Source organism: Apis florea, unplaced genomic scaffold (assembly GCF_048593485.1).
Source record: "Apis florea isolate Af1SG1 unplaced genomic scaffold, ASM4859348v1 contig_3797_pilon, whole genome shotgun sequence".
NCBI classification, from domain to species: Eukaryota; Metazoa; Arthropoda; class Insecta; order Hymenoptera; family Apidae; genus Apis; species Apis florea.
This window is the reverse complement of record NW_028256859.1, coordinates 9614-153792: the sequence shown is the minus strand read 5'-3', so window position 1 is coordinate 153792 and position 144179 is coordinate 9614. Positions and strand designations below refer to the sequence as shown.

The window sequence follows — 144179 nt, the reverse complement described above, 5'->3', positions numbered from 1 at the left end:
AATTTATAAATTAGTAAGCTATTGTCGTATCGATGATAAATAATACAAGAATCAAAATATTTGAGAATTTTTTAAATTGTTATATAAAAATTAGTGTATTTTATAATTATTCAAAAAAAGTCAAGTATCAAAGAATTAAAAAAAAATAAAATAAAATAAAATAATGATTGAAAACATATTAAAAATACAGAATAGAAATTCGAATAATTAATAATCATCGTTCAACATTAAATCCCAAAAATCCTATTTTCCTCTTTCGAAAAGAGAGCATAAAAGTTTGATCAAACGGATATCAAAGACTTAATCCTTTTCATCAATCATAAACGATTGCACGCAACGTCAAGTTTATCGATCTGAAACACGATTACTCTATCTTCCTACTCGTTTTGTGTTAATTACAAAGTAACTTCCACCTAGGTTGGTGGATAGACGGGTGTCGTAAATGGCACGAAGGTTTCTTTGCCCGAGACAATTTGTCACGGACGAGAGATCGGAACAAAGACACGTATCGAACGACTCTTCACCTCCATTCGTTCGAGAATACTCGACAGTTCCTTTATCTACCTCGCCATTGACATCGACCCTCTTTTGCTGACGATGCAAGACGTAGCCCAAATCTGGCGATCAAAATGAGATACATGCCCATGTTGAGAGCTTCGTATATTACGATTCAAGACTCTCTATTCTCCTCTTTTATCGTCTTTCGACTCTTTCCTTTCTTTTTCTTCCTACATTGTGAACACGAGGGATTGGACGAGTCTTTGTGCATTTCTTCGACGAAGCAGCTTTTTAAATTTTGCCCATTGAATTTCGTCTATTTATATGTATATCAATAACGAGTGTAATATGCTGTAATAGAGGCAAAAGGAATAATGAGAAATATGAAGTGATATCATTCGAAATATGGACAAAAAAAGGAGAGTAGAGATACAATAGAATAAAATATATTAATAATGCGATAATAACAATGGTCGGTAACGATAAATTTTAATGGACATTATTTCAAAGGTAACGAAGTATGTATTGATGTCGTATAAGCTCAATTGCGGAACATAGAACCACTTAGAATATAGACAATCGATTTAAAGTGCTTTAAGATGGCATGGAAATTTGTTGTATGAGAGATAATGAAGTTCATGTTATTGAAGTTAATTTTTTTTAAGATTATTGAGAGGAAAAAGAGGATATCCGGTTATTCCCATTCTTTAAAAAGACAAATTGTACAATTTATTACAAAGAAACTAAGATATGCCGTGTAATATGATTATTTTTATAATTAATGAATTGATAAAAATTTCTTTTATTACTGATGATATAATTTTTTTTAAGATAATAGTATTGAATTTTTTCCACATTTTTATTTTGTAATAATTGTATCAATGTTTAAGATTATCTTTAATACTTTTCATCTAACAAAAAAAATTAATTAACAAGTTGTTTGACAATGATTACGTAGTTGTTTTTAATGTACTAGAAACAAAAAAAAAGAAAAATGAAATGGCATTGCAAATTTATGCTGTTTGACTGTACGATATCGAGTAGTCACGTCGAATTAAGGCCAGTGAACATTATAGTGCGACAGAATGCGATCAACGGTGAATCGAAATCTCCGATACTGGCATCACATCGCTATAAAATATTCGAAAGTATAAAAAATTTCGTAATTTTGTCGTAAAGGAAAGTTTGTCTATTATTTATGTCATATACGTGTCAACTTTTTGCATTTATAATTTTTTTCTAAAGAATTCTAGAGAAAAATAGTATTAACATATCAAAATGAAAAAGATTAAAGATATATTTAATAATCATCTATCCTATTAAAATTAAAATGTTACCTTTATATCAACGAGAATATCTTGAAGAAGCACAGAGTTTCATTTTACACAGTGAGAATGTTATCATTACTTTGAAGTCTGTCTCATAGACTTGTGAAATTCACGAGGATGAGCTCAGTCAGTGCAGTTAATTCAGACAGGGAGGAACTCGTTTCAAGCATTAAGTGCACAGCTCCACAATGGATTTGCTACGTGCTAGAGGCTAGTTCGGTGTAACATATTTCTGTCGTACTTGAAATTCAAATTTTATTATATATTATTATCACATATGAAATTCATCAAAATCTGGATTTTATTAATTTTTTTTTTTATTGAATTTTCTCTTTTGAGATATCCAATTTTAAAATTCAAATTCATAATAATAAAATAGAAATTCGCATAGGAGATATTCAAATAAGATATTTTCAAAATAAAAATAATAATTTATTTGAATCGATACATTATAATTCTTTTTATTATTTTATTTTAAAATAACATTGACAAAATTTCTTCTTGATATTTCTTCAGAAAATTTCACTCATTCAATACAAGTGCAGCGGAAAATTTTCGAGATAAGCGGAAATCGAATCATACACCCTTCGTTCACTGCGAATCAAAATCAGTGCACATTTCACGAATGAATTCGTGTCTTTACGCAGATATCGTAAGAGAAATTCGTTTCAGATTGTATAGATCACCGTGTAACGAGCACGTGACAAGCGCAGACGAAATAATAACAGCTCTGCACTCGTCCTACAGACACCGGATCTGTGTCAATCGATCCTTTCTTTTCTCTGTCCATTGCGAATTCCATTCCCCTTATTTCTAACTTATGATTTTTTTTTATCGCAACAAATTTTTTTTAAATGTAAAATAATATAGAGATAACGCGTGTGATTATACAAGGAAAAGGATTTTTAAGATTTTGTTCAAATAAAATTGCGGAAAAAGACATTCGATGCGAGGTTTTTCCGGGGTTTATAGCACGGTAAATCGAGGCTGAAGTTTGTGGGTCGAGGTCATTCGATTTATGGTGTTCTCGCTGGATAAAACTGTAACGCCCTTTTGTTTATTCTCTATTACAGGGTGAAATGGGAGCGCAGTGAATGTAAATAATAGGCGGATAATTTATTCCATAGATGTTTTGAGATATCGATTCCGTAAAAGTTACTATGTTAATAAGTAAAGGAAAACGACGATTGACTAAATACATCTCAAGAATTGCTCTCGAAAATATTTTTCACAAATAAAAATTGCATTTAGAATAACTTTTACTCTTAACACATTATTCATTTGAGAAAAATAACTTCAAAAAATTTAATTCTCTTCACATCTTTAAAGTGAAAGTATTATCATCATTTACAAGCAATTCAAAAACTTATCAAACAATCTAATATTAATAATACAATCTCCCAAACAAGAATAAAATATTTACCCCTCTAAGAACCCCACAAGATTCTTTTCCCTAATTAAATTGAAATATCAATCGGGATATATTGTAGGATAGACTCTAGTCTACTTACTTAGCAGTCGTAAAATAATTAAAACGATATCAAACGTCGTTGAAATAGAGACGTAGATGCATTCTTATCCTCGAGATATTCTCTTTCATTTCCACCCTTATCTTCATCCGTTCCGCCTCTATTCTTATCCTAAGCCTTTTATCCATCGTTCTTTTTCCATTTTCCACATTGTTACGTTATCATTGAATCGTATCCGAATGGGAACATCGCACCGTTTTTCCCTCCCCGTTAATTAACTTTCCACGCTGGTAAACCGAGAGATCGTTCCGCGTGTGATTAATATCCCTATCTATGGAGTAAATGGACAGGCACGTATCATTTCTACGGTTATGCACAACATTTGTGGCAAATCTGGATCAATTATGTCATGATTTTTAAAAATCCTTCTACGTGGGGATTACGCAGATATCGTTTATTTATTATTTCATGTTGAAGATTGTATCTTCTGTTGGAAAGTAGATTAATTTTTTAATCATACACGTAGATTGTAAAGGATTTTGGATAAATATTGGACATTCGTGTATTGAGGTTTTAATGAAAGTTTAATATCGGAACGGATATTAGATTGTTATTAGCAGAGAAAATTCCTGGAGAGTTTTGTTAACTTTTATGCATATTTCTGAGACTTTGATTGAAATGATATAATAATTTAAAATCGTTTGGATAATTAATAATTTGTGCTTGTTACCAATATATTGGATCGACTTATTTTACTTGAAATAATCCTCTGATTATTTTTCTATCTATTTTCTTATTTATTTTTAATCAATTTATAATTAAAAGTTTTTATCCAATATTTCAACATCTGAATGAAAATTAAAATACATTTCATTAAAATATTTTCCAAAAATTGTAATTTTAAATTATTATATAAAATTAACTACAAAATTTGCAATAGATAATTTTAAATTACTTCAAAGACCAATTGATCCTCTTTGCTATTTCCAAAATACTAAATACAAGAAGACGTTTCTTCGAGAAAATCTTTATCTCTCTTCAATACTCTCCTCAATCTATCAAATCATCCATCCTAATTCCACTAACCTCCCTCATTTAAGACGATTCAATTGTAGTCCGATTACTCCGAGACGACTCACCCTCGACGTTTAACGAAGAAGCAAGAGTTCGACTCAGTCCGGCTAATTGGAGCCGATCTCACGGTGCTAACTAGTTAGAAACTAAAGGTGTAACGGAGGCTCGTTTCCATCCCCTTTCGTCGACCCTACGAGTTTCGAACACGCACCCTAAGCGGAGGAAGAGCTCGTTATACGAGGCGTGCGCTGTCAGAAATCGTGTCTGTGGAAAATACGACGAGACGTCGTCGTGTTTGAGCTTCCAACGATCGTTATCCGGAAACTGTGACACGGTTCGACGTCGTCTAGAAATCCCTTGATCGCGATACATCTCGAGAAACTTTGTATAACTATTTATAAACATGAACTATGAATAATTTTTTAATATATAACTTTTTTTTTTGTAATTAATTATCAATGAGAAAAGTAGGGAAAGAGAAATTATTATATTAAAATTTAAAATTTGTTTCATCGGAATGATCTATTCGTTTGTATATTTTCTTATTTAATAATTAATTTCTTATTTAATATTTAATAATGAATTTTTGAATGAAGTAGTATCACTGAAACGATTCGTAATAAACATCAACAAAAATTATGCAATTTTTTTTGGAAAACATCAAGTTTAATACATATAATTATCTAATTAATTTATAAAAATATATACTAAATAATAAATAATAATAAATAATTAGTAATATATCTAAAAAGAAACGATTCACAAAATTAATTTTTCTGGACCCTTAATTTAGTAAAAAAATCTAGCTATTCACTTCATTTATTTAAGATATTCCCAATCATAATTTAATCCCATCAAATTTTTCTTCAATTCGTAAATAAATTTTTTCCTAAACTCTTAAAAAAATCTCCAATTTTTTAATCGTCCTATAATAAATAAAATTTTTCTCTTTATCACTCTAATCACGATTTCTCTTCAAATTAAAAATATTTAATACAGATTCCTATAGATATATCCGAGCAAGGCTTTATCCCGTTTAAATACTCGAAAATTCATTCACTCGTTTAATAACCGCAAATGATCGAATTTGCATTGCAAATGGAACAAAACGAGATAGGCGATGTTTTGCTCCGAGGTCTTGTTTCGCTTAAAAACGTTGGCTGCCTCGTTATGCTGACCTTTATATCATTAAGCTTACGTAACTTTCTTTTATTATTTCGGGCCAGTTGCGTTTCGTTACGGTCTGCATATTCGCGAGAAATCACGTGCCAACTGCAAGCTCTAGTTAGAAACGTTAGAATAGATTCTCCAGGGGATGGAAACAGAAGAAAATAAAATTAAAATTCGGGAAGGATTATACACGAATATTTTTACGCAAGATTTATTACCACCTGTATTTTAAATGAAAAAAAAAAAAGCATTGTTTTATCGCATCGATCAACACGAGAATTGATGTTGTGTTTCAGCTCGTGTGAAGATCGAGATTGATTTATGATCAGATTGTCGCTTTTGTCTAACTTAATTTAACTTTGTTTGATACGTTATTGTTCATACGCTGTTTGTATTTTATTTATTTTAATTTTACGAAAAATTTGTAGGGATATATTGGAAACGAATGAATTGATGGTGAAGGGATCGAAGAAATATCGTTCAATAATTTTTTTTAAAGATCTTAAATATTTATCGCAATTTATTACAAGTTTTGTTATCGTTTGAGAAATAAATATTTTTTTAATTATCAGTTCAATAGATAATTTTTCGGTATTAATTATTGTATGTGCAAATGTTATGCAGATTCTTTGTTATTTCAGCTGTGTCTAATTAAATATTTTTCATTTCATGAAAATGAATTTGTTCATTAGCGTGGAATAATTGTGTACTTCTCTTTGGGTGAGAAATATCTTTGATGTTGTAATCCTAAAAATTTCTCTCCGATGATGAGATTTTCAATGACAAACGAAGTTCTCATTAAGCATTGATCAATATTTTTCATGTTACCTTTCAATTATTCCTTCCTTCTCTGCTTCTATTTGACAATTTAATTTATGTTATGATCTAAACGAGCACGATAATTAATTTTGCACGACGAGCCGCGTGTGAAGTGTAAAATTTAAATTTTGAAATATAAAATTTAAAATTAAAATGCATAACTTGCTTTTAATTAAGCGAATTAATTTCTTTTATTCAATTTATATTATTTATAATGTATTTCAATATTTATGATAATATATAATATTTATGTCAAGTATTATCTTTTTCCTTTTTTCTTAGGAAATTATACAACAAATTATCATTAAATCATCCAAATTGCAAAATTTGAAATTTTTACTTATCTACATTTTTCCGAATTTTTCGGAATCTAGATAAAAGTTTTCTCGAATTTCGACAATTAATTCTTATTTCTCATTAATTTTCAACTTGATAATGATAGTAATTACAAGTTTATAATTATTTCGTTGAAATTCCTATGATCTTGAAATACGTCCATCTTAAGCGCAATTTATACAGAAACTTTTTAATTTGTACTCGACGTAAGAACAGATAGAAGGATCCATTAAAAGAATCAACTTTCGAACTAATTTCCCATAAAGCGTCCTTACAAAATTAGTTGACATTTTTTCTTCGAGTAGCGAGAGTAGCCTCAAATACTGCTAATTGCATCGTAATTAACTTTTATTTGTTGGTTTTTATAACTTGTTTTCAAGTTATTCAAATCTAACGCTAGAAATATTTAAAGAATCATTAATACATTAATTTCACGTGTTATCAATATCTTCTAATTCTCAATAAAAACATTTAAAAATATTAATTAAAAAATAATTACATTATATCTCATGTATAAAGATAATATTACATATAAAAAAATTAGAATTCTTGCTACTATTCGAATATTTACAGATATTCAAATTTTGAATAGCTTTACATATTCGAGTATCCTTAATTTAAAATACAAATACATTTGAGAATAAAACCTTCGAGAGTATTTTTCACATTGCGATAAAGCTATCGATAATAACTTTCAACATAATGTCTAATATCGAAAAATAACAACAACTTTCGAGAATTTTACTCTTAAATCTACGTTTCAGAGATTTTATTATCCAATCCATCCAAACACTCGAAGTACCAAATTCACAATTCAAACTTTAATCAACGCATTCAATCGATATAATCATAAAAACACGTATATAAAAATTTACGAGAAATTTACGCGAAAGAGTTACAGCAAGCTGTAAACTTGCTGTTCCATCATTTAACCGCGACTTTCGTGGAAGCGGGATTAGCGAGATTCACGAATCATAGCGATCGGATATCGAATACCAAATCGCGATTACAATTGTCAAGACATTCAGCCAGTGACCAAGCTTCCTCCAGATGTCGGTTGTCCTCTCGTGAACGCAATTAAATTGATTTGCATTCGGCCATCAATTTGCCCGAGTTCGATGCCCGTCGTGGTCTGAATCGATTGGTAATTATGCAATATGCAGCCGACGCGCCATTGCGGATATCGGCCTCGTTAATTTAACTTGGCGAAATGTTTATACACGGACCATCGATATATAATGCTCCACGTTTTCGCCTCTCAACTATTTGCAGATTGGAAAAATCTCATCAATGTTTGCCGGAAGGTTTGTAAATCGATTTCCATACGGGCGATGCGAAGCTCGATAAATTTTACGTTGTTCGCGCGGTTTATGGATCGTGACTTTTGACGGTTTTAGGAATGAAAACGATCAGTATCTGATCGTGGTGGAAAATAACGATTTGTTTTTGAGGATGGTACGGATATATAGGATGAATTATAAAAATTATGGAATTGATTCTAAACACTGAAACGAATATAAAAATTGATAAAATAATAATATGCAAACACTTCGCTTTTACATTTATTCCATGATAATTTTGATACAATGCAGTATATTTATTTGCTGTTATATTGCATTGTATCAAGTAATATAAACAATAATATAAAATATATCAAAGTAATCTCTATAATTATATAATTATATATTATCAAACTTTTATTTTATAAAAGATGGAACTATTATTTGAAAAAGAGATATCTTTACTATTCTCAAATGCTACATACATATATTGAAATAATACAATTCTTGAGAATTGTAGAGATTCTTTAAACATTATGACGTTTATATCATAGCTATTTGGAAACGATTCAACAATAGAGAATATCGAAGAAAATGGTGATATGGTCTTTTTAATCGTCAGATTTCTATCATCCATTGAATTTCTTTGAAAGGAAAGATAGTTTAAAAAGAAAAAAAGCATCGTGATATTTATTTAATATTTCAGATTCACCAGAGGGACGATAAGATGTTGGAAGAAATTTTAGAAGATTTGTTGGTTTCTTAAATGAGCAAAATATGCGCTGCGATAATCGAATCGCGAAATGGATGCAATGAATAGCGATTATCTGAAATGCAATGTCATAAAATGAATGTTTAATCGTGAATTTTTAGCGCACACGTATTTTATTTTATAACACGATGTTATAAATAATGTTACAGCGAATCTGGACAAGTTTTGCCATAAATTTAATACATACGATCGTTTATTATGCTTATATTTTTATAGGATTATTGTTATTTTTTACTGTCATTAATATTATTATAAATTTTTCAAATTTTTCACAATTTGAATTGTTGTTTTTATCTTTACGAATAGTGGAACAGAAGTTTCATATAATTTATGAAACTAATTTTACGTAATAATTGAGTTAGGTTTTTTTTTCTTAAAATAAAATGGCATTTTAGAATTCTTGGCTCATACATAACTTCATAAAGATTAATTCCAGTTTGATCGACTGCTGAGATACGAAGAAGCTTCATATCTCAGACAAGATCTTATTGGCAACATCTAACACCTTTAAATGTTCTATAAATCATTATACTTTGCCGCTTGATAAGGCCAGTACGTGTCGAAAATTTCCAATAGCATTTTTCGTGAAGTCAACCATATTACAGTTATAAAAGTGGCTTATATATATATATATATATTGGAAATCACAGAGGACAAACAGTTATATGAACTTTCATCACTATTGTTCCATGAATATAAATTCGTTTCAATGTATTTGTTGAAATCTATCTATATCTATATATATGTTTATCTATAGAACATGCCTCTGCAACTAAATTGGAGATCACTATTAATCTTCAGCCAAGCGCATTAAATTATCATGCATATAATAAAACTAAAATTTAAATAGGGTATTATAAACAATTTTAAAATTACTTAAACAATCCAAAATCTGTCTTATATAATTATATAAGATATAATTTAATAATTTTCGCTTATAATATAATATAAAATCCAAAATACAGTTCTAAATAAATCTGAAATAAATATATTTACAATACAGTTATACATAATAAGAAATTAATTTTTAAAAAATAAAAACACTAACATATCGAATATTATTCCATGTTATATCGTTTAACAAACAATCGAATTCGTCAATAATTTATAACGCGTAATTCATAAAATCGACCATCTAAATCTCGTGAATTTTCAGTATCATGAAACGGTGACCTAGGTTGATGATTTTCGCATTTTCTGCCAACTTCTATCTCATAATCCTATTGGCGCAATGGCCCACGAGTAAACAGCTAAAGCTCGGAACCAGAGAGAACGAACGGTGTGCGAAAAACCAGATTATATCCTCCTTTCAGCGACACGCTCTATTTGATCATCCTCCTATGCAAATCTCTGTTCGAGCGCGTGGTCGTTTCACGTATTCGCGTGAGTGCATGTAGAATACACGCAGTTATATAGGATGTCTCATATAAATTAATCCATGAAAGAAAATTCCGAGAAATTTTTTAGATCTTAGTTAAATAATTTTAACTATAATAATCTGACATATAAATCAAAATGTGATATGTGGAATTTAATTTTGGAAATTTTTCTGCGAAGTGTAAATATAATAATTAAACAAAGATTTAAGTATTTTTTTTTTTTTTGAACTTTTAACAGAAAAATTAACAGATTAAGCTTTTATGCTTCGTGAAATTATTTAAACGATACGTGAAACATCTTCTTTTGGAACTTAGTCTAGTTTTATAGATATTTGCATAAAACGATTTGAACATCCTATATATGTGCATACATAGGGATTAGAATTGAATCCATTCACCGTTATTTGTGCTTGATATCCTATGAAAATTCACTTTAATGGAAATGTTATTAGAATTGTTAGTAAATATGAATATACTTAATAAAGATTTTCATTTAAGTATCATTAAAGATACTTTACGTATAATGTGAAATAAGATAGTTATAACATAGATATAAAACAATAACATAACATAGATAAATCGATATAGTCAGATAAATTAAATAATTTAATTAAATATCAAGTAATATTCGTTCAAATTATTTTTATAATAGTTATTAAATATTTCATCTTTCAATTTCAATTATATTGTTTATAAACTCGAATAATTATGTTTTATGTTTATTAAACATTTTATGTTTATCTTTCATAATTAATACTTTAACAACTGAAACAAACGACACAAACATTAATTCTACATATTCTCTTGAAAATATCACATTCCGACTTTGACATTTATACTTTGCTGCTTCCACATGAAACAATCATTATGTCAGTCACGTTTCACAAAATTTAATTACCATTATTCGTCCGAGAAATTAAATTATATTCTGTCATATACACTGGCATCTGGATACACAACTCAAAGATACTTAATATATAAAATATGTAATATATAAAAAATTAAAAATTTTGCAATAATGAATAATAAGAAATGAAAATCTATATCATAAATCTTTTGATCTTATGTCTATATAAATCTTACAAATTCACCCTCTCCTCTGCTGTTAACACCCTATCTGATTTTTTAATTTTGATTGATTTCGATTCATCGTTCATTTTTCCACAGAATAATCATGTCAGATCGATGAAAACTAGGTGAGAAAATAGGAAATTCCGGATTACATCCAGCGTCCATCCTTATGTACTTGCACGATTGCGACCGCAGATCACCAAACTGTGAATTCTATTATACTTGCACTTGTTTATATATAGTGTTGTGCAAGTGTGGTGTTCTGTTAATTGTCGGGAGTTATATACAAGTTTCTCTCGACTTGCAATCCATTTCTCACATAGTGAGCATGGAGAGTCGAGGACGAGGTATGTATGTTGAGGGATGAATATGAAAATGGAGCTTAGTTGAGATAAAATGAGCAAAAGATGTAGAGTTTGTGGATTAAGCTAATTTGATATTACTATTTCAAGATGCTTTTGATATATTATTTGAATTTAAATATTTTGTTTTTATAATGATTACATCACTATTATAATGATTTGTTAGAGGATTTTGGATTAATGAATTTAATTTTTGAATATTATAATTATTAAATTGTAGAGTATAATAGAGTATAATAATTGTGTAGAAATGTAGATGAAGGATTGTAGAAATAGAAGAATAAATTTTTAGAATAAAATATTTAATTTTTCAAATATTATGAGCTTATACATAAATTTCGATCTAGCATAATATAAATTTAATAAATAGATATTGAAAAAGATTGTAGGTGAAAAGAAAAAGTTTTTATATTTAAAAATAGAAAAGAAAAAAAAATGAAAAAAGAAAATATGCACGAAAATAAAATACAATTACATAGGAAAATGTAATTTTCCGTAACATGTAATATCGTGTCAGGACATCAACATTGCGCGATCCTGTACAAGGGAAGTTATATAGAAATGTAGTTGACCAGATGCAATGTAACCACGAACGAGGGTGTCGGGAAATTGATACGGGACAGCTGGGACTTGGTATTATCACGGAGGCGTAAATTATGTAGAATTATATGCACAGAAGTGTACATGCCATCGCAATCGAATGAGCGTGTTTGAAAAATGTTGCACGAAAGGGGTGTTACGATAAATTGTTCATGGAAAAGCCAATTTTTCGTCGTAAAAATTCTTTTTATCGAAATTCTCCTTTATAAAAATTGTAAGATAACCAGCAAAATTTATTTTAAAATCTTTTAAAGTGAGGAACGAAGTATGAAGAACATTTATTCGATCAGGAATATTTTTCTATCTTTTTCTCTTTTCTTTCTTTAACAGAAAATATATTAAATTTTAGTTTTTTTTTTATTTATTTTGCGATTTATAATCATTTCCAAATCTTGTTCGTAGTTTGAAATTATTTTTATACTTTTATATTCGTATACTCTTGTTAATTTTAATAATCTCTTAACGTAAAAGAATTCTCTCTGGTAAAATTTTATGGAATCTCTTATAGAAAAATTTAGATTTGAGATAAATATTCAAGATTGACCAATTCAAATTCTTTTTCACAAAATTACAAGAAATATATCATTATGTAACTTATTATGCAAGGAATATTAAGGGAAATTCATAAAATTTTAACTTTGTAATTAAAAAATGTTTTTGATAAGAGATGAAATGTTATAGGAATTATAAAGTAGAAATGAAAATTATATAATTCAATAGAAAATGTAATACATAATCAGAAAATGTTTTAAAAGAGATTGTATTACGAATAATATTTGAGAAAAAATTAATTACAAAATTTCATTCGAGTAATCAAAAATATTTTATACATATTGATATGAAAAATAATTTCATTCATAATAATTTAATAATTAATTTCAAATTAATTATGAATCTATTATTGGATCATTATTATTTAAATTTTCCAATTATCCTCCTTCTTACCTTATCTTTCATCGCAAAATTGATGAACCTTCTTGAACAATCGTCTTTTCACGTTAAAATTTCATTCCCTGGCAGATCAATTTCTGGAAAATCGTACTTCTGAATCTATAGATTCTGCTCGAAGACGCACACCAATTCATGCAGAAAACTACTTCCGAAAGGAATGATTCCTTTGTAGAATTTGATCGAATTTCATTTAAATAGGACTTGAGCAGGATTTGACTCAGCACATCCTTTCAAATTTGCAATAGGTATTAATATTATAAAAATTAATTAGGCGAAAATTAATTATGCAATTACGTACATCTTTAATTATTTCGATCAGCGTATTCATTTAATTAATAGCAAATCATTCCATGAAAGTGATATGAACTACCTTCGTAATTTAAAAATAATTAAAAATAAAAGTTTCTCCTGTGATATTTTTATCAAATTTATTTATTGAATTTTTCAAAAGATCCTTATAAGATAAGAAATTTTATTAACGGAAAATACAACTATCTAATTAAACATTCTCAAAGCAAGCACTTTAACAAACATCAATATATTATAAAATCCAATATAAAATTCTATAGAGATACGATAAAAATTACACACGAGGATTATTAAGCTATGAAGAAATTTCCGGCGAAACATCCAAGAACGTTATACGAATTCAAATCGATATTTCGGCACACTCTCGAAGCACATCTTTGGAATATCAAATTTCCGCTTATGAAACATGAATGTAAATTATATTTCCACATAAAAAAAAGAAAAAGAAAAAGAAGATAAAAACGAAATCTTGTTACTCTCAATCATAAAGCATCCTTCTGTCACGTTATGAACGTACATCTTTAAATCATTGTTTGTCGAACGTGTCTAATATTTGCTAAGAAATTTCTTTAGGCGTATGATAACTAACATCGTGCAGTTTTGCACACATGAACGTTCATGCGAGATCCAGACATGGATGTTGGACGATGAATGGGGTGGAAATTGACAGAATAGTCCGTAGAACCGTGCCTCAGGGTGGTATATCGACCCATTATGTACATAACTTCGCATGTGCCATCTATCTTTCATTGATATACATATTGAAAGAAAAGAGAAAGGAGAAAGGAGAAGGACAAGGCGTTAAAGAGACTAGCCAGTTCACCTCTGTAGCTCGTTATTATGCTATGGAAACTCGTTAATCGATAATTTTATAATGTTCAAACATTTAACGAAGATTAGTCTATCTTAATAAATCGTAATTATTAAATATCGATAAACGAATGACACGTCAACTCGCATAGTTATTATTTGATAAAAATTATTAATTGGGAATGAAGTGAAATATATTCCTCCAAATATATTTAAAATTCAAGAGAGAATGATCTGGAGAATATATAGAAAATCTATTTCTACGAATATCTCAATTACCTACAATTTCTCAATTGAATTCATTTATATAAATGAATAGTTGAAACAATCGATGATTAATTAATTCTAATGAATTTAAGTTAAAATGAAATTATATATAATATTTAATAAAAAAAACTCTATCGTTATATGTTTATATAATTAAATTAACTATTGTTTAAAGATAAAAAGAAATTTAAAATCTCACGTATTAATATTAGAATTCATAAAGTTATTAAATTCATTATCAAAATACTATAAATATTTGTTCAAACAAGAAGAAAGCGGGGGAAGAGAAACGATGAAAGAAAAATCGCATTTTCCACGAGTATGAAATACCTCAGGTATTTTACGAAGGTAACGCACAATCTCGCGAAGAATTGCTTCGAAATTACATTTACTGGAGGGAGAAAGAAGTGTATCTTGCAGAGTATATATATTTAAGAGGGCAAGTGAGTTTACATATGTGAGCATAAACTCGAAGCACGTGCAAAACTCAAATTCACCGTCTTGTATCTTTATCAAATCATCCAACTGCTTCCAACTTCTTAGATCAACAATGGTTCTTATCCTGCATTCTGATGCAATTTCATGCAAATACCGTACTCAGCTACACTTTATATCTTTAGCCTGTTCATCGCCTGCTTGTTGTTCCACTCAATCGAGAACTCTATCGTCCAATTGGTGAACACACTTGCGGATATTTGCATGGCTTCTCCATTTAGACTCTTGCCAATGGCTTTTGATGATATATCTTAAACCGATTATCGATCAAATTATCTTGTCGATCGAATCGAGAGTCAGCCAATTCGATTTGCGATGAATCAAGAGATGAAGTCAAGAATGTGTTTGGATGTAGGTGAGATGAGCAGATAAATGGAAATTTCTAAACATATCGAATTGGGTTGTTTCATTTTCTAGATTTTTCTTGTTTACTTTTATTGCATTCCATTTGGATTTGGAGATTTCGTATTACTTATCATTTTTAAGTTGAAGAATTATTAACATAAAAGAATAGCTTGATAATCAAATATAAGGATAAAATAAATTTCGAATTTGAAGATTTTTAAAGACACGAGTTCATTATGTAGTAATGATGGCAAGACAACGAAGAGAAAATAATAAAAAAGAAGTATGAAATAGTGACGATAAATCGTATAAGATGTGAACAACTGTCTAAATTAACAGCAGAGATTAATGAATGTGAATGATCGCGTACTTGCATGGAAGAAACTGTTGCTTTCATGAATGTATGCGTTCGTTCACAGCATTATGTACACGTGACTTCACCCTTTCAAGATTTATACCACCACTCGGTTGATTTATCTTACGATTATTTCAATTTATGATTCAATATGTACAATTTACTTTTTGTATACAATCTTTTCCATTATTTTTTTTATTAAAAAATGAAATATCAAAAGTTGAAAAGCTACGAAAAATTACGTAATAATTCTTTTATATTTATAAATTGATGCAAATTAGGTATTTAAAGATTTGTATAATTTGTATAATTGTTATGTCATCCGATGTTTGCTTCTTATAAATATTTTCAAGAAATTCAATCAGAGGTACTTTTAAAAAATTAATTAACTTCATTAATCTATCATTTTGTATTGAAAGAAAAACATCAATTATAGATTTTAATTTATAAAGGAGGATAATTTTTTATTAGAAAGAACGTTTAATGTTCATGTTCAAAAAGGGAATTCGAGGAAAATGCATTGGGCGCCACTTTGAAACATTTAAATATTTATTTTTCACTTATGGGTCAGAGAGGAGAAGCGTTTGCAAGAAAGTAGGACAAGTAGATGCAAAAATATAGAAATGTTTTCTCGTTCCTAAATTGCAATCACTGTTCGAACAACTTTGCGTGATGCTATTATACCGTACGTTACTCGAAACTTGTTCTTCACTTTTTACCACTAATTCGTAACATTTATCGAGCTTTGAATGTTACAATATGCAATTCTTGCAAAACGTAGCTAATTATGCGTCAATTGAACCATTCTGATTACAATCCACAAAGAAAATTCAGTAATTCAGTCATTTCTTGAATATTCAAGTTTCTTGTAACGTAAGTAAATTCTATACTGCGGGACAATTCTTGAAAATTCCCTATGAAATTTATTCACGTAACTTCGTACCACGTCCACGACGTTAGCTCTATCTCTATTAAGCTCGCTTCGATCCGTTCTGACCCCTTTCGATTCGCTCTGATCAGTTTTGCTCAACCCTACTCCGATTCACTTCACCTCAATCCGATTTACTCTACTCTGATCTGCTCCATTTCGATTCGTTCTATTCCACTTCACTTCGCTCTTCGTTCGTTCCATTTTAATCCGATTTACTTTTTTACTCTAATCCACTTTTGATTCGATTCCTTCCGACTCGCTTTCGATTCGCTTCGACTTTGGTTCGTTTCGAACCATTTCAGTTTGCTCCTCTCCAATCTGGTCGGATTTTCTCTATTCTGTTTCACTTCGACTACTCGAGAGTCGAGTCGAGTCGAGTCGAGTCGAACTAAGAGCGAAACTTGCTTGTAACGGCATTGTCTTTTTCGAAGAAGGATAGATAGATAGGTGGAGGAAAATAGGTCGTGGCAGGTGAGCGCCATGGCATGCAAATCATACTTCATCCTTTGGTGACCTTATTTCGCGCCTCACAGATTCGCCTCGAGAAAGAGACTTCTGATACGTACTTCTAGCAATTCGCTCTTATTCTACGTTTCTTCTATATTTCTTGATCTACTTTGCTTCGTAATATTAGCTGATCGTGAAAAGACGATCTTTTTCATGATGTGCTTGTATATGTCTCATTTATCTCTAAAACGAGAAAGATTCAGAGTTACGGATTTAAGCAAGATGCGATCTTCATCTCTCATATCTTTCCTTAGACGTATCGACTCGTTTCGAGATTAATTTCCAGTCGCTGACGAACTCTTTGAAACTAGACTCTTTTCACGAATGAAGGATAAATTCTCGAGATGAAAATCCTTATTTCATTACAAAATCATCTTTTTTTCGATCAAACTTTCTATCAAAATTGATTATATCGTATTAATTAAATATAATATTCAGAAAAATAACAAAATCCACATGCAAATCAATAAAATCCTTCCGTTTATATTTATCACAAAAATATCTGTTACAAACAATATTGTTTAATAGCAAGAAAAAGATGTTAAAGGTTGTAAAAGAATATTATATATCAGTAATTTTGTAACGAACTATCGATTTAAAGAATAAATTTGATATCTAATTAAAATGCAATTTAACTTTACGCTATTAACTTCAATAAATCTAGAAAAAGATTGCAAAAGAATATCACTGAAAATAAATATATATTTTGCAATGACTGTCAATTCAAAGGATTAACACGATATCTAATTAAAATAAACAATTAATCTCGATGAATCCAGAAGGTTAAATTAAGGATCGTAAAAGAAGAAGGTCAAGGGTTATAAAAGGGCATCAGTAATTCAGTCTGCAATTTTGTAATCGATTCAAGGGACAAACGTGACACTTCGACATAATCGAACGACTGTAAATTACATTGGCGCACGAAAGTTCCTGATTAACAAAACTTATTTGATTGTTAGCGGTGATAGCGCATGGCAAGTTAATGGGACACAAAATAAGAAGTAAAAACAACAGGCTAGAGCAACCTAGCAAGGGATGAAAGTTGAGAAACAGGAAAACTATTGTGAAATTAATTATTATCTGTCATTCTCTTTCAAACTCAAACTGAGAATAAGTTCCATTCGTTTTATATAGGAGATAGGAAGCTAGTGGTTAATTAATTAAATAGATTGACTATTATAAAGTTTGACGAATAATTTGTTATATCGAATTTATGATTTTAATAAGATATTTGAAAAATGTTTTATTTTAATATTTTTGATTTGGTTTTTGGTTTGGTTTGGGTTTAATAGATGGCTTATCCCGTTGAATGTTCTAATTTAGTTTTGGAAATGGAAATGATTGATTTATGTATTTGTGGTTTAGTTTGGGTTAAACGAGAATTGAATTTCCACAGAAGTTTCTGGATTTTGATTATATATTTTTAATGATATTAGGATGTAATATTTCATTAATTATTTCTTCAAAAAATCTAGATTTCTAATATAAATATGAAAAATTTCTGATAATATTATTCATACTGATATTATATTTTCTTTTTCAATAATTGATGGCATGAAAAATGATATACTTCGTGTTAAAAAGACAAATTAATTCTATCATTCGTTGTTTTATAATTACATTCCTTTCTAAATTGATTTATGAACCTTTTGGTTGATTTATGGTTGATTTACTACAGTTCATTAAATCTAATTAATTTATGTAATCCTTGCTACTTCGTTACGTGATATCTAACTATTTATCATGTAGCTGGAATTGAGTTTGTTTCAAGTAAGAGAAGAAGAAAAAAATATTAAAATTTACAAAAAATATTATTGAATATAAATATCAACATTTCAGGAAACAATATACATTTATGCCTTGAAATATTATCTTTCATCTATACGAATGAAAACGAAAACATTGAAAAGTTCTGCAAAACTCTTGCAAGCAGAATAACCGATTCTTATCTGCATTTTTATTTCGTTTCGGGCGCCTGCTGGAAGAACGTGAACTTGAGAAAGATGCAAAGTACACTTATTTATTGCATGCCGTTCCACAATTTTGCATATGAACGAGCATGTAAGCACGAGAAGAAAGTGAAAGAATGTGAAAGAAAATCACGTTGCGCATCCAACAACTATGACCGACTTTCTTTGCATCTCTTTTCGCAAAGTAAAAAAATCATGTGCAAAAATGCATACAATATATCGGATTCTTTTTAAAAAATTTTTGTATTCTGCATCATACACGATGATAGAAAAAAGAAATAAAATGTTGAAATAAATAAATTTTATGTGCGTAATGATTATTTGGTTTTTTTTTGGAAAAAAAAAAGGATTCTTAATTTTAAGAATGACTTATTGATATTTTATTTATTATTTCATATTTTAATTGATAATAATACACATTCTACGTATATCCACTGTGTAGGAATGTGACTTACTCTTGTCAGAAACAGGAAGATCAACTAAACTGACAACTAGAATATTGATTAAACAGAGAGTTTCCGGAAACTGAACTGGATAAACGTGTTCATACTAATTTATATATATAGTAGAATAGTTATTAGAATAGTTATTGTTTAGTTGTTTGTAAATGTATTTCATTTTATATAATTTTCATTATTTCAATGAAATATAAAAAAAAATTAATTTTCATATGAAAGTAATTTTGAAGAAATTTAATTATTTAATTAATGTAAGATTTTCCATATTTTTCACGATTTTTTCTAGCATTATTAATTTTATTTAAAATATTGAGATGACTAAAATTTATCAATTTATCTCACCACGAACTTTATATTATTATTATTAATATAATTTGAATTTCGTGGTTTCGAGTATCTCTAAAGAGCTATTAAATGTTGAAGTTGAAGCATAATTGTAATGTTAAATTATAGAGCTGTCATAATTCAGAAAGTTTAACAACCAATAATTGTGTTTGCGTATTAATTTATTATAACATTACAATATTTTTTATCTTATATATTCTATTAACAAATTTTTATTGGTAGAATTTAATTAAAATAGAATTTATTCCATAAAATTAGTATAAATAATCTGAAAATTGTTAATTAAAATGAAATTTATCATATTTTTCTTCGTATAAAAATACAAAAAAAAAAAGAAATAAATAACTATCATAAAGCTTATTAACCTCTTCTAACAAGGTCTCTACTAACAAGCAGTTTTCCGCTCACTTTTTTCAAGTCCACGTTTATACTTACGTCATCCTACATTTTTTTTTTTTTTTTCACCTACATATATAATATAACACGCTGTATCTATATTTTATCGTGTCCTAGAAAATATTACAATATTTTAATATCTTACATTCTTAAAACAAAATGATTAATATGAAAAATTTATTATACAATAGATATAATCAATAACAATATAATCAATATAAAGTTTCAATGTAATAATATAAAATTTCTATAAATACTTTTTCAAAAAGAATGGATAATATTTTCCAGGACATTTTAATAGTTAAAATACACGGTTTGAATGGCCCAACAGTTTCCACTCTCCAATTTCTCGAAACATTGGTATAGAAATTTACAATGAAGCTACAATTTGTTATATGACTAATGAATTAATTGAAAATACGTGTGAAATTCAATTTCAGATCACGATTTTTTAAATGAAATAAGTGATATAATATTAGAATTATTGAAATATGAGAATTAAATGTAGTGGCATTCGCTTAATTTCATTCTTAAGCTTAAAATTTGCAAAAAAAGAAATCGTTAAAAAATCATTACAAATGTCATTTTTAATCAATTGTAATTATTAGTTAACTATCTAAATAATTGAATAATTCCATAATAAATCCAATATTTATTTAGATTTTAGCATTCAATTTTATTCAAAATTTCACACGTAAAAGCTTATCCATAATCTAATATTTCTATATCAATGACTCTAAATGCCATGATGCAGGTTCGATCCGCAACAGATCATTACAGTAGCTTCTATATACTTGTCCAATGTGTTCAATGGGCCATCACGCAGAGGTAATGATTTAAGCGTGGCATGCATGGCTGAATTTTCCGACTGATTCTGAAATCAACGTGACCGATAATGTACCGCGTACTACGAAACACGCGTTGCACCTTCGATCCAAGTTATCTCGACGATAAAGGAATTCGTATACAATTTTGAATCATAATGTGTTGCGAAATGAAACAAATTGCCGTGATAAAGTTTGTCGAATGGATTTCTTTTCGTGGAATAAATTTGATAATAAATTTGTTGATATTTGAAATAATTGATTAAAGATAAATAAGAATTTATTTCTCTTTTTTTATTTTTTTAAACGTAACAAGTGAAACGTGTTTATTATTAGTGTTTAATTTATATCCTGTTTAATTTATTATTTATCGCGTGTCACGAGGAATGGATTATATTGGATTTAATGAATTCACCGAGACTAGTCGTGATCGATGGCAATATTGACAATAATGACGATAATATGTGCATATTAGTCATTGTCAATTATTTACTATTTTATCGTGTATTATTGTCATTAATTGTTGATGAATTTTACATGGGTGATTTAATGAAAATTGAAAATAGTTCATTTCATTCAATCATTCATTTCACTTCCATTTGGAAAGAATTATAAAATTTTAATAAATATAATCTCTCGAAATAAAGAGATAATCTCGATATTTCAATAACAATATTTCAAAACTAAATGAATAACTAATAATATATTTTTTAGTAGAGAAAAAAAAATAATTTTTCATTTTCCATTTGATAAAAACAATAATAAATGTAAATTCGATAAACTCATTGCGAACAAGCCAATTCGTGTAAAATAAAATCATTCTAAAATCAGATTATCGCTTTAAATTAGACTATTCAAATAATGAATTTGTTGCTGTCGAACGAAACGAGGAATCGTTATGTTCACAATGGTTAATCGTGACAGTTGTTCCCTCGTTAGTTATTATATTCGTGGTCATTGTACGATCAAACAGATACGATGTCTCGTTTTGCATTTCAAACTGCAAACGATCAATAATTCACTTGTCACACTGTGTACACATACATGCAAACGGAAACGAAGCACTAGTCAATAGTTAAACAGAATTTTTATTTCGTTCCACGACTTACTAACTGTAATTTTTCTAAATATTTTCTCGTGGATCATTAATCATTTACGTCAATTTTTTAACGTCATTCAAGACTCTTATTGTCAATCTAGGATCATAGCAACGAAAAAAGAATCCAATTGTTGTTTACTCGTTATTTTAAAGACAAACAAGTTGTTCTAATTTCTTTGATCGATACATATTTTGCAAAAATAACGGTAAATAAACAAAATTTTTTCCACGAGAAGTTTACCAATCGTTTGATAATAATTTTGGTATATACAATCTTGAAATAAAACATTTTTTTGATTTTAATTTTCTTTAATTTTTAGAAAATTAAAAGGAAAAGATAAATTCGTATAGAAATCTTTATGGATTATTTTATGGATAATTTTTTCCTTTGCTAATAATATAATTTTGAATAATAAATTTTTCATCCCTCTTATCTGATTTTTATCGTTTTGTGCTTTAAAAAATTTTGAGGCATTTATTATAGTTTTTTAATTTAGAAAACAAATAATAATTATTAGTTAAATATTTAAATCTTTTTCAAAAAAGAAAAAAATATAACAAACGAAAAATAAAAAATAAAAATTTTAGATGTATAAGTTTTAAAAATACGATTGAAATAATATAGATAGCGATAATAATCGAAATATATACGAATTCGAACGAATTTTGGAGAGTGGGGATTTAATAACATTGAAGGAAAAGGAGAAATCGACAGACGGTATTTACACTTCGAACCGTGCACACGTGTCGCTTAATCGATGGATTCGAAAATTTTCGAAATTCCTTCCCATGAAATTTTTGTACAGTGAGTTTTTTATTTACATTTCATTTCATTTTTTAAATTAATTAATTATTTAATCAATGAATTTAATATTACAATATTGAAAACAGAAAAATTATTTTAATAATAAATAATATTAAAAATAAAAATATATTTAATAATTTTTTTATTTTTTTTATATTTTTTCTTTTTTTATATTTTTTCTTTTTTTTTATATTTATTAAATTTACAAATGAACGAAAATCGATACGATTTTATTTTGTATAATTTTATCATTTTCTTAATTTTTTAACATTTCAATTTCTTTCAAATTTTATTATTTTAATTTTTATATATTCATTATCTTTTTTTTTTCAAAATTTTTCCAATTTTCCAATATTCCAATTTCAATATTTGGTTTTAAATTTTATTATTTTAATCGTTAACTAAGTTTCGCAATTATTTATCAATTTTTTTTTATATCAATCTGTATTCCAATTACAAAATAATATACAAAGTATCTCATGGTACAAGATATCACATAATTTTATTCTCTATTATTCATTTTGTATTATAATTTATATTTCAATTTTGCTATATTGTATACAGTGTTTAAACGAATCATCATTTTCCATCTCGCTTCAAATTAATCTCTCTCAATGCTTACATAATTTCCTTCATGGAAAACATTCTACTCATTAAGCAATTGCATAAATTATGATTTAATCGGGCTGCGAATTAGAAGTCGAAAACAGTTTCACCTGAAACATACTGAAACATGTTGCACGAGCAATCTTATAGTTCTCCCGGGTATACTTCCGGTATACAATATGCTGGGATCGAAGCTTTTAACCTGTTCGTTGTTTCAACCGCTAATTACTCGTAAATTACTCGTTAATTAGGCTATAATCGCTTACACGCCTGCCAACCGTCGAACCAAACCTCGTTTTGTATTAATTATTTGTAATTATTGTAATTATATGTTGTATCATTATAAATGGCAAAATACCTTGTACATGAAATAATACAATTTGAATGAAATTTATGTAAATATCAATGAAACAATTTGATTTCTTGATTAAATCAAGTTATAAAATTTGCGAGTTCTTCTATTTCAAAGAAAATTTTTATTTTATGTTATTTTTTTAATTTCGTAAACTATATTTTCTTTTTTCCCGATAGATTCGATTGGTTAATATCTTAAATATTACTTTCTTTTATCATAAGTTTATGATTCTATTATGATTTATTCTATCATTTATCATTATCGAACGAATCGTCATATTTTCAAGTAATTATAAAATATTATAAAATAAAAATAAAATAAAAAATTGTTTCGGAACAAAAATCAATTCCAAGGTATTCCAGAGGTATTACAATAAATTGAAATTAAAAATAACTCAAATTAAATGAAAGAAATGTGAATAAATTTTTTTTTGTAATTCATTTATTATAATTGTAAATCATTTAAAGGATAGTTACACAAATTGGAAACGTTAGTCGTACGTTCAATATCCAGACTCGCTCCAAAACGTTAACAGAACGATATATTTTTTCGGACTTCCTCCGCGATGTCGATTGTCGATACATCATGTAATGTATATTAGATATAAACTCTACATTTAAAATCCCTATAAACACCTCACACGTGTCCCTCGATTCATCTCTATGTATATAATTAATAATATCATTCGATAACGCTTCTTAAATACAATTTCACTATTCAATTCATGTTAATTTTTGTTTTTTCTTTTTATTTCTTGTTCTCATTGTTCTCTAGTCGAATCAAATTTTCATACTTTTCATCTTCTCTCTTCTTTTTTTTTTCTATCTCCTGGACTATAGCAAATAATCACATTCTTTCGATATTAACTCTCTTTCCCGTTTCGATTTTCTCAATTCGAGATCGGGGAGGAGTCGAACTCGAAGGGTACACGATTATTTATGGTACAGCGATATTTACAAGGTGCTTACGAACAAGAGATACTTACAATAAAAACTCGTCGACTCTTATACTTTCACACACACATACATACATTTTTTTCTCTTATCATGTTATGTTCGTTTGTTTCACACATTCGATTATCTAAAGTCATTTCTCGCTGCTTGTCATACAAAAGTTTCGATGAATTTCGCGAGAAGCGAGTTCTTATGAAGGGTATACGTTGTTTTGTCACATCTCGAGAAGATTTAGTTTTTTCGATTCTTTGGAAATGAATGATTATTTTGTATTAGACTCGTGATGAATCTTTGATGCTAAACGAGCTGATGAAGACACGAAGAATTTTTTTAATTCTTTATATATATATTTCTTTTTTATTAAAATGCGGTGGAGAAAAATGTATATCCATAGAAATTTTTAGGAAAATTTTTAGTGGTATGGTTATACATTGCATTATACCAAATAGCTTATAAATTGATTTAACTCCTTACGTGACCAAGTCGAAGTTGTAAGGGGATGATATGGCTACTCGTATCACGTTCATGTTCCATAAAAGATAGTAATGGTGAAAAAATTGGAACAAAAAGAAGATTGTAAAATAATTGTGATTAAACTTTAGATAGTTTAGATAGTATTAATTAAATATTTAGTACTTAGATTTGTTTATTTTATAAATTATTAATAAAATATTAATGCAATGAATTGAAACCAACTTTAAAACCAATTCATAATAAGTATAATAATATTAATAATATAATAGTATTGATTAAAAGTCACTAAAAATTAATTATTATCTTAAAATATCACTTATTTCAAAATTTTCCCATGAGTTTCATGTATAGTTTTTACATTCTTAAATTATTATTTTTTTAAAGTTTCTCCCGGCAAAAGTTCATCATAGGTAATTGTAGAAATATAGAAATCGTTTTTCTTTTTGCAATTCAAGTTGTTTTTATTTTCGAACGTTTTAATTGTAACGCAATCGATCGAACCGATTGAACAATTCAAACAATAAATATACACCTCCACAGACAAACGAAACGTTGAAAAGTTTCCCTCGAAACTCGGTTACATCCCTTGCTCCTTCCACAAATACTAAAACTTGTTCGACTACTGTCAAACTTTTTCGCCCTCGCTCACAGTTTTACGTTCGTTTTACGTTAATCAATACGTATGGCGTGAGATTTATACGAAAACAAAGAGAACGAGTCGTGAAAACAAGAGGCTAGAATTACAAAGAATTACAAAGAAATCATTTTATATTTTCAAATTTTTCTCTTTTTTTTCTTTTTTAATATAAATTATTTAAAAGTTGAAATTTTCTAATATTAGTAATGTACATTTCATAAATTAAATCATTCTTTATAAACAAATTTTTATAATAAAACAAATTGTACAATAATAGATATTGTATCGAAGCTGGTTTCTTCTTTCAGAAAACTTAAAAATTTCGTAAAAACAAGGATCTTTATATAAAAATTCATAAATAGAATTATTTACGTAACAATAATTTTTATAAAATTTAAGTATAGAAATCAGTCAACGTACAGTGCATAACATTCTTTGTAAATAGTATTAATCATATCCAGAAGATTTTAAAATTCTTTAAATTCGAATTAATAAAAATTCGATGTAATCATTCCACTAATCATTTCGTTAAAAATCAACGTGACGTAATATCGTTTCAAAATTGTTTCCATCATATTACATTTTAGCTACGATCTATTTCAGAATTCGTAATTTTCCAAGTTCTACCGAATTTCAACAGGTCGTGAACCTTTCCATCACACGTTTCTCATTGCGAAATTCAGTTTCCGACCGTCACGATAAATCACATTGGATTCCATTCTATTCGTGCATTACGCAGGACACGCGTATTTCCCTAACTTCTTCCACGGATCAGTTTAATGGAAATTTACATTTCATTCGCGGAGTTAGTGACGGGCACGTACCCATTTTGGAAATGCTTCTCGCGAAATAATATCAGGCACTCCGCTTCGAACAAGTCACCTCGACAATAGAGTAATTCGGATGTGCTCAGAAAGAAAGTTCTCGAGATGAGAAGAAAGAATTTTTAGAATAATTGATTTTCTTTTTTCTTCTGAATATTTGAAAATATTAGAGATATTGTGAAAAGATTATATTTATAATTTTAACAAATTATATTTTGTAGAGGATTTTATAGAAGGAATAATATTTCGAAAAATCGTATTTTGGATTTTTATAATTTAGAGAAATAACAACGAAGATGAAAACAATTAGAAAATATAGTAGTAATTTTATATTTTTATTTAGAGAATATTTAATAACGATTTTTAAAATTTTTGTATTTTATTTTTTAAATTGCGAAATATATTTTAATTTCTTGAAATTATTATAATTGAATATTAAAAATTCATTTTGTTATTAAGTATTTTGAGTTATTCTATTCTATATATAATTACTAAGTTAATTTTTTTAGATAAAAAATTTTTGAAGCTATTTCAATTAATAAAGTATTTCATTAATAATTCATATGATATATCATATATTCATATATTCATCGATTCGAAAATAAAGGTATGCCAATAATAAAGATAATTCCTGACTTTATTTCTGAGCCTCATAATTACATCCCTATTGATCGATGCATTAATAACTTGTCTTTGGTACAATTTTACATGCTTTCTTAATTGTAAGTATATAATGGTAATAAATAATAATTTGCGCAACGTTCAATACATTAATAGAAACGCAATTTGCCATTATATAAAATATAAAAACGATATTATATTTATTTTTCGCGTTGACTCTTCTTGGTTGTTTATAATAATCTTAGTGAATTTGTAGAGAGATAAAATCTCCTTGAAATTGATATATAATCAATTTCAAATTATTGCATTTCATAATAGAAAAAAGTACAATTAAGAATATTAAATACGAAAATATATATGTAACTTAAACAAGAAAGAAATAAAAATTAATTTCTTTGGTAATGTTAAGTATTATAAAGAAATTAATTAAAATATTAATATTGAATAAAGTAAAGTGAAATTAATAATAAGAAAATTATAAGAGAATATTAATTATTAATTAAGAGAAATTAATTATTGCAGTGACGAGTATAAATAAATAGTATAAGATATCAATATACATTGCCAACGCATCGTACACGTTAATACTTAATATTTATTTATAAAAACAGAATGTTTAATGAATATCTGGTGCTTTACGTGAATCTACAAACGATATTAATCCTTTCACTCTCGACACATCATAACGGTTCATTGAATACCTATTATACACTCTGCTTCATACCTTTCATTCCATTGAGCCAATACCAATGGGGGTATATTACCCTATGGTAAATTATTCGAAATTCTCTGCACTCTCTCTGTGACCTTTCAAACTACTATTTAAAAATGGTAAAAAGTATTAATAAAATTAAAATAAAATATAGAAGTTGAATTATAGAAAAAAGAATTATAAAACTTTTTAAAAAAAGAAAGAAAAAAATTCGCCAAGATGAAAAATGTCAGATGATTGAGCGATGGAAGAAAGAACACGTGGGAACATCTGAGAATAAAAGGACGGAAAACCAGCGTTCTTCCGGCAATTAGAATTTTCCTGAGACCAGTGTGACTCGCTACAAACCCTCACGAGTGGCTTAATTAAGCCAGACCAATTAAAAACACGGCCACAGCGGATTATATACCACCGCGCGATCTAATCAACGGAACAACGCGGATTTTCTTCATTTTTCTTTCACAAATAAGTCGAGTTTAATAATTGATTGGCTCATTGATATACTTATATTGAAAAAAATTTTTTTAAATTTACTATTTATTTTTTCATGCTCTTCAATTTTTTATCATCGATATATACCATTATATTTTGCAAAATTAATCGCATGGCAGATATAATATGTGGGAAGTCTGTTGTTACCTCATAGTCTATTGTTAGATTCAACCATTTATAAAATCGTTTGTTGCACGAAGAACAGTTGTGTTGGACTGTTCTATTGTCGTTGCATTATTATATTCGACCGCTTAGTCGCGTGAGAAAATCGTATTTTTCGAAATACACGGGTAAGTTTGGACGGTGGGGTTAAAATTGAATTTTGCATGCTATGATTCCGGGATCAAAGAGTGTTTATTGTAATCCTGATATTGTTATCGTGTAACAAATATCGTGTTTAATTTGCATATTTAATGGCCATGAGAAAGATTTTCTCGTGTAATTAATTAGAAATTATGGTATATTCGTTGGAAAAGTAAGATGCATTATTAAATTTACAAATCAATATGCAAAAATCTTTTTTTTTTTGTTATTTCGTAATATATTCATAAATATTAATTAAGAATATTCGTTTTAACCCTATTTCAATAAGCCATTCAATTATCATTATTTAATTTTCGATTCAAAAAAATATTAAATAAGAAACTCGTATATTAAATATACTATATCCTCGTTATTTAGGATAATAATGCCTGTGAATACAAAATTACAGTGTAGAAATTAATGTACAAATTAATAATACTTATATTATTATCTATAAACAATTTATAAATCATAAATAAAAAAGGATTGATCATGCGAGAATGGCACTATGAATTTTTACTTAATATTTTTTCAATTATATGCATATTTTATTACAATTGAAATAAATATTATTAATTAATTAAAAAATTTTCATTTCTTCGCATGATCATTCATTAATTATATTGATTAAATTCTTATTTAAAAAATTTATCGTAACTTTTCATTGCAATGTAAAAAATAAAATATAAAAAACAAAGAAAAAGATAGTTTAAGGATTATCTTAAAATTAATATATAAATTTTCTGTTTTGTCAATTGTTTTGTCAATCCAATATTAATCTAATTAATCATCTAAATTAATGTATGTAAAGTTATACAAATCGATTCTGACAGAAACAGAAAAAAATCATTTAAATAGCATAAAATAATAGAATTTTTTAAATGCTTTATAACATAATGTTAAGTGACAATTTCACGAGATCATTTTCGATACAATTTATAAACACCAATATAAATTTGAAAGAAACAAATATCTTATGTATTCCAAATCTTGAAATAGAAGAAAATTTAATCTCATTTATAATTTTATAATTTAACAATGTATTTGAAGATCCTAACTAGATTCTCTTCCATTACCATCAATCACAATCAATCACGTGAACCACCACAGAGGATTTAGATCCTCTATCGTGAAATTCAACTCAATGGCACAGAGAATAATTTTCTCGACTACTTCCTTCGATTACACTCTTGATCTAGATACAACGTTCTCTCGCGTACATACACTTTCTCCCTCTTTAATCGAATTCCCTTAACAATTACAGTAAATTACAATGTTCGTATTTACAGCATGATATACAGATCATTTCTCTATAAAAGTTGTTTCGCGGTGCATTTTTATTTCATTTGTGTTTCTTTCCTATTTCTTTTTTGGTTGCGTGTACTCGAGACACAAAACCGCTGTAATTTCGTTGAGATCGATCGATTTCCTGTTTCTTTAAGGCTAATATGTTAAATCACCATAACGAATACCAATTTCAATTGAAATTAAGCATTCTATCCATTGCTTTTGTTTCTTTTTTGTCTTTTTGTGTTTATTTATTTTTTTTGTTTTTTTTTTTTTTGGTACATTTTTTTTCATAGTTAAAGATTTTTCAGGATAGGAAGATCGATCGATCGTCGATTCGTCTCGTTCGATCGTGTCGTTTTCGTTCGTCCATCGAATGCAATATTGATCCTTTCAATCGGTGACTGTTCGTTTCGGTTCTAACTAACAATGAGCTTCAATCGAGAGAAATTTGAACGATATTATCAATTAATGTTTTGAATGCCTGATTGATAGTATGTGTAGCTCAATTATTTTTAAATTTCAGAATTATATTTAATAGAAAATTCACAATATTATTTTTTCAGTTATTCTATTTTAAAAAATTATTTCATAAAGCGTTATGAAATAATTGTTTTAATTCAAGTTAAAATCGAAGAATATATTCGTATATATGTTTAAATTACATTTATAAAATATTTAAATATAAATTATATTTCGAGCCACACATACTTTTTTTCAATAAGATAAATATTCAAAAATTTATATTAGAAAAATTATTATTAAAGAAACCACATTATTAACATTTGTTTCTACAGTGAGCAAGCATCACAATATCAATAATATAGCTCGATTTGAGAAAAATTTAAGAAAATTTGGTTCGTAACAAAAGACCCGTATGTCTTTTTCTCATCAATTAGGCAGTGATAGATTCTTTTTTTTTTCTTTTTTTTTTTTTTTTTTTTTAGACAGTCTTTTCAATCTTTCGACGAAAAATAATAATTTTTTAAATGGAAAGAATTACGATTATTTATTGCTGTACACAATTTGTTTGTGCAGATATGTATTATTTTCTTTCTCTCTTTTTTTTCTTTTTAAAAAAAATAAGTGTGCGTGATTTTCGTTGGAAAAAAGTGATTTTTCACAATAAATTATTGTATATATAGGATATCGATCCGCTCGTAGATATTTATTGTTGCTACTGTTTGGTAGGCAGTAATACTTTTTTTTCATTTCGTTCAATTTTTATATTTCAATCTCGTTCTTCCAATATATTTTTGAATTCGTATACAAAAGTTAATTGAAAAATGTTATACATTTTTAACAAATCAAATCTTTTTTGCATTAATATTAAATAAATTTTTCATCCAATTAAAATAATAATTATTGCATATATATATATATATATATATATATATATATATATCAGTTTAATTTTCAATTATTAAAATTTCAAATTATCGAAAAATATCATAGAAAAATCAAACACATCAGAATTTAATAACAGAATTAAATAATCAACAAGAATTCTCTTTTTATTTCTAATATCGATTATTATTTTATTCCTTATCGTTCATTTTTCATAACACTTCTCCAATAAATTCTATTTCGTTCAGATATCAAAATCTAATTACAATCAATTAATCATTTACACATTTTCGACGATATCGCAGATATTTATTTTGGGTATTGGTCGCAGGAACGAACACTGCCCCCATAAACTTTCCTATTTTCTTCGTTTACATTCAAATACATTCGTATTTATACTTTCTATTCGATTATCCAGCCTTTTATAATCGCGGTTTCTTATGAAAAAACAATAGTATCTTCAATAACATCATCTTCAACAAACAATAGAAGTTCTCTTAATATCCCTTCGATCGGGGTGTTTTCGAGATATTTCTCAGAATTTCCATAGAAATAGCTCGAAACCCTCGACGATGTATTTACAACGCTCTCGTTAGATTTCCCGCCTCGTTGGCCGAGCTCTCATTCGCTTCCGGTATCGGGTACAGGCACGCGTGAAACGATTTCGCAGCGAGAGATAACAAGTTTGTCCACTTCCAACGCTCAGGATCCAACTAAATTTCCATTCGTTTCGTGCTATTGATTTATAGGGATGAAATACATCGCTTCCTGTAGTGAAAGCATACGACCACGAATATCCCTCTCGAAAATTTCCAATTGAAATAATCTCGGGGAACAAAATCGTAGCACGATTTTCTCTCTCTCTCTCTCTCTCTCTCTCTCTCTCTCTCTCTCTCTCTCTCTCTCTCGTGTGAAATCGAATTTTTCATCGAATTTTTTTGCTCGAGAATTCCAAGAGTTGGAAAAAAAGTAAAAAAAAGAAATAAAGAAAAGAAAAAAAGGATGCGTCACCTCCAAATGCTCGTTTCCGGTACCAGGACGAAGACCTCTTGACTTTCGCTCGAAGAAACAACGATTTCGATCGACAACGAGTATCGCTCGTTGATATCGAACGCCTTGTCTTTTACAGCGGCTTCGTACGCCGTTAGAAAATCGGTCTCTCGATTAAAAGCAGTACTTTCGCGTGCTCACTTCCGGTACCGGGCTCAAGGACGGGGGCCGCCCCTCGCGCGGGACAACCCCCCCTTCCTCCTGTCAGCCGTAGTAATAGCTCTTCGTGCTCAAACTCCGTGGATTTTCTGGGCGTAGAATGGTGTGAAGGCTGTCCGTGCCTACCATATGGTTGCCCAGGTCCACCCTGACACCTGTGTTGCCAGGGTAATGCCCTGGCGCTGGGTGCATCGTGGTGGGCGACATAGGTATCCTTGTTTCCGCGTAGTAACGATCGCCGTGGAGCCTCTCGGCCAGCTGGGTCTCTGGAAGCCTGGAAAAGAAATTCAGAGTAAAATAAAAATAGAACTTTTTGGGATGGTGGGTGTAGAATGTTTGCAAGATTGATTGTATTGAGATTGACGAGGGTTGAATAAAGGTGGGATTGTAATTGATATAATTTAGTGATGCTAGTAAATTTATTACTATTATTATTATTATTATTTGAAAAAAGATATTTTTAAATTGTTAGATCATTTGAAAAAAACGTATTTGAATGGTGTACAAACCTTGTGTCTTGCATCGGAACTGGTACTGGCGTGGTAAGATCAATATCAGCGTCAATTTCCGAAATGTCATCGGTGAATCCATTTGGAAGCGCTTCGTTATTTGCATGGAACTTCGCGTCTCTCTTCGCACGATGACGGCTGACTAAAAGACGTCCAATTACCAAGCCCAGAAAGATTAAAATACCGGCTGTGACCGACACGATGATGTAAAGGTAGAATTTCTCTTGATTTTCTGTGTGAACGAGAAATCCAATAAAATGTAACAATGATCAAATTTTATAAAATTAATTAGACTATATGATTGAATTATAATATGAGATATGAAAATTTGGGAAGGATTCAACTCGCATGCAAAATTACTTGGGAAATCTGTCTACTACTATATAGATGCAATGCCAAACACAAATGCTCAATCTTTTTGATTGCAAATTAATCGCGTTTCGAGCAATAAAGTGCACTATTACTATTTTCAAATATTCGTTTTTCTACGCAACATAAATGCAATACAAGAAAAGTATTTATTAAATATACATACAACTACCTATACTTTCTAAATTTTCTAATCATAAATTTTCATCTTCCAAATACTAATAAGAAAAATTTAATTAATTATTCTTCGACATTTTTTAAAATGTATTACATTATATTATTGACACTTGATAAAAAAGTAATGACATCAACTGTAGGAACAGAGATTTACCAACTAATCTAGATAAGCTAAATTATCGATTGTAACTGGTTACTATCATTTCAAAGATTGGTAAAAGCGGGATTTCTGTTTACCGACATTTCTCTAGGCGATATCTCTAGTTCAACCGATAAAGGAAGAGAACAGCAAGAAAGACCGATAGAAAAAGGCGACTTACCGACTGCTCGAACGGGAAAGTGGAGTACAGAGTGTACTTACTCGATATGAACGAATAGGCATTGATCCATTCATTGATATATCCGACAACGACACGATCCTCTTCGGGAAAGGCGTAGACTACTGTGGTGCAATTAATCGGTGACATCGTACTGCTGGTAATATCGGCCACGTTGTTGTCGAACATAATCATCCCTTGAATAATCGTGGGTGTTAGAGGCGAGTCTTTCGCTCCTACACCGACTGACTTAAACTTGTTCGATCGTGTATCCACTGTGTAGACGCGAGAAATAAATGAATAGAACTGTCTGATCAAGTATAAAAGATCGATAAGAAGGAATAAGAGAATGCAATGCACAAATAGGTGCCGATAAGTTATATTAATCATCCCAGATCCTGTTATTTACAAGAAGCCATAATAATCGTTTTTCTTTGCACGATAACAGAGATGATTTCAAAAAATTTTAAATACAACGCACGTTTCTTTGTAATATATTTGATATAACGATCAATATTTACACATTATTTGTCAGATATACGATTATGTGTGTTAAATACGGAAATTATAAAAGATAATCGGGATACGGTTAATTTATTTTACAGATAGCGTATTCTTGGCAAGGCAATAGTGATTTATTCGTAGCTTCGTATTATATACAAGAGTATTGGGAATAAAATGATGTAGAATATAATCCTCCACCAAATCGTAATTGCTTCGTGTTATTTGTACAAAATTAAAATCAATGCGAGAATACGAGGGTGCTGTGTAAAGTGATAGAGCAGAAAATCTGATATCAGGGAAAATATTAAGATAAAATGAATAATGTGAATTTACAAATTGAAAGTAATACATGGAATGAAGGCTGATTTATAAAATTTAAATAATGTAGGATATAGGAAATTTTGATAGATATTTAAATATCCGATTACATTAATTTTACTACTTAAAATATATACATTTTTTGCCATTTATCGTATATATAATGAATTTAATCATAATTGAGATACTTCATTATATTATATTCGTTAATAAAATGGATGAGAATGATTAAATATAAAATTATTAAATTCAAAGTTGTCTTTTTTTGCTATTTTTAAATTAAAATAATATAAATAAAAACAAAAGATATTTCATTTTAATCCTTTTTTTTTTTTTATCTAAAATAATCTCTCAATCTTTCCTGAACCATTTTCTAACGCTAAATGAATATGAATTAACTTTATTTGTAATGACAAAAACAATGATATCAACTGAATTGTCGATAATTTAAGATAAATTGAATATGCTACGTTACGATATTGTTTTCGACCTAATATCAAACATTATTGATATCTTCTATACATTTCGTTGTCAATCTATAAGCATAAATGACTGCCGATGCTGCATATGCTCTTATCACTAATGGACCCATTTCAATCCATAATCAGAATATGTCAATGCTACTAGACACTCTCACATAATAATGAATTAACATTATAATTATTAAATTCTCGCCTCTCTATCAGTTACAAAATTATTATGCAAGAGGACTCTAGTGTTGATTGTGCGTCATACAATGTTACCGATTTTTAAAATTTCCTAAAATAAAATAATCTATCTAATCTTATTAATCAAAAAGATATTTCAAGTTCCTAAAGTTTATCAACCGTAGAAATCTCTTAAATGAATTTAAACGAAACAAATTTCGTTCAATCTTCTCGTCCAACAATCAAGACTCTTCTACGAAATGCGTTGGAGGTTCCCTCTGACGAGAGATGAATCAAAATAACGTGGGACAAGCGAAGAGGTCCATCGATAACCCGTTCAACGTGTCGTTCACCCCGTGTTTTTCACGGATCGATGATCCGGCAAAGAAGATACCGATACTCCGCGCTTTCGACAGGTTTTCAGAGCTCAGACAGGCCGTGGATATTTTTCAAGAGGAGGGGGAGGAGGAGGAGGAGGAGGAAGAGGTCCGGTGAATGCCAATGGGAATGGAAATTCGAAGTTCATCTTATTATACATCGGCATACGACAGTGGCCTTTGTCATTCGTGCCGCAAAAATACGTGAGCATGGATATCTTGTTTGAAGTTTCACGAAATCAACGTGTTTATATTCATATTGATGAAAATTTCGAGAATTATAATTATAATTGAAAATAATTCGAAAATAAACGAATTTTGGATTTGACTATAATCGAGAGAATTGGATAAGAAATAATGGATTAAAACGAATTTTGAAAGCGACATTGAAGTTATTTTATTATGAATGTAAATTGGATTTAGGTGGAGATTGTAACCATTGAAATTATACTGATGCAATTTGTTTTAATTATAAATATCACACGAAATGAAACACGTGTTTGTCTTATAAATTTAAAAAATAAAACAATGTTATAAAATATAACATGATATAATTAAATCCCTCATATTAGAAAGATTTTTCGTTTGGACTAGCAATTTTAATCATCTGAAATCACCCTTAAAATCGAATCTCTTTGAACATGTATAAATAACGAAACGCAAACTTACGATCTTCACGAACGATGAGTCTGGCGTCCCTGTTTATTTGATTTGGAAAACCGAGCCAGTTTATCGTGGTTCTTAACTAGAACGCTTCGAAGACACTGATTTACATAAACGGAGCCTCTGTGCGACGCAATTCTGCAAACGTGGTGAAATTTACATGGGAATCAGCAAATAACTTACCACGAAATTTTGAATCGTCATCAATACGAAGAAGAAACTAAAACTCAGCATATACGTTTTATGATGTTGACAGAATCAATATTTTTTTTTCTATATCTCTGAATTCAATTGTGTTATGTTATTATTTTTACGTCGGATAATATATTTGTATTGTATTTTAAAATATTTTTAACTTTAATTTAATGATTAAGAATTAAATAATATTTTTCCTTTTATAAAATATTCGAATGGATTATTTCATGAATCTAATTTATATATAAATTATGTTTTCTTTGAATTCTACAAAAAAGAGAAATTATTATTAACTATTTATAACCATAAATTTTGTAAGAAATATTTGTATAAAACTTTAATTGGAGCAAATACGTTTCGAATAATTAAATTGGACGAAATATTATGTAGACTAGAAAGAAGAATTAAGTATTCTAATATCAAGTGATCCAATTCAAACTTATGCAATTATATATGATCTGACGAAATTCGACGAGCAACGATGGTTAAACATGCATAATCAGCCATTTCAAATAGCATTTACATTCATCTTATCATCAATATATGCTAAAAAGAAAAAATAAAAAAATAAAAATTGTAAAAAGAAGAAATAAAAGGACGAATTTGTTAAAAATTTTCATTAATTAATTAAAAACTGTGAAGAGAAAATAATTAATCAATAACAATTGTTGATATCATCTTAGTAAAAGTTACTCGAAATGCTTTTTGGCTTCTTCTACCTTTCTTACGAAAGATTTCCAAGACAAAGTCTAGTAAAGTTAAGAGAATCTTCCATATTATTTACATCTGAATTGAAACAGTCAGATCTAGCAGTTTTATGATCCGTATTTGCGATCAGATCATCACTTGAAGTTTCGAGTTTTCCAATTAAGAACTTTTAAATACTTAGAATCAGTCATATTAGTTTAATGAACCAATTAAAAAATACAAGTGTTCCATGTATTTTCTTAACATCAAAGATATTTTTACTTATATCTACACAATAATTCACAGATCAAGAACAAAATCTCAATAAATTTTACTTACTTTGGGAGTGATAACATTTTATATCATAAGAATAAACTACTAGAAAACAGTTTTCTTCTTTAAACGTTTAAAAATCATTGATTATAATTTCCTTTTAACACTAATTAATTCATTCGACCAACAATAAATAATTAAATCAATATGCACTTGTATCCATCGAAATTTTTCAAATTCACAAACGAAAAATTGTTCTCCAACCGATTAACCGATTTTTCTTCGCCAAAATGAAATCGATACAACGATTTTCTCGCTGGAAGTTCGGCACAACCACGATGCACGTGAAACTATTCAAGTGATATATTGTAGGCAAACATTTAAAACGCTTATCAGCACTCCACGCGATTTGCACAGGCGGTCAGATAATACCAATGTTTCGAACGTATTCTCAAATATTTGTTATATAAGTAAGACTACAATGATAATCAGTATCGAACTAAAACGCTTTGAACATTCACTATTATTATTAAATATTATTTAAATTTTTTTCTTGAATGGGAAAATGGAAGAAGTTCTTATCAATTGATCTTAGAATCAATCAATCAAAATTATTGATGAAGATCTTATCTTAAAATTGTTATACAGAAAATTTTTGCATAGGGAGAATAGACTGATTTAAATAATTTTTATATACAATTTATATTGGCATCAATATTTGTAGGAAATATATTGTTTCAAATAATTATTTGATTTCACAATAATATCTCATATACGTATAATATCGAAATACGAATATTTCTTACTTTTTCTTCAACAAGATAATCTAGTTAAATTTTAAAAAATTGTTGCCTTTCATACAATTTTATTTACCTGTACGAAAATGAAGAAAATGTAGCATTCGTGTAATTTTCATTATACGTGCAATTATTTCCACAAGCAGAATAAACAACATGCCCAGAGACATTATTACCATCGTGATATTTAGCAAAATAAATATATTATTATATATAAACTAAATACAACAGTAGATTCAGATTATGATGTATTTTCCACTTAAGGAGTATGTAATATGTGCATTATGCAGATACATCGTATAGTATTTTGACGGAATATTATACATTATAATGCATCATACTCGGAACCTTGTTATACATAATTCAATGTTATTTTAATGAAATGTTGCTAAATATCCAAAAGGTAAAAGGATTCTTTAAAATGCATGCAATACTACTCTTTTATTTATCCGCACTGACACATATATTTACGTTTGCGTAATATTTATACTAATTATGAATTATCAAACAACGAAAATAGTAATATAATATAATATATATTTATAAAATTGTTAGTTTAGTTTAATTTTAATTTTTTGATAAAATTTTCCCTAGAATTAATCTTCCAGTAAAAATTTAATGATAAAAGAATAAAATAAAGAGGCAAACTAAAGACAAAATTAAAATTCTAAATATTTCACTAAACATATAAATGTTTATATCCACATTCTTCCTTTCTTCGTATAATATATTATATTTTGGAAATTCAAATTGAAATTAAAAATAATTATTATTATTGCGAGATATGCTTTCCATGTTATTGTTGTTTATATAAATTTCATACGTATATTATCATATTTGCAGAACAAAATGGAAATAATAATATTTATGTTACGAGTTATCTGTCTTATATTATTATCGCTATTATACGTTTTATTATAAATAATACAATTTCACTGTTCACTATTCAATTTAAATTTTTATTCCATCATCGTTTAGAAGAATAAATGATAAAATTTTCCCGCGTTTGAAAAGAGACAAGATCTCACTGAAAAATAGCAGTCACTTAACAGACCACAGTTTAACTGCTTCTCGTTAATGGCGTTTGAAACACTCGAATATCGAGAACGGAAACATCTGTATTAGTATGTTGTTGCATTGACGATGGTTCCGTCACAGATTGGTCTATCGGTTGGCGATCCGCTATCAATACAAGAGGAATACTATGAACCCAATCTAATCCTGATTAGATCCATAGGAATTGCTTTGGAAATCCTAGTGTACTTCGACATGCGGATTCTGAACGAGGAAATAATGTAAACGCGCAAGATATCGGATAGTTGTCGGATGAACTATTTTCACGCTCGATGCGATGTCGATCGAATTATTAAATTCCTTTCGATTCCAATTAAGGTGCCGGGAATTATCACAATTGTAATTTCTATTACTCTGAAAATAATATGAAAATAAAATGGTGGTAGTATATAAAGATAGGTATTTCTGAATAAAAAATAAAAGAAAAAAAATATCAAATAGTTTAATTTTAATCAGTATTCAATAACATGATGAATATTATGTATTATGAATTTATTGTATTGAAAATTCACGTTCATGAAATCAATCCTTGTAATATAAAAGATATTAATTTTCATATTTTTCGATATACATTATACGATATTTTATACGTGGATTAAATACTTATCTGTCTTAAATTCTAATCAAATCTAATTAAATCAAGTTGACACAATTCTCTCAGAAAATTATTGAAGCATCCTAGAATTTTGTCGGATTGATAATTAACCATTTTGGCCACGGCAAAACGGATGTTTTACGATCAAACGCAACATTGTTTCATTGGGAATAATGATGCCACAGTTTCGCACGTAGCGCGTCTCATTAAGATATTTAATGGTTCGTCGCTTGTTTTCCACAGCAATTTATAGATCACATTTAATTGTCCATCTATCGGTCGTTTCTTTCCGGAAATTAAACTGTATCAGTACGCGTTAATGCGGTTGTTAATTAATACAGGATCGAGAATTATCGACCTGTAAAGTTGATATCCTTGGCATGACTGATATATATTCGCGATTAATACCTTTATGAGCAATTATCGGTTTAATGACTCCTTCAAAGCGATGAAATGTTCGATAAAAAAAAAGCTCATTTTAGAAAGTATTCGTTTAAATTTTAATGTAGTGAGTACGTTTTATTGAAATAGATAGCTTTAAAATTTTAAAAAAGTTAATAGAAAAAAAAAGAATCATAAATTTTATAATTTATGTATATAATATTACTGAACTTTTGGCTTTTTTTTTTATTATATTATAATCGGAATTGATTCAATGATGTATCAATAATGGTAATCGTATAATTCAAATGGCTATTTATGAAATAATATGAATGCTTCATTATGAATATTAAAAACCATTATTGTAAATTGTTCATTATTGAAATGTCTATACCTAACAAATGAAGACAATCAATAAATCAGATAATTGATTTATGTAAAACACTATTATCTCTACGTGAAATATAATATAACATAATAAATGATATTTAAATTGCTATTTAAATAGCATTAAATTATATTATAATTAACGAAAATCATTTTCACAATTAATTTGTTTCACGATATCAATAATTACGATACCAAAAGTTTCTTTAAGAGTAAGAATCATCGTCCAGAAAATTGTAATTTTCCAGATTAATTCACGAATTTAATGGACTATATCTTTTCATTTAATGAAAGATTTTCAGTAGAAGTTCAGCTCTTCAATTTCATCTGAAAAGTTTATCGCTAAGCTCGTCGAAACAGTGTAAATTTTGCCTCCAGTAAACTTACCAGTTAGGATGCTTTGAGTCATCAGCTTTAGTTAGCTAATAACTTTTTTGTCAAATATCCTCAGCATTATATCTTGGAATATATCTTGCGTCATTATCGAGAACGCTTCACGGACGATTTAAGCTTAAATTTCCGTACAACACGGGTTCGATGATCTTCAATGGGGATGATACAAGGTGAAGCTCAACGAGAGGATTGGTTAAAATGAGGAATTATCTACTTCAACGATTTTGTTGGCGGATGAAATTCGTGAGGAAATTTGTTGAAATTAGATATTTAGTTCAACATATCATTAATACATGCGATAATTTTTCAAAAATAATCTTGAATCTTAAGAAACTGAGATATCAGAATGAATCAAAAAAGTAATTTCAGTGGCATGATTTTATGTTTTGAATAAACTTTGGTGACAAAATTTTTAGTTCTCTCTCATGATTTTTATTTTTATTTAAAAATGGAAGTTTTTTTTTTATAATCTAGCATGTTAAAATAATTAAATTTACGTTTTTCTCAACAATTTGTTTATTAATTCACGCAATAATTTCCTGTCTCTTCGAGCATTTATATATTCCTGTCTATTCATTTGCTGAATTAATCTGTGGAAATTTGACTGATGATGGTTGTCTAATCGAAATTAGATTAGACTTGCTGCATATTAGTTAGTAGAGTCTCATTATCAATGTCAAATTGGTTATCAACAGTTCAATCTTCAATGCTACGCCGATATGAGTCTCAATTATCTGTGGCTTCATTATGGCCGGAGACAATTAACGTTGACCACCGACGGGGATGAAAGATAATCTCAAAGCGCCTCTTCATAAATTTTTACCGATAAACAGATAATTTAATTCCATGTGGATAATTTAAGTTTGACCATTTTATTCGATTTCTCTTTAAATATTAATAAATCATTGATCGACATAAATTATGACAAGCTTGTTTCGTGAAGTAAAAAGAAATTGTAAAAAGGAAAATTAATGGTCTATATTTCAAACTTATTTTCATTGAAACACTTTAATTTTAAACGCAAGAAATGGGATTTTTAATGGAATTTTAATCAAAGCAATCAGGACGATATTTTAACAACAAAAAAATTTTCCATTAACGTTGAATCTTTGTCAGGGATAAAAAATAACGATTTTATATCGAGCTCAATGAAAAAGTTAAAAGATATAACGTTTTTGACATCAAACAAATCTTCTCTAAAAGAAATTCAACCGTTAATTTATCGTAAAAAATATTATAATTGTTCAAATTGAATAAATATTAACAATAAAATTTTCAGTTGCAGGAAAGAATAAACGATGATTACATCAAGTAAATGAAAAATATTATTAATTAAATATTAATTCAATCTTGAAAATATTAAAAGATTAAATATTAAACGTATTTTAAACCGTACGTTTTATCGGTAACACGTATAAATTTCCTTTCTCGTGGCAATTAACAAAGCTCGAGACGAATAAAAGCAACGTGAACACGCGAGAACGAACCTTAAACGTGTACCTGTGAAATAATCCGACGTGACAAACGTAATAAGGAGAACGTGAAAGTATAATAACCAGGGCCAACTTGTTGGTATTCTTTGTGAAAATTCGACCGTGTTTCCTTGCCGTGTCATAAAGTTTGCCGACGATCGCGAGCTCCTGACTGCTGGAATTCTAGCCCGAAGGTCTCGAAAGTTTGCGCAATTGCAATACCTACCACGCCAGACATTGACACTACGATAGGTAATTAATTGTCCCTTCATCGATCTAAGTTTGACTTGCATACGAATAAATACGACAATGTCTGAAGTTATCATTAATTATTTTAATTCTCATTCGATTTTAATTGTGATTAATTCAATACTTTACCGAAATATGATTCTTTTAATCTTCTGATTTTAAGATAATATTGGTTCGATATATTTTATTTTCTTTATATATCGTGAAAGGTGAATTGTTTAAGTATTTAAGATTTTACTTAATAAAATATTGGTATCCGATTAGAGCACGAAACAAGGAAATTCTTCAACAACGCATAAAGTTTCCGTATTAGCATTAAATTATTCACTTAACTGTTGTCTCGAGTTTAAGACTCGCGTTTCCCCTAGACTTTCAGCTAGATTAAACAGTGAAAGTTTCAATGTTAAACTGTGTCATTGTTGAACGTGTGGTTCATAGAAATGATCCACTTAACAAACAGCAAGTTTTAAGTAACTTAAAACTCCATCCTTCCGACGAAGCTCTTCTTATAATTTTGATACCATCACATTTCTTCAAATAAGAGAAAAGTAGATGATGGAAAGTGTGAATGGAATTTTTTTTATTCGATGAAACTCGATGTACTTTTATTATTCGCAAAGAATATCTTCTCTTTTAAAAAGAATGAAGATCGCGCTAAGAATCTTCAACAAGTCCATTTTATCATTTTCTATCCTCTAACTGTTGAAAAAGATGAGAAATTTAATATATTTTAAAATACAATCATTTCAAAATAGAGAAATCCAATTTTAAAACTGTTCTTCAAAGATTAAAAAATATCACTTATCATGTTTCCCTCTTCAAGATTGACAACAACAAACGATTCAAAACCTATTCAATCTATATATTACCAATAAAAATTAAAATTACAATCAAGATCAGAATATCAATTCGACTTCTGAATAAAAAAAAAAAGAAAGGAAGAGAGAGAGAGAGAGAGAGAAATTCAATTTCTGACGTGACACAATTTTTAACCATCGAATCGCGCGAACCTGGCAAATTCATTTCGCGTATCGATCGTCGAAAATTTAATTTCATCGAAAGGACTTCGCTGGTCACTGGCGAGTTTCACTTCGATTTGAAGGCCGGCAGAAAGGAGAGATCAATTATTATTAAGTTCGCTTATCTAATCGGCCATGAGAGATTATGCGAGGTGGCGTTTTCATCGAAAACTTCATCAATATTTTCTTTGTCAATGAAATGGAACGACAAGAGGCGCCGATTTCGATGTCTAATGGAAATGATTGGAAACTCAAAAATTGATTTTCTTTGGTCGTCCAATCGTTAGTTTCAATTAACGATCAGATAAAATCCGATAATGTAATGAAATACGTGATAATTGCATTAATTTCACGAATGAAACATTGTTTTTTGATGTCGATGAATTCGATGTTCTTTTCTTGTTTTCTTCTTGCTTCAAAGTAAAATGAAATATAATACTTCTTCAAATTGCTAAGGGAATTTAATTTATTTTTTGTTTTTTTTTCAGTATATAATTCATTGATATTTATTTCATTTTTTTTATAATTACAATGATGAATTTTTATACCTTTTTAAGTTTGATACAATTTTCATAGCAAAATAAAATATTGATTGATAATATGATTAAAATAAGAATAAACCAATCAACTTTTTTTTATAATCACTTGCATGAATGAATTTGAAATATTCACAATGATTACATAATAAATCAGGAAAAAAGAGAAGAATAGATATCATTCGAGAAGAACAATTCTGCAAAGTTAATTCTATTAGAGGCTACTTAAAATCATAAAATATCGATTAATAAATCATAATATGATTAATATAAAACCAAATTTTCATTTTTTTATAATCGCAATTGAATCAGACAAAGAAGAGGAAGAAGAGGGCAAAATTGGACAACAGAAAGGATATTGCTCTAGATGCGGAATCGAGCCAGATTAAAATAATAATGGTTATGGACAAGGCCTCGAGACTTTTTCCAGTCCATAAACTCGAGGTTTCTTTTGTCAATGAGCCTACGTGATTCAAATAATGAACCTGGATAATGAACAGAAACGTTATAATGATACATTATCACATTGCGTGTGCGTCTTCAGCCATTAATGTACACGATTTGTAACTCTACTGATCGTTGCTAAGTTTGGAATAGATCCACGAAGAGTAAGAATGGTTTTAATTAGAAGGTCGAATTATCTGCGTGGCCGGCAATTGAACGCTTGATAGCCAGTCGTTAAAGCGTGCGGTCGAATGAATCGGTTAGTGAGGCCCCCAATTTTCACAATTTTGCTCGAATGTGGATTCATGGTTGGCGCGGTGACGTACCATGCATGTCATGGATAGAGCCTCTGATGGTAATTGCGTTTCGTTTTGTAGTTATGTGTGGTTTCGTTGGTCTATTTGCGTTAAACAAGCTCGAAGGTGTGGAGAGTATGCAAAACAGGGGAAACCAGAATTAAATAAATGATGATAAGCAGTTGAATGGATTGTTTGACGCTAATTCTATCGAGTTTTAATGCGTTTTGTAAATTATACGGGAACGATTAATATTAATTTGATAGAAATATAGAAATTGTTTGGGTATTGATAAGATATGATTTCAAAGGATTAGAATTTTTGTCTTTCTTTTCAAAACAAGAACAGAAAAGTTATCTGGGGAATTAATGAATTCTTTTTAATCAACAAATCCATTTTCCTTACAAATAATATTATTCTCTTCTAAAAAAACACTCTTTCCTCACGTATTTACCTATAATTTTCTTCAAATTCTACGTATTTCTGTGAAATTATTTTTAACTTCATTTTTACATCTATTTTTACGTATTAGATAATTTTAGTTTATTTCATCGGCTTGCTTTTCCTCTTATATAACATTTGATCCAATGTATATTCGTTTTGCTATGAATGTGAATTGGCACGATTTTCGGTTCACTTTTAAATCAGTTTATAAGAACTTTCCATCTATTTCACTCTTTTCTCTCTTTCTTTTAATTAGTTTACCTTCTCAGTTGCACCCAACATCTTTCTCCCTTTAGATATTTTCCTTTCAACGTATCGCTCTTTGTGTTCCCTCTCTTGTTTCTCGTTTATCGCCACTTTTTTCTACTTGATGTTGATGTAGTACGTTCCGATGCAACGTTCACCACCGGTTTTTTCTGTCTCCTTGGGAAAACTTTCTTTCCTCATTTTTCTTCCCTTATTTCCTTTCTTTGTAACGAATACCTGGCTCTCAAACTTCCGCCCTCTGCAGCATCTTCGAATTTCCATCCAGGTTCTTCTTCCATCCACCTGATAATTAATCTTACCCACTGGATTATTTTCCTTATTCATTCCTCATTCTTTATTCATTGTATTTTCATCGTCGATCCTTTAAGAAAAATTCCTTTCAAGTATTCTCCTGGAAACTTTTTCACCCCATTCATTTGCTAATCTCTTCAACGAATCACAAACGTTCGAGGAAAACAAGTAAAAAATTATTTCTCGTCTTGTAATTATTTTACACACAAAAATTGTAAGATAGAATATATTGTTGCAATTAATCCTCAAACTCGATAATAGCCTTCCAATTGCCCATTTTCAATCCATTTTCTTTTTTACGCTCATTCTTTATGTCCACTTTGAGATTGATTTACAAAAGAAAGGAATTCGAATCGAGAGACGTTGTTTAATCGCTTTATTGCCAAGCTTCTCTTGAATTCACCAAGATCTTTGTTAAATAAAGAATGAAGAAAAGAAAAAAATAGAGATCATAGAAATACGCGGTGTGTCGAGAAAAAGGTACATAGATAATCCTCGTAGTGGGTGCCCTTTCATATTTTAATAAGGTCGAACGCGCGGCAGAATTTTAGCAAGTCGATGTAGGTGGCATTAAAGGGGCTACGCTTGGAGGAAATTGGATTTTGAGCAGGTTTGATTGGATTAAAAAGGATGATAGACACGCGTCGCGAAAGGATAATTTCGTTCATTCGAGTAAAATAAGGTTGACCAGACCTTTTCGTTCTTTTTTCTTTCCAAAGTAGGTTACCCTCTTGGTGTTTGATGGACGAAGTTACAGTTTAGAACGATAAGATTGAAATTAATGCATATAATATGATGAAAAAGATAAGGAAAAATATGGCACTTATAATTGGTGGAACAGATAATAAAGGTGTTGTACAAACCATATGGTTTATATCTTTGGCAGGTGTTCAAAAATATAAGGGATGATTATTCAAGACAAAATAGAATTATTGAATAAATGAATAAAGAAGAATAAATTTCTACTATAATAAACGAATATATTAATGTTTTTTTTTATAATTTAAAATGTATCTTTGAAAGATTAAATTACTAGTAATTTTTGACATGAAACAGATTTCCATTTTTGATTCTTTGATACTTGTGATTTTTCTTCCTCTCTCTCTCTTTTTTTTAATAAAAACTAATGATAAGATAACGCAATCACTGATTATGATATTGATTGGGAAGAATTAAGAGATCCAACATTAAGATAAAACTTTGTGGAAAATTTAAAAGGATGTTTACATGTGTTTCTTACTTATAAATATGTAATGATGTATTTTGAGGAAGTTTTATCGATAAATTCTTTATAATAAAATTTTATTTTTTCAATTTTAATGTAGTTATTTTTTTAGACAAACATGTACTTATCTTTCAATCCGATTTAAAATTATATTTCATTTTATTCTCACGAATATTTCAAATTATAGAATGCAAATCAAATGGAAAATTTATTCATAAATTTATTATAACGTGTGTATTAATTTTCAAACTTTATTATCTTTTTATTAATGAAAAAATTAATACATATTTTATCGTTAAAAATAGACAATTTTATTTTTTTTTAAATGAAATATCAATCATAAATATAAACATAAACAAGAAAGAAGATAATAAATGAACTATATATAATTTAATAATTTCATATAAAAAAACAGTATACAAGAAAAGAAATATCACAGCAACATAATGTAACTATCACGAATATCAAGCTTTAATTAGAGCTAAAACCTAGCAAACCGCAAAGACGAAGCTTAATTAAATTCTAACCACGATGGCATAAAGAGGCCGCTACAAAGTTTCTATTATATATATTGGATCTTAACAATACACAACATGTCGTTTTCTTCGATTAAAATAAATGTATCTTTTTTTCCATCGAAATAGACTTTTATCATCGATATGCAATATTTGTGATAGTATATTTCAAAAACTTCTTGGATTTAGTTTCATAAAGGAAGAAATTCTCGAATTTTATGTGAATTTATTGCACCATTTCAAAGAGAATAATAGAGAACTTTTATGAAAACTGAAATCTGATAATAGTGAATAGAGAAGAGCAACACTGTTTCAAACGAAAGATAAACGAAACAAAAGAACGTAGATCGACATTTATGTGAGTCATACTAGAGGCAAATGTAACAATACGATATTGTTATTCATACTGATAACCTGTAAGTTTGGAAAATCCTATTTTCAAAAAAATATAACTTCGGTAAATATACTTTTTCAGTATTACTTTTGCACAAACATCGTAACCCTCATATGCGTATACCTTCAGTTCGAATTTTTTCCATTTCTAACAATTCTAAAAAAAAATCAGGATTACTTTTGGAAATCTTTCAAAAGTACATAGAAGATATTGAAAAAATTAAAAATTTACTTTCCAAATATCTCTACATTATTATAAAATTATTATTGGAAGATTTCTTCTACAGGAAAGATTATAATAATCAAGATTTTTAAATTTCGTCCAATGCAAATATGACAATAATCATTATTAATTCAATTACGCAATATCTCGAAATCATTGATTTCTACTCTGTAGCTCTTTAACATCTCTGTGCAAACAATTCGTCAGTGGTACATGGCTCCAACGACATTAGGCAAGTGATGTATACGTCAAAGCGAGAACTATCGTACCATGCTAATACGATCAATTGAGGGTCTCGTTTACGTACAATTCCCTAATATTACAACAGATTCGTGAATTATTCGATCTGATCGCACATACGTGCGCATGAATGGTTAATAATGAATCCTAATACGATCTCTCCATATATGAATACTCTAAACTAACCTTCTAAAACTTGAACGATTTTCGAGCTTTTGACCATCCCATAGTTAACCTGTTCAGACTTTGGAGAATGTATTGACTGGAATAGGATACTCTCGAGTTGAAACTACTGGAACTCTCTGTATCAGTTGGTCGATAGTTGTTATTGCCAATAACCGCTATCAATTTCTGATTAATAGTGATCCTAGCGGGATAGAAAATGTTATGTAAGGGACACGTTGATGTGGTTGTATAATTTAGAACATTAAATAATTTAGAAAATTGGAAACGAAATTTCTGGGAAGTTTTCAATTTATTTTATCGCGAATTTTTTAATTTTTTTAGAACATACAGTTTTTTTTAAGCTTGTTTCGCGATTTCACTGTGAAAATACTATCTCGAAATTGTTCCAAATTATACTGGCATTAAAATATTAGACATCGTGACTATTTGCGCGTTAATTAAACTTGTTAATTCGCAGGATGTCTCAGTAAATGTAAAAATGAATGCGAGTTTTGAAAGTTTTATATAATTTTATTATTAATAATGACATTACTAATTTAGATATAAAGTTTATAATCGGATTTATTATTAGAGAAAACTGTTATTTTTAAAAATTTGAATAGCCATTAATTAAAAATCCGATATTAACTTTCAATTTTATATCTTACTGAGTAATATCTGTTTTAAGGATCTCAGTATAAGGGAGGAATTGAATAAAAGAAGCTATTTCTTTTATTTCTTTTGGAGAAAATGAATATGAATATCGTGAAGTTTGTAAAAGAACCACTACTTGTCTTCCCTCGTTTAACATTTCTCAACGTATAAATAACAAACAACAAATATAGAACGAAATTAAAACGCAATAATATATTTATTCGTTTATCCAAATCACAGAAGAATCCATTTTTATTATAAATTTATCATTTTAACTATAAATTTCCTTTTGAACATTTTCATAAATTCATTTAAAAAATTACATAGAAAGAAAGATGTTTATAATCTCTTCGTTCGACCCACTTACAAAGTCAATTATTCGCTCTAATCCCTGTCACAAAGTGCCTTTTTCACTTTGCCCATACGAAATAAAACCGAGAAAAGGATAATCTCCCTCTGATCCCTCGCCAAATACACGAAATCCAATTCGAAGGAAGGAAAAATAGCGTTCGAGACAAACGACTCTATCTTTCATAGTCGGTCATAGAAATTCATTCAGCTCTTGGTTTAAACTCTGCAAAACCAAAACAACAAAAGCTAGTTGCGAAAACCTAAAGAAGGAGCCTATCTTTCCTCGTGGAAAGGAAGAAGAATATCCGTGAGATACTCGATTTGCGCGAAGATAATCAACCAGGGAAAAAGAGACAGAGACAAAGAGAGAGCGGAGGAGAGAAAGAGAGAGAGAGAGAGAGGAACTATGGCTGTTAAAAGCTTCAGCTGTGTCGCATCCAGGTAATTATAGGTGCATACACCTAGGCCGGGAGTGTTTCTTGGACGAAAGCTCTCTAAGTTTCCGCGGTGGCTTTCGAAGCGGTATTCCGAGTTCCGGTTTCGTGGGTTTAATGAGTTGGTCGCTGGGGCGTGTATAATACAACGCACGAAATTAGTTGGCCCCCACTTTTGTCATCGTGATTAAGTTGAACTCGGTCGAATCAGCGTATTCAACGCCTCGCTTCTTCCTTTTTATCCTCCCTCCTCGTTTCGTCGAGATCGTTGGAATTACTTCGACGACAGGTAGATATAATCATGAATTTTTAGTATTTTTTAGATATTTTATTTCTCTCTTTTTTTTATGTAAATTCTTTTATTAGAGAAGGAATTTGGATGTGAAATGGAATTTTCTGAAGCTTTTAACTAGATTTTGAAGTGTGTTACTTTTTATATTCGTTGAAAAAAGAATATATTTGAGTTTATAGATTATGTATGAATAAAAGTTTTGGAGGTAGAAAATATTAGAAATATCAGAATTTGGAATATTGATTTGTCTTTGTTTCTTTTTTTTCTTTTTTTAAATATATTTTAAAAAATTTCTGTATGGCTAGAATTAATTAACATTTAACTATGGTAGTATGAATATGCGATATCTCGTGGATGTAATTTCTTTAACATAACGTGTTTTATATCCTCTCACATTCGTCTAAATCTTTTTTCGTGATATCGATGCAAGAATTAAAAGAAACACTCGTTATTTATGCAAATTTGAAATTAAAAAAATTATGATCGTGCTACATTTCGAAATTTCAATTCTGTCAGTAACACGAATGAAATAATTCAAATTTTGGATTACTAAAAAGATACAAATCCTTTACCAAATAATCATTAATTAAAAATGAATTTCCAAATAAATCTCTCATAAGCAAGGTCTGTTTTTTCCTCGATAAGATCGATTGGATATATATTCAAAAAAAAAAAAAAAAAAAAAAAGAACTTAAATATCAATTCATATCAAGCGGATCGACCGATACTAATTTCTCAGAACGGGTTTCAAATATCGAACGAATAAAAACATCAAAGTTAAACGTGTTAAACGCAACTTGTAATAATGGATAATGCGAAGAGCGGTTCGAGTACGAAGATTGTTTAATATGATATTCCAAAGACTCTCCTCTCTCGGCGTAAATGTATTCAAATGAAATTAAACGAGTTACGAAGAAGTGGCTAAACGCGATAAAAAAGGCAAAACTCTTGGATAAAGGGATCGTTTCTTTCTCCCTTTTTTCTCTCCCTGTCTCTTTTTCTTCAATCCGTTCGAGCATCTGGAAAGAAGAGTACCCGAAGCAAGAGAACTCGCGACTGGAAACGCGTCCGAGTGAATAGAATTCCAATTAAAGCTTCCAAGACTCGTGGAAGAATCTTTGAAATTCAAGTTCCATGATTCAATTTTGTCACACAATTCGTCCTGACTGCTGGCTAATTAGAAATTTTCGGGCTGAAACGTTTCGCGTGTCCTTATTCATTCGTGGACACAATAACGTAGATTAATTTTAATGGTAATTGTTTTTGTATATCTAATTATCTAATATGAATGAATCTATTGGCCTTTCGATAATTAATGATTTCGATCATTTTTTTTGTTTAAATTATATTTGAAGCAATTATATTATATAAATTAATATAAATTTTATATTATCTGATTTTAATTGGAATTGCATTTTATAATATGATAGTTTTCAATAGTTTGGGCTATTTCATAACTTAAAAATTGCAGTTTTTTTCAATTAAATTTAGAAAAAATCGTCTTTTTTTTTTAAATTTTTATTAACAAAATTTTATAAGTGAATTTTCAAATAGTGAATTTCCAATTTTAAATTTAATGTGATATTCTTATGCATTCTTACAAGAATAGAAGTTATTCAAACAAATTTTTCTTAAATTTTTTCTCTATTGTATATCATTATTGCGACAAATGAACATAATCAATAAAAATTTGATCGTACAACAACGAATTGTTACACGATTAATAAAGCCAATATATAAAATTTTCAAAAATTTTAAAAAGTCTCTTCTAATTTACATTTCGAATTGTGTGTATCATTCAATACAATGCAAATCAATTATTAAGAAATAATTATTGACTAATAAGATCTACCGACAAACAAAGATAAAACAAAAGATAGTGGAAAAACTGGCAAACGAGTCCAAACCACCGAATGTTAGCTTCATTTCCGACCAATTAACAAGATCCATTCTCTCGCTTTTTTTACTTCATTTAATAAACTTTCCTCGATTCGAATATCTTCTCCTCGATCCCCATCTTTATCGCCGTCACGCTTCGAAGCGAGGGCGCGTTTAAAGGAATCAGTGGACAGGAAATTAACTCGGGAAAATCGCTTTCGAAGTTTCGAACAACGAGAGGGGCTCGCTTTGTCGGTCGTTCAATCGCCACAGAACGTTTTATCCAACGGGTCGTCACTTCACGACGTATTTGCTCGTTATCACGCGTCGTCGTGAGATCGTCGTCGAATTAATTGCGATAAATATTTGAAATGAAATAGAACGGGATGGAGAGAATATCGTCGACACCTTGACTAAGACTAGGTAAATTTACTTGATGATTAATTAAGGTAGCTCGGTTCGAGCCACGTGGTTAATTGTATTTGTATAGTGTGTACATTTGCTCGTGTACTTATTGTGTTTAAACGTGTATTTCAATTCTTAAGAATTTCTTATCATTTGTTTATTAAGTTGTAATTTTACGTCGAGATATGATTCGACGATATTTATAGGATTAAAATGTCATTTATAATAATCTAATTCAAATATCCATTTTTCACTAAAACATAATTTTAGAATGTAAATAAGTGTATTCTTTTATCATTTATAAATTAAAATTATCAATCATGAACGGAATTAGTTAACACGAAATACGCGAATTGTTTCTCTTTCAACGAAAACATGTTAAAGTGGAAATCGATTAAAGTATGATCGAACAAAAGAGAGAGAATTCACCGTACTATATCACATTACAAAATTCATTTTCATTATGCACTCAGAGCGTCAAAAGCTTCGCGAATTACGCAGTACTAGCTAGTTGCAATGCTGCATACTTTACAAGCGTTTCATTTAAATTCAGAAGATAATTAACCAAAACTTATCTCGTTAATTAATTAAACCTGGAAGATCTTTTGATCCATGAATATATATCATCTGTGGATTCAACTTTAAAATAAAATCTCCAGGAATTTTCTGATAAAAAAAAAAAAAAGAAAAGAAAAAAAATTAGATAGACAAAAGAAGCGATGATTTTGCATTATTACCCTTTTGAATATGTCGCTATATAAATTCTAATATATGCAATATTAAAATACACATTTTTCATAATATTTAGATCTTTAATTTATAATCTAATAATCTTTATATAAAAAATATTGTCAAGAATCAAAATACTTATTTGCAAAGGGTTAAAAGCGCTGTGTTTTTCTTTGTTCAAAATATCTATGTTCGTCATGCAGGCAAAGAGAGAAGAAAGAAGAAAATATCTGGACTGATTTAGGAATGCACAGCGTATTGTTTATTATGAGGATGTACGAGTTTCTTTTTCTATTTATAGAGAAATGGATTCAATATGGAACGGAGAGGTAGGGTGATGCATCGAATCTTAATAACAAGAATATGGACGATGGCATGATTGTCTGAACTAATTTAGGAATGCACAGCCTGTTCTCTTGGTATATTTTGCGTGCTCGTGCACATGGGGATAGTTGTTATATGAGGCGGATGAAGATGGGAATTATTTCTCGAAATATGAAGATAGTGTTGATAATTTAGTATCTAATAATTGATTTCTTTGTTTTGGTATAAAGATAATTTTTAATTTCTTTTTTTTTTCTATTTTTCTTTTATTGAAGAATAATTTTAATTAATAAATCTTTTCTGGATGATTCGAATGAGATGAACAAACAAACAAATGAATAGAATATTACAAACAAGAGCAATCGAGAAAAATTAAAATGTTAATGAAAATGAGAGATAATTGATTAATCGTAGTTGAATAATTTCCAAATTGAAAAGAAGTCTATTTTTAATGCTACATATTCTCGAGTTTTCTGGCACTGATTGAAGTCCAAGTAGTAACGTCCCGTATTGGTCAGTCCTGGCATCGAACTATTTCTGCCTCAAATCTCCACTATTCACGACTGCTATTAGTAATACCAGTGTACCAATGACACGTTTCATGTTTCTAAAGTAGAACCAGCTATGCCATCCTGGACAACAGAGATCGACGTCTGCCAGATATCTAGTTTTCCAGCATCTGTCGTGTTTCAATGATAGCGGATTGCAGGGAATTGATGTCTCTCGTATGTCGTTCCAAGGAAGAATAGAATCAATTAACTTGAATATATTCCACAGAAATATTTATTTTACTCAAAAATCTTCGTCAATTGATTGCAATACATGTTTTCGTTTTTCTGAATGATTAAAATTACTTAGATTTAAAAACACAGATCACACAGCAATAATAATCTTACTTAATCATACAACGATTTTAATGCAAGTAAAATATTTCTCAATCGCGAAATAAAATTCTTAAAATCAAATCTTTATGTTCTGCTGGCAAAATTAATCTTTTTGCAAAGGAAAAAGAAAACAATATCATTCTAAATTTTCCAATATTATTCCAAGATCTATTTCAATTTCGCAATATGTATATCTTATTTCATGTAGATTTGCGAACAATTGATTGGAAATTATCAGAATGCAGGGATGCATGGCGAATACGATCGTTGACCGAATTCCAGAAACCGTATCACGTTTTGAGCAATGACGCTTGGTTGCATCTAGACTTGTATTTTCCGTCCATGCTTCTCCCTAGGTTTACAAATCCAAGGCTATCGATTTCCTATTAGCATCAAAACTGCCAACCATTATCGACCAAGAAAATACTCGTGGATTGGCACGGATCACCAGGTAAGAGTTCTGTATACGTATGCACGTATATATTCAAGGTATATAAATCATAAAGCAACGCGATATCGGCGTTACATTAACCCTAATTACGTTCGAGCGTTAATGTTCGCGTTTGATAACGAGTTTGGTTTCGCTAATGCTCGATGTTTATGCACGCGTGTGCCATGTATCAGTGCGGATCCAACCGGCCGTGTTAAGGTGAGAAATCGTATTAAGCAAACATGCGTGCGTATGTGCGTGCGAATAGATCATGAAAGTGATTCGAAGGAGAGATCATCAAGCAGATTGATTATCGATATGCATAATTGATATTATGAAACGTACGTAAATTTTGGAAAATGTTGATTCATAGAATGTGAAGATACAGATAGTACATATTATTTACAGTAGAATATCGAATTAATTGGGAGATCAATCTTTTCAGATTGCTATGCATATATCGTATAACAACTAGATATTAAATGATTTTCAAATATGAAGATTTATTAGGTAAGAGAACGAATATAGAGAAATTAAAATAATCGTTTTTAGATCGACATTCTATTGTAATTTTGTTTTCTATCTCATTTGTATTTTTTTAAATATTACAATGAGATAATTGCTATGATCTCTCCTTAAAAAATACTTTCTTCAGTGAAACACACCGCTCGAAAAAAATTCACATCGATTCTATTTTTTATTCTTTTCAAAACGATCTTGCAAAATAAAGTAATATTTCATTATTCTTCTAACAAAATCAAATAAATAGAAGAAAATTTGCACCGTTCATTAATTTATATACAAAGTATTCCAATTTTCCACAAATGTAAAAACGCATCAGCCAAGGGAACGAGGATCGTTTCCGCGCGCACTACGAAATTAGTTTCACGTGATACGATCCCTCTGATACAAAGCAGGAAGAGGATTTACGAGGTAGGAAGTTCATCGACGTCGAATCAGTTTGCCATACACAGATGCAACTCGTGAGAGAAGCAATTCGAACGGTGTGTTATGAAGGTTAGCTCTGGGCCTCGAATTCTGCGAGAGGAAATAATTTAACACCCGCCATTACTCACCATCGTTGTTGGTTCTTGCCCTGGGTGGAGATGAGCTGACCGTGGGGAAATTTCGAGACACGTTGTCCCTCGGCTGCGATTGTGGTCCTTCAAGGTTAGGGCTAGGGCTGAACTCAGCTCTGAAGTCAGCCCTGTCGAACCCTTCCTCGAATTGATGCATCAGATCCACCTCGTCCACTTCCACATCCCCTTGGTATTGTTCTTTCAGAACCGCCCTTGGTACTAGAAGCAAACGAGCGGAACGAGTTAACGAGATTCTTTCAAAAGTAAATAGGGAAACTAGCATATATTTTTTTCTTTCTTTCTTTCTTTCTTTCTTTTTTTCAAGTTACATTTAACTGTGGAAAAATCTTCTATTAAAGTTCGCTCATTATACTCGTGTGTATACGAGTATAATGTAATTTTCTGTTTTTTGTTTGATTTTGTTGTATTTCTTTTTCTTTTTTTTTTTTGTTTTTTATAACTAGTGGATTTCTTCCTGAATTGTTCTTTATTCAGTTTTTTTATTCTTTCATGGATATCAATAAGCATTATTTTGGTAAAATATTTTTAAAAAAATATGATTTTTTAAATAAGATTTTTAAATAAGAATAAGCGAAGAGAAATATTAACAATTTTGTGGTAGAGGAAAATGATTTTTTTTCTTTGTGTTTTCTTTCTTACTTTCTAATAATTGATATCTATTAAATATCCATTAAATAATCCATCTTTTTCTCACTCAGTTCTTTAAGTAAGAAAGTAAGTCTAAGTTTTATACGATAAATTTTCACTAATTTTTTTTTTATCGGAGAACAACAAGGGAAACATATGAATGATTTCAAATTTCAAGTGACATAATTCACGAATCATTTTCTTAACGACATAAGCAAAGGAAATGAAATAATCTCAATTTCTGCCAATCGAATAAGATTCTCCATTCCACAATCTGACAGTAGTCGATTTATTTCCGATCGTATAATGTTCGACTTCGATATGTACCTACGCTATCGATATATCGCATCATGTATGCAATTGCATTTTGGACAGACAAGCATGTATGTAGATACCAAATCAGTGTCTTGCATTGACGCGAACGTGTTGTACAACGAGTCTTGAATCACTTTCTTCACGTGAAAATTTCGCGACAAGAATGCTACTTCATCAATGTATTTATAAATCAACTTAAATTTCGAATTAAAAAATCAATATGTAAATAGAAATTGAAGCTCGAAATAATTAATTGAATTCAACGAATTTAATTAAGATTTTTTTCTATAGATACATATACGATGCATTAAAATTTCATAGAATTTCAATTGTTAAATTTTTATCCTGTTAACATTTCTTTTCTACATAAAGAGAGATAGTTCTTGAAAAAATATGATTTTCACAAATGCGTCATAGCGTAACCTTATGAGTCTTTATCTTGAAGTGTAGCATGATGGCGTAATAAAAGCTTAAATGGCTCTCCCGACGAAGTTAGAAGTTATATCTTTAGATGGAGTGCAAAAATTTAGGTGATGCATCTCGCGATGCAACAGCACGAATAAGAAAATTCTTTCTTTATCGGTTAACGAAGTTTGGAAGGAAATGACCGTCAAATTACTTTTACGTGAATTATCTTCATATTCCTAATTAATTGCCAACACTTCTTGTGTTTATTAGCCACATTTCTTGAAAACAAATGTTAAAATTAAAAAAAAGAAAAAAGAAATAAATTCAAGCTATATCAATAGAATTCTTTTCGTCTTCCTCTTCACGAATTTCTTTATTTTAATTTACAAAAAAGAAAAATTAATTATTATTATTAATATTAATTTTATCGTTCGCGTAATTTTTAATAATTTCACAAAGTCTGATGCCAATCAATTTAAACTGATATTCGGTAATTTCAGCGTTAAGAATAATTTTCATTTCGCGAGTATCAGCTGAGTGCATCACCCGTGTAATATTCTAAAAATTTAAGAGTTATTCGCGAAATAAGAACATAATTTCTCAGAGAGACGAGCAATTTACTTGTAAGGATCGCAACGCGTGCTCCACGTAGTTTAGCAGAGCTGTTTCTTTATGCCGGGTCACGAAAGCAAATCTCGTTTGATGTAAAACGCGGTAAAATTATCTCCATGCATTTTCTCTCGCGTATTTCTACACCGTGTTGGGGCCAAGAATGCGGTTGATAAATAGCAAAAGTAGCGACACACAGGAAACGAGAACGTGGCGTAAAATTTAAGGAGGATTCAACGCTTGTTGAAATTGTTGAATTTCTTTTTTTTCCTTTTTTTTTTTTTTTTTTTTTTGCGGAAAATTTCGTCTTTGCTTATTGTGGCGATATATAAAACTATATTTGAAAACAACTGTTCGAGTCGTTGGAGAGTTAAGGAGAAAATACAGGGGGTGAAGTCGTTGCGAAATTGAAATACAACTTCAAAGCTGCTCGAAACTTGCGAAAGTTTGTTATAGTTGGCCGTGTTCAACATTTACGCAGGGATTAGGAAGTTTGTGATGAGAGTTTGGAGCGCAATTAGAGGTTGAAAAAGTTGTTAATTCCAGCCGTTGCGTGTTAATTATGTAATTCGTATTGGTGCATGTTACTTTCAATCAAGTTTAATGAACATTTTTTCGAACGATTTGTAATTTAAATTTCTTAATCTATTCGATTGACTTTGAATAGATTAACTTTGTATTTCCTCGATTAATTTTCAATCGATTATTTTTCAAGTCAATCAACCGTGTACAATGCAAGAAACAAATATTTTTCTTTTTATTTTTCTCGTTCAATTTCTCAGTTTTAAATCAACATCAGGAAATAATCAGAAGGTAGAGACATAATTAAAATGCAGATATGGTAATTTTTCTGTGAAACATAACAGAAGCTATTGGAAAATTACGGTACGAGTAAACCACCAGTCTCGAGGGCTGGAAGTAGCAACCCCTCGTATAGTTTACTTACCGCGATTAATAATTGCAATTTAACACCAATGTTGTGGTACCGGCCAGCACAATGGGTTACGTTAGCCCAGTGCAGCTTCGATGCTTTAACCGAACCGGATACATTATAACACCCTCGTCCATGGATAATGGGAAAATGCAAGTGAAAATGATAGAGAAGGTGTGTCGATAGTAGTGTTAGGAGTGTTTCGTTTTTATCGAGTATTAAATAAAAATTATATTCGATTTTTTTGAATGATGATGATTCCTATAACGTAGCGCATTATATTGGAAAAATAAGACAAATTTTTATTTATAAATTCTATTTCTTCTTTAATCATATTCATAGAAATTTTATTTTGCATAAATATTCGTAGTTTAATGACGGTAGAAAGTCTTTTTTCTTCTTTTTTTAAAATAATTATTAATTCTTTTTAAAGAGAGGTAGTGAAAATGTTTGGATTCATAATAATGATCTAATAAAAATGTAAGTTCAGTTTTGAATTTAATACATAAATTTATTAAGCTTGATTATCCTTCACTGACAGATGTAGCGTTATTATAGAATATTTAAATATATATATATTTTTACGGTAAAATTATTATATTAATTAACAAATCAATTATATAGTTATAATGATTGGAATTCCTTTTAAAATTAAAATTCTGAAATCTTAGATGATATAAACTATTATATCTAAATTATATCAAAAACTTTTTTATAGAAGATTCCTGTATTTGGAAATAATTATATCCCGCAGTTTATTTCCATAAGTTTATTTTTAAGCAGATATAGCAAACATTGATGAACAATAATTGGTTATTCATCTCAAATGTAATTATTTCCACAACCTCATGCTGGCAGGAAGTACGATAATGAGCTTAAATTATTTCGATTCTGTACGCTGACTAGCTGCTAGAAACTATAATCTCCATGGTCGCATTAGAATCGGATGAAGATAATATAACAAAGGAAATACGACAAAGGAAATGAAATGCAACTATATATTGTTCTGACGAAACGTAACTATACTATATATTGTTGTCGATTATCAATACAATTATGAAGGATCGTGTGATATTTACATGTGTTCAATAATAAATTCAATAGGGAAATTAAGGAAAATCAATATTCTCCAAAATGAATTTCAAAAAAATATCTCATATTTTTGTTGTCTCTTATTACAGTTTCTTTTTACATTCCAAATTATTTATTCTTTTTCTTTTTCTATCTTTATTTTATATACATTATATCATGTTATATTCTTTCTAGTTATCTTAATTACATTATAATGTAATGATTCTCATTGTTATACATATAATTAGATTATTTCATCCCACTGTTTCATTATTCCATTACACGTAGTACCTATGATAATATATTTATATTATTATTATACCTATTATTATATTCACTGACTGAATAATCGTGTATTATTAATCGTATCTTTGCCATATATCCAGAATGTAATATTTAATTAAATTCTTGATATTCTTGTTTCAGAGTATAACAAAAATGAATTTCCTCGAAGGATGCCTTTTCGAACTTGCTCTCGATAGTTAAGAACTTTCAGAATTCAAAACTTCCTGAATGGTTATTTAAATGGCTAGATAATGGAGTAAATAACTCGTGGTAATCAATAAAATACACAGACGGGTTTTCAAAATATTTTAAATAGTTGAGGGATTGTAAAGGGATCGATTTAAAATTTAATGAAACTCTTGAAAGTAAATCGAGGCTATTAATTATTAAACGAAAAACAATATTTTATTGATATTTTGAATTAATTTTTAACTAATTATCTTTTTCCAATTATGTTATACACATACATTCATCATATATCATTTACAAATTTATAACACCAAAAGTAAACCACGCTATTTCGAAAACCTCATGCAATAATACATTAAAAAAAAAAAGAAGAAGAAACAAGATAAATAAATAAACTACGCGTATCGATATACTCCCCTTTGTAATGATCGAAAGAGTTAAAAGCATTTGAATGGACAAAGAGCGGGAAAAGGACAATCGTGTAAAACTCGCGTTCGAAACAATGCTGGGACAACACGAGGAACAGGAAGGATAAAAAGAACATTCCGATCAATGGGCCAGCAACGAAATGGCAAATGGCTGATGCGATTTGCAAATAATGGTCGCAGTTACCATTAACTCGAAAACCAAGTTATCGAATATGTATTCGGCTAAGTGATTTTATCGCGTTCTCTATTGTTGTTATCGTAATTCCACATTTCAATCCGAGCCGCATTCAAAAGCCTATTCCGCCGTGTAATTGAATACAATATCGAGAGCTCTTTGCGAGGTTATTGTGTGCGTGGGGAGCACGATAGGCAGACCAGAAAGGGATGATCTTATTTTTTTTTTTTTTTTTCAATGGTGAAAACAAATTTTGATATCGCTTCGATGTCTTTTTCGTTTCGATTATTTGGGGAATGACTTTATTCATTCGTTATTCGAATGGATGGAAAGAGTAAGTCGATTGTAAGTTGGACGTATACGATAGGAATTAAGTTTTAATGGGATATTAGCGCGCGATAATAGCTGAAATAGTACACGCGTTTCAATTTTGGTTACAGTTCAAGTTCTGCATGCTATTATCCGAGAATTCGTATTGTGCACGCTATTCAGAGATTGGACTTTTAATGGACACAAATTATCTCTTTATTTATATTTATAATTTCTTTTGACGATAAAATTCAGGATGGACCGAAATTTCTTATAAAGTTTAAACAATCATCCGTTATTATCTACTGTTTGGTAATTAAAAAGATAATGGAGATTATAATATAAAATTAAAGATGTGAGTTGTAAGATAAATATAAGTAGAAATAAGGTTTATTTAAATTGGAAATATAAGTTATATCTTGCTATATCTCTACTTAGCCTAAAAAATAGAATCAAATTTCTATAATCCTGTTTTATTAATAGTCATTCAAACTTATCTTCTCCAATATTCGTAACAACAATTCACAACGATTCAATAAGTATCTACATCTCATTAAATATAGAATTCGATCAGAATTGAAAAGCGAGAATATCTTGTTAAAATTTCTATCGGACAAAGTTTACAAGGATCGTTTTTTATATGAATTTTTTTAAACAAGATCATAAGTAACAAGTTTATCCTGATGTCAACCAAAGGATCGGTATAACGATGAAGCTTATCAACGTAACGTGGATCGTAATAACCTGGCGCCCCATTGTCCACCCGGGATTCCAGATAGAGGGAGTATACGGGCCACCGCGGACCCGGATAATTATGAGGACATGCAATTTATAGGAAGAGCGTGTGGCTTTCGCCTCTTCGATCTGTGCAAACCTCTTGAAACCTCGTGGTATTAACAGGTCCTCATCGGTCCAAACCTCGCGGCTTATGGCTAAGAGGCATTAAACGTCACTGATGCACTTGTACCTGCATGAGAGGATGGTTTTGTTATCCTATAGCGTGCTAACGATTATGGGGAGCGAAACGTTTGAATGTTCAGCTTTGATTGGGGTCCACACGGTTAATTAGACAAAGTTGCTAAATTTGGGATTAATCGAGCATTTTAGTTCGATCTGTGATCATGAGTAAGGTCTAAGAAGAAAGGGGTAACAAATTTGGAGTAGATTCTTTCGAAAGTTGTATAATATAATTTAATTTGTGCAGAGACGAAAAAAAAAATAATAATAAATTTTGGAAAAGAAAAGGACGTTACACGCATCTAGAGTTATTAAACGGGGAACATAATTCATGCTTAAAGCCAAGCTGAAAACTTCAAAAGCAAATAACTTAAAAACTTTCGAGTATCTGTCTTAATATAGTGATGATTTGTAGACAGGAAGAATTCTGCTACACGTTCTAAAAGTTTCGTTAATATCGACGATCTTGAAACTTTCTTCTTATAAAGTAGAAAATATAGAATCGTCGAGATGGCTTTATTCTACCTATATAAAACTATAACGATTGAAAATCAAAAAGTCTATAGTTATTTTACGAACAACTTGGACCGATCCAATTAGTGATCCAGGTAGTTATTCTCGAAACGAGATCCTCCATCACGCAAACCATAAAACAATCTCGAAATGTTCCGTGTGGCGTGTAATTGCGAGATTTCCAATGGCGGTTCGCATAAAGCAACATTAATTGTCCAATCAAGCGGCCAATCGAGGCATCCTGAAATCACTGGCCGATCTCAGATGCGGATCAACGTCGTCGATTCGTTCCACCGAATCGAGAGTCTGCCAGTGTGTGATGCAATAAAGCTTTCAATGGAATCAGGAAGCGAGGCTGGCCCAGTCAGGCAATTATTGTCCCCCGATGACCCATCAACAAGAGATACAGTCGTGAAAACTGATAGACCAGAAGGCGCCCTAAATTTCGTGCGATCCTTGGCTATCTTCGTGTTAATAAGATTCGTCTAATACCTGCAGGTTCAATTTCGTTCAAGAAAATCTTGATTTTTTCGCACGAAGGACAATTTCGTCGATCGTTCCCCGGTCGATCGTTGGGCCGACGAAATTTGAAAGGTTTCTTTCTGAAATAGCCTCGGCAAACTCGTTGTTCGTGCAATTAGAAGATATTGCGAAGAATAAAAAATAACGAATATCGTTAACAATTGAATATCAATTTTAATAATATGAAACGAGAAAACTGATTGGAAGAATTTCTAATTACAATCGATTATGACAACAAATTGAATGCGAACATGAGTATAAACGAAATCAAGATAATTTTGTTTTTATCTATAAATGCTCTACGTCTTTATGCACGTGTGATTTGTACGATTTTATATTGTACCGATTGATAAGAAAAATTGATAAGAAGATAGAAATAATTGCAGTTAAGAAAATTATTCGATATTCGTTTTGATATTTCATATTCGAGAAACATATTTTAAACAAACACGTTAAAAATTACTTTTCGAGATGAACGAATAAGAGATTGTTTACTTTCACATGGTGTATAGATCGCAAAGAAATCGCTATCGTGATCGTCAAAGGGATAGAAAAGAAAGGAAGGAAAAGGTAGAAAAGCGAAACAATGACCACGGACATCACGACTAAAAATTTCCACAAAATTCCATCGGGACACATCCGACACGTTGGTCAGAGCCTTCCGCCGCTACAGTTTCCGGCTGGTTTTTATCGAGGCCCGTTCGATCAGCCACATTCAACGCGTAAAATCGAAAATCGTTTTACGACAGCGTGCATCGACCACGAAACAATGTCGCTTTCCTATTTTCTCATGGAGTTTCTCTGTCACAGGCAATAAGTGCTGCACGAGCAGAAATAAATGGGCCACTACCGGGAATGGTTATGCCGAATAAAATGTTGCAAGAATAATTGCTATAATGGTTTCCATTTAACATTCGTGCAGTTTCCTCGATATGTTTCATATATTTAAATTTAAATCACAAATTTCGTGGGAAATATTATAATAAAAATAAAAAAGAGTCTCTTTCCTTTTCATCTTGTTATCTTTCAATTATCAATTTATTAAAATAAAGAACGTGCATCTTCGTTAACGCTAATTTAAAGAAAATCAGAAAAAGCTTAAAACAAGATCAAACAACAGTTTTGCCAAAATTAACACGATCAATCGACCAATGTTCGATCTTGGCAAATTGAATGAAAACAATCCTTTCAAACTTTTGCGAACGATTTCGCATATCATTCGATGCTTCGAATTTTTTCACCGATGAAGAATGGAACAAAGAGGGTTAAAGGTATCTCAATCAAGGTATCTATGATCGTGGCGCAAAAATAAATTAACGTTTGCACGAAGGATTTACGTGGAAAAACGACAAGGAGGCAGAATTTCCATCTCGCGGACCGAGCCGGGTAAATAAAGTAGAGCGTTACACGCCGGAATAAAGTAAACTTGTCACCGTGGAGAAATTGATTAATGGAAAGTCGGTGAGTGTGCGAGGGCGAGCGAAAAGGGAGAAAACTTGAACTTTAAAACCAACTATTAATTACGAGGGGGAAAGTTTCGGGCGAAGGAGGCCGATCGACATTGTTCGAAAATAGAGAGGAGCGAGATGTTGAAAAGTGGAGAGAGAGAGAGAGAGAGAGAGAGAGAGAAGAAATTCCACGAGGAAAAGAAACAAGAGTGGAGAATTGCTTTTCTTTTGTTTGCAGACTTGTTTGACTTACAGTGAGACACTAGTTTAAAATCTAATTGTGAGAAATTTGATTTGATAATCCGATGATATTATGTTTATTATTGTAGATTTTTTGCGAGTGGATATTTTTAATTTTACAAGAACAAATACTCTTTCTTTTTATTTCGAACAATGATTGAAGACAATTTTTCCTTAAAAAGGGAAAGAAAATGAATTTCTGCGAAATTTCAAATAATTTCAAAAACATCAATTTTTAAAATAATTTCATCACTTCTAGGATCAATGATAAATCATGAAAACGAGAAATATATGGGAATAACTCGGAAAAGCTTTTTAATGTTTTTATAGAAGTGAAATGCACTTTTTGAAGGCGGTATGAAATATTAGAGTGTACATTCGCATAAAACAGGATAAAAATAAAACAAGAGCACGGCACGGTGAAGTACTTAGATTTGTAACACGCAAGTTGAAACTTTGACAGTGAATAACTCAGATAGTCATAAGCTCTCAGAAGTCATAACCGTACGTCACGTTGGAATATCACGAATCGACTGATTTCCATCTCGATATTGATTCACAATGCTTGTTTAGTAGAGATATTATTTTCCTAAAACAAAATTTCGAATCTAAACTTGGGAACTTTTTAAAAATTTTACTACCGTATCTTCACTTTATCTCATTTATCCAGAGAATTCGAATTTTCTTCGAATTTATTACTTTTTTTAACAACAGCCATTCAAATTACGTACAAATCCCATTAAATAATTAAAAATTTCATCAAATTAAAATAAATTAAAAAATCGTCAAATGCTGTTGATGAAAAAGTTTTCTCATGCAACCAAAAAACTCGATTTCCGAATTAATTCGTTGAAATTCGTCGTCGAATTCGACCGAAAATAGGAGTATCGTTTCCAATGATGCAATTAAGCTTCGAATTGCAATCAATTTATGTGACTTCATTAGCGAATGAAGGAACAACGCGATATTGTGTTTCGTATCGAGTGTAGAAGCCAAAAAAAAAAAAAAATTTCGGGTCTACCGAAAGAAAACCGATTATGAGAGGACCGGTGATTTCATTTAATCCGAGAAATAAGCGGGGGCTACCCTCTCGAGCCTCATTTTTAAGATCTGGCCAAGTGCCAGGCTTATGTGCCCAAGTGGAACAAAAACACTTTTACCCAACCGCAGAATTTCTACGAAGGAGAAGAAGTAGAGTGAAAGATATACAGAGAGAGAGAGAGAGAGAGAGAGAGAGAGAGAGAGAGAGAGAGAGAGAGAGAGAGAGAGAAGGCTGAGGCAAAAAATTGACTGGGAAATAATGTGTTGCGGGATATTAGATTGAAAGCAAATTTTGGAACACTGTGTTGGTGAGATTGAATTGTATTGAAATGTATATTTGAATGACGAGGAGGACCATTTTCACATTTTTAAGTAGCTGATGTATTCATTGTGCATTAAAAAATATCATTTGAATGGTAAAGAAAAATTGTATGAAAGAAAAATTGTTAAAAATTATAAAGATAATTAGCATAGTCTATTGATATTATTTTTAATCTTATCGTTAATTATTTAAATATTTTCTTCTGTTAAAATTCATAACGTGTTCTGTACAACTTTTAGGAATTTTTCTTTAATTGTGGTTTTCATTGACCAATCTCTAGGATATATTTCTTGTGATTTTAATATTTTAATATCATGAATCCGATTAGCTAGAAATTCGAATTGTTTTATTCAATTGGGAACTAAGGTAATTATGCGATATATAGTATTGTCCGTGGAATTTGGTTGTTTCAAATTAGTTGAATAGAATGGAATGGATTCGTGTATGAAAGAAAATGGTTGTTTCATTACTCGAATGGAAAAGAAAATATAGTTTTTATTAATAGAAAGATAAGAAGAAAAGAAATTTTTGTATCATCGTACTATTATTGTATAGATATATCATATATTATATATATATATTAATAAATCACAAATTATTATTTCTAATTTTTCGTTTTCAACATTTATAAAATATACTATTAAAAAACTTGAGATAAAAAATTTTAGTATTTATCGCGTTAATCAAAATTGAATAATATGAATAACATTTATGGTCCATATAACGTCCCATTGCTGCAATTTATTTCATTGAATAATAAAACAAGTTTTATTATATGAATTTTATTCGAAATTTTTCGTCGTGTGATAAATATTCAAAAGCTTTGCGTATGAAATATTTAATTGGAAAGTCGAGCAAAATATATCAATAATTTCAGATTATTTTATGTAATATTTTAAATGAACCGAAATATAACCAAAATGTCATTAAATTGAATTATACAAGCTTTTCATTTTGAAACTTTTAAAAGCAATCAAATAATAATTAAAATTCATGAATTAGTTTCAGAAGAAACAGATTATTCAAATTTTTATAAAATATTTTCTGAGACAAAATTCCTTAAAAAATTCATTAATCTTCTATTTTATTACTTTGTCTGATTTTATCTATTCATCCATTCATTCACACAATGTTTCATTTTAATAATATTACACACGATATCGAAAAACAATATTATCACATAGAAAATTCAACAAAGTTTTTAAAACAATTATTTCCTATGAAAGTATAATAAAAATAAAAACAGAAAAAAATTTAAACATGTACGAAATTATCTTCATATTTAGAATAATAATAAATTTAGATTTTAATCCACATATATTAATATTAACAAACATTTAAAAATATTTAAAATTTATTTACTCTTTAATACTTAAGCAGAAATTAATCCTTATTATCTTGAAAAGAAATTTAAGTTTATCGTTCTGGAAGTGTGCTAATGATCTTAAACGAAAAACTAAACGAAATATAAAATGCGATATTAAATACAAAAAGAGGATTATTTGACACTTTTCGCAGAACAGCTTTTATCCCTAATTAAGCTACACGATTGCATCACAACAAAAGAAATAAAATGAATATTATAATAAGTAAAAACAGATTTTGCTTATATACATTATGACCTCGCGTCTGATAAATTGATTATAACTATTTAATTCTATAGATATATTTGTATACGACTTTTCACAAAAGGTTAATTACTTTTATTTTTTTAAATTTCTTAATTTCATTATAAATGAATATGTTTAATTTTTCAGAAATTAGTGCTCAATAAATCATCAATAAACCAATAATTAGCACGATATATTATTCTCTAAATTGTTACAAGTGTAATGTTAATTAAAAATGATTACATTAATTTATGATAATGATAATCTGATCGTAACTCACTCAAATAGATATATAAATATTTCATACGATTAATTTGCATGTGTCACAATTGCTTATATTATTATTAAATTGTATGGAGGGTAAATTAATAATTATTTTATTATTATTAATCTTACGTATAATTGAATATATCCACTATAAAATTTATTTTCAGTATATTTTTAATAATTTCCTAATTGGCGTAATATTGTATTATTGACCATGCTCGTTTAAAAGTGGAAAAATAGAAAATAAAATTTGACAAAGCGATTAAATGACAACATTTCACAAAAATAACATGTGCACTCTCGTTCAAGTGGTCTATGCAGTAATATTTCGAAAACAAAAAATGAAAACGAGAGCAAACGAAAAACAGAATTACGCGGGCGTTTTATTCGACCAATTTGCATCTCTAATTTACTAGAATACTTTTATGCATTGTTTTTTAAATTACGCGTTTAGATATTTTACAGACTGCGCTTAATAAACAACAATTTTATGGCAAAAATGGTAGTGGAAAATCGATTCTAGTTCCAGAAAAAAGTTTCTAAAAATTGGACGACAGCAACGGAAAGCACGTAAAAAGTTAACGTATAATAAAATAATTATTGTTCCAGTGCCTCAAAGCTCTAAAAAAATAATTTGAAAATTCACCTCTGCCTTTTTAAAATATTTTATTCAGAGGAAAACCTCTGTGGCCAAATGACTACATTATAAAACGTACGTGCAACATTCAAATAAATTAATTATTCTGAAATTTGTTCCACATCAGTAAATGCATTAAATCGATCTATACGTCGTCATAACGCGTTTTAAAAAGTTGAAGCGAGTAGAAAATATTGAACTGAAAATCTACGTCTCGATTTTCCTGTGGAAAAGGCCGCAAAAAGTGGTCTCTCGAGGTCGACGAAACGCATTTGTGATCCTTCACACCCCTTTGCAGAAGCGGTGGTACGTGTTTGAGTTACGTAGAGGCGCGCTGACAAATACCATCTGTCGTGTAACTTTACTGCACACCGGCGTACAAGTGCTCTGAGTATATTTTAAACCCGCCATGGATCATTTTTATAAAACCGACTCCTCTTTTAAATCGAAATTCGACACCGTGGCAAAGACATACGATGAAAACGTGGAAATCGAAAATCGTTGAATATTATCGTTCAATATTATTTGAATTGGATATATAGATAGATATTTATGATACGAATTATTATCGTTATTATTTTTTTATTTATTTATTTATTTATTTTGGAGATTAAGAAATAATAATTGGAATTTCCATAAATTTGGAAACAGTTTTATAAGATTTTTCATAGTTTGTTCATTGCATTTTTTGAATTTTATTATTAAAATCGATCGATAACTTTTATCCCTGGATTTCAAACTTATTATAGCCACTGAAGCGAAGTTAATCATAATCAAAATTAAAATCTTCACTGCAAAATTTCTAATTTGCACACATATTATAACATTGTCATCAATATGTGTCATCATGAAGCAAATCATTTCATTGGCTTCGATTGTTCCTGTTTTTATTGGATTAAAATGTGAACAGAATGCAATATCGAATACGCACTTTATCTGTCTCCATTGTATTCATAAATGCTTTTCAAATTTTATCCCAAACAAAACGATGAATATCACGTTATTTAAAAGAAATTAAATATCTCAATAATTCTTACAAAAAATTTCACAACACTCAAAGAACCATTCAGAGAAACGTAAAGACAAATATATAAAATCACAAAATAAAATTAAAATAAAATATCTTTCTCTCACTCGACAAACTACCTTCACAAGCTCGAATATTTTGCAAATTTCCTGCAGAAGATTTCAAATTATTATTTCCACCATCCATCGTCCTCCAACCACCCCGATTTCCTTTCAATCTTCAAAATTAATGTGAGAACAGAGTCTCGTCCGGAACGAATTGCACAAGTTTCCATTCATCTTCCAAGCGAAAGAGAAAGAGAGAGAAAGAAGTCTTTCTTCCTGCCAAGGGACAGGAAAACGTAGCACGTCGGTGCATCGACGTCGAGACGTCCTCTCTCACCCATCCACTTAAGCAGATAAGGGTTGTTTCTACCCGCTGTAACTTTCTCGAGTGTTCCCCACTGTGATCCCCTGCGCTCTTTTCTCTGGCGCAATACTGCGTACGATATTGTTGTTTGCATACTCGTTCGAGTTTACCTGGGCGGCAGGGAAGAGTGTTACGTGGACAGGAAACAACGGTTAACTTCGGATGTTTCGCAGTAGTCACGTGGGAAACGGATGATATATACGATACGAAATACGAAAACCGACAGGGACAGATGGCGCGTGTCGGATGTAATAATTGAAACCCGAAATGTCTGTGCACTGTGTATTTCTGTTCACCGTTGTAACGTGGCTTATCTTGGCTTTTTCGTTTTTATTATTTTTCATCATCGATCGAACGTTATTATAGATGTCAGAAATATAGAGTTTCGTACGTTTGTGTGATTTATATTGCACGCTACGATAGCGATAAATAGAGAAGAATGAAATATATTTTATTAAGAGGAAAAAGAAAGTAAAGGAAAATAAGGGTGGAATATTAGATCACTTGTAGAAATAATTTCGCACTGTGTATTTATTATATATTCGTGAAATAAAGTGTGGACTTAAGATCATAGAAGATCAAATCGAGATCAAAGATAATAGAATTGTCGAAATCAAGATTATATCGAGATTAAAACTCAAAGTGGCATCGAGCAGGTATATTTAAGATTATCCAATAAGTTTTCAAGGAGTTGATCGACTGAGAGATTACATCATACGATTTAGATACGATAGGAGATTAATTCTATTTCATCATCCATTTTATAATATCCATCATAAAATAAATTATAACATCACGAATCCGTCTGAAAATTCAGAAATTGAATGAACGATACAATTCCCGATCTACTTTAAATGGATTTATTTATTAAATACTTTATCCCAGTTATATCGGTCTCGGCGATGAAAATTCTACGAGTTCCATAAACTTTTGTAAACTCCATTATCGTTAAATCCACAACGTCCCATCCACAAATTACGTGCTAACCTAATTGCAGCTATCGAGACAAATATTATGGCACGGTAAGAAAATCGCATCTCGTTATTCAACATGGACAAAAGTAACAACTGGGTATGGTTGAAAAACAATTCCGAGTGACAAACCGAAATTGTGGCGAAACGCGACGTGACGATGTAAAAACAACGATGATAAAATAGGAACGATGTATTTTTCATTGTTTTCGTTATTTTCACGCGAATTATCGCCGTATACGCGTGCAACGCTCGACTAATTTCGGCCCATTTACATTCAGAATCGGCCCGCTGCAGATTGTTCCACGTGAATTTGTATCCCTACGGATGGCCGACTAAAATGCGCTAGATCGCTCACGTTTCAGCGATCTCGAATTTTTACGATCGTCAGTGATTACATTATGGTGTTACGATCACTGATTTTGAAACGGTTTCTGTAAATAATTTTTCGTCATTATGACGTATAAATTACGTTCGTTTCTTTTTTTTTTTGACACGCGTTATGTATTTATTAAATGCTAAATTTTAATAATAATGATGATGTTTGTTTTGTTTTAATTCTTCGAATATCATATCGGTATAAAATATCGGTTATAATAACAGGTAAATAGGGGCGTCTGTCTGCCATTTCATTAATTATTTATTTTCAAAATTCAAATATTTATTTAGCACGTTAATATGGCAAAACATTCGTTGCAATTTGCTTAAATAAATATCGGAATTATAACAATATTATATAATTGAGAGGTACTTTTGTGTCAAATTAAAATAAAAAAAAAGTAGACTTTTTAGTAATATGATATTCATTTCATTCAGTTCATTTTTTATAATCTACACGTTAAAACTCTGAAATTATTTCCGTTTATAAAACTCTTTTATACCGTGCACTCGTTCCACTAATAAAATCTCTTCATTGTTAAAGGATCTAATTTAGGATGATAATTACACTAATTTTTCGACGAAATGGAGAAATCGTTTGGAATACTCGAGCAGATGGATTATTCTCGTGAAAAATGAATTTAGATAATAAATTAATTGATATTGACGTTTATGAGTATTATTTATACCCAAATTATTCGATGGAGTGAAATTTTATCAGAGAGATATATAAAATTTAATTGGATTGTTCATTTTTCACTGATCAAAAACGATAGTCATCTTTCGATTTCAATTTCCTGTTACCAATGTTTAATATTTCATCTCGGTTGCAAATGAGAATATTGTTTAATTTGCTATGTTTAGCTTCTTAATTGGATTATGTATTATTATTTACGTTTCATTTCGATATTTTTCCTCGTGTCATTTTGCTTTTATATTCGTTTCGATATATCGTTTTTATTTTATCATTTAATCAACCAAATTTTCATAGAGAAATATTTTATAACAATTATTCATAACAATATTTTTATATGAAAGATTCAACGTTCGATCAATTAAATTAATCTAACATTTTCGATTCAACGTATTCGTTACATATAAATATATCTTAAAAATTAGAATTATCACAGAATATTCACATGAAAACTATTTACATTTTTAAAATTCACATTCTCAGACAAAGATAATTTAAGGTGATGGTCCTAAGCAAGAGCCATCAAAGAAGAGTTCAAAAACCTTTTTTCACGACAGTTCGACATAGACTGTTTTTTTCTCAAGAATCGAGGCGATAGAGCGAACCTTCACGTCTCGTTTCACGCCTCTTTTAAGGTTGAACGACGACACACCCCTTGTTACCAACGCGTGGGATGCGTTCGTTTCAGTGTTCAAAAGGGAGACGACTCACGGACCTTTAATAAGTTGCAGGATCTCCACCCTTACGGGTCTATGTCCCTAGAAAAGGGTAAGTACCGTGTGTAGCTCGCCTCTGATCGTATATGACGCTTGGTAATCCATTGGCGTAGGCTTGATGTCTTGTAATTCATTAAAAATAAAAAAAAAATCAGTTTGTTATCAGATTATAAAGAAGAAATTTTAATTTTTCTTTATTATTATAATTAAATCTTATATCTTTATTATTTATAAAATTTCTTTTAACTTTGGAATTGTGAAATTAATTAAAATTGACTCGTTTTTGGTATTTTTGTTTTTAAAAATATCTACAAGATATACAAGTTTTTTACAAAATTGGTTAGATTTTTGATTATTTGTGTGTAATAATTTAAATAAATATCTTAAGTAATTAGTGACTTCGAATATGATTGTGCATCAAATTAAAATTATAAATCGTATGATTTACAAAAATCATACAATCCTTTAAAACAATTCACCCTGATAATTCACTCTTCTATTCATCTATTCATTTATATCAAATAAATGATTCTAAACTACATAATTTGTAAATGTTTTTTTTCAGATACCAATTCATCAAATTACATTCTGATGTAAACCACGACACAACTTGCAAAAATCTTCAACGAGCGATCTTTCCTTCGAAATAATTCACTCTGCTTTACGCATCGCGGTTACAACATAGAAGAGCATAAAGTAGAATCGTTCCATCTAAAAGCGGAGAAGAACAAAAGCAGTGAACTTTTTCGCGCGACGCCTATGGTCACAAAGTGTCCACACCGGGAGAATGGACACGTTCACCACCACTTTGATCACCAGATCGGTGCCCGAACCGTGCATTGTTCAACCATGTGCACGAAACACACGACACGCACGCACACGGCCATACACGCTCGATTTGCCTCGTGCATAGGCGTCGCGAGCGGAGACGAGAGAGCTTTAACGAACCACCTTGGTAAACGAATCATTGCCAGCCTTTTCATCCCTTCCGAATAAAAAAAAGGACAGGAAATTGCCACGCAACCGATCTCTCTCGTCCGTTTCGCGCCAGATCTATTGTGTACTGCTGGCCGTAGTGACGAATAAGCTATCGTTGCCCGATATTTCATTGGAAAGGAAAATGTGCCATTGAATTTTTGAACAATCGAGTCTTGTGCTGGATTTGGCGAAGTTTGATTATTGCGAAGCGGATAAAAATAAGAATTTGGAATAAGAAGTGGACGAGGGAAGGGTTTGGTGAGGGTATATGGAAGTGAAAGAATTTTTAGTGATTGGCGGTTCTTAGTTTGCGATAGTTCGATGAAGTTTGATTACTCTAATCGCGAAGGAAAAAAGTTTAAGTTGAAAATAAAAATTTCGAAAAGCGGAAGAATTTTAAAGTAATTGGCAGTACACGGTTTGTACTAGTTTGATGAAGTTTGATTACTTTCACCGTGAAGGGAAAAAGGTTTGAGAGTTTGAAAATAAAAATTTTAAAAAGATTCGGCGAGCGTATAAAATGGAAGAATTTTGAGTAATTTGGATAATCGATTTGTGCTAGATTTGATGAAGTTCGATCATTCTGATTATGAAGGAAAAGAGTTTAAGTTGAGATATAAAAATTTTAAGAGGTGATAAGAACATGGAGTGGAAGAATTTCGACTAATTGGCAGAACTCGGTTTATACTAGACTTGATAAAGTTTGATTATGAAGAAAATAGAACTTCAAGAAGTGAAGGAACAGATTTGGTAGAACTATGGAGTGGAAAAATTTTGAATAATTGGCGTTATCTGATTTATGATAGATATAAATAAAACTTGATTATTCCGCATATAGATTTTAAATAGATATATAAAGATTTCGAAAAGATTTGAAGAAATATGGAATATGGAATAAAAGAATTCTTATTAAGAATTTAACTTTAAGAATTTGGTGAAAATATAGAACAGAAAATGTTTTAAACTATTGATTTTACAAACTTTTCAAATGTTGTAAACTTGTACAAATGTAACTCTATTATTCTCAAAAAATCTAATTCATACTTGAATATGCGAATATATTCTCGTAACAATTGATTACACGTTCAAAAAAAAAAAAAAAAATGATCCAGCATCATCTTCTCATCCTTGTTCAAAAGAGAGTCTAAGAAAACTTGCCAAGAACACGAGAAGAGCAACAGAATGCGATTACGCTCCATCCCTAAACGGGAGGAAATAAATTGCAGCATCCGGAAGTAGAAATTATTTAGAGAGAAACCTCAACGTCTCACGTTCGTAGCTCGAGATTGCTCGACGATAAAGAATATAAACGCGACGCGGATAATTAGCGAGCCAGCGGGACGGCAATTAAATTGAAGAATACTGTCGCGCTCGACGCGTTGAGTGTGCTTTCGAGACGACCGGCTATCAGTCGACTGTGAAAAACGGGCCAGAGGTAAAAACGAGAAGGAAGATTTATATCTGAGAGCGAGCAATCCTCTCGCTACGACACATTGGTCGTTATTGTTTTTCTTCGACCACCGACAGCCGATATATCGAACGTAATTTCGGTGAAAGCGTAAAAAGAAGAAGCAATTGTTTCGAACGCGTATCATTATTCGAAGCTGATTAACTTCTTATAAGAGAACTTTTCATATAAATTTAATGATGGATTTGATATATGACGGATTATTTTCAAAATACTTAATTTTGTTTTTCTTTTTTTATAAAAAAAAGATTGTTCTTTAGAGAGGGTTATTAGCAATGCAAATGTAAAGGAACAACATACTTGATTACTTAAAAATAACTCCTTTATCTTTGATGGTGGGATGATACTTAATAAAAAATCACATTTGATTCGATAATTCACACAACGATAAAAGTATACGATGGTATAGGGAGGGAGAGAAAACGTATCAGTGAGATGTTAACACGAGAACAGAGAAAGAAGAAGAACAGTGATAATCGAAAATTCGATCGATGACGCGTAGCGATGTCGATTATTATCATTCCCGAAAATTAATATTTGAGATTACATTGTACACGCAAGATACCGACTGTGAACCAATTAATAAGCGAAGTTAATTATTAGTAATTTGGTGTTGTGACCTGATCGTAATTATGATTGGATTGCATGGCTTGTGTGCTGCTTAAAATTCCATTCGCCCTATCGCGGTTTCAATCACTTATCATAACTATAATAATCCATGCATCACGATACAGATCATAGAGACAATATAGATTTCACGTTACCTATGTGTATATATATTTATGTAAACAAATGGTCTTCGAATATTTCAATTTTTTTAATTTATCACTTTAACAAGAATTCGTTTTAATCGTACAAACGAATTTCACGTATTTATCAAATCGTAATTTCGCGAAATTATTTCATTATATAATATTTAATTACCGGTTTCATTTGTAAAAATAATTACTATTTATTGAAAAGCGACGGTGTAGAATAAATTTCTATGGAATGAAATTGAACTCGGGTTCGTTGAATTCAGAAATTGAAAAACGATGGAAGTATCGATTCAATTTATTCGATCGAAAATAATTTAATCGCATTGATCGACAGGATTGATACCGTAGGGCTTAAAGCAATTTGAATCGAGCTCGCGCTAGAAACGTGCTTCGCGTAAAATATCGACGTCACAAAAATTATATAAAGCCTCGCTTTATCCCTTAATCAAATGACAAAAATTTACTCTCAATCCTCCATCATATCGAATTAAGAAAAATCTAATTCCCTCTAAAATTCGTATAATAATTATTTAAATCTAAACTTTAAAAAAAAAGATTGTCGATCTTGCTTTCTTTTCCAAAAATTAAAAAAAAAGAATAATACCATTTCCAAAAATAAGAATATACATAATTACGAAAAACAATTCATCACACCAGTAATTTGACATGATAGAATTCAATGATTCGCCCAATATATGAACCATAATCGAATTTATAACCAATCATAATCGATTTAACATTGGAAAACTTATGGAGGCCATTTCATAGACTCGACATTAGGATTCCCCACTTTGGCCAAGTTTTATCAAAAGCATCTATTCGATGCATCCTCGAGGAACGAAAAATTCGTTCGACTTTCTACCATGGGCCCCCTTCCTCTCCGGCTATGCTACAGGAAATTCAATTCCCGCGTCAACAGAGGCGAATTTATCGCAGGGGTCAGAGAAGGGTTAGGCTGGTTCCTCTCCTATGAATACGGAACTCTCCTATGACCACCCCCTAGAATTCGCCCTCTCGATAATACTTTTCGCCGCTGCTCTTCAAGTAATGCCTCGTATATCGAAGTGTGCCAAACCACGGTAAGGAAAATCCTGGACTCCTTTTCGATTTTCCAAAGTGGGAGACCGACTTTTGCTCCCTTCTTTCCACTCGAGTTTGAATGCAAAACGAACATTACGAATTAAAGCGAGCAATAGTGAAGTTATTTTGTAACATCAAATTTCGATGATATTTGATACTGATATCCCGATACTTTGTAAAATATTATCTTAACTTTTAATTCAATTATTGAGTTCTTTTGAATTAAAATCTAATTTCAAGAGTTGTGAAGAAATGAAGATTTTCAAAATTCAATTATTAATTATAAAGATGTCATTATAACGAGAATTAATGTACGTGGAAATTTGAATTAAATTGGATGGTATATATTTATTTATTCATTCTATAATAAAAATAATGATTATAATTTAATGGATGGATGAATACTAGGCGTTTTTGATAAAAAATAATAATACAGTAAAACTGATAGATACAAGTAATTTATGGATAATAATTTATCTGTATAATTATTTTTATATTTTCTATGAATTGAAAGTTGTAATTTTTATAATTAAAACGGAATATCAATATTCATAAATATTTTCTTGTTCAATAATTCACGTAAATATTTTCTTTTATTAACTTTTACATGTATAATATATAGATTCATTATCTTTTGAAATCGACATCGTGTCATGAACGAAATGATCAATAGTGAATATGGGGATATAAAATGAAACAAATATAGCTAGATTAAATTTTTAGAATGAAAAATAAAAAAAAATGTAAAAATTCGATAAGTTTTTTACGAAATTCTTATCGAAATAATTCCAATTTTGTTTTATATTCTTTATTTAAATTTTTCTTCTGCTTTTTTTTTAAATTAAAGATATATAACCTTTTATTTCTCCAACGGTGCATGATATTAAACATACCTACGGTGAGAATTTTATGCACACACTACCAAAAAATATTTCCAATAGAACTAGGCAGAATAGAACGAAAAAAGTGATAACCTGTGGTATACGCAGCCTCTGTCCACAAAAACAGAAATTTCACTCGTGGCAATAGTACTCGACTCTATATGTATATATATATATCTCTTCCACGAACAAATATTTACGCAGCCCAGTGCTTCTGCATAACCTATTTGTTCCATAGTAGTGAACTGACCAGAACTAGGTAGTAGATCAGAAAAATACACTCTTATATCATAAATCACTTATGAAAAATGAAACAACAAATTATGTTGGAAAATTCTAAAAATTTACAAATTAATTTTTTACGAAAAATAAAATAATCTTAAAAAAATTATAAAAATATCAAAAGATCGTTGGAAAATTCTATAGTTTTTAAATTATTCTCATTGATATTAAACTTGACAACTATTATAAAACTTGATAAAACGATTTCCATTCTCAAGTGGAAATGTCAAAACATAGGAAACGTTTACTTTGTTTGAGTTGAGTAGCTTTGGTTGCCGACTATAAATTTTGATTGGAGCATTTTAGCATGAATTGCGAATCCGCGCGATAATTCCTTCCAAATTCTCATAAATTTCCACGCTTCGTGGAATACGCTCTATCCGACGTGAATAAATGACGTGGCTTTTAAGAATTAACACTTTTTAGATCCTCCATGAATTCATCCACCATTTTTATCACAGCACTTCATCCGTGCTCGATAATGAAATTTAAATAAATAAATCAACATTTGTAATCTGAGAAAAAATTCGATTATTTTATTTAATTATCTATGAATGGAATAATGGTGTAAAAAATTATACAACTTTACAATTTCATACAATTTAATATTGTATGAAAATTTTAAAATTTATCAAGCCACAAGTTAACAGTATGCATTATTTTATTATGAAATTGATACAGTTGATACAATTGAATTATAGAGAATAGCTTTTGCAATTTAATATCGTAAATCAATTAATTTCATCTTTGAAATCTTTTGATAAACAAACATAAAATTTACTGTATGTAAAAGAACAATTATTCGCAAAGTATCTACTAATACTTGTCCAAACATTGTTAAATCACAAAAATTGGAAACAGTACTTTTCCCTCAATTCTAATTTTGTATACAAACATAATACCATCGAGCACCTTCACGACAAAATCTCACGTTTCTCTTCATTTCTCGCAAAAAATCTTGAGAAGACCCGATACTCTTGAAGTGAAATAAAAAATAAAGACGTTCTCGCCATTAAACGACGATTCCACCCTTTGTCAGGAGCGTTGGAAAAATAAATTCGAGTGAAACGACGACGAGAGGTTGTACGTCATCCTCTGATCTGCTATTCTAAAATATTCAACGAACCTCGACGGGCCGTGCAATAAATTTCCGAGGAGGACGACGAATGCCAGGTATTTGAGAGGTTAAAGGGGCGCTGGGAACGGCGGGTCGAAGGTGGATGTCGAATTAATATCGACGCTCGAAAGTCGAACAGCCTTTCCAATGGAATATCGAGAGGATCGAGAAAAGTGGTGACGCGAAACAATTCCTTTCCGCGCGTATTTGATAACTGTGCGATTGGTTTTCAGGCCCGTGGTTGCCACTACCCTTCGACTTATAGGATTTCTGTCAGCAAGTAGGCGGTACTGGTAATATTTTCTCTTCCTTATCGTTGTCTTATTTATTTTTTGAAAGACAATTCATGATTTTTATAATGTAATTCATATATTAAAATTGTTTATTTATATAACATATATATAGTACAAACGTGTATACAATTTGTACAAGCTATTGTTTTTTGTTAACAACAATCGAAAGATATTTTGACTCGTGATATTTATATGCATACAGTTACGTCTTATTTATTCTTCACGAGACAATTCATGATTTCTATGATTTAGATTCGTTTTAGATACATTTCTTATTAATTTAATATTAAAATTATTGAGATATGATACGTATGAAAGTAATAAAATTACAACTAATAATAATTTAACTCTAACAATTTTTTATTGTATTATATTATATATATACATGTTATAATATAATTTCATTTCCAAGTAAAATTTTGTCCCCAAATAACTATCTGTAAATACAATTATTTTAAATATTTATACATTCTTCTACATTTATAAAAGTCGCAATAATTGAAGCGTTCAAAAAATTCTAAACAAACATTGAAGAGAATTGTATGGAAAATAAATTCGTTTGCAAGTCATAGTACATGAATAACAATGAATGTTTTTTTGATCACAATATGAACATTCATTTTTCATCAATGAAATATTTACGATAGAACTCTATTAAAATTAGAAAATTTGAAAAACATTAATTTTGTTTCGTTTACATTTAATAATTTAGCAAAAAAGAAAAAAAAATCCTAAATTTTACATTGTAAAAGAGAAACTTCTTTTGTGGATTTAGTCAAAAAAAGTTTTTCAATGTCTCAAATGAAATTTTTCAATAGATCGAATTTTTCAAATATTTCAGAACAAAAGTATTTTTGCTTTTTCATCTGTAAAATAAAACAAATTCACTACGAAAAGGTTTCAATATAAAATATCAACAATTTTTCATCGAGTATTGGTTAACTCATGCTCCTCGCTATAAATGGAGTTTTACCTTATTCAAATCGATACGCCAAACAATTTCGAAACGCACTTACAAATATTAAAATCGATTATTTTCGAAACAATGAATCAATGTTCACTTGTTAACCATAACATTCAACTCCAAGTCGAATAATAATAGCAATCATTACACAAAGAAAATGAAACGCTTGATAGAAATTCTCGAATAATCCGGAAGTCAGATCGAATAGTTTCGCTCATCTCAAACAGTTCGTTGATTTCCTTAAATTCGCGCAGTTTACTCGATTCGCTCTAAAATTATTCCACATGACCTGGATTATTCGGCTACGAACCGAGCGTTAGTAGAGGATGATTGTTGGAATTCGTTCTATTCCGAAAGGGATGAGATTTGTCGTACAAAGTGCCAAAAATTTTGCGCGATTGCGATATCGAATAAATACCGACTCTCGAATAAAATTCGATGTATCTTCGCTTTTTATTTAAATTTAAAGTTAATTTTCTGTTGATAAATGATATATCATTAATAAAAAAATTATTCTATATGTAATTCATTACAATTTTATTACATATTTACGATATGAAATGGAATTATTAGTTTTAATAAACACAACTTATTAATTGAACTTATGCATGAAGACTTTTATAATTGATTGTAATAATATCTGGTCTGCAAGTTGATTGAATTTGATTGAGTTATTTTCACGTTTGTTTTGTGTGAAAATTCTAATTGAAATTCTATTTCAATTGAAAGTATTTTTTAATTCGAAAATGAAATTAATTTTTTATTATCACGAGCTTTATAGTTCAGTTTAATTTCTATTGTAATAATTGTCCTGTCGATTCAATATTTTTATTTTTTTTTTTTTCCTTTTCCAAATATTTGAAAATATTGAATCGAAGAACATATTTTTAAAAGTACAAATACAAAATTCGTAGAAAAATTTCAATGAATCTCGAATGGAATTGTACATGCAAATGGAAAATTTACAGAAAAATTATAATGAATTTCGAATGAAATTTCATTCATATCGAACAAAATATCTTATCATATTCTACGAGGAAATAGAGTCAAGATATTGGAACAAATGAACAGAAGGTAAAGGCACGATTTAGAGTCAGATTTGGATTTTGAACGGACAGACAAACCACCGAGGAAATGCCAGTTTCTTTTGTTAGAATCTGTATTTTTATAAATATTCATCTTGGATATTTTTTAGAATTAATAATATTTAGTATACCATCAAAAATTGAAGAAGATATTGATTTTGGAAAAACTGTTGTGCATATTAATAGCAACAATCATACGTATTTAAAAAGAAATTCAAATACTACAAAATTCTTCTGCTTTTTTTTACATTTCTTAATAAAAGAATCCACGACGTGATCATATTCGCAATTGAATAAATCATTGTTACACGTGTTGAACGTGAAACTGTTAATAGAGAAACTATGTTTCGTTACTCCAGTTGCAGTATCGATCTCGAATATTAAGTTTGCACACGATATAACAATACGCAAGCATGTTGCGCTTAAATGGACTAACAAAGGGCTCGAGTCAAATAGCTATTTAGTCTGTTTGCTTGGCTTGACAAACAGTTTTGATAGACAAATGAAATTCAGAAGTATGCACATTTCTCAAAGCTTTGTATTTGCAATTCTTAGAATGATTCCTAAAAATACATTTCATTCTAGTTATGGTATATCAATCAAAGAATAACACTATGTAGAATTTTCTAGCATATCAAACAATAGTCACTAAAGTAAATTTCATTTCTGATTTTGAATGCAATTAATATACGAAGATAAAATAATTGATTTCATTAGGTCTTTATGATAGATACAATAATATTTCAGAAGACAAATCTTGAAATATATAATACAATTTGAACGGATCTTCGAAGTTGTTTATTTATTTTTCCTTTAAATGAAACAAATAAAATGAAATTGGAACTCTGTGCTACAATTAACAAACAAACATTTCTGATCTTTGGAAACTGGTCCACACTATGGAACAATACTCGTAACTAGCCTGCAGAATACCACAATGGTAATGATTATGCATTGCTCTGAGTAATAAACTAACAGTAACCTGATTTTCGTATACTCGTGAGATTTACATAATCAAATTATTGTTGTTGTATCATTATCTTGTTGAATATTATACAAAATCAAAATATATAATCTAGAATGCTTTTGGAACGTTTCTATGAATTTGTATCGATCAATAGAATCAAGAATGATCAAGAATATATCGAGAAACGAGATTTGTGTTACAATTTCAATTTTTCGTGATTTGCCAAACGTTGAAATTTTTTGAATAAGAATGTAAATATATTTTTCTAAACTTTCTCGAATTATTCGAATTATTTTTCGCAAGTAGAAAATTAATTGGGTTGAAAATAATCTTAAAATCAATTGTCGAGAGTTTTACTCTCAAATCTATTCAAACTTTACGAGTAATTAAATATTTGTGTGGCACGAGTGAAAACTTCAATTCATTTTTCATTGTTCAACTGTAATTTAAAAATGAAGATATTTCATTTTTATTGCACACAATAATCGGTTCTTTCACTTAATTGGCAATATTCCAAACGGAACATTGACTTTTTCGCAAACCATAATCATAAGTAGTCAACCGAGGAAATAATTCATCCAAGTTAATTTCTCGTCAGTTTATTTTGTCTCTGATGAATTTAAAAGCAGAGATAATCTTATCCAAGTATAAAAAGAGAAAGAGAGAGAGAGAGAGAGAGAGAGAGAGAGAGAGAGAGAGAGAGAGAGAGAAATCAAAGTTTCGAGAGGCAAGGATTGAAAGTCAGAACGTACGGTCAATCCTCGAAGGAGATTAGTTCATCAATGTTTCATGAGGCGGCCATATGCCGCGTAATTCACTCTTTAAAATGGAAATCGGAAAAAACTCGGCCGAGGATCTGTCTCGGTCAATTGAATTCGTTGGTTCCACGTTTCGAACACCGCCTTCAAAATTATTTTCATTGCCACATACCAGAAAAGTTCTGGTCAAGTTCAACGATAGAGTTCTCTGATCCCACGAATAAATTCCATCTCTTTGTGCGTGTAGGTGTGGATTCCGTGATAACTTTTATTAATGAAACGGCGATGAGCTATATCGAGAATGTGTTATGAGACGGGAAGAGCTTTGATGAAAATTATAATGGAAATTTTTGGGAATAATAATGGATATTTTAATGATATATTTAAAAAAAGAAATAAAATCTTGGTTGTAACAAAAAGAGAGAAGAAATTTAAGAAAATTAATATTGGAAAATGAATAAATTTCTTTTATTATCAAAAAATAATTATTTTATTAATCTAGAGAATATAAATTGGACTTGAAAAGCTTGTTCTATTATGTTTTATATTATAAAATATATTCTTAATAAAAGAAAAATGTGTTTTTGAATATTGATGATTATATTCCATATGAAAAATTATAAAATAATAACTAAATCGAAGAGAAAAGAATAACAAATGTGTCATAAATCTAATATATGCATTGATATAATTTTATTTCATGTGAAATTGAAGATAATTTAAATTAAATTTCTATATTTTTATACAATAGATAAACTCTAAAAATGATATTTATAAATTTTCTTTTCAATACTGAAAGTATAACTTTGAATGAAAATAATTCAATAACTATTTATTTGAAAAGAATCTACTTGCAAGTAGTCCTTTCATCAAATGATCAACTTAAATATAAATCCACAAAGTCGTCGCGAGTAAGACGTAAAAGTAAAAGAGAGCAAGAGAGAGAGAGAGAGAGAGAGAGAGAGAGAGAAGGAAAGATGAGAAATGAAAATAAGCACGATGGGAAAAACCGATGTGAATATGGGAATAAGTTTATCTGTACAAAGGTAAAAAAAAAAAAAAAACGAGGAAAATAAAACGAATATTCTTCCGTTTATTCCGTGCCAAGAAGCAATTTCGGAATCAGGACATGAGATCCTTTGAGAAGCTTTTAAACAGCTTTCTTGGCCCAAGAATACGTCATCCCAGATATTTACTTTAAAGATTCTGTCAAACATTTCGAGGGAAATCGCTCCCTCTTTTTTCGTATGCACGTTCGATCTTAATTTAAAAAGGAAGGAAAAGAAGAAAAAAAATAAAATAGAATAAAATTAAAGAAAAAAAAGGAAGCTTGATTTTAAAATTTTCGTAAAACATCGATATTTATAATTTTTATTATGATTGTTATATAAAAGTTAATATATAAGTTAATAAAACTTGAAAGAAAAATTAAAAAGAGTTTGCAAAATTATATTTTTAATGGTACAATTATAAGAAAATTATTATTAAAGTATACCAAATGTTTTTTATCGATGATGATTTTCTTTTTTTTTTTCTTTTCTTTAATAGATATCCAATAATATTGATGATAGAAATTTCTCAAAAATGACACGATATTCATTTTTATTTCAAACCAACGAAGGGATTGGATGAAAATAACATATATATCTTGGTATATAACTATCCTGGCACATGCATCAACTTCTGGGATTACATCGTCGTGTTTAGTTTCGTCTTCGATATATGATCGTACTTTACTTTAGTCTAAAGAAGAGTTAATATATTAAGTATTCTGATATTGATTCATCTAGTTTAGAAAGAAAATTTAAAAAACGATATTATAAAATACATTCCAATGCAATTTGTGAGTATTCAAATCTTTTATTTTAAAATGGAATTATTTGATGAAAATTTATAAATATATCTGAGATGTATGAGATGTATATCTCCATTACGAGATTATGAAATTACATACTTCGTACATAAATGATATGATATATGTATATCGTTTTTCATTAATGGAAAATGCGAAGAGAGATATGAATGAAGCATTGATTTCATTTTTCTTTTAATTTCTTTTAATAATTATATTCAACAAGATTTTCAAAAAATTATTATAAATTAATAAAAATGCAACGGAGTAAAAAGAAATAAGCAAAATTGGATAACGAAATGATTAAATTAGATGCACAATTATATAATCATGCAAAAATGTTTCGATTAATTAAAATGATAATGTTACGTTATGAAATTTTTCTCGCTAATTAAAATGTAATTATTTGTCGTTTTTTATCTTATTTAATCCAGTGAAACGAGCATACATGGCAACGGAAGTGAAACGATTAATTTTTATTGAGGAATAATTCACTTCGAGATTGTTAAAGGGTGAATGGGAAATATGTCAAACTTGTTACCGATAACAAGTATTAATCTCCTTGTAATTGGAATTTCTGGCGAAAAAATCGATTTAAATTTATTCGTTTCAGCGATACCTTTCTATTTATTAATTTTAACTTTATTTCAACGTCTCTTTTCTTGTCGCTCGATTCTTTCAACGCATTATATTAATCCAATTTATTTATCCATTACATATCTACAGATATTTCTTATTTTAACAATCTTTGATATATTTAAATATCGCTTATTTCATTTTTACAATTAATACATATTTTTTAAATTGCTTCAATATTTCAAATTATACGTTCTTTCGCGCAACTTCGAGGAATATATTCATTCAAGCTTTCTTATGAATTTCAAACACTAGGCCGACAATAAAATAATACAATATGCAATTGATATTATTTCGTTAACAGTTTTATACGTGGTTAATAACATTTTATAGACACGGTTCAGTTAACAAAAGGAGAGAGAATTAATTCACGTAGAATAATGAAGGATCGGAAAGCAAAGTGGAGTGTTAGACGGAAATACGAAAAAGAAGGAATTGAGAGGTATTCCGGCTTTTCGAAAAATCGAGGCCGAGTATCACGATTGGCCGTAATTCCTCCGTATTTTACCAGCCGTGATAACGGAATAGAGAACGTCTGTCCTACGGAACAGAGGATTTAGAAATCACGAAAGACATTGCTCGTTTCCGCCTCGCGTTCGTTCCGTGTTATTTGCTCTGCCCTTCTTTCTCGTCCTCGAGGAATGTTACTTCCGTCGCGTCGTTCGAACATCATTCGATCGTCTAACGGATGCTGAAAAACATTTCAATGGACTTTTAACTGGAAATTCTCGTGTTCTTGCGAAGGGCGATAGATAAATTGGTGAAAAAGAAATTTGAAATTTTGTGAAGATTGTGAAGTGAACGAAGGAGATTAAGTAATAAAATTAAAGACAAATTTTTAAGTTGGAGAATTGAGATAATTAATAATAAAAGAATTGAAATAAATTATTATTGAATTCAAGATACTGTATGAAAGTATTTTTCAGTTTGAAAGATTATAAATTCAATTAAAGTGAATTTATCAAAGTAATTCATGTTTAATAAAAATTAGAATTTATCTTTTATTTGAAAATAATCTAAAAGTGCAAGAGGGAATGAATATCTCTTGCGATTCGATAGAAATTGTTGATTCTCATTTTTGAAAAACAACATCGATTCGATGATCCATAATGAAATTGAAGACGTTTCCTTGACAGGTCTTATTTTCACTTTCATTTTTCTTCTTATTATTGCCTACCCTCTTTTTATTTCTTCTTCTTCTTTCGCTTATTCTTCCATTTTCGCCAGCACTTGCGCTTTCACCAGACCCGTCATCGGGAAAATTTAACGAGGACAAATGAAGTGGAAAAGGTTGCATCGTGTTCCTGATTCCCTGAATAAACTTTTCTTCATACATGATCTAACGTGTCACGTATATATTTTCCATCGTATCGTGAACTAAACAAATTAATTTCCAAAAAGTAGTTTAAAAATTTCCAAATCTTCCTGCACGAGAAACAAAAAAAAAATTAAGTATGGCTCGTTGTATCAGAAGCAAACTAATAACCTGTTTAATAAGACTGAGGATGATAACAAATTATCAGGTGTTAAAGTAATTTGATGCTCGAGGATAATTCATGAGAATCCAATTAGATTTTGAGATCGTGTCTATAATTATTTCGTGCCAATAGTCTGATATTGGCAACAGCACGAAGAACAGGTATCGTCGCTTTGCAACAGGATTTGAATATCACATTCTACTTCACCGAGTTTCGCGATACACGTATCATAATCACTTATCGAGAAGATTTTGACAAAATCTAATGATCGAATAAAAATATCAAAGAATTTCTGGTAATATTTAAGAGATGCAGATGAAACAAAGAAATTCGTCTAACGAATTTTTTGATTTCAAATTTTCCACAACGCAATCGACAGGAGATATTGAGACAAAATCGAGTGGAGAAGTCAAAGAAATTTCAAATGGTGGCAATATTTAAAGGAATGCGGAAGAAATATTCGTAATATTCGAATTAATCATCGAAATCATTCAAGTTTTATTAGCGAAAGGGACGTGGAGCAAGAAAATTCCTACCCCTGTCTTAAATTTTCCAACTTTTTCAATCTTTCAAGCATCGCAGAGGGATTAGCGAGAGCAGCGGAGGGCTGTCGCTGAAACGTCGTCACGCAAGAAAAGTTGACACGATGCAATAGGCGTTCTTCGTCGTAACTTACCGCGATAAAAATCGCCCAGGGGATACGAGGGTGAAATTCGATCCCGCGAGAAAGAATATTTGTGGCCCTGGTGGCGTGCACGCTTATTATTCTCCAAGCTTTTTCACGGGTTGAACGTATGCGCATATTTTGTTCGCCTGTGGAAAAACCACGGCTTATGGCATACATGACTCACTGTTAAATTAGAATATCGTCCACTGTGTTCTTCCTTCTTTTTTTTTTTGTATACGTTGCCTTTTTTTCTTTTTTACTTTTTCCTTCTCTTACTCTTCTTTTTCTTTGGTCTAGAAACCATAAGTGTTATCAAAAAGGATTCGAACGCACCTCCTCGAAAATATAAAACTTTTGGAATAGAAAAACGATCTCTTTTGATAATCACGAATAATAGGCAATGTGTCTTCAATAGAACCTAAAGTCTTTTACGTACGATTCAAAGAAATATCGAATTTGTAGAATGTACTGATCGTATATAAGAATTGGATAGAAAAATCTAAAAATTCGAGCTTCGATGAGAGTAGTTTCATACACAATCTCAAGCGCCTGTGCAGATGTATAGTAAAAATGGATAAGATGTATAAAAATATGTAATAAAAAAAAATTTTTTAAAAGAGAAGTCATATTCCTGTCATATTTTAATTTTGGCGCGTAAAACATTTTTAATATTTTGTCGTGCATTTAGGAATATCTCGACAAGATTTTTACTTTTATATCGGTGAGAATGTTTCACAAACAAAAGCATTGATTAATGACTTCTGTTTTGCGAGCAGGCTGTTTTTTCGTCGGTGCATACGAATGCAATGCGCGAAACATTCGTTTTCTAATGCACCGCTAATTAGCACTGTTCCATAGATACGTGGGATTCGATAAATCGAGGCGTAATGAAAAGAAAACTGACGACAGATGGAAATTTTGTTCGGGAGAAATATCTCTGCGGTGAAATGCACGATAGTTTGAGGATAAATGAGACTGCAAGGATCGATGATTGTTTTTTGAGCGTTCGATTTATACAGGATTGAAATTAATTCTTTGTTATTTTGTTCATGAGAGAAATTGTGATTTATCACATAATTCAGATTTCTAATTTGATCTATTTATTATAAATAAAAAGATTGACAATACAAAGAAACTTATATAACTTCGAAATGAATCTCAAAAATTTGTTTTGTTTTTTGAAGAAAAATTGAAGTGGTTTTATATTTTTGTTGATATTATCTTTTGTATATTTACTTATAACGAAATTACTCAATCACTTACTCAAATCACGCAAAATCTTACAGAATGTTGAAACAATAACAAAGAAAATAGAGCGAGGTTTATTTTATTTACATTTCTTTCGACGTTGTGATTTCCATTCAAGAGAGTTCCGCTAATTAACTTGGCACATTATGTGTTATATTTACATTTATATTAAACGCATCGTATTCTACGATATAGCGATGCAACGATATTTGCATAATACGAACCTGTATTTGCATCGAGTTTCGCTTACGACTCCTTATGATCATTCTTTCCTTATCTTCGTTTATTAACCTTTATTCACAATTTCGAAAGACAATCATATTGTACTTCTCTTTCACATTCCCTTCTTTAAACCATTTCATTTTTCGTTATTTTAATATTTATTTAATTTTGTAGTAACATATCTACTATTATTTTAAATCTAAGTTCTCTCGATCTTATCAAAATATCTGGCACTAATTTAAAATATAATTTTTAATCTTGAACATATCGAGTTTGTTGTCAACGATGCTCAATCATGATCCGAACATTTTATCCGGAATCCAAGCGTAGTCTATTCGCAAAAAAATATCTGAAAATAGAAGTGGTGTGATCGGCGTATAAAATTCTAGGATTTAAAAAAAAGCGTTCAACTGAGTACGTGAAACATTCCATCGATTACTCGAATTGATCGTCGCCATGAACAGTCGATTTTCCATTTCGTGGATAAAATGGAAAATCGTTTGGAAAACTGATAGAAACAAAAATTTCGAACACTTTCTTCTAATTGCTGATATAATGAAAGAAATAGAATTCTTTTAATTCTTTATTGTTAAATTTTGCGATTTTTTTTTTTGAAACGGAATTTGTATTCGATGAAAAATAATTTTATTTTATCTTCGAGATAAAATTGAAAAAGAAGAAATATTGGAATACGAAACATTGTGGAAATTTATAGTAATACGTTGAGAGTAACTGAGAGTAACTTCTTTTTCAAAATTTTGAAAAATATTAGATAAAAGATATTTTTATTTGTTATATATTTATTAATGAATTTTATACTTCGAGTAAAACTAATGTTTCGTATATTTTAAATTTGCATATTATGCGTTATTGCTCAAAATTAACATTAATGAAATAATGGCTCATTGCATCGATTTAATACAAATATGCCATCATTGCATATTAATATTGTATTAACCTCAAGATCATTTTGATTCCTCTTCAAGTAGCACGAATAATTAATATATAATTAGAATGTTGGAGAATATTTGCATTCGTATATTTGTTGTTGATTCTGTTCCATTCTTCATTTAATGAGTACGTGTAACCTGTCGAGATTATCAGATTATATTTATAGAATGATGTTTTGCAATTTCTGCAACAGCTTGATAGAATGCATAAAATGTACACAGTTAATACATATTGCATCATAAGAGTGATTCAGCGTTTTTTTTTTTAAGATAAAATCTTTATGGAAAGCTTTTTTAAAGCTTTTTTTTAAAGCTGAATTTCGTGATCAATTTATTAACTCAAACATATCCATTATATTAATATTGTTGAATTTTTAATCAGAAATTTTTTATAATATATGATAATAATATAAAAATATTATATTATGGAATTAATCTACGATGATAATTAGTATCAGAGATTCAATTTATAAATAAATAAATAAATACATTTATATCAATCGGAATATTAATGATAACAATAAGAATAATTATATAAAATGCTAAAAAAGATAAAAACAAAGATAGAAAAGAGGAAAAAAGGATATGAAGAGAAAAAGAGAAACAGACATGTAGAGAAAATTGGAGTAGAAGAAAAAAATCATAAAAAAAAAGAAAAGCCAAGAAATTCTGGATCTGATTAGCAATTAACAACCAGTCCCAAATGAAACTTTGCAGAAAATTAAGACAAAACTATAAAAAAAGGAATACAAAACAAAAACCATTAAAGTAAAAATAGAAATGAGAAAGAAGGCCATTAAACGTGAATCCAGATTACAAAAAAACTTTGGAGACATTTATAAAAAGATACAGCACAATAACTGTAACTATAATATTTTCGGATCTGCATTAATACAATATTTATCAAGACAGCAATTATATTTCTATAAAAAAGAATCTCCAAATCTAAAAACCAAGACCTCTACAATATCTATTACCTTTTTGCTTCCTTCTTCTTATTGTTTTAATTTAATTATTATTTTAAACATAAAAGTCTTGATACCATACATCTATCAGTCACCAAACACACTACTCGTTTCACCCATGACAATTCTCCATTAACTCCTCCCCAAAACTTTCGCCAAAAAGAAAACTTGTGAAAAGTAGAAACATCCTTAACGAGTTTTATTTTCTTCTCCTCTTTGCCGATCCCAGCCGGTGTCATAAACTCGCCTACAATGTGCAAGCAGTCGTTTCCGGCCGACAATGTTGCGCGACGAGTGCCATTAAAAGTATCCGCGGACCAGTGGTGTGTTTCAACCGAAGAAAAGTAGGAAAAAAAAAAAAGAAAGTGAAGTCCAAAAGATCTATCTTTTGCTTGTGTTACAATGAGAATAACCAGGCGTTACGAGGGGATTTCTTCAAGACTTATTAAAGGTTTGATATTGTGAAAATTTCCACGAAGACTTATTCGATGAATAGATTTGTGTGTGTATTCGAAAATGTCATTAGTGGATAAAGACTTGGTTTTTAAAAATATATTACGATGATCCAAAAGAAGAACAGATGATCCAAAACAGAAAGATTACGAAATTACCTATCGAATGGATTTTTATAAGATTGTTCTTAAACGTGATCCTTTATTAATTAATGGTTTTTTATAGGAAGTATAGAGTAGAAGAGTTTGATAAAATATTTTTTGTTTTTTTGATATTAACAACATTACATATGATTTTTTTCTATTTGTATAGAGATAATGTTTTTTAATTGTTAGTTTGCATTTTATGATCGCATATATACTCGTTGATATACAAATTTGGTAATAGATAGTTATTCCTAGATGTCACCACAAGTAGAATAGGAGACTTGAAAGGACGATAAATTAATGTCAAATTTCAATAGAATTCCATTTATATGAACCCGACAGGGAACAAATAGTTCGGAATAATAGCGATGGTAAAACTTCCATTATTGATTTTTCGAGAAAAACAAGCTTATGTGAAATATTCTTGAATCGATTAAATCGAATAAATATTAATATTATTTTAAAATAAATATTAATATTTATTTTAAAATACGATTATTTAATAATCAAAATGTAATTTCAATAAATTTTGCTAAAAAATAAACGACACATATGACTGAATAAATATAATAGAAGTCCATTGATTATTAAGTTAATTGATTTGGCATTAATTCATTACTCTTTCAAAAGAAACATTAGAAGTGTTAGGAACAAAACTCATTAATACTATCATTACACACAAAATCATAAATCGTTTAATTGCGAAATTTGAATTAACAGTAGAAAACATCATCAGCAATTACTGATAGAAAAAATAATATATTGTCAATATCGGAAAATAAAAGAAAAACGATTCCATGGACTTTTTGGCCCATATTTCATATTGGATTTTTACTTCTATCGTGAGAAGTGCTTGTTTCTCTGAGAAGAAGGCGGAATGATTTCTGGGGCGCGTGCTTTCGACGGTCGCAGAAGGATTCTGGTCGGGATGATTCCGCTCGATCTTCGCCCGAGTTTAATGGGATTTGAAAGTTAGAACGATTGAAATTGAGTTCTCTGGGATTTTCCGGGATTTCCTTTTCGGGTGTTTTATGGAGCTTCCTTGGGAATGTTTTAATTTGATTAACATCCTCGTTTGTTGGTTTAATATAAATTAGATTATACTTGTGTTCTTTTTAGAATTTTAATGAAGGTGAAATTTTTATTATTTTATGAAAAGAAATACCGCATAGAGAGATGTGCAGTGTAAGGAATGCTGGATCTGTCTTTATTTTAAGTAAAAGGAAAAGTATGGTGCGTTTAATTTCTTCAGAGAAATTACATTTTTTACGATGATTTTCATTATTCAAGAAAAAAGTTTTTAAGAAATTTCCTGATAACTCGAATATATTAGATATGCACATCGTATATCACGATTGCTAGTTTCTAATTTAGGTTTCTGATTTTCTCGATCACGCCTCGATCATAAATTATTAATTGTTCGCATACAAAGTTTTCTCTCATTGAGAATCTCATCTGAATAACGAGCAAAAAAATTAAGAGCCTCGTACACACATTTCTGAAAATTCTTTTGCATTCTCAGGGAATGCCCCTTCACGCACTCGACCTAACTCACCGTCGAATTTATTCACAATTAAACAAGAAAAGGAATATTGTTTAAAACTTCTCGTTTTTCAAATATCCCAGTTTAATGGCCAAACTTTAAGTAGTATATAATTAGATAACGGCCTGAAATTCATCAAAGCTCATTGAAATGTCTATCTCGAAGCGGAATGAAAAGAAATTCAGGAGAAGAATTCGTTCCCATTTAACGTGGTCGAAAATTGGCGAATTCCAAGTATTAAAGGTTACCAATGGTGGAACTTTCGAATGGAATACGACAGATCATTATTCACTTGCCACCGGTCCAAACAATGGCTATTAAGCGATTACTTTCGTTCATGGACTGACTGGCTATTAAATGTAGAAACGGGCCGCTCGCCCGTGGAAAGCTATCAGCGGGAGAACTTACCACGAGCCGGAAGGCCGTGTCAATCGTCCTCGAGCTTTTTGGGTCAATCGACGCCGGTAACATGGACTTCCGACTTGATGGCGGATGTTGCTTGCTCATTAGATCCCGAATTGAAACAGTCTCTGTCATCCACAAGCCTCTAGATTTTCAACACGTGACGTCACACGTTTTATTTGGTAATAATAGAAGAGGAAAAAGCTAATTGTGAACAGAGTAACATGATGCGATTGCTGCATCACCCGGAGGGACAAATGTGGGTTAAATATAGTGCATTGCACCAAAAGATGGCCGGCCAAAGTATCTCCCTTTCTATTCGATCTTCTGTCATCACGTGCATTGTTGTTATTGGCTGAGGACAGTGACAAAGATCGACTAGGGGCTGATATCAGAGACAAAGTTAAATAGAATGATGACTTTGCAGTCTTCCAATCAATAGAATTCTGTTTGTTTATAGCTGACACTTTAATTGGAAGGCTAATCGTGCTGTGAAATCATTCTATTTCTCGATATTTCTCGATATCGTCGATCTTTGCCATCGTTTTCAGTTCATACATATTAATCTAGAGCCTTGTTTGGCACGATTGCCAAACAAACAAATCTATAATCGGTTATATACTGTTCGTGGTTGATGAAAAACACCTCTGGAAAATTCTTGTCAACCTCTGTATTTTGTCTGTTAAAAATCTGTTAAAAAATTTCTTTATTTTATTCCTTTTGATTATTTCAAATTGTTTAAATAGATTGTGCAGATTATTGTTTGGACACACGTTTCATTTAAATAATGTTTATTAAAGAAAAGATGTAAATTTAAATGACAAGTGTAATTATATGTTGGATGAAATGAAATTGGAAATGAAACTCTTATAAAATAATTCTTATTTGAGTTAATGGAACGTGTATAATATTTTCCAGTTTTTAAATTTTAGTATTTTCATTTCAATCTTATCCCTCATCGATTTATTTTAACAAAACTGAACGTTTCATATAACGCACGATATAATTACACGATCATCGAATCGGAATATTTTTTAAATGTGTAAGAAAAAAAAAATCAAATAAAATTTTTTATTATTAAGCGATACGAATTAACGCGTCTTGGATGTGAAATTGTTTGTAAAAATTGTTTGATCACGAGGTAGTGTTTGTTCGCGGTCCAAATTAAATTGGCCGCTATCCCCCTTGTTTTCACTCGTGCATTAAAAATACGCGGTGATTTATTACGTAAGAACGAACAATTTTCCGGGGCGTTTCATAAGAGATCACAGAGAATATGACGTTTCGCGGGAAACAAATGTTCCGCTCCATTTGTCGCACGTGAAAAATGTCCAAATTCGTCCCAAATATTCGCGATGAAGCGCGTTATAACATTCGACTATCGATTTCTCCCTGCGTTCTGCGAATAATAACCGAATGTATATGAAAATAGCGATTTAAAAATTCACTTGAAAAATTTATCCGTAATACGTGTGATATCGTGTCGAAGAGATTGAGATTGATGAGTTTATGGACAATCGGTAGAATTAAATTAACGTTGAAATGTTTTGTGGAATAATAAATTAAAAGATAATAAATGAAATGAGAATATTTGTATCAATTTACATTAATGGGTGGATGGAAAGAGGTAGGTAGCAGCATTGGAAATTATTTCTTTAATGAAGCTGTGATTAGTATACGGATCTGTTGGTAATTATCCAATTGAATAAATGAAGAAAGTTCATTTTGGATTGTTTAATGAGGTTAAATATTTGAGAAACTGAGAAATTAAATGATTAATTGAAAATACTTTGCTTTAAAATTGATTCGAAGTATAAAGATAAATTATTTCAATTATGAATATTAATTATTATCCCGCCTGACCGCAAATTAATTTTCAATTAAATGTAAAATAAATTTCATGCTTCTTACCCAATCTTAAATCAAAATAATATCTGTCATAATAATTATAGAGATTTTAAAAATCTAAATTTATATATTATATACAATAAAGAGTAATATATGAATTAGTACTCGATGAATATATACAATTTAAAATATCAACAACTTTTTAACCGAGTATCGATTCACTTATAATATCTATTTTTATTCAAACGAAAATCAATAGATACATTCATTATATAATAATAATTAATACGTTTATAATATATATATAATATATATTAATCAAACTCACCACACGTGTAAACAACTTTCAAATACGTTCTGCTTTCCGGGCTACAAGGTTCACCGAATGTTGAACTGTTTGCGACCACCGAACAGCGTCGTTTTCCATGGCACAAATTCATCACGGTTTCTGTCGCGTACGATGCCATGCAAGCTGTAACCAGACAAAATTGATCTATTCAGCGCATTTGTCCGTACTTTCGTCGAGGATGAAAAAAAGAGAGAGAGAGAGAAAGAGAGAGAGAGATGGCTTTCCAGCTTATCGGTAATTGCATGGATCGTTCGCCGGATGAAAACTGAATGTCGGATTAAAGGTTGACTGTGACTACTTCACCGCGCTTAATGGAAATGTCAACTTCATCAATCTACGGTTAATAATCCCACGCTTGACATGAATCCCGTATCCCTCTCGTACGAATACAAAGCATTGTTTTATTTCCTTTTTGTTCACTTTGAAACGAATCTCTCGATTGCTTTGTTTTCTTTTGTATTTTTGTTTCCTTCGTTCCCCAGCTTTATTTTCTGAGAATATTGATCGCGTAAAGAAAGGTATCTTTCCTTCGTTTTTTGCCTGGAATTCGAAATAAATCTATGGAAATTGGATTTGGTCAAGTGATTAAATATAAAGGAATAAATTATATAATATTTTCTTAAATGTTTCATTGACTCAAGATGAAGAATGAAAGAATCTTTGATAAATATTTCCTGATATTAATTAAGCGTGTATAAAATTGAACAAATTTAATGTATTAATCTTTAATAACACACCATCGTTTTTCTGTATTTTTTTCGAGGAATTAAATTATAATTTCATCAATTTTCACATCCTCTTTTGAATCGCGTCAAAATTGACTCTGTCATCGTTATGACAAGTTTCTTTTGTCTTCTATTCACGTGATAAAACCGAATTATATGTCACGTGACTAGGGAACACACAAATTGAAAATCGTGGGTAACAATACCATAGAGAATCATTCGTGAAACGACTATTATACGTGTATTTCATTGTCACGTTCGAGTGGAATTAAAGAACACGGGAGGAAACTTTTGAACTGGTTATATTGCCTCGTCGACCGCGAGAAGGATTTCATTGATTCGAGAATTTATTCGATAGAGAAAATTAATAAAGAGTTCCATTCTGATCTAATTTCAGATATTTTAATAAAAATCTTTGTCGAAAGAAACGGTAGATGTTGAATTTTAATAATCGAACGAACTGTAGAACTGTCATTTTATTCTAAACGATAAAGATAATTCTCCAGAGTTAATCAAATACAAAAAATGTAAAACCATTAATTTTTCATGCGTAACACAATAACTGTTACGCGAGTATTTTTATACTGACACGAATAATATAAAATTTCATATGTATGTATTCACGATTATTATCAAAACTTTTTCCAATTTTTATAATATTTAACGTACTTTGATATCGGAGGAGAAATTTAAATTAGAGATTTAAAACTAAAAATTTTACTTTTCAAATAACCTATATTACAAAAATTGTTCGAAACTGTTCCATTTCGTCGAAAATATCCACTTTCTGATTTTCATATCTACGTGTCGAAGAAAAATTCAAACGTATTATCTTACGGAAATAAAACGTTTAAGATTCAGCGGAATGCGCTGAAATACTTTTCCACGCGCACGTTTACGACTGGAAAATCGAGATCGAGCTCATTTACAGAAAAATTCGTTGATTAACGAGATCAGGAAGAGGCGAAGTCATTGAATAAGAAAAACCTTTCACAGCGAGTGATAGCATTTCAATGTTTTCGAGGGTTGCTATCCTCACGAAGATGCCATCTGGACAACGTCACGAATAGCTTGATAGCAACCTCCAACTCCGTAAAGTCCACCACTTTGAATCGATTCGAACCGCCATTGAATGCAAATGTGCAATTTCATGGATTTGTTTTAACATCGTGGACTATTTGAACTAATTTAATGAAATGAAAAAAAGGAACAGATGTTTTTAAGATTTTTAGAACTTGATATACAAATTTTTAAGTATATTTGACCTTTTGAAAGGAATTTTAAACACGTAAAATATTATTTCGATACATAATTTTTAATTTATGATAATGAAATTGTGATTTAAATATCGATACATATTTGATTTATTCTTTGCACAATCCGCTCAAGAACATAAACACGAAAGAAAGAACAAATATCGATCCTCCAATCTTTAGAAAACAAACATCACCGCATGATTTATTTTATTCAACAAAAATTATTGATTTTAGAACATTTTAATAAAATTAATGGACTTGAATGAAGAAAAATGAAGAAAATGTTGAAATGAAGAAAAAAATAATCAAAGGCTATTTTACAAATGTAAAAAATGTAAGATAAGATTAAAGAATAATATTTCGTCGAGATAAAAAGATTTTCGAATATTGATATTGCTAAATAAATCTTCCAAAAAACAGGTTTGAGATTCATAAGCATACCATTACAGGGTAGATATATGCTCTTGCTTTAACAGCGCGCCCATGAATGTTTACGCTCGCGTAAACATTTAATGACCCGGCTAACTTCCAAATATCTTTTTTGGCCGTTATTTTCCTTGAGGGCTTTCACGATTCGAGAGAACGATATTTAGCAGAATTATTAAGACGTTAACTTATATAAGCGCGTTTTTAAATCTTTCCAACAGCTAAAAACTTATTCCTCGATGGTCGAAAGTTTAGTTTTACAAGCGAACCTTTTTACAATTTTTACGCGAAACAAAAATAAGGTTTAGATTTACAGGTGCCGTGAAATCAAGATTAATTTTAATCCATTAAGCTTTAGATCACGTAATGGTGATATTAAGAAGCGAAATTTTAAGATTTTACAATTTTCTACTCACTTTCCTCCTTCACGTCGTGGGGTTGTGGACATTGAAGGGATTCGTACTCCGTTCTACCGAACGATGCACTGAAAATGGCAACCCTCTGTCCTGGATGACAGACAAGATTGATGACATCATTCTCACAGGCAACTTTACTTCTGAACTCATCTGAAATATGAAAGGAAGTTTTTAATAAATTCATCGTCCAACTTGTATTTTTTATTGCAACGTGGAACGTAATTACGTTTGAACCTATGGACGAGTTTACGAGAGACAATTTTCAAGAAATATGAATATAGAGATAACAAAATTTTAATTCTTTTTTTTAAACTTTTCTCAAATTTCAATTTACGTGAAATTCTAATATTTTTTCTTTCTTTCTTTCATTCTTTCTTTCTTTTTTTTTTTTAAATAACAACGATATTAATATCGTTTTATTGGAAAATGTTTGTAGTATTTCCCGTTACATTTTATTTTTGTAAAAGAATATGATACATTTTTATCGATATATTTTTCGAAAACGTTTTTCAGAAATGATGTTTCTCTCTTTTAGTCGTTGTCAACGTTTATTGAAAAACCGTCAAAAACTTTGCCTGTATTCATATTCTCTTATTGCTATTCGAACTGGTTTATTTGTAATATTTTGTATCCGAATGTATATCTATCCAAATATTTTTCCCAAGAATTTTGGAATCTCTGAAAAAAATCTGCACAATCTCGTTATACGAATCTCTTCGTTAATTGCGAATTTCAAAGCTAATCAGATCAAGCGTTCTTTACGATGTCACGTTTTCACGATCGTACAACAATGAGCTTTGCGACATCATTGGCGCGGTGGATGCCACATTCTTGAGATTTTCACTTGTTTTTGTGCAAGGTGCAAAGATCGATGCAGAGAATTATATAGAATGGATCATTTGTTATTATTATTATTGTTTGCCTAGAATAATACATTACATTAAATTTTAATGAGTTTTTTAGAAATTAGAATTATATCTCTATTTAGAAAGACATGCCATATCTTTGTTATAAAAATATATTTTTTAAGTAGTCATTATCTGAAAAATTTTCAGATTTTTTTTTTAGGGCTAATAAATTTGACAGAATGGTAAAATATATTGTTTTTCGATTATATATCAGTTTCACGTACATGAACAAGGTTTCTAAGTACCTGGAGACAATTAGCAGAGTACTGTAAGATATGGGCACATAATATATTACAGCACGTGACACAATGTATATAACAGCTCACATATAATATTCATGAACAATGTGTGTAGACAATGTCTGCAAACAATGTCTACAAATTTAATGTATTTCGTATACGTTAAATACAAAATTAAAATCTCAATTATTATTACATACAAAATTAAAATTAATATCAAGATTATTCTTAAACGGATACTTTGATTAAAATTGAAAATTGAAATTAACAATTTAAAGGTAATATGAAACATCGTGATTCCCTCGAATATCGTTGATTAATGAATTTTACATTCGATCTGCCAATCTGCATCTCAGAATTGCGATAGATTACCTACATAGCAAGTTAGGAATCAGTTTCAGTAATCTGGTAATAATATTTCCACTATTGATTATCTCCACGAAATTCTCGAGTATAGAAATCTAAGGATCTTGAATATAAGCACGCGACTGTTTCCACGTCTCAAAGTCAAGAATTTCTGTCGACGAGAATACATAATATTCTCATAGGCGAATCAATTTACGGATGATTAATGTCTGAATAATTGGCATTCTAAGGTATCAATTACAGAGATGCTATGCGATTGCAATTATACGGAGAAGTTTCGTAGAAGCCATTGTATGAAATGTCCAATTAAATACGTTGAATATTAATAATACGAAATGGAAATGATCAAATTTGTTGGAGTTAAATTATAATACAAAAATACACATAAGTTGTATCATTCTGACTTGTCAAAGATGATTTTTTTATAATTATCGTTGTAATTGTTATTCCAATAAATCGTGATGATTGATGATTATACAAACTATTATAAGAAAGTCGAGCAACGAGCATTAAAAAAGATAAATTGCAGCTAATATGATATGGATTTCGATAAATGATGTAATCCTACTATAAATAAAATGATTATCTTTTTTATTATTCAAATAAGAAATTTTGCAGAATTAGTATGTCAATTGTTTCATATATATCCTGTACGTAGTTTTTAATTGGAAAGCTTCGTCAATTAGTAAATTGTAATTCACATGATCTTTAGATAATGATCTTAAGATCTTTCTTAAAATTTGTGAAGCATAAAGTTCATTTATACGTAATAACATACATTTTGTTGTGAATTTTATATGTATAGTTACAGATAGTACCAACAGTGCTAAATAATCTGATAATGCGTTCTTGAGATAAGTGCTACTTATGCTACAATGTGATACTTGTAATGCAATAATAATATTTTAGTGACTCTGCTGGTTAAACTGCTGACCCTTCTCTTATGTGCGAATGGACTTAGGCTAGTATGTCCCTAATAATAATCCTATTTCTCGAGGGACTTCCTTTGCCGGGTATTTCGAAAGTAATATCCGTAAATTTGTGGGTTACAAAATGACTTCCCAATTTCAAGTGTATGTTGCCACTCATGAATTTGATTAAATTTACAAGAGATATTCGAAAATAAATCTAATCAAAATAAAATTTTCTATAAACATAAACTTTCTATAAATATATTAACAAATTTTTAATAAAATAAATAATTTTGATGCAACGTTACGACCATGCTCAGAATTATGCTCGAAACTCGCATAATTATTACTGAATCGAGCATGGCTATTATGAAGCTATGGTTTCTAATTAATAACACGAGCACGAACTTATTACGATAACTAAAGCACGATATGATTGGTGTGATTAGGAAGCGAAAACGCTATGAAACAGAACTTATTGTTGAAAAACTAGAAGATAATCTTCAAAATTAAATGTAAGAGTCATAAAATTACATACATAAATTTTAAATATTTTAAATTTTTAATAGCCATTCGAATGATCGAAGTAATTGATCGAGCAACTAACGAGATTCATCAAAGATAGAAGGTACACAATGATTCGTGAAATTTTGTAAAAAAGCAGGAAGAAAACTCGTTCATTGGACAATTTTTCGAAACGTCCAGTTTGAAACTTTAATTGATTAAAAAAAAAAACGCAAAAAAGACGCAAAGATGTGGATATAAGAGGCAATTCTTTCAGCACTCGAGACGACAATAGACCCAGCATAAAGCTTTTTCAACAAGCTAGCTCTTCGATCGACCCACTTTTGTTGGCATCTCGAATTTTTATGTGTGTTCTGTTATGTCTATAGCTGTGACTACCGTCCAGATATCCAATGACGTCGCTAATAGAGACCAGATGGAGCAGGATCAATCTCTATTTGAAGGGGTAAATCTTGAGATACTTATTGTATCTTCAATGACATTGAATAAAATTTTTTTAGATTAAGACAATGATTTGTATGTGAATGATTCGAAAAGTTAAAAATTAAAAAGATTAAAATGATTTTAATAAACTTGAAAACAAATTAACACGAAAGTAGATATATATATAGATGCATATATCATTATCATAAGAATTAATTTCAAGCGCGTGTTAATTGAACGGAAACAAAGTTGCTGACAAATTGGCGCGAAAGTAATCGTAAGAAGGTAGAGAATAAAATGGTAATTCGAACGCGATGAATCAACAAGACAAATACACGTTACACGTGTCACATTGCGTGCCAAAAGCAGGCGACGCCTCACGTGTCAGCCGCAAATCTATGCGACTACACACGTGCTACTTATTGCACTTGGCGTCATTAGCCAAACGTGCTCCATTTGACTAATTCGTTTTTCTTTGCGGTCGAGTCGACGACGTTTCACCGTCGTTTAAACGCCGTCGCTTTGTCCTATGATTGATGAATCTCAGCTTGAGATCTAGTGTTCGTGATCGGTATAATGCGCGCCGTAATAAATTTGATTTTTGATATTTTACCGGAATATTCGACGAATAAAACGGAAGGATAATAAGAATTATTATCATTGTTTGATTTATTTAATTGAAACAAAAATATAATATTTTTTTTTCTCCTTTAAAATCGTGAATGATTCGTTGAATCTTTATTTTAAGTAAATAAATCTATTGTATAAATAATGTACTGTTACTGTGCTGATTTCAAGTAATTTTATGAGAAAAAACAAAAAAAGAAAAGAAGAATAAAATATATTTTCAAATTGATGTCAAATATAATGGGAGAATGAAGACTTTTATATTGTTAAAAGAGTATATGGGACGGCAATTTAAGTAAAGTAATAACAAGAGTAATAATTGAACTTACTAATTATTTTTTTAATAGAAAATGTAGCAATTTTCATTTGAATGAAATATTTTTATGAATTTTATTTTTGTAACAATTCATTATTTTTCTTTCAGGTCGAGCGACATACATTTGATAGAAATAAATTTTAAAAAATTCGATAACAATAGAGATTCTCTTTAACATTGCAAACAATTTTTTATTACCAATTATATCGATCATTCTTAAACAAATTGTTTCTCGTTTACCAACAAAATTTTTTTACTTGGTCACAAATTTCCATCCAAGTTTTCTCACTGTTGCATTAAATATAACACAACTTTCTAGCTTTGTCTTTAATCTCTTTCTTTCTTCATCGTAAGTTTTAATCTTTGTAGAATTACAATTTCATGTGACCTACATGGCGGATTTTTAAAATAGGATTTTAATAAAATAGAGAAAAATGAGGAGGATGAGCAGATGTGGCTCAACTGTTAAAAAAGATCTAGTTACAAATATGAACTATAAATCCACGTGTACATTAAAATTATCAACTATAAATCCAATTCTGAATCAGACGTGTGTTATATTACATATAAACGCATTAAGTACAGGTATTATAGATTTTTCTTCAATGAAGGATGAGTAATCCGATTCTCGGATAATTAAACTTAAATGATAATTCGGTCGGTGACAGATGCAATCACAAGCGAGCGAAACACTTCTGTTCGCTGTCATTTATTTAATTAAACGACAATGCAGGATGTCGAGTGCAACAAAATTAATTTGACTGAAATAATTTGCACGCTCACAATATGTAACGTGTAATTTTAGATCGTCAGATCTCAATTGCGTATCATTAATTCATTCGAATCTAGAAACTTTTACGATAGATCTTGATCTATTTGAAAAATAATAATGCTCAATCGTTGTAATAATTGAACCATGTTTATTTCTTTCTCTTTTATTTTGTGTATCTTTTATATGACAATATGATCTTTTATTTAACTTTCGATATTAATTATAATTGTTCCTTCAACTATGGCGTTGATATTAAAGATGACTGAATTATTTCTGACTTGTACTACTGGATTGTTTGTACGTAATCATTAGACTGCAGATATTTATGCAAAATAAAATTATTATGAATATTATTAAAGAAATGATACTTAAATAGAAATATAGAATTCATTCTTCGAATATTATAATATAGATAAAATATAATTTGAATTAACTTGATACTTTTTTACATTCCATTTAGATTTTTGAGAAACAACGTTTAAGAAATTAATCGAATCAAATTTCATCCTGTGTAAATTTTCTCCTGCAAATTGGAATTCCATTTGAGCAAAATTCGTGAACGTCTTAAATGTATCCTCCTTTCGAATTTCTCCGGATCCTATTGATCGAACATCACGATTCAAGTGGCATTTGCCACGTCTACGACGATCGATCGAGGTCTGTTTGCTTGAACCAAACCGTTTGTCCACTGAATGTCGCCTTCATGGCCACATATATGACGCGATATCGCTTACTATACCGTTTCTATGTTGCGAATAATACGATGTAATACGCGTTTGTCCAAGTCACAGCGTTACAATCGACGCTTGCCATGATCGACATACGGCGTTATATTGTTAACCATAAGACGTGTATCATACGTACACATGATAAAATGGCCATTGAGATGGAAATTGAAAAATTTAAAGTTTTCTAATTCTTTCACAATCCATACCATGTCGAAATTGATTTCACGATCTTTAACAATTTATACATACACCGGGTCATAGCTGGTGCAACGTCTAGAAACTTCACGAAATTGGAAAACTGCCAAGCTTTAACAGGGCACCGTTAATAAATGGCCACGTATCGACTGGAACGTCGTTCGTGTGTTCAGGATCTTAGGTAAATGAAATATCGCGGTTCCACGTGGCGAGAACGTAAAACTGAAGGGAAGGCATGTTTATTACACCAGTTCTGTAAAGTATGTGTATTAACGGCGTAGAAACGAGGGCATACGGATCCGTGCATTCACAATATGCACGTTGGCGACAACCTGTTGCAGTAACAAGCTTCAAGTAATTTTTGTCGGAGGACGCACTAATTCTTTTCTTTTACGTGTTTCTATGGATGTCGTTTGATACGCTCATCTCGTTGTTTAACGATATTAACCATATCCGGATGGAAGGAGTTTTTCGCTCGTTGATTACTAGAATTTTGATTAAAATGGATCAAATGGAGAACGAAGAGGAATTTTTGGTGAATTGGGAAAGGAAAAAGATGATTGGATAATGGGATTGCAGAATGCAAAAGTTGATTATACTTTGACGAAATAAAAAGGTTTGGTGAAAAAATGAAATTGTGGAATATATTGTATTTTGAATTAGGAATTGTAGAATTGTAGAAAGAAAGAGGATGAAATTATGGGATGAAAAAGTTAATTGAATCTTTTTTTCTAGCTTTTTAATTGATATTTTAATGTTTCCATAATGTAAATTGTGGAAAATGAAATATATTTAAAAAAGGAAAATAAAAACTGACATGCGAAATATTGATGAATGCAAGTTGTGCCGGTCGGTTAGTATTTCAAAATTCCATACAATTTAATAAAGTTGCCGATTCAAGTTATTCAATGGTGTAAGGCGAAATTCAATAAAGCTACATACCGCGCGAAATTCTAAAATCTCTAATAACGTGTATTCAAAATTCCTATATTTACTGAGACCAATTATAACATGTAAATTTGTTACAAATTCCGTAGCAACATATACCTTGAGAAGAAATTCCAAACATCATGGAATTTATTCATGTTTCAATTATATTATATTTCACAACACATATTTTGAATTTATCAAAAATACCAATCTAATAAATTGATCATATTTTTAACAAATTTATTATAAAAATATATATAATGAAATTCTGTATTTTAACAAAATATAAAAGGAAGGGAGTTCTCCATATCGTGTGTCATAATTCATAATACATCGCGTACATTCTATATCCTTTATTTCACGTTTAACATTCATATAACTGTTCATATTTCATGAAACATTAATATTACAATGTTCTATCTCAAATAGCGAAATATGTATATTAAAACACGAAACTTGTAGTTATTATACGTAAAACGAGAAACGTTTAACCAAATGTTTAATGGAACGTTGTAATATTTGAATTGCATCAAAGTTATGCGTAACTTAATCAAGACAAGATAACTTTTAGCAAGTTGTAGATAGTATGATTCAAAGTTCAAGGAATACTGTATTTATGCAGCATTCACTCAAATCTTGAATGAAACCGCAACTTGCATTAAATTTCTACGACGAATTATTCTCTTCGCATTATTCTCTTGCTCGTACGTTATAATTGTTTCGCCATTTTATCGCAGATCACGAAAGAAATCGCTTTTCCATAATGCAAAAAGACAAAAGAATTTTTTAATCTAATTCTCAAATTTTTATTATATTCTCATCGTTTTGTATACATATTTTGCTCTATCAAAATTATAAATAATACTGAAACTTTAAGAGTTAATTTTATCCCTTCGAAAAGATATTCCATTAATAAAAAGAATTGTTCTATAATTGATCCAATCATGATATATTCACAATGTTTCGTTTAAAATGAAATTATCGTTAGTTTCGCTAACACAATTAATTAATTCTTATTGAATTCGTGTAAGATGTAATACTTTTCATTGTATCTAAAACAAAAAGTGAAAGAAGTTTAACATTCTATTATGTTCACGAGTACATTTTCCAAGACAAACCACGATCGAAAACGAGGACGTTCATCAGCAGAACGACCGGCCAGAATTTTTCTCCATTTTCCAGCATTTTCTCGTAATACGAGCAAAGAATCTTCCGAAGCTACATCGATATCCGTGCTTTTCACGTTCAACTGGGCTAATGTTCGACGTGGCCGTAAAAACGGCATCGATAAGTGCTGCGAGGAGAAACGACCTCTTCTTGAAAACGGGTCTTCAGTTACGTTCGCGCGGATGCTCTTGACCATTCTTACAGTAATACTTTTTCGCTATATTCGTCATCGGTTCAAGCTTTTTCGCGATGCTTTGCGCAGCGTGAGAACACCTCGACCGATGAGTTGTGCGAATTAAAGATAAATAAAGACGTATTCTGAATTTCACACATTGAAAGATCACGAATATGTATCGATAAAATTTTTATTATTTTTATAATATATTTTTTATTATTTATTGTTTATTTTTTGCTTAAGAATAATTTTTCAAGAGATTATTCGCTATTTACAATAGAATTTTTACGTTTGAAATTAATAGAATATAATTTTTATATAAATTATATGATACAATGAAGAATATTGATTATCGAAACCAAATTCTTTTTTAATCGAATAATCGATTAGAAGTAAATTTGTGAATATGTTAAATCGCAAGAAAAGCGTATTATTAAGAATAAATTAATCATTTTTAGATTTACTCATCCCAGGATGTATTTCCTAAAATATATTATTACAAACTTATCTTGTAATCGATATATTTTATACAAGAGAACAATTCTTTTTTCTCACGTGGTTGAATTCAATCTCACGCTTTCACCACAACAATGTGAGTTTCTTCGCAAATTGAATCTTTTTGTAAGCGTATCATTTCAATGCATCGAGCAAGCGTTGAGTGCACTTTCTTCCTTATTGAAATAAATAGCGCATGCACGGATATAAGTGTATCGATCATATATCTTAAAACGTGAATACCGCTCGTTGAAAGCTTTGAAGATGTCGTTACATCTATTGTCACGACGTTATAATAATATATCATACAGTTTGGATCAAGAAAGATGTGAAACGAATGAAAATACGATGGATACGAAAAAAATATTTACAATATATAAGATAAAATACGAAATGTTGTTGAAAAATACGAAATGTGAAGTTCATTTTGAACTGAAGTGAAATAAAATGAAATGAAACATATGAGAGTTTGTGTTAAAGAGTGTACTCTAACTATACTGCCTGATCAACACTGGTTATTTCTACTTACAATTGTCACTTAATAAACACAACAATTTCGTATCAATTGACTGAAAGATTAATTACTTCTTAAATTATTATTTTATTAAGATATTATACGAATTGTATTGCATATTTTTTAATAAAGTATCATACAAGCAAAAATACCAGTTTGAAAATATTGGAGGGAGAAAGATAAGGAAAGAAAAAGTAATCGAGAGTTATAGAAAAAATAGAAAGAGAAAAAAGATTACTTACAAGGACGGCATTGATAGGCGACTTCGATGTATTTCGGCAATCCAGGACACGGATCGCCCTGAAAGGTTTTCGGACTGGTGTTGAACTTGCATTGCCTCTTCTTGTGACATACTTCCACCACCGTCTGCAACAGTGAGTACTAACGCGTCATTCAGACGACCCGCTCACTTTACGATAAGATTCGATTCGAGCTTAATCTAAGAAAACTAAAATATTGTTACTATGAGAAAGTTATTCTTGATATTTGACCAAAATATATTAATTTATAGGAAAAGGGAATTTTTGACTGACACAATGATTCTAAGTTTCCTTGATTCAATAAATATAATTGAGATATATTAGAGTAGATACATGATTTTATTTTTACACTTTTTTTATCTGAGTATTTTCTTATTCGTTGTATTGATTAAAATATTATTAAAGAGATATTTTCTTTCCCTCTAATCGATTATCTCTTGTCAAAATTTATACTTTCAGATATATGTATATATATATATATATCTTCTCATCAATTATCACAAAATTTGAATCTCAGTGACAAGAGACGTCGATGGATTTTAAAACAATTAATCAAAAATAATCTACTGTGAATAGTAACTCGGAGTAGATTCATTATAACCTGAATCTCTTCGAAAATCTCCTCAATGTTTCGTGCAATAATAAGAATTCTAACTATTAATTTACTCCAAATTGTTCTATGTTTCTTTTGTTAATTTTAAAGTGATTTTGATCTTTATCTGTTCATAAATTATATGAACGTTTAAATAAAATGAATAAAGAAGAATATGATAAAAAAACAAGATTAATCGAAGCAATGATAAAATTTCAAAAATATGATTTCCTGGTAATATATTTTAATGCATTTTCATCCCTCTTTACTCTTCTATTTTTCTAGAATCGTTTCAGTGACGAGAATTATACGATCCTTTGATGCGATGCACACGTATCAACGGAAATTATATTGACAATTATACTGATGCTAATATTGACACATTTTTAGAACCAACGATGTGACATTATCAAAACACGTAATTTATCGGTGTGTGATTGCATATTTCGCGACGTGCCATCGAATATCGCGAACACGTCCTTCATAAAGCCGTGTTTAAGCACAACGACAAATTTACTTGTTCGATATTAACGGCAATATGTTTTAATCTCGTGTTCATAATGATAAATTTTGTTTCATCGTGTGCAAAGGGCGCGACGAATAAACGTTCGGGACAGAAATCATCGGGATCTATGCTGGTTTACATAAATGACTAGATACTTTATTGAAATCGTGCATCATCCGTAATATATAATTGCAATTTCCTTCGATTAATTATACCGTAATTCGAGTTAATTTTCCGGTTGGGATATGCGTGTGATAAATCGAATCGATGAGAGTGAAAATGTTCAATGTGACGATTTCTGGTGTTAATTATGCTTGTAATTTTATAATGTCGTGCTTGAATCATCAATGTCCGTGTTTCTTTGAATATTATAATGGTTTAGAGTACACAAATATGTCTTATATAAGAATCAATCGGTGAACTGAATTATTACATTGAATATTTTCTTTATGATTCAACAGTTAATACGTTTATCATTTATAGGATTTTGAGCATCATTTTGTGCAAGATAATGAATGAATGATTTTATGAAAAAATGAATCCAGTGATATATTTGTTTTTGTATGGAACAAACAATTGATGTCTGTTGAAGAAATATTAAATAAAAATTTAGGAATCATTTATAAGGATAGATTTCAATGATAAGGATAGATTCAGAAAATCAAGTGATACAATTGTATTAGAAGCTATTTGAGCGACTCTATATTATCAAAGAATAATATTTTCTTATATTATATTAAACCACCTTGATAATTCATCTTGATCACTTCTATCTATTTATAAGAATGCTTTATTTTGTATATAATAAAATCTAACCTAGTTTCGATAAAAAGTATTATTGAAAATTCATCGAATATGAGAATATATCAAAAGAGAACGATTTCTTATGCATATCAGTTTGGAAATAAGAATAAATATGCTTTTAAAATCGCATTTCGTTTCAAATCTATATCTGTTCCTTGGATATATAGCATTTCAACGTTGAAGCATTTAAGATGCGAGGAAACTTCAATGATGTTTGAAATTCTTATGATTTTTCACGACCTATTTTTTTCTATATTAAGCTATTATTCTCTTCAAGCTTATTGATATATATTATTACATATATTCATAAAATGAAACCACAAAAGAAAAAATTGGAATCATATGTATATACCATTCGTCGATATTTTCGATAATAGAGATAACAGGGAGTATCGATACGAAGCAAAGATTACAGAAAAGATTTCAATCGACATGTATTGGTTTCAAATTAATGTGACTTCTTTTTTTCCCATTTCAATAGCTTTGAATATGGTCCAATTCTTTTTCGTAATTAATCCTATCGATTTCAAATATTTCCTGCAATACATATGTATTTCTGGAAATATTTTTTTACATGTCCGAATATACGAACTGCAATGTTAAAAACAGAGAATCATTTCATCTGCTAAATATTCAATCAGATATTCAAAGTATTAAATTACAATATACTTTTTCTATAATTTTCAAAATTCCTACGAATAAAATTTCTTCGATTCTTTTCATTGTTTTATTCAATTCTTTTCGTCCGATTTTTCATTAGTATCGTTCTACACGATTTGTTAACCGATCTCGAGCATCACATTCCAAGACTATTGACAAAAAATGGGGATAGAAAATCGAGGATGGACGATGTCATTGAAGACGCGTTCCCCTTTCCTTCTTTATTCCATCGTTAGTTCCCTTTTTGTTGAGATGCACCGTGTCATTCGAAGAAGAGAGTGAATGGGGTGAGGATTGGACAAGGGTGGAAAGGGAATGGGGGTTGACAAAGGTGAAAAGAGGAGAGCAGTCGAGTTGCATCGCGAACCACGGCCTTGTACAATACAGTCTCAGAACCGCTTTGAAGTCTAGTCGAAATTAATGTTGTGTCTCTCTTTGGCGGTTATTGCAATTGCCGGGGTAAAAATAAAAAAACAGGGAGGTATGGAAGGGCGAAAAATTGCGAGGTTAACCGTGGTCCCCAACTCCACTGCTCTAGTTATATTAAGATTGCCACTTAATTTTGCGTCAGAAATTTTTTGGTGAAATTCGAATTTCAGGTAAATTTTAAAGACAATATTATTTTGAAGATTTTCGTTGATTTTATTTCTATTTCATTTAATTAATTGATTATATTATATTTTATTTAAAAATTAATTAATGCATTTGACAATCTAAAACAAAAAATTAATTAAAAAATTTGGATATAAATATTTTCTGTATAGAATATCGAATATTGTAGCACGCGAAAAAAAAATAATATTCTCGCTGTTTCATTGCAATTTCTGTGTTATTTAGAATTTCGAAACCTTAAAAATTTCAATTTATTGAAAATTTTGTTTTAAAAATATTCAAGAGATTTTGCTTTCATTTAGAAATTTAATTTCTATATCAAATACTAAATTATTTAATATTCCTTATTATTTATTCATTGATCCATTCTTCGTATAATCTCAGCCGTTCAACATTATAACTATTTACGATTATTCGATGCTTTGAACAATAAATTGTGGAAGTAACTTATTGAAATAACTTCAATTATTAAAATTTTGCCCATCTCTGATTCGCCGGCACGCATTTAATTATCGAGTCTTCAATTCTCAATTTGTTTCTACGCGTTTCACGTACAAATGAGAGAACGTCTCGTGGGAGAAATCGATTTCCAGAGGTGTGCATCGATGATCACGTATTCGGCCCGTTTCCTAACCAGAAACCAACCCCCTCTTTCGTCACACAGCCAACCCGATCTTACACGCTCCAACGCTTACCCGTTGGTCCATTAATTCCTCGATTAACGATACGCTCGTTCCTCCGTTCGTCCCGGAAACAGGATATCAACGGAACCAACGAGAGCTTCTGGTATCTGACGAAAATCGTTCCGGCTGCTGATGTCGAATTTCCGTTTTTAATCTGCTGGATATTACACCGATTTTGGGGCGAGTTTCCGTAGTAGTGGAAGTTGAGCGGAAGTTTGAGTGGATTATTTGTCGTTTTTGACAGTGTGTGTACGTAAACGTGAGGATGAAATCCGATTGTTTGTAATTGAAATTATGAAATTTGTTAAAAATGATAAATCTCAGGAAAGTTTCAATAAAATTGTGTACAATTTGATGTTTGTAAAATTGAGATATTGAGTAGTTAAAGTAGTTAAAGTTATTTTCAATTTTCTATATAATATTTAGAGGATTAATTAGCGTAATTATTCTTCATATAAAAAAAAGGTGGATATATTTTGGATATAAGTGGAATTATGAAATGGAAATATTATCAAATTTACTAATCTTTATTCTTTTTTCTTTTTTAGAACAAGTACAGGAATAATTCTATCATGCATTAAATGTCTCGTATATCAATATATTTGTACGATTAATATAAAATTTTTCGACAAATATGAAATTTGATATATTGAAGAGTTGTTTCGAGGATTTATTCCAAAATCAAATGGAATGAAATGCAAATAATTGAATGTTTGTTGTTAGTTGTATTATTGAGAAATAATGCACAAATTGTTTCGTCGGTAAACATTACGTTCCAAACGAACGTTCATGATTAACGAAAATTATTCTCCTAACAGAAACGTTAACAGATATTTTACTAATACTTGAAACGTGGCGGATAAAGTTGAAATACATCAGCCGCTAATAATTTGCGTAAATCGTGTAGATTTGAACAACTAAATTGGGTGACTGTCCGTACCAATTAATTTTATATAATCCGCTTTGCATAACTCAACAGGATTTCGACCATTTACCTACTACCATGGTCTCAACGAATCATTTAACGTGCTGATGTCCCATTGTCATATAAGGGAGTCGAGTGCAAGTTAATATATATTTTCCATTTTTCAATTTTTATTTCCATTAATTTCTTTACTCGAGAATGAATAAAATAGAAATTTGATTTTTCTACTTTATATATCTTTTTAATCAGCAAAGATGAAGAGTTTAAAAAATTGTTTGAAATTAAAAAATACAAATACCATGGAAATATAATATTTGGATACTGCACGAATCCAAATTTTATTAAAAAAACATTCATATTAAAAAGAATAGAAATGAAATTACAAGGTGCAGTTTGACTTGCTTTAGTTTGCAGTTTCGACAAGGGTGGAGAACACTATGATAAACAAGTTTTGCACAAGCTTGGTCAGCAATTCGTAAATCCATAGGATCTCCTTCGACAGCGATTCGTTAGGGACATTGACGACGTACCTGGTCTTTTCACACGATGAATAGCCTATGCATTATCGCTAGAAATTGCTACACAAGTTTCAGTATGCGATACCGCGTGTACCTCCTCGTTATCGTGTAATGAGATCACTTTTGTTGGATGAGACAGATTATTGCATCTCTTCGAGAAGTATATTGAAAATTTTCCTGTGATTTGTTTCCTATAAATGGTATATTGATATACCGAAGAGAAATTAATTAATTAATTAATTAACAACAGGGAGAGATACAATTTTATTATTGGTGTGAAAAATAATAAAGTTGATATGTTTAAAGCTTAAGTATGATCATCGAAATGATATCGTTTTTAATTGAATTTTTTTCATAAGGATTAAATTGTATGTTTGATAAAATTTAATTCATAAATGTGTATCCTTTATAGCTATATTAATGAATAAAAAGATAATATTTCATATGATTAAATTTTATTTATATTAATTTTAAATATAGATATATGGAAATGTTCAGAAATTTATTCATCATGAAATATGAGATATCAATATGAGATTTCCATATTAATAACAAAGAATTGTTAATTACTTTTATTCATTATTAAGAGAATTTTTCTATAAATTTTGCAAATTCTGATTGATTTTATTCTATTTTTTTAAAAATTCATCGAGAATTAATAAAAATTAAATCATATTCCAATAAAAATTAAAGCATTGATCTGACTATTGTGCTATTATATCTCGTCAAAATTTTATTCTTTTTTTATTTCTTTTATTAATTACTAAATCTTCTAATACTTTTTAATATATATTTTCATACACCAAAATGATTTATATAATTCAAAAAATATCAATAATTCAATTAAAATCACTAAATATTTAAATGAAACGATTTTTAAACTACTTAAATGATTTTCAAAAAATACAATTTAGAATTGATCAACTTCTGAATCCTCCGTAAATAAAGAATATTAATTAATTTCTCGATCCATAAACTTTTCATTCTTTTGTATCGAAAATAACAAAAAAAAAAAAAAGAGAGAAACTAAATCTCGTTAAAATACAGAGCTCGAGCAGAAATTAAACCGATCAGATTGAAATATCCTATCGAGTTTTTCTCGAGGAGTAGCTAAGTCACAATGAACCCCTTTCAAACGAACCCATCGTTGGGAAGGCACGAATAAAGGAACAAAGGGAAGCACGTTCGTCGAAGATTTTCGATTCCGTTCATATATCAGGACCCGGCCTTTTCTCCATCGCGGTTTACGATCGCATTTGTATCACGCGGCGAACCTACCGTATATTTCAACCCGAAAATGAAAAGAAACGAAACAGCCACCGCCCAGCCGGAGAAGGGAAAGGAATTCAATCTTTCCTCCGAAATTTTCGAGCGAAGTCCAGCATTCGATCAACTCGAATTTTTAATCCATCGTGAATTCAACGTGTTTCGTGGAGATCTACATCCCAGAAATGCGAAAATGAGAGATAAAGAAAGAAAAGAATGAAAGAAGAATGAAATATGGCAATGGAGATCTACGTCCAAAAAGACGAAAAAATGAGAAGAAAGGGGGAAAAAAATAATGAAATACTGTAATATGAATATTTTTTTTTGTTTTTCGAAAGTACGATTCTAGAATCGCGATAGACCCAATCGTTTATCTTTATAGTTTATGGTTTATAGTTATATGCACGTGAGAATCGAGCCATATCTTTTTCCTCTTTCTCCATCTACGCAGGATTGAATAATGCGAATAACTGACCGTTATTTCTTTTTTTTTTTTTTTTTTTTTTTTTTGCTTTCTTTCGGCATGAAATGGAGTTTGAACGGACAGGTCCCGATAAGGTGTAACGTTTACTGCACACGTTTGCCCTTAATGCCACGGGATCAAAACGTGGCCGATGATCGGCGATTTTCACGCGGATCCTTCCGGAAGAATGGATCAATATCGTGGATATGGATTTTCTGAGTAATTCTGAGGTAATTTTGCGTAAAAAATGTTAGATCGATGTAAGGGAATGCTTGGAATAATACAAAATGTGGAAATTGTATTTGAGATTGAGGTAAGAAATAATGTTTTAAATATTAATTTTCATCTCATAAATATGTTTCATCGAAATAGTTATTTATTACATTAATAAATTGGATTAATTGATATAATTAAAATAATCAATATCTCGCATATTCTTTTTGTTTCTATAAAAATTTCTTTCTGTAAAAATTCTTTGAAATGATACATACGTATCACATGTGAAAAATGCCAAAAAATCCAATACGTATTTTCTCAAAAGAAACTTCGACTCATCAGTATTCTTAAACTTCAAGATTAAATTTACGCTTTGCCAGTCATTTCTCAGAGTTTCCATCTTTCCAACAAATATTTTACAAGACTTGAAACTAGTAGTACGAGTCGACGCTTCAAAAGGCCGGAGAAGAGGTCTCTTGAGGGAATCAGAGGCAACAAGAAGTCGATCATTACGGCTTAATCTTCACGCTGTCGAATCTTACGATCTCGACAATCGGTATTCCAATTAAATCGATTTTCCAAACAGTGTTAAAGAGCCAATTTGCATTGGATAAATGTTTTCCAAGATTTTTTTTAACGCTTCCTTTATTTTACAGATCAAAAACACTTTATACATGGTGATGAGAATATTGAAAACGACGACGACGATCTTCTGATTTAATAGTTGCAAATTTTATTGATCGCATTATTCAAAAAATTAATACTAATTTTTCGAAAAAGATTCAAATTATTTGATCCAATTATAGAATTAATTGTTCTATTTTAAAGAGTGAGAACGCTTTACAAAGAAGTTATAGTTGATCAAACAATTCAAGTTGTTAAGAAACACGATCTATCTTAAGAATTTTAAAAGTTTGCCAAATCTCATTTACTGGGAAACGCGAAACTTCTCGAGGAGACTTGGAAAAATCGTAGAAATAGCGTGTCGATGGTTGTTATACCAGGATTAAACATAGGAATAGGGTTGTCGAAAATTATTCCGATTTAATTAAAGAATTTAAAGTTTCAGCGGAAGTCGATGAAGTAATGACGTTGGTGATTGGGAAAACTCTTTGGTTCGATCGATCACACGGGTTCAAAGGGAAGAAATCTCGTTCTAAGTTTCAAATTAACATGCAAATACCTCAACAAAAAGTATTTTCCTTCTCAAACCACGATCGTTCGATTATATTCAATTCTCGTTAATAGCATAACTTATGCACTTGATGCAACGTTAATACCAAAGATTAACTCCAAAGAAAAAGAAATCAAAAGTTTCTCCTTTGTTATAATTTTCCATAAAATCCTATTATCTTAAAAAGTTACTCGAAAAGTGTAGTTAAGAGTTTTAATTTTTTAAGGGTTGCGCGATCCCGTTAAGATTTTTAACGCCTCGAAATTGCAACTCTTAATCCTTGCTCCTCTTCACATTCCCCACCGTTTAACGTTTGTCCCCAGAAAAGAGAATCATCATCGCTCTTAATCAATGAAGGATGAAAAAGAAATTTTTTTTTTTTTGTTCGTAATAAAGCGACAGAATTGTTTCGCTGATGGTGGTTCGATAAATCTAAACGATGTTTCCGCAGTTGCCTGGATCCGCAATAATAAATATTATCAGGACGATCGGAATAACGAGCGTATTTGGCGCGGTGCCACGCGTTCGAGCACCGCGCCCTCCTCTTACCACCATGCTATTATATGCAACATTTTCATATTCCATTTCCGATAAGCTTACGTTGAAAAACGTAAATGAACTTGATCGTGGTTCCTCGGGGTGATCACATTATACTAAGTGGGTGGCGGTGAAAGCCTAGGAAAAGATTGTTTCCCGTGTTTCCAGCGCAGAGCTGCACGTGAATTGATATTTTCCCGATATATCGTCATATGATATCTTTTGAAATGAGATTCTTAAATTTTTGATAACTTGGAAATTTTGGATTAAGGGTTGGTATTAAATGATGATAAATTAGGATGATTTCATTCGTCACTTTTTTGATGAATAATTTTTTTTTTGAGAATCCTTGAGAATTATCATAAGAAGAGTTATAAAAGTTAAAAAGTGATATCAGATATATATCAAATAATAATATCTATAATTTTTTATTTAGTAAGAAATGTTCTTCAAACATATCGATAAATGTATTAATATAATGTTGAAAGTGAAAATAAAAATGTTTTGATGAGCAAAATAACAATTTAAGATATTTTTCCTAAAAAAAAAAAAAAAAAAGAGAATATATTTAATAGTAATGGTGCGAAAGAGAAAAAGATCATTGATAAAATAAAAGGAGCAATTTTATTTAGTTTCTTCGCCACGTAAGAATCACACACAATGGCTGGTTTCCAGAGCAATGGAAACGTGTAATACGAAATCCTCATACCACTTTCCTGACCATTGGATATCACAGTATGAATTTCCATTGTAGTTTCATCGATAACTTATCGTCTATTGTGTGTGTGTGTGTGTGAATGAGACGAAAAGGAAATTGTACGAATTAACAAACTTTTTAATTCTATATAATATATATAGTATATAAAAAAAGAATATACAAAGATATTTTCTTTTTTCCTTCAAAGATGAAATTTACTTTCATTATCTTCATAACGAAAAGATATTACATCGTATACGATAGATCGTATGCAGTTTTTCCAAAGTCTAACGCAAATCATTACCAACTCGACAAACCTTCGATAATTACACGGTACTAATATACTCTGCATAATTTACCCTAATCAACGTCGCAAATCGAATGCAGCCGCAAACCCTCACGCGAAATTCGTTCCACGTTGCAGTTAATTGCACGGAAACAAACAGGATTTTGCAAGCGACTGCAAAACCTGGCGTTCTGTTTCGTCTTGCTAATCTCTGTTATCCTAACCAACCTACAAATTACGCCCTTGTAATGGGATAACCGCGAAAATTTTATAATTTCCATCCAAAATCATTCTAGCGAAAAGAGATTGCTCCAACAAATAATCGAAATAATCTCTTCCTTCATATCAAAATTTCTTCTTTAATTTCAATTTTATCTTTTATTTTATATAAAATGAACAACAACAAAATTTCTTTTTCATCAATATAATTATATCTTATCTGTCGTAATATGTCAAATTAATATATTCAAGATTGATGATGCAACGTGCCTTATGGAAATTTCTTACTAATTCTATAGCTGACGCATATCATCATGAAGATTTCCATGAATTTAGTTTTTCTTTCGCATACCTGTACGTCATCGATACACACAACCATTTTAAATTTCGTTGCATTTTTCATCAAGTTTTACAATTGCTTTCCAACGAAAATCAGTATCCGAGAATTTTTGATCTCGATACGTGTTCAAGTCGTACAAATAAATAAATAAAAGATAAAATTATATTTAACTTGGATTGAATAATTAAATAAAAGTTATACGATTGCAAAGATTCTAATTTTATTTCGATTCGCGAAAAGTGGTCGATTAAGGTGTCGAAATTAGAGGCGATTCGTTTTCCGTGGAAATTCAGTGGGAAATCGTGGAATCGTGAGCCTCGTCGCGAGTGAAACAGAGCGGAGTCAAATTGGACGAAGGAGGTGGCAAGGAGATGGCCGTCATTTAAAATACACGTTCGAAAAGATAATAACAACTGACCTGAAAACGACACTCCGCTGTTTCGTCGAGTTTGTTGCCGACCAACTTACTCGAGATCGAAGAAAATGCAGCCTGAAATCGCAGATCTTCCCGCGAACACGAAATGTTTACACGTAACGTATGATAGAAATTTATTTCGTTAATCTTGAGAAGTGCAAGGAATATAAATATATATTCTTACAAAAAAATTGTTTGCAGGGATTGTTTCGAAGAAGGGACGAGATATATCCAATTTAAAAATTGCAAATGTTCCTGTCACAGAATGGTCTTAAAAACTTTAAAAGTAGTTATTGCGCATTTCCGTAAACAAAGCGATCAAGATATTGTTGACTTCGCGATGAAAATGGAGTGTTTACGACATAAAACAAGATAACGAGAAGTAATTATACGTCGAATTCTTGGGATTCTTCCGTGATATTCATTCTCCAATATTAACTTACTGTAACAAACTTCTCCTGAAAATGAGATTCATCTTCTGCTGCAACCATATCTTGTTCATACTTTTGCAACAGATCATTTTAAGCATGATGAAATTCGAGAAAAACGATAAATTGTTTAATAAAGTCGGTACTCTTTTAAAAATATTATTTATTGAAAACAAAGTTATGGAATAATTAAAATTTTATCCTTCATAGAAAATAAATCTAGGATTATTGTGCTTTATTTTTTAAAATGCATTTTGTTAAAAAATTTATACTTTTACTTCCATACCACGAATATCCTACTCTGTCGTTTGTCAAGATATTTACAAATCCTTGATTTTTTTTAATCTCTTCTTTTCAACTTCTTTCTTCCTGTCCTCGATTTCTTTACCCTTCTCTCCTCCAAACTCACTTCTTTGCCTACTCATTACATCACACCACGCTAAAAACCACGCTAAAGACCTAAGAAAAACACTTGAACCAAGTATAATTCGTCACGAAATCAATCTAAGAAATTCTCGATACATCGAAGAAAGCGATCAACGAAAGGGGAGAAGAAATAAGATGTAAAGAAAACGTCGAAACTCAACGGCAGGGATATACAAAGTCACTAAAATCTGAAACGAAATCCCAAAGTTGAAAGGGTTTCTTTTTGCTGGAAATCTTTGCAAGGATGCAAGGCCACGAGAGCTAAGCCCAAGTTACGAGGGTTGAAATGGTTAACCGATCAAAGTGGATTCGATTTACGATTATTTCCGCCTTGATTTCTTCTTCTGGAAAAAGATCTTGAGTGTCAATGCAATCGTCTTTCTACCGAATTAGAAATCAGGATTTCGCAAGGATCTAATAAATATAAGAAAAAAGTTTCACGAAGAAACTCTTTCAGAAGAAACTTCGAGAGACCGAATCTTTTCTTTACGACGTCTCTACTCTTAGTGCTTTGCAAAGTTTCACGAATATGGAAAAAATATAATAGATAAATTCGTGTCGAAGTTGATTTTTATACTGAATGTTTTTCTTGTTTATTTCCATCAATATAATAATACATTTTAAATTAAAAGGATTAATTTATTCTATACAGGATGTATAAAAGAGATTTCAGAAAAATTGCAATTATAAATAATTACGAAATAAATAATAAAATTTTTTCTCAGATATCGAAGGAAAAACCTAGATTTTAAAGAGTGATTGAATAACTTCTGCCAAGAATTATTATTATCTGAATTAGTATCTAGTATCACTTCAATTTTATGAATGTTTGCTATGAACAAGAAAAAACATGACAAAGGATTGAACACGATTAAACTTTAAAATAATGGATTTTATTATACGAAAATGATACGAATTATTTATGTTTCCTGAAGTTCATATAAATGGAATTCTACTAAATTTCTTTCTTTTTTTTTCTTCTTCAATATCCAATTTATTCATCATATCTGTTAAAACAAATTATAAAGAAAAGATTGTCTTTCCTTCTCGTGAAAGGTAATATTTTCATCAAGATTGTGAAAAAGAATATATAAATTATTGAGTAATTGTTTTCTAGACACATACCTGCAACGATTGCGGCCAGATGCAAGTCTGATTCGTTTGTCTGTCCCCGAGATACATCGATGGTTCTGAATAAGTATTGCATCTGTCAGTACCATTTGGTCCTGCTCTTCCATATTGAGCCAGAACGATGGAGATGGTGGTACCTAGTGGACACTTGAGCGTCATTGACTCCTCGTCGCAGGCTGCTCGCTGGTAGGTCTTCAAAGTGCCTAATAACAAGGCTGTTGTGTTAAAAATCGCAATTTATAAGATTCAAGCGAAAATTTAGAACGTAACAAAAACATAAGCGAAATTGAATTGGCAAAAATTAAAATTAATGAATAATAAAAACAAAATATTAAAAAAAAAAAAAAAAAACAATTCAATCGAAGATGAATATATTGAATTCACATTGAATTGTCATTTGATCATATTGATTAATACACAGTAGCAGCAGTGATACCGAGTATCAAAGTGTTCATAATCGTCGCAATACGAAGCGAAAAGAAGGTTAAAAATAAGCGTGAAACGAAAGAGAGCACGTTACGCGATATTTCAATAGAAATAAATAGATAAATGAATAAAAAGGAAAAGGAAAAATAGAGCGAGGGATGAAAGTGTCGAGTGAACAAATACAGGAGCGAGGGATAGATGGTGCGGAAGAGAGGCGAAATTCAGAGGGAGAACCGGAAGGAAGGAAGCGCGAGAAACGTGAATCGATCGATGACCCGTAACAGTGTCGCCGCAATGGTGATCAGTTTCGGGGGATTCGCGGTAATTAACGAGTGGATCAATCGAGGATCGGTTGAGCGACGATGTATCGATGACATCCGCGAAAGCGGTGTCGTTTCGTTTACACGCGAGATACACGAGAGTAGGGAGGAACAACACGTTTGCGGAATTCGATGGCAAGTTTGCGTAGGGAACCGCACACGTTACCATGTTTCATCGATGAAAGGTGGCGAGAAAGGTGTCGATTTGTTTTACAGTTATTTATGGAACGATGAATTTTAAGAGTATATTTGGAAGAATCGTGTTTCAATGATGTTTAATAAAGAACAGAAGATGTAAATTTGGAAAATTTTGAATAATGAGATTTTGTAGTCCAAAATGAATTTGTATTTATTTAAAATAAGCACAACGATAGAAAAATTGGTGATTGACAAACGAGAGTAGAAAGAATTAAAGAAATTAGGCGAAATAATATGAAACGTGGCATATTTAAAAAGCGTTTAAAGGATACATTACGAGGAGCGATTAAGTCGTTGGTCCAACAAGATGTCCAACAAAACGTTAGTGTGGCCGCAGTGAACGTGGTTTGTTAGCATGCCAATGCGGTCACCATCACCATGATTTATTAACGTGTCATTGTTGTCACCGTCACCACGGTGTACCAGGCATTGTGGTCACCATCAGTACGACAAGCCACCGTGTTATCGTGGTCACCATCACCAGAGTTAATCAGCGTGTCGTTGTTACCATGCGGATTGTTAAAGGTGTCATTGTTGCGATCACCACCATCATCACCAAAGTTGTCAGGAACAATCAATGGAATTCCAAGGTCCAAGGGAAATGCATGAAAAAAAAAAATAGAAAAACTTTTGTTAATAATACGTTCCACCGTCATAATAATATTAAAAAGTAAGATAGAGATTTTCCAAAAATTTCTTCTCGATTTTATCAATACTGCACATCATCATTTTTTATATATCTGCTCTCGACAAAATATTTTCACAAAAAAATTAAATTCAATCAATCTCCATTCTTCAATATTCAAAATATTAAAATCGATCGTGTTTATATATAGGAAATTAATCGTTATTTCAAAAAATATTACAAAAATATTATACGTAAATTATAGATTTGATAACATGAAACCGACCATTTAAAAGGACTATTCAAATACCTAGAAAGCCACGCTCACAACTTTTACACAACTTATAATAGACCCTCTCTTAATTGAGCGGAGGAAACAGGGGAGATGCGAGGAAATTTTCTGATTGCTTGCGGAATTCTCGCGTGGACCACATGAAAGGGGCGAGCAGACGTGCGAAATTTGCTGGGTTTTCGGCTATGGAGGATGAGATCCGATGGAGATCGAGGTCGAACCAGCGAACCCGATAATTCACGATAGGATCCAGACGAGTGCTCTCGAGGAACATCATCCGCCATCCTTCTACCGCCCCTCTCTCCCTCTTGTTGCCGTTGCTTCGCGAAAGGTTGGCGAAGTTGCGGTGAAACGTGGATATCGCTCGTTCCACGACGCCTCTCGAAACGGTAATTTCGTTTATGCGGGAGAAAAGTAAATTTCGTTGCTGTCGAACGTCTAATTGCGCCGACGTCGGAATAAATTACGAGATGATTTTTGTCGACTTGCGATCCTTGCGCAGACAACGTGTCGTTAACAAGTTTCGAATGGAGAGACTTTGGAAAGATTATCGAGAGAATAGTTTCCAGCATGGATGAAAATAATCCAGGTTGGTGCAATTAGTGCATTTCATTTTGTTAAATGTCGAAAAGTTCGTGGTTACACCTTTGATTTTGATATTTGGAATTGAAGGGAATCGTTTTAACGTTAGAAGTCCAAGTTTCTGGATTAAAATTTATGAATTCGAAGATTTAGAAGTTTAAATTTGGGATATTCAATGCAAATTTTTTAGCTTGAATTTCTACGTTCAAGGATTTTACTAAGATTAAGTTTCCAATTTCTAAAACTTTCCACCACAAAATAAAATTGATATTTCTCGAGTTATAAAAGTTTAAGTTTCCGCTCATAATTTCTTCATCCAGAAGTGATACATGTATATACACCTATATACTCTAAATAATTCTCTAAACGTGAATTGCAAAAAAAAAAAAATCTCACACTCATAAATTAATCCACTTTAACTTTCCATCCCTGAAACAAATATTTCTCAATTACTACTTTTAAACATCTATTCACAATTCCTTCGTTCAGAATACAATACTCATATATCCCGAATAATTCCCTAGACATAAATTGCAAAAACCACATCTCGACTCACAAATCACTGGGTTTCGCTCCGCCAAAGCTAAAAGCAAGGATCAACGACTTCCAATGCGCTACCACATCGCCCGTTTACTTTTTTAATACACGTTGTAAACCTCGGCGAGATTACCAACGTGTAATTACGCGAAGCGCGATCGTACGTCTCTGGCGAGCTCATGACAGCGATTTTTTGTCCCGTGAACGTTTCAATCCTTGGCCATGCTTCGCCTCGAGTTTCAACGGCGGTGTAACGCCTTTATGAGGCCATTTCTCAAACTTGCAATATCGCGCCGCTCGTTCTTCCGTCTCATTAACTCCACACGCTCTTTACAAGTGTGCCAAGGGGATGGAGGAAAGATCGGACACGTGAAAGATACCGTATTCGTAGGGCGAAAGCCGCAGACGAACGTGGCCCGCCCATGGAATCGCTTTTCTGCCCTACGCGATCGCGATCCATCTTCGAGGATTTATCTTGGACAACGTTCGAACGATTGACGAGGAATCTTTGTTTTCAAGGGAATTTCGAATTTGTCATTTTATTTATCCGTTTATTTTATCTTGATTTGATGAGTATTTCGTTTATATTTTTCCTAGTTTCGAAAAGGATTCGATATTCTTTAACGTTTTTAAAAAGTTATATCAAAATAGAAAATTATAAATTATAATTGTTGCTATAAAGAGAAAGGATTATTGGATTTTAGAATTCGTTACGTTTTATTTGCAATTTTTATCTTTCTTATCTATTTTATGTAATTAGTATTGTGTTTAAAAATTTTAAATGTGTAATAAATTCATTTGTAGGAATTTCTTTTTTTTTTTTTAAGGAGGTAGAGCTTCTGGTATATCTGAAAATATATTTTTAGCTGTTTGCGCAATTTTGTCTTATCCACGATTTCCGCCTCAAGTGGCTACATACTTCTTTAATATCGCATATTCGTTTCCCTTTTTACGATAGTCTTAGAGAATACTTTATGAGGGAACGTGCAATTTTCATATTTTCGAGAATTTTAAATAACCACACAAAGGAATTCATTCTCGTGCTCTTTTCAAACAACCACTTATACCAAACTATTTCTTCTTTTTTTCTTTCCTATTTCGACATTACGATTAATAAAAGCAGGAAAACAAGCAACAACGAACAATGCCCACACTTTTTAAAGATTTTAATCTCGCTATTCTTTGTTTCGTTTTATTCCAACACAAAAAGTTCTGAAATTATCTTTCTTTTGCTTCTTTCTTTCCAAGCTTGAAATTTTTTCTATTTTATATTATGCTAGTAATCATAAAAAATAATAATAATGTATAAAATTAATCGGAATAATATTAATTCAATGATATTTAAAAATTGAATTATTATGTATTGAAAAAGAAATTACAAATAGAAAATAAATAACAGTAAAGAGATAGAACAGATATTAGATATATTAAAATTAGTGGAAAAGAAGTATCGATGAACAGTCGAATAAACTAGCAAAAAAGAATCGAGAGGATTAAGCTCTCTTTGAAGTGATCATTACTTTATACTGTCGATAGCATGTAGCCACTCTTAAAATAAATTTCTACAGTACAAAATGTGCCTTTGTAAATTTTTCCCCAAAGCATCTCGTAATGCTTTTAACTCCAGACTTTTATTTCGCTCGATGCTTGGAAATTAATGATTCCACTTGATCTCGATGTGAAAACTGTCCACTACGTTTCTCTTCTTTTAGTGTTCAATTTCTTTTTTCGATTTCTCGATAAAAAAAAGATCTATAAAATTGAAATGCTCAAACAGGAATAAAATCGAAGATATTCAAATGGAAAACTTTTAATAACGAACGATCCTATTTCTCTGTTTGCAAGCATGTTTAATTTTAATTTTATATTAAAAAGAGATTAAATTAAAATAATTTTTTGTTGAAATTGGGACAACCTTTCTTAAAATAATTTATATTAGAAATATGAATTGTCTCGTTGTTATTTGAAAGTATTAACTTCAATAAAAAATAATCTGAAAATAATATATTTCATCCGAACATAAAACTTTATATTTTATTTTCAGAATAAGAATTAACAAAATAATTGAAATATTTCAATATTTCAAATTATTATCTTTTATCTTTATTTCAAAAATGAAATACACGTTTCATACAGCTATCATAACAAATAAAATAAACATTCCACTTATAATCGTTTGTCGAAATTCCTTTTACGACTTCTTAGAATTAAATTCTATATATCAAAACTATATATAAAATCACGTTCACATTGTAATCTCTATTTATACACATTTAACCATTTATATATATCGAATTTATACTTCTATTCCTTAGCACGCAATAGAATGCGCATGAGATCACACGTATCGATCGCACTCTGATTCTTTCTGTGATTCTGAATTTTGGAATATAATATACTTGGATCAACGATAGTTGGGCAAAAATATTTTACATAGTGTGGCCATTGTAGTACACTGCATCCTCAAAATGCACCCGATGCAACGCAACCTACGTCACGTATTTGAGTTCGTCGATGTTGAATGGTATTCGCTATTCGAATCACGTATTCGACGTTAAGACGACAACCGGAAAGGTTCCACGTGTCCACGTGTATAATTTGACTTTTCGAGACAGATGCGTGGTTTCGTGAAAATTAACGTAATATCCAACGGAATCTGTAACATTTGTCAGTTATTTCCATTGTTTGGATTGAAGAATTTCTATGAAATTGTACTTTCATGTGTAAAAGAAAAAAAAAAAAAAGGAAAATTTTAAATAGATGAAATGAATTCAAATATATTATTAAAAAAGAAGAGTTCTATGAATTTAAAAAGTTATATGAAGACTAAAATAGAATCGCTCGACATCGCTTCTACATATTTTTCTGAAATCTGATGTTCAAGATACAGAATACATTCAGAAAATAATTTTCTTTTTATAAATCACTATAAAATATTCTATTCGATCCAAATTAAACCACATAGAATTCTTTGAAGCTTTAAAATAATAATTGTTATTTGAGACACGAAATCAATTATTTCAAGAACTTTTACTTTTAAAATTGGGATCCAATAAACAACTTGTGATGTATCAATGACTCTTCCTAAATCCTTGTATCACTCTCGCCACAACTTTTCGTTTGACGAGAGAGAAAAATCTGGAAATTCGGAAAATCAAACCATCAATCACGGTATAATAAAAAAACCTAAACTAAAAACGCATCCAGGGAACTAGACGAACGAGCAGAACGTTCAACCATTTCTGCTAGGGTGTGCCGTGTATATTTCTGTTTCCGTTCAACCATAAACCTGCCAGGCAAGATGTAAATACATAGGGCGGTACATTTATCGCGAGCGTATTTTCCGGCTGCGCCACGATTTCATCCTCCCTCTAACCTCTTATTTCAAGTGCATCCTGCCGTTTTCGCGGGTCAAGCTGTGAGACAGCACCGAATTTCTATTCCAGAGTTTCGAAGAAAAGAGATGCAGAAGCGCAAAAGCGTAGAAAATAGGGAAGGGAGAAAGAGAGAGACGTTGAGTTTCAGTGTTGTTTATTCAGTCGAGAGTTTAGATCCTCTTGGAACCAACGAGTCGTGGCCATTTTCTTCTGCATATTCTAAGATGGCCGTCCATCTATTGCATCGTTGCGACGATGCATCGAGGATAAATTGAATTGAAATTAAAATTTTAGTGATTTGGTTTCTGGATATTTATGTATCTATTGGAAAATATGGATAGTTTTGTTAACAAATGAATGGAATATTTTCAATGAATGGAATTTAATCTTTTCGTTGGTAAGTGGATTATAATTGATCGAACACTTGTTGTGCAACGCGAAAAAAAAATAAATTTTGGGAATTTTTAATTTTTATTAGGAAATTCTTGGTTAAAATTTCAAATATTGACGACAGATTTTGTTTAATTTAAGCTTCTATTAATTTTATCGAAATTCTATTAATTTTATCAATAATTTATATCTTATTTAATCATATCTAATAATGAAAAAATTATTTAACGTTATATTTAGTCGCTAAATTTAAAATCCTTTTATTCAGTTGCGAAGTCGATCATTTATTATAACAACTTAATACACCACCATCACACGAACGAAATAACAATAACCAAAATCTATTATTTTATCACAGGAAACAATAGCGAAGCGCTGTTATCAATCACCTTATCAATATAATTAAAGGAATTTAATTAAAATGTCGCGTCAAAATATTCTTTGTTCTTCAGTGAATTTTAACGTCACTTCTCTATGAAAAACACTTGACGTTAATTAAGAGAATGACAGCTTGTCCAACATGATAGATACAGAGAATAAAACGAAACGAACAGAAAAGTTATCTATAGATACTAATAATTTGAGAATATTATTAAAAAATTACTAATTTAATAATTTTCTTTGATAATATTTACATTTTTCCATGCATACTCCGTGTGTTATTTTATTGCTTGATCTTTAAACGAGATTTCACCTCAATTTCAACGATTTTCGATTCCCGTGTCGCGATACAACGAAGTTTCCTTGGCGATTTGCGTGCCATCAATCAAACAGCGCCAAAGTTAACCCCGAGTTAATTTGCTCACTGGTTAATCCAAGCTTTAAAGGGTACTCGAAACGAAAGCTTACCACCGGATTAGCAAAGCATCCCTTCGATCGGAGGGGATACTGAACGCCGCGGTGTAAATGTCTACAAACGCCGCGATGTTGTTTAATCGTATACCGTGGGATTGAATAGTTTCTTCTCGTAAAAGACGCGAGGAAATCCCGTAGTAATTGGCATAAACCTTGAAAGAATTGTTTTCCTTTGTTTTTGCTAATTTTAAGCAATTGAATTGTAGATTTAAAACCATCAAATCGTAGACGTTTTTTTTAGCGATAAATTCTGAATAAGAAAAGTTGAGATTAAGAAAAATTTGATTGATTTTGTGGTAAATAGCATGTATAGTACAAATATTTATGTTTTAAATAAATATTAGAGATTAAAGAGAGAGAAAGAGAGAGAGAGAGATATTGAAATTCTGTTTCAAAAGAAAAAGGATTATTTATTCAATTTAATACAGTTCTACAGTGATAAACGAAATTTATTATAAACGTGAGAATAACACTGGATGTATTATTCAATTTAAAATGAAAAATTAATTTAATTTCAGACTAAATTGTAAACGACAATCTGAAGTGACTCCTTTCATTGGATTTTTAATGGTAATTATAAATTAATAACATTGATACGTTGATATGTGTTACGATTCTATTTTTCTCGCGGAACGTGTCGATTTTAAATTTTGAATTTTATTCGAAGCGTGTATAATTGTTGAATTTTACGTAAACTTATAATGAACGAATAGTACGTAATGTTAGCGAATAATCTGCAATAGCATCGTTGAATCAATTTCAATTATTTTCACTTGTTTATTATTTGATTTTGTAATAAAGAGCGGACATTTTCATTTGCAACAATTTGCAACAAATTTCATATTAAAAGTATACAAAAAATTGAATAAGACAAATTTAAAATTTGTCAAATTCAAACATGTTCACATAAAGATATTTTTCTTTCAAAAATTTGAAAAATTAAATCAATTCTAAAGATATCGATAAATTTTTTAAGAGTTTAAAAATTTCTTATTATTGACGATTTTTCATTGAACAATAGATACATTATTTTATTATATATTCAAGATTTTCAATTTTTAATTCAAAATAATTTTTCAGTTTCATTCTTTTACTCCAATCTATAATATATGTGATTATATCCAACAGATGTACGCAGTTGCAAGTGATCATAATTGAACTACGTAATCGAATCAAGAAAACATTATTCGCTCTTTCTATTTCGCAACGAAATTCGATCACCTTCGTTGTAACAGAAATTGGAAAACACGTATTTCGAATTCCTTACGAGATAGAACCATCGTTCTTTTGTTAGAACAACTGAAAACGATGCCAAGTTTTCAGAACTCGATGATCCGTTGCAGCCACCTCATCCACCCTCTTTCTACGCTTGAAGGGTTAGTTTTATCTTCTACATTTGAAAATCCTGCTTGAATTTCTCTCGAAATAAAGGATAAGGTAGTTTTTGAAGAGATCAAGTTCGATACAGAGATTTTATTTGTTATTATAATGCAATCTTGGAGCAAGAAATAATTTTAATATAAAATAATCTTCTTCGAAATTTAATTTTAGAATTATCTATTAGGTTTAATAGAAACTTAAATTATTTCAGAAATTATTAACACATCATTTGCATATGTGTGGTTGCTCTAATTTCTTTATGATTGTTTATTAATCTTCAGTTGGAATTTTTGTATATTCCTCAAAAATGATTGTACATCAACAGAATGATTATTTACAAATCTAATTTTTTTTTTATATTTTTACGATATTATGTAGATACTTTTATATGGAATATTTTTTTGGTAAATTAATTTAATTTTGGTAAATTTGTGAATGGAATTTAATCTTTCTATTTCAGATAATTTATTTAACGGAATTACATAATCATTTGTTTTAACAATAACTTATTGTAATATATTTTGGCATATATTATGTAAAAATGTGAGAGTAGTTTTTGGAAAAATCGAATCTCATAAAAATTTTCACCAAAAATAAAAATAAATTTTCACCAAAAATAAAATTCACTCGAGAATATTATTAATTTAATATTTCATTAAGATCAGTTCTATCAGGAAATTGATTGTTAATTTAATAAGAAAATTAATTTTTAGATATTAAAATGTTAATTAATTATAAATAGTAGAACATTAAATACATTTATTACATTTATATGTGAATATATACAATGATTATTAATTTATCATTTTGGATTTTATTTTTTCATTTCGATGAAAAATATTATTTTCTTTCCAGAGTGTATAAATATTGATAAAATATTGATTGCAAGATATCCGTTTGAAAAGAGGGTAAACATATACACCAGATGTGGGAATACGTAAATGGATATCTGTTTATTTTTTTATAGAATATTCATCAGACCAGCAACTGAAAAAACACAATGCTGTATAACTCGATTACAAACAACAGGTTTTCATAAACACTTCTCTGGTGGACGTAATCAAACAGTGCAACGAGAGATATAAAAATTTTCTGTAAAATAATTCTCATTCTGTATTGAATTGTTCTCATTTCTCCTCTCGTAATTTCACGATTAAATTAAATGAAACTGCAAATAATCGGGTTGTTTAACAATAATTGAAATATACGTATAATTACATAAAATTTATATATCTTGATGATTCAAAAAGAAGAAAATAATAATCATGAAAAATGATAAAAGAATAATAGACAGAAAATATTATTTTAAGGAATTTTAGAAATTTATTAAATGTTGTTAACACAATGCAGAGATTTTAATTAATTTACTATTAACTAATTAATGCTATTTCAAATTTACGTAACTTTTATCATTGTTTAATCACGCAGTATAATAAAAATATAAATAAAATATTTAAAAGACATATTGACGAATTTTAGCAATAAATGATAATCTATTTAAATATTATTCAATTTATATTTATTAATTTAAATATTATTCATAACGCGTTTCGTTTGTAAATTATAACGATAACGATAAATATTCGCGATTAAAAATTTACCATCACTATTTTTATATTCCACAGAAACTCATGTAAATCCTCGATAAATTAATTTCTGTAAAATTAAAAAATTTTTCATCATTGAAGTGAATATTTTTCAATTATTAACTGCTGTTCAAATTGATCTCAGCTATAAAAGCAATTTTTTCAATTGAAACAATTAAATTGGAAATTCTTTCAATCTATAATAATTTCAATAATTGTTCTAATTACAAATGGAATAATTATTAATGCTATAATTAATCAAAACAATTGAATACAAATTACATCAAACCTATTAATTAATATTTATCGAGTAATTTATAGAATTGACAAATATTCGAAATTTTAGAGTTTCTAAACAAAATCCTCGATTAATAAATCATAATTATCAAATATAATTAAAATTCATTATTTGAGAATCGTATCAAAAATTAATTCAATTATTTAATATTCAAAAACTTCGTCATTTCTTTTCTTTTCTTTTCTTTTTTTTTTCTTTCCCAATTCTCAACTAGTATTTTTTACCTTTCGAGCTAACAAACATTCTCATTACCCTATTTCCCCTCCTGTTTCGCAAACGACCGATGGAAAAGGTATTCCACTGAATATTCGCGTCATCAATTTTCCTGCAGAGCCGTTTGTATTGCTCACGAAGGGGAAAGAAATGCAGTTCACCGATATCGATTAAATCCGAGTCGATGCACTTTCAGCCAAGCTCCAGGTGCGCGACTGAGAAACTCGGTCCCCATTTGTTCGGAAAATCCGAGCAAAGAAACATTGGATCGCGTGACCAATGCCAAAAATGAATTCCATCGTGTATCGACGCTTCTCTAGAACCGATTATTTAACGATATTTAACCATGTATCGATGTTAATTTATATAGTTGACACGGTTCGAGAATCCTCTTTGATATTTTTGTTCATAATTATTAATGGTAATCTTTTGCTGTTTAATTAGTTGATTGGATATTAATATTGGATTCCATTTATGTTAGAATTATTTTGGAATTTGTAATTGTAAATCTATCTATAGATGTATTAACGGAATTATTGATTTTATTGTGTATCTAATTGTATATAAATTATTATATACTAAGATACACTAAAGTGATTTTTTATTTAGTCTCAGAAATATTAAATAATTCAAACAGAATGATTTAAATGATTAAATACAGAATTATTCAAATATAGAAATATGATTAATCGTAAATTTAACAATAGTAATAGATTGATGTATAGAATAATCTCATTTATACCTTTCAGAAAATAAAAAGAAATAGAAGCTATTTAATCAATCTACTCAACTTAATCTCTCTTGTAGAAAGTTTATATAGAATTATCAATGAATTATAATTAATCAAAAACTTAAGAATATCAATAATACATCAATGTCCAACCTTATTCATGCCTTTCCTCCACTGATTACATCTTTTCAACGCTTTTCTTCCACCAAGAAAAAAATAAAAAATAAAATCCAGCGAGAAGCCAGGCTAATTTCCTTCCTTTCATTTTAAATTATCCCAAGCCTCAGAATAAACGGATTTGCCGCGTGTTATACTAATTTATCCCTGTGTTTCCCCCTGATAATTCAGATTAATGCATTTTCTCAAAGCAAAGCCAACAACGTCCCTTTCGACATTTGAAACGGAAGCGGTGAATCAATCAACTTCACCCCTTCGCCACAATACAACTACCCCTTTCTCTCCACCTGTTTCGCGCCACTTTTCACCATTCTTTTCACTCACACCCCTTTGCCCAAACCATGTTTAATTCGAATCAACACGGCTCGTTTCAACAATTGTCTCGACCAAACTCGTCTCGGATCTCGAGAATAAGACTCGAGACGAGACGAGATGAAACGACGACGACGACGACAAGGAACTTTTAAATATTCGCTCGGCCAGATTCTTCCTTCGAGACAAGAGGTATCTTGTTGTACTCTTTTGGCAATATCGTCCCTTTATTTTCCAGGGAGAGAATAAAATTGGCGGTCGACTGAAATTGCCATGGTAATTTACGGTTTTGTAAATGCTTCTTTTTCGATACAGAATTCTCCGCTTTTTAATTCGGTTGGAGATTTAAATTGTTGAAATGTTGCTTTCTGAAAATTTGCCTTTGTTTTATCGATGTTTGAGATAAAATATTGTGTTATTTTTTTTGTTGGTACATTGTTGTATTTTGAAATAATGAACTCTAATTGTTAATACTACTTTAGAACTTTGTTAATACTTACTTTTACGTTGTTTCTTTTCTAATAATCTTTTGTATATTGTATATAAAATTCTTTATTATTTTCTTTAAAGTTTCGAGTTAATATGTCAGTAATTCAACATTGTTTCCTGAAAATAATATTTTTTTTATCGTATAATGAAATCCTATGCCTATAATTCCTATGCCTTTTTAATAAAAATATGGGATTCTTTCGTGAAATATTGAAATATTTTAAAATTGTATTCTCTCTCGTGAAAAATGAAAAACGAGAAAGAGTCAATTATGCATACGATAAAATGAAAAAAGAACTTAAATCTCTTTTTTTTTAATGTAAAATTTCTAAATTTTGAAATATAAAGATATTTTTTTTTTATTAAAATTTACATGTTTAAAAAAATATTATGAAAAAGATTTCAATGTCGAAATATATGATTCAAAATATATATATCTCCCGAATTCAGAATCGATAAATCGTCAATCAAGCCTTTTTCATTCTCGTTGACGTCGCTCGATTGGCCCAATGATAACTGAATTCTCGATCATTTCGAAAATTTCACAGGAATATTCCGTTTATCAAAAAGTGTGACATTTATAGGTTTTATTATAATCGGAAAGCCGATGAGGTGTGGATCCGAATAAGTAGAATTTGCCTCTCCGCGTGAACGAATGAGATACGAGTATTGCAAAACCATTCTAAAATGATGAAACAACACTTGGACGCTTCAACAATTGGCCCTGACATTTGTTGAACGAAAAATACATTTTTATCAATAGATTTTCGTTTTGATGCACGAGTTTCTCATAATAAAAAAAGAAAAAAACATTACAATTTTTCTTCATTAGGGAAGATTAATAACACAAATACTTTTAATTCTTTGATATTGAAAATTTTTACAGAGAGATTGTATCGGTCCTAATTGCTTCTAAATGAAATAATTTTTTTAAATAGATAATATAAATGATATTTTCAGAAAAATTATATATAAATATAATATTATATTAATATTAATATCAGTATATATAAGTTAATCGATTTTTTTTAATGTTATTTTTTAAAATACAAAATATTATTAATTATAATTTAAGGAATTATAATTAAGGAATTAATAATAAAGGAAAAAGAAACAACGATATAATTGTCTGACTATAAATCGTTCATTTCCACTTATACCGTTTATTTTAGAAATCAAGAAAATTAATTTTTATTTCCCTATGTATTTTTTATCTTCGTATTTATGTTATGTCATAATTAATCTTTTTTCTGATCTCCGAATAACAAAAAAATAAATAAATAAAAATAGAAAATATATTTCCATATATCCTTAACGATATTATATTAATTTCGTTAATGCTTCATGTTCTCCAAATTTAAAAAAAAAATTAAAAAAAAAAAAATATTTCGCATGATATAAATTTTAACATGTGGCCAATTATATTCAATCCATTTATCCAATACATTTATCCCTCAGACGGAAATATCGCACGGGTGACAGAGTAACCTGGAAACTCGTCTTTTCCCCGAAAATTGGCTTGATTCGTGGAAAACGTGTCGTCTGAAACGATGAATGTCGCTGACACCACGGGTGTCTTACTTCCACCGCGTGTCAAAGGGTGCAAAATTCTCGATCGTGCCAAGGAAACTTCCGTGACGAGTTTCCTTTGCGGTTCGAGTGGAATAGCTCGCGTATAAAGCGCATCGTTCGGTTTAGAGGAGACGAGAGGTTGGCAAAAGGAATATAAGAGCACAGATACTGGATTCTGCTTTATAACGATCGCGTGAATTGCTGTTCTTGATACTATGAATCGATATCGGTTGGATGTTTGGAAAAAGTATCGTATAATTGTAGGATGAAATATTGTAGCAAGATAATTAGTATATAAAAAAAGCGAAGAGACGATTAATTGATTAATTAATTGGTTCTTCATGTTGAGATAGATTATAGAGATGGTTGATAATTGAATGATGGATTTGCTTAATGATGATTCGATATGTATAATTTATCAATTTATTCGATATGAAATAGAGGGAAAAAATTGAAATTGTACTTGATATTATGATTTTATTGAGAAAATTTATCGTATGTCTGATCTGTAATAAGTTTCTGTTATTTTCATGTTTTGTTTATAATATTCTGTTATAAAAAATTTTCAGTGGAGTGATTTTAGCAGGTTAATGAAATATGATATGGAAGAAATAAATATTCGAGTAAACATTTTAAAAATAATCTGCTTCTGCATTGTTATTCTCTTTTCCACTTTTTCTCTTTTTCAATATTTAATTAAAAAGAAATAATAATAAGCAAATATTAATCAATGATTCCTAATACTGATATTTCGATGAAATATTCATAGATGAGAAAATATTATTAAATAATAAAAAATAATTTATATAAAAAAGTTTTTAACTTCAATAATTGAATTCTTTGTTAAGAAAATTTTTATTATTTATTTATTTTTAAAATTCGATTTATATTCATCATTTCTAAATATTCATTTATTTCATCCTTCTAATTATTTCTATCTAAGTTCTTATAAATTTATAGAAACATGGATAAATTCAGAATATTCTATCATTATTTTCTTAATAAATGAGATTTTGATTAAGCACACAATCGAAGGAGGATTAACTCGATAAAAATCTCTCTATCTCTCTTTTTCTCTGCCAAACACCAAAAATTACCAAAATTAATCAAGAATATTTTATTTTCAGGGATCATTTCTCTCGTCGAGATCCCCGCCCATTCTCGCCTTCTCTAACATTTTTTAATTGCTGATCTCATGAAGGTTTCGAGCGGTTCTTGGCTCGACAGAAAATGGCGAGTGTAAAGAACGAAGCGAGTGAAAAACGGCGTATGCGAGTCGAGAGCGAGCCACACGAAGCGAAAACATTTTACGCAGAGACATTTTGCACAGAGGCAGGAACTCTCAGTCCGCGACGCGTTTCTTCCCGCGAGAAGAGGCCGGAAGTGGCCTCTTCAACGTCGAGCCATCCGGCGATCGATTCTCTCTTCTCCTCTTTCTTCTCTCTCTCTCTCTCTCTCTCTCTCTCTCTCTCTCTCTCTCTCTTTTTTCTTTCTTTCTTCCTCGAAAAATATCGTGGATCGTAACTCGATGGAATTGTGTCTCGTCCATGAACCATCGATTCCATCGTGCAGATATCGAACGTGGGAGAGTGTACGTATATGTGTGTACGTCTGCGAAGTGTTGAAACGTTTTAGAAATTTATAGTGGTAAAATAAAATGTTCTGAATTGTGTGTGTTCTTGGATAGGGTGGAGGAATAGGTTTTATCAAGGGAATTTAATGGAGTTGGATTTAAAGTGCATCGTGAAAAAATAATTGAAGCGAAGTGGGTGTAATTTCTGTTCTGCATTATTCTTGATTATTTATTCTTGATTATTCTTCTTATATATTTGAACACTTTCATTATTTCGATTTTAATCATTTCTTCGTGGATATTGTTTTTTTAACCGACGCTTAGGCATCCAGCAAAAACTGTTTCCTTATTTTCTAATTGAAATTTTCCTAATCATTTTTTATTGAATGAGAATTATTTCATTTTTTAATATCACAGATATATATATCGTGAGTTATTATAGGAACTCTTTCTATTGAACTTACATTAACATTTCCAAGTGCAAAATATTTAACACGAATAACTTATAAAATTTGCAAAAAGATTCGTTAAGATAAATCATCTCGAAATTTTTAATATATTTTTAATATAATCCTCACATTCCATTAACGAAGATCAATAAAATATCATCTTATATCCTCTAATAGCTATGTCAACGCGATTCATTTGATACATGTAATATCTTGTGAACAAAAAATAATTTGTCAAGTTACTTCTCACTCAGATGTACATAACAATTTCAATATCAATGCAAATTAATTTAATTAAATGATGTCACGATAATTACTTTAGAAAACGATTTCATCTCTCTTGTTCGAACAAATGCAAACTATGCCCCCTTCGTTAAAACAGAATTTCCTTCGGTTTGTTGCATTCCTCGATGGAGTACGTTGGACGCATTCCCACGACAGAATGCTTCGTGAAGCTTTTCCGGGGAATTCATCGAGGACGCAAGGTAACCGACTTACCGGTAATAACCCACAGAAACGTCTATTTCTGTAATGGAGCGTGAATATCCGGATGGGCTGCCAATAGACGACAGTTTTCGCGATTTTACCCACCTCAAGTCGATTCATTTCACGCTTTCGTCTGTTTCCAGCATGCTTTTCTCTCGAAACGGTACGAGGATTCTTTCTTGACGTACGATTATCCGATGGAAAATTTCATTTGTTCATGCAACGACTATAATTAAACGATTGTAATTTCAATTGAAAATTAATATAAAAAATTTATCGACGTGTAATTACAATCCTTGACAGAAATGGAATTCACTTTTTAAATTCTATTTAAATTTGTACTACATCTTTCAATACTTCGTCTCTGCATCAATCGATTTCGACGAAATTTTCAACATGTAACATAAATGATATAAACATATAAAAATAATTTAAAGATAAAAGATGAAATTTTATCAGTTTTTTAAATTTTTTCTTTCACACATCATCTAACAAACTAATCTTTCTTATTTTTAAAAAAGTTTACTTAAGTTTGCTCCAATTTTGACTACTTTTTACCAAGGATTGTAAATAATAAAAATAAGATTCCAATTATGATATTTATATTGACAAAAGTAATCAAGGAAATAATGGAATCTATTTTAACAGGAAGAAAATAAAATGTATAAACAAGATAGAATTATCGAAATCTTAGATCGTACCGAAGTCTCATATGATATCCTGGATTCAGAGCGATCGTGTGGAAAACCGATTTCCTCAGTTAGAAACAATTTACGATTCCTCTTTCGTGAAATCGAGCAGAGAAATAGAAATTGCTCGTACGATCGTTTACGCTCCACAGAATTTCACGTGGCCTATTATCTCAAAACAAAGATATTGTTACTCGGATTGGATAGCACTTTTATCATAATATTCTCGAAATATATATATATATATCTTCATACTTATTCTTCAACAACTTATCATCGTTTAATTATTTTACTTCGAAACGTAGTCTGAAAACTGTCATCCGTATTACTTTTTATTATCTTATTCATGAACTGGGAAAATTTCGAAGAAGTTGTTCGAGTTTGCCCACTTTTATGGAAGATACTTCGTTACTTCGTTATTGTTAACAAGTCAGACGAAAATCATTGTTAGCGAGATGCAGTGAAACAGGATACGATGATACAAACAAATAATGAGAAACAAAAGTTTTTAATGAGTATACTATACAGTATATTCAATGTTCAAGAAATATGAAATATTTATTTTGAATTTTTCTCCATTTCGAATAACTTCTGGTTAAAAAATTAAGATTCGCGACACGGTTTTCAATATTTTTTTTATATTTTTAATTGACTTGAATTTACTATTACTATTTTCATTAATTTCAATATTAAATCAATTAATATAGTGGTGTATATATAAATATTTTAAATAAATTTCAGATATTAATTATTGCGTTCATATTGGAGAATTGTTTAACCATAGGACATGGTAAAAAATAATATTAATATGTGTGTATTAATAATTAATAAAATTTATAATTAAATTTTACTAAGAACACGAAAAATATTAAAAATTATGCTAATCTTTTGATCATAATTTTTACGACTGTAAAAGGTTTGAAATAGTTTAAATCTAAGAATATTTTACAAAATTTCATTCGACATAGAAGTCATCTCGAATTAAGAATCGTGATAAAATTTATCACATGCATATCCAACCCACATTAGATTCTTCCATGTGATACTCATAGAGAATTCAAGATTGAACAGGATATTCTTGCAATATTTTCTCGAGAATGTTTCGTCGCGGAAATACAAACGGATCGCATAAAAATTCATCGTTTTCTTCCTCCATAGACAATAAAATAAGTAGACAACGATGATACAAGTTTTATACGACGCCATAAACCTTGTTTATGAAGGTGAAATGAAATACTATGCGACATGCGTCATTGTTGGGATTTGTTCGTATGGAAAAAAATACATGGTGGAGGGTTAGTTGATTAATGTAATAACTCAGATTCGAGGAAACTTGATTCGTTTTATTTTTCTCGAATATATTGATGATTGAATAGAAATTTGATTCTTTTATTTCCTTGATCTTTTTTATATCAAAGATTTCATCTAGAAATTGTATGAATACATCTAATTTACAGATTTGTGTATATTCGTGCAAAGATGGGATTAAAAGCTTAATGAAAAGCTACAGAATATTTATTTCTTCTTTGACAATTTTTCTGATTACCAATCTGTAATATTAAGAGACTTTATAATTTTTACATCTTGATTACATAAAAGGATGAAATCTTCAGTGGATTTATCAGCACGTAGCACGAAACTTCCATAATTATAATTACTAAGATCAATAAAAGTTATTACACTCTGTCTATTCGATTATCCTCGTAAGAATCTTCCTTTTTTCTCGTAATAAATCATCCATCAAAAAATAAGAAAATTCAACTGCAAAATTTTTCTTATCACGAGCAAGCTCCATCCCACAGAGGATTAAATCTACATTGTTTTAGACTGATGAAATTCGATTCACCAAAGTAATACTCGATATCGATTTCATAAGGGATAGGAATCGAAGTTCTAGGGGCATAACTCCGACTGTTGATCATTCCTGTTAGTCCACACGTATCTTCCACTCTGGCGATTCCATCGCCTCGAGCGTGAATTTTAATTGAGGGCCGCATTAAACGTAATCCGACAAAGCTTCGATTGTTATTAATTTCCAAAGGCAGTTTCGGCTATTTATACCTGGTGGCGCGAGGAGGAACCGAAAAGTTTCTGGGAACTCGATTTCATTTGTATTACGAGAATTATACCGACGCGATATTCAAAACCTCCCGCCGCCTCTCGACTTCCGGCTTTTAGATTTCGCGATGAAATTCAGAATCCGTTCAGGGAGAAGTTTGTCTATCGAGGGGGTAATTAATAATTTTTCTGGAGACGAAGAAAAATGAAATTTCTGAAAACTTTATTCCTCGAATAATTCGGGTCTGTAATAACGTAGATTTATACAAAGATATTAGATTTTGAATAAACTTATTATATAAATGCTTGGATATTTATTAGCATTCGATGGGATTCGATGGAAAATTTTTCCGACAAATTGAAAGGCTGATATATGTATATGAGGCTAGAAGTTGTGAACGTACTAGAGCATGCTCTGTGCTCAATCTTCATTGCATTATGCTCTCTATATCGCGGAAATGGAAGTTTGATATGAATTTCTATACTTGGCTGGATTATCTCCTCTATCGTCCTCTACGCCATAGAAATGAAAGTTTGATATGAATTCTTATAGCAGCGAGCGTTTGAATGTTGGAAATGCGAGAAATTGAATACTTAAGATTAGCATGCAAAAGAGAAGTGAATTCTGGGTTTCTGGTGTACGTGACAAAGATCTCGTGGAGATATTTGGCCAATTAATTTCGAGTGAGTGAAAGAGATTGTAAAATAAGCGTAATAATATTATACGTATCATCCATATGCATTTTCGACATGCAGAACTGTTAGAACTAGGAAACGTTCGTTCAAACTTCATTGGAACAACTTTACACACCGTATTACGCGACATTTACTTTTTCAAACGTTGATCTCCGGTGGATCTTAACACGCAAGCAAGGAAGAAAACAACGGCAAAACTATTGTAACATTAATCTCGTGCTAAAACAAAGGGAACAATGTATATTCGTGAAAAAGATCCCAAAGTGTAGATCTGAAATAAGCGAGCGGGTATCACGTTAAGCTTTGTCCTCTGTTTCCTCGAGAAACGCTCGTTGCCCTTAATTCCTTATCAAGCAGTAAGTGGGACTGATTAAACAGATTTTGTCCTCTGTCGTGGACGGTGAGCTCTGTCCAGGGAATTAAGTTGAATTATATTTGTTCCAGTGGCCCGTGTCGTTTGGAAAATGCCACGCGGAATAGGAGGGTGGTGGAGGGGGTGGTAAGGAAGAGGGGAGATTGGAAAAAAAGGCAGAGGTGAAGCACGATACGAAATGAAAGAAGCCCTCGTCTCGACTGGGATTAATTAAATTGTTTTCAAAGCAGATCGTTCGAGGGAAGGGCAACCCCGTGAATATTAACGCTAATTAATGGATCCTCGAGTCGAGGGAGTCTTGTTGCGGCACAGATCGCTAATCAGCGAGAATGTTTTGCGAGTATATTCTTTGTGTTATTGAGATGTTGATGAAAATTGATATCGAGAGAATTGTTCTGGTACTGGTGAGAATAAAAATTACAGGCAAGGAAAAGGTACGTATAATTACAATATAAAATTAGAATGTGCGATTTTTTTGGAATAATATAAAATATTTGTGTACAGGTTGTGCTATTGGAATTGAATGGAGAATGTTTGTATTAAAATTTTTTTTAATAAAAATGAAACTTCGAAGGGAGATAAAGATTGTTGCATTTGCAGTAGAACAAGTGTTTATGATTAAAATTGATTGTCATACAAATGTAGCACTGTTTAGTAAATTTGATTGAAAATAATTTTTTAAATTAATAAAGTAAAATATAGAATATAAAAAATCAAGTTTTGCAATGAAAAGAAGATGAGAATACTTGGAAAGGAATATGCATAAGATAATCTTTTTCATAAATTTCCAATTAACAATATTTAAAAATCTCTCGGAATTAAAATATCTTAAATTTAAATATATCGTTTAATTTTACGTTGTTATCTGTGAATTTTAAGCAAAACGAGAACAGGAACAATAATGTTTCTTTTTCCACTTTTTAAAACATCAAATGCAAGAGTGAAATTTATGAATCCATTGCACAGATT

General features: G+C 30.2%; 1 protein-coding gene across 2 annotated transcripts; it reads right to left on the bottom strand.

The window, feature by feature from the left end:
* Nucleotides 1-29990: 29990 nt before the first annotated feature.
* Nucleotides 29991-122737, bottom strand: LOC100869731 (uncharacterized). 2 transcript variants are annotated; one of them, XM_086915811.1, is made up of 8 exons: nucleotides 122522-122737; nucleotides 109613-109751; nucleotides 100080-100229; nucleotides 97236-97379; nucleotides 56745-56966; nucleotides 34262-34492; nucleotides 33355-33586; nucleotides 29991-33119 (listed from the first exon to the last, which is right to left on the bottom strand). In XM_086915811.1, exons 1-8 carry the CDS (start codon nucleotides 122684-122686, stop codon nucleotides 32891-32893), a joined length of 1512 nt encoding a protein of 503 aa, XP_086771937.1. In that variant the 5' UTR covers nucleotides 122687-122737; the 3' UTR covers nucleotides 29991-32890. The 2 variants fall into 2 exon arrangements, with proteins under 2 accessions (XP_086771937.1, XP_086771938.1); XM_086915812.1 differs by lacking the exon at nucleotides 34262-34492.
* Between the last annotated feature and the right edge of the window lie 21442 nt (nucleotides 122738-144179).

What these genes read in the sequence shown, in the direction of transcription:
- LOC100869731 (XM_086915811.1), bottom strand. Translation starts at nt 122,686, where the DNA reads ATGACGCTCAAGTGTCCACTAGGTACCACCATCTCCATCGTTCTGGCT. An exon ending in TCTGGCCGCAATCGTTGCAG is followed by an intron (nt 109,752 to 122,521) that starts GTATGTGTCTAG and finishes ATGACGCGTTAG; the next exon opens with TACTCACTGTTGCAGACGGT. An exon ending in CCACGACGTGAAGGAGGAAA is followed by an intron (nt 97,380 to 100,079) that starts GTGAGTAGAAAA and finishes GTCTGGTTACAG; the next exon opens with CTTGCATGGCATCGTACGCG.